The sequence below is a fragment of the Nicotiana tomentosiformis genome, chromosome 5 (genome assembly GCF_000390325.3).
Source record: "Nicotiana tomentosiformis chromosome 5, ASM39032v3, whole genome shotgun sequence".
Lineage (NCBI taxonomy): Eukaryota > Viridiplantae > Streptophyta > Magnoliopsida > Solanales > Solanaceae > Nicotiana > Nicotiana tomentosiformis.
The window spans coordinates 137,961,111-138,105,289 of NC_090816.1; the positions used below are offsets into that span (position 1 = coordinate 137,961,111).

Consider the following 144,179-nt stretch of genomic DNA (forward strand, 5'->3'; position numbering starts at 1 on the left):
AGGATGATAAGGCGTGGCCACCTTGTTCTTTACACCATACTGTTCGAGCAGCCCGGTGAAAGCCTTGTTGTAGAAATGAGAACCACCATCACTAAGGATGGCCCGGGGACTACCAAACAACGTGAATATGTTCTTCCTTAAGAATGCGGTCACACTCCTTGCCTCATTGTTGGGAAAGGTGATTGCCTCAACCCACTTGGAGACACAGTTCACGCCCACTAAGATATATTTCATGCCATAAGAACTCACAAAGGGACCCATGAAATCAATCCCCCACATATCAAAGATCTCGACCTCCATTACAAAATTTATAGGCATCTTATGCCTTTTAGAGATTGATCCTTGCCTTTGACATTGATCACAAGCCTTGACCATTTGATTCGCGTCATGGTAGATCGATGGCCAATAGTAGACACATTAAAGCACTTTTGTGGCCGTCCGATTTCCTCCATGATGATTCCAAACCGGGGAGTCATGGCATGCCTTGAGAATTGGCATTACCTCATCTTCCATAACACATTGCCGAATGATGTTGTCGGTACAAATACAAAACAATAAGGGCTCATCCCAATAGTATTGCCTACACTCCCGCAAGAACTTTTTCTTTTGATATGTTTCCAATCCATCGGGGACAAGGTTGCTAACCAAATAGTTAGCAATATCAGCATACCAAGGAGCAAATGTGTCAGACAATGCCAATATGTGCTCATCTGGAAAAGCATCATTGATGTCAAAGTTCTCCTTTGGCCTCCCTGCTTCTTCAAGCCTAGATAAGTGATCCGCAACTTGGTTTTCTGTCCCTTTTTGATCCTTGACTTCAAATTCAAACTCTTGCAACAAAAGGACCCATCGAATCAATCTTGGCTTGGCATCCTTCTTCACGATAAGATAGCAAAGAGCAGCATGATCAGTGTAGACTATCACCTTGGATCCTAACAAATAGGCCCGAAATTTTTCAAAAGCATAGACAATGGCAAGAAGTTCTTGCTCGGTCACAGTATAATTCATTTGATCACTATTGAGTGTCTTGCTTGCATAGCAGATAGGATGAAGGACTTTGTTATGCTGTTGACCAAGCACCGCCCCAATAGCTACACCACTAGCGTCACACATGAGTTCAAATGGAAGAGACCAATCCAGTATGACAATAATAGGTGTCGTGGTGAGCTTTTATTTCAATTCCTTAAATGCTTTGAGACACTTTTCATCAAATATGAACGTAGCATCTTTTTCAAGGAGCTTGCACACGGGGTTTGCAATTTTTGAGAAGTCCTTGATAAAATGCCTAGAGAAGCCGGAGTGCCCCAAAAAACTTCGGACACCCTTTACTGAAGTGGGTGGAGAAAGCTTAGAAATGATTTCAATCTTTGCTCGGTCAGCCTCTATGCCTTGTTTGGAAATTTTGTGGCCCAAAATAATGCCCTCATCCACCACGAAGTGGCACTTTTCCCAGTTTAGTACAAGGTTTGTTTCTTCACATCTTTTGATCACTTGTCTAAGGTTGTCAAGACAATGCCCAAAGGAATCACCCACTACATAGAAGTCATCCATAAACACCTCTAGGAAATCTTCCACAATGTCCGAGAAAATTGACATCATGCACCGTTGGAAGTAGCCGGAGCGTTGCATAGCCCAAATGGCATCCGGCTAAAAGCAAAAGTCCTATATGGGCATGTGAATGTTGTCTTCTCCTGATCTTCTAATGCAATGTTGATTTGGTTATAGCCGGAATATCCATCCAAGAAGCAATAAAATGACCTTCCCGCTAGCCGATCAAGCATTTGATCAATAAAAGGCATAGGGAAATGGTCTTTGCAAGTGGCACTATTGAGCTTCCGGTAGTCCATGCAAACTCTCCATCCGGTCACAGTCCTTGTTGGGATGAGCTCATTTTTTCTCATTTTGGATCACGGTCATGCCTCCTTTCTTTGGCACACATTGCACCGGGCTCACCCCGACGTCTAGCCACTTGATGATTTCCTTCTTCACCACCTCCTGCATGGACGAGTTTAATCTTCTTTGGTGCTCCACACTAGGTTTGCTTCCTTGCTCTAATTGTATTTTGTGCTCACAAGTTCTGGCAGGAATCCCTCGGATGTCCGTTATTATCCACCCAATGGCTTGTCGATGTTCCCTCGGGACATTCAATAAATGATCTACCTGCACATCATTCAATAAAGAAGAAACGATTACCGGTAAAGTATCATTAGAGCCAAGAAATTTATACCTTAAGTGTGGTGGAAGTGGCTTGAGTTCAAGTTATGGCGGCTCAATAATTGAAGGCTTTGCGGAGGGAGTGGCTCTATTCTCTAAGTCAAGAGAAAGCTTCTTTGGAGCGTAAGTGTAGGACCCACGTCCTTCTAATGCATTCATCGATTCCATGTACCCCTCCATGTTTTCACCATCAAAATTTACCAATATCGCCGCCAAAGCCTCACCTAGGCATTCTTCTTCCATCTTTATTTTACTTGCGTCCTCTACCTCATCAACAACATGAATGACTGAGATGCCTTCATATGCATGTGGAAACTTCCTACCCTTACTTACTTGGAAGGTGACCTCTTCATCATTAACTCAGAACTTGATTTCATTTTGTTCCGAATCCATAAGTGCTCTTCCAGTAGCAAGGAATGGCCTCCCAAGATGATAGGGATTTCTTTGTCAACGACACAGTCAAGGATCACAAAATTGGCCGAAAGGAGGAACTTTCCCACTTTCACTAGGACATCATCAATAATTCCCACTGGTCTTTTGATTGAACGATCGGCCATTTGCAACCTCATGCTTGTAAGTCTCGGCATGCTTAACCCTGCTTGCTTGTAAATAGCAAGAGGCATCAAGTTAATGCTAGCCTTATTGTCACAAAGAGCTCTTGCAAAATCTCGCAAGCCAATAGTGCATGGAATGGTGAATACTCCCGGGTCTTCTTTATTTTTAATGGTGGTTGTTGCAATAATGGAGCTAACCCGGTGAGTCACATTCACCACTTCATTCTTGGTGGTTCTTTTCTTGGTTATCAAGTCCTTTAAGTATTTAGAAAAACACGGCATCTCTTGAAAGGCTTCCACAAATGGTATGTTCACCGACAATTGCTTGAGAATGTCATAAAATTTCTCGAATTTGCTATCATCAACCCTCCTAGTAAGTCTTTGAGGAAACGGAGGGGAAGGTCTAGGAATTGGTGCTAGATCTTTTGGTGCCTCTTTCACCTTTTCCTTTATCTTTTCATGATTTGCTTCTTGGACTTTCACTTTTTTTGGGAGCTTTTCAACTTCAACAACAATCGGCACTTCAACTTGTGCCTCAAACTCTTGCTCAAGATCATCTACTCCAACAATTTGTTCATTTTCTCCTTGAAGTACCTTCCCGCTTCGTGTGGTAATTGCCATGTAATGAGAAGTTGGACCACTCCCATTACCTTTATGGTTTGCAATTGTGTCACTTGGGAGTGTGCCCTTTAGCTTTGGATTTTGCTCTCTTGACAAATCTCTCATTTGCATTTCTAGCTTTTGTATGGATGCGGTGTGTGACCCCACAAGTTCGGCCATATTTTTCATTGTATTGTCGCCTCTTTCTTGATTTTGCAATATTCTTTCAAGCATGCCCTCCAACTTGGACTCACTTGAAGAACCTTCCTTATAATGAGAGGAGTTAGAGTATTGCCCCTTTGGTGGAACATTGGGGTTTGAACTCTGGTTTGCATAGTTGTTGTTGTTGTTGCTCCAATTACCTTGACTTGATCCACCTTGATCATTGCGCCACTGTTGATGGCCTTGCCTTTTCGGGTTAGGCCTCCATTGATTTTGTTGGCGATAACCACCTTGAGAATTATGGACAAAGTTTGCTTCCTCGCACTCTTGATTCACCATGGGTTGCATATCTTCCACAACATTTACTTTCTTAGTCTGACTTTCCGTGAACATCTTGGTCAACACATTAATGTTGGTGGCAAGCCCAGTAATCACTTGGTCTCTCTCTTGGTTCTCCTTAATCATGTTGGTCATTGAGGGAGTACCGTATGCAATTCCACCCGTGGTATCTTCCAAGTGCCAAGCTTGGTTGTGCTCGGCCATCTTGTCTAGAATCTTTGTAATCCTTGGGAATGTTTTGTCCATGAAAGACCCATCCGCCGTATTTTTGGCTATCGATTGGTTCAATGGATCCAAACCCATGTAAAATTTCCCTAACAAGATTGCATCCGAAAAAGCATGATTCAGTGACCTCACTAGGTATAACTTAAAACGGTTCCATGCCTCATGTAAGTGTTCTCCTGGTAGTTATTTGAAGAAGAAGATTTTATCTCTGAGCTCGGACTTCTTGCTTTGTGGGAACCATTTGGCTAAGAAAGCACGGACGAGTTTAGGCCAAAAGTGTATGGAGTGAGGTGGTAGATTTTGGATCCATTTCCTTGCCTCTCCTGCTAGTGAGTACTTGAATACCCTCAGTCTTAGGGTATCATCTGACACGTTGTTCTCTTTGTGCATCATACACACACCCAAGAAGTTTCTAAGATGTTGTGTCGGATCATCATCGGTAGAATTCCTGAAAACCCCTCTGCTTTAAGCATTAGGATCAAACCATGTTCCACCTTGAAGGTAGTAGCATCAACTCGCGGAGGGACAATGACATTTGTGTCCTCGATGTACCCATCTATATTCGCAAAAGGATTCTCTTCTTCGTCATACTCTGCCATATTTATCTAGCATACCAAACAAAGCAAGCAAAGTGTGATGGAATAAAAAAATACGTGAAGTAAAGCATACACTAAATAGTAATTTCAAAATTATTTTCTCCGGCAACGGCGCCAAAATTTGATACGCTCAAATTACACCTAAATAAATGGTGTAAGGCGGTCGATGTCAAATATAATAACCCAACTAGGTTGGGGTCGAATCCCACAGGGAATAGGTGTAAAACAATTACTTGAATAGTATGAGACTTGACTTATGTCTTAATTCTATAAATGTTAGCTTGAAAATGGTGTAGTAATTATGTGAAGTAAAGAAGACGATTGTATTGTAAGAATGTATTTAATTTGATTAAGAAAACCAAGGTTGTGTCCCCATTGATGGAATGTAATGCTATCGGTGTTAATATGATATATTTCTAATGGAAGATCCTTTGATATGCAAATGGTTTCTAAGTGACTACCCAATATTTCCCAATAGTTGGGTAATATCTTCTCTTTAAGATTTTCCCAAATGTAAAAGAGTTGCGATTGAAAATAACCACTTAATGCCAAATTGAACCCACTTATTCCTAGGCGATTCCATTAAACAAGGGTTAAAGCCTTGAGTTTTTGATATTCAATTCTACCAAACCCTAGCCCACTTTTCCAAGTAAAGATAGAGTGAAATGCAATTAGTTAATGTTTGCAACCACTAACAATACATGAAGCATAAGAACTGAATAAATATCAACCAACTATTATATATATATTCAATGGTAAACACTCATTAACATTACACTCATCTAGGGTCCACAACCTGAGTAATTAAAACTAGCTACTCATACTGAAATCTAAGAACAAAGAGATAAATAAAGTCATAAAGCTTACAAAGATACAAGATTCTTTCTTCAAAAGTCTCCAAAGCAATGGTGCATTCAATGCTCTAAAAGTAGTCTCTTTTTCTGACTCCCCATGACCCACAAAACCCTAATAAATCTATTTATAGTGAGCTAAATGTCGGAGCCAAAATTGGACAAAAGTAACACTGCAGAGCATTTATGCGACTGCATACTGGTCGCAGATCACGTATGCGGTCCGCATATTCTTCGAAATCATCGCATAATCTCATGTCTCCAAACCTATCTCTTGACAGCATTTCAATTATACGGTCCGCATATCCATTATGCGACCGCATATTCCTCCGTAGAAGTGCTTCTCAGCTTTCTTGATTTCAGTTATGCGATCACTATGCGATCCGCATAATCGTTATGCGACCGTATAATGGATCGTATTTTCTCCTCTTCAGTTAACCAAAAATCTGCTTCAGTCTGCGATGGTTATGCGGTTCGCATATACTTTATGCGACCGCATACTTGCATCATTTCTGCCCTTTTGTGGCTTTTTGACTTTTTTTCCATGTTTTTGGGTCCTCAAGCCTCATGCACTGCAAAACACCAAAACTTCATAAGCATTAACTAAAAGTGCATTGAAAGATGAGCTAAAGTCTTATGTAATTGGTATCAAATATGCCGAAATTCTACGGCACATCAATTGTTATACCAAGATGGTGACGTTAACTATGCCAGGTCTATCGCGGCTAGAGTGGAGAGGTACCTTGGATCATGTTCCTAGCAGAGTTGTTTCATTTCTTAAAGCTCAACGAATGGTTGAGAAGGGGTGTGATGCGTATCTGGATTATGTGAGGGATGTTAGTATTGATACTCCTACCGTGGAGTCAGTTCCTGTAGTAAGGGATTTTCCTGATGTATTTCCAGCGGATCTTCCGGGTATGCCACCCGACATGGATATTGACTTTGGCATTGATTTATTACCGGGCACTCAGCCCATTTCTATTCCACCATATCGTATGGACCTAGTAGAGTTGAAAGAATTAAAAGAACATTTACAGGAGTTGCTTGATAAGGGCTTCATTCGGCCCAGTGTATCGCCTTCGGGTGCTCCTGTCTTATTTTTGAAGAAGAAGGATGGTTCTATGCGAATTTATATTGATTACCGCCAGTTGAACAAGGTTACAGTGAAGAACAAGTATCCATTGCCATGTATTGATGACCTATTTGATCAGCTTCAGGGTGCTAGGGTATTCTCTAAAATTGACTTGCGTTCAGGCTATCATCAGTTGAAGATTCGTGAACCCGATATTCCGAAAACTGCTTTTAGGACGCGGTATGGTCATTATGAGTTCCTTGTAATGTCATTTGGGCTAACCAACGCCCCAGTAACATTTATGCACTTAATGAATAGTGTATTTCAGCCCTATCTTGATTCTTTCATCATTGTATTTATTGACGACATTCTGGTGTATTCCCAGAGTCGGGAAGATTATGAGAAGCACCTGAGGACTGTTCTTCAGACTTTGAGAGAAAAGAAGTTATATGCAAAATTTTCATAGTGTGAATTTTGGCTTGATTCAGTGGGATTTTTGGGTCATATAGTTTCGTGCGAAGGGATCAAGGTAGATCCAAAGAAGATTGAGGCAGTGCAAAGTTAGTCCAGACCGTCCTCAGCTACGAAGATCCAGAGTTTTCTTGGTTTGGTAGGTTATTATCGCCGATTTCTAGAGGGTTTCTCTTCTATTGTTGCACCTATGACCAAACTTACCCAGAAGGGTGCTCCGTTCAGGTGGACCGCGGAATGTGAGGAGAGCTTCCAAAAGCTCAAGGCAGCTTGGACTACAACCCTAGTATTGGAATTACTTACAGGTTCAGGGTCGTATACTGTGTATTGTGATGCGTCGCGTATTGGTCTCGGCGCATCGTTGATTCAAGATGGTAGGGTGATTGCCTACGCATCCAGACAGTTAAAGGTACATGAGAAGAATTATCCGGTCCACGACCTTGAGTTAGCAGTTATTGTTCATGCCTTGAAGATTTGTCGGCATTATTTGTACGGTGTCCATTGTGAGATCTACACCGATCACCGGAGTCTACATCAGCTGTTTAAACAGAAGGATCTTAATTTACGACAGCGGAGATGGTTGGAGTTGCTTAAGGATTATTATATCACCATTCTCTATCATCCCGGGAAGGCCAATGTAGTGGTCGATGCCTTGAGTCATAAGGCGGAGAGTTTGGGCAGCTTAGCATATTTACCGGTAGTAGAGAGGCCTTTAGCCTTGGATGTTCAGGCCTTGGCCAACCAGTTTGTTAGATTGGATGTTTCCGAGCCGAGCCGAGTTTTAGCTTGTGTGGTTTCTCAGTCTTATCTTTATGATTTTATCAGGGAGTGTCAGTATGATGAACCCCATCTGCTTGTCCTTAAGGACAAAGTTCTGTACAGTGATGCCAAGGAAGTCACTATTGGAGATGATAATGTATTACGAATGCAGGGCAAGCTATGTGTGCCTAATGTAGATGGTTTGCGTTAGTTGATTTTCAAGGAGGCTCATAGTTCGCGGTAGTCCATTCATCCGGGTGCTGCAAAGATGTATCAGGACTTGAAACAACACTATTGGTGGAGGCGGATGAAGAAAGACATAGTAGAATATATAGCTCGGTGCCTAAATTGCTAGCAGGTGAAGTATGAGCATCAACGACCGGGTGGATTTCTTCAGAAGTTAGAGATTCCAGAATGAAAATGGGAGCGGATCACTATGGATTTCGTTGTTGGACTCCCATGGACTCAGAGGAAGTTTGATGCAGTTTGGGTGATTGTGGATAGGTTGACCAAGTCAGCTCATTCCATTCCTATAGTTACTACTTACTCTTCGGAACATCTGGCTCAGGTCTATATTCGCAAGATTGTCAGACTTCATGTCGTACCGGTATCTATCATCTCTGACCGGGGTACACAGTTTACATCACGGTTCTAGAGGGCTGTACAGCGAGAATTGGATACTCGTGTGGAGTTGAGTACAACATTTCACCCTCAGATGGACAGACAGTTCGAGCACACTATCCAGATACCGGAGGATATGCTTCGTGCGTGTGTGATAGATTTTGGGGGTGCTTGGGATCAGTTCTTGCCACTTGTGGAGTTTGCTTACAAGAACAGCTGCTAGTCAAGCATTCAGATGGCTCCGTATGAGGCCTTGTATGGTAGGCGGTGCCGGTCTCTAGTGGGTTGGTTCGAACCGGGCGAGGCTAGGCTATTGGGTACAGACTTGGTTCAGGATGCCTTTGAAAAGGTTAAATTGATTCAGGATCGAATTCATACAGCCCAATCTAGACAGAAGAGTTATGAGGATCGGAAGGTTCGTGATGTTGCATTCATGGTTGATGAGCGGTTCTTGCTCCGGGTTTCGCCTATGAAGGGTGGTATGAGGTTTGAGAAGAAGGGCAAGTTGAGCCCTAGGTATATTGAGCCTTTTGAGATTCTTGAGAGAGTTAGAGAGGTGGCTTACAGACTTGTACTACCACCTATCCTCTCTGTAGTTCATCTGGTATTCCATGTTTCTATGCTCCGGAAGTATCACGGCAATCTGTCTCATGTGTTAGACTTCAGTTCAGTTCAGTTGGACAAGGATCTATCTTATGTTGAGGAACCAATGGCTATTTTGGACATGCAGGTTTGAAGGCTGAGGCCAAAGAACATTGCTTCCGTGAAGGTTCAGTGGAGGGGTCATCCGGTCGAGGAGGCGACTTGGGAGACCGAGCAGGATATGTGCAGCCATTATCCTCATCATTTCACCACTTCAGGTATGTCTCTATGCTCGTTCGAGGACGAACGATTGTTTTAAGAGGGGGAGGATGTAACGACCCGACCTGTCATTTTAAAAGTTGTAGCCTTATTCCCCTATTTACTGCTTATTCTATACTTTATAACTGTTATGTGACTTTCCAGGTAGTCGGTTCAGGTCCGATGAGGTTTTGGAATGAATTGGAACACTTAGTTCCAAGGTTTAAAGCTTAAGTTCAAATAGTGACCGGATGTCGACTATGTGTAAATGACCTCGGAATAGAATTTTGATGATTCCAACAGCTCTGTATGGTAATTTTGGATTTAGGAGTGTGTCCAAAATTTTATTTGGAAGTCCGTAGTTAAATTAGGCTTGAAATGACTAAAATAGGAATTTAAGTTTGAAAGTTTGGTCGGGGAGTTGACTTTTTGATATCGGGGTCGGAATCCAGTTCCTAAATTTTTCATAGCTCTGTTATGTCATTTATGACTTGTGTGCAAAATTTGAGATCAATCAGACTTGATTTGATAGGTTCCGGCATCAAATGTAGAAGTTGGAAATTTTTAAAATTCATTAAGCTTGAATTGGGCTATGATTCATGGTTTTAGCGTTGTTTTATGTGATTTGAGGTTTCAAATAAGTTGGTATGATATTTTAGGACTTGTTGGTGTATTTGGTTGAGGTCCCAAGGGCATCAGGTGAGTTTCGGATGGTTAACGGATCAAAAGTTGGACTTAAACAGCTGCTGCAATTTTTATTTTGCTGGAAATTTAGGGCCAGGGTCGAAGGCCGAGGACCAAGGCCCAGGATTGAGACCGAGGATGGAAGGCCGAGGACCGAGGCCCAGGATCGAGGCCCAGGATCGAGGGCCATGGTCAAAGGCCGAGGATCGAGGCCGATGATCGAGGGCCAGGGTTGAAGGCCGAGGACTAGGGGTGTTCATAAAAACCCGAAAAACCGAACCAAACCGAAAACCAAACCAAACCGACCAAAAAGCCGATATTTTTAGGTTTGGTTTGGTTTTGGTTTTAAATTTTAAAAATCGATCAAATTTGGTTTGGTTTTGATTTTAATAAAAAAAAATCCGAACCAAACCGACTATAAAAGTAGCTATTTAAATTTATTATTACACCTATATATATGTATATTTTTATATAAAGTTTCTAAAATTTTATGATACATATTAGTCATTTGTATTTTTAGTCTAATTTTTTGCTATTATAATAATCTAATTCTTTGCCTTCTAGTTTGATTGGTAGTTTTCTTTTATTAAGTACAAGAATTTATTTCATGTTAAAAATAATCGATTTTTAATAGAGTACTTAAGTTATTCATCACTATTTGAGTTAATTATCATTAATATATTTTGGTAAATGATAGATTTCTCAAAGAGCAATTGGTTTGATAGCGTTACATTGAAAATGTACTCGCCGGAATATGCGTTTGGTAGTGTATGTCTCATATTTAATAAAAAACCGACAAATAACGAAAAAATCGAAAAACCGAATCGATAAAAAACCGACTTAATTGGTTTGGTTTGGTTCCATTATTTGAAAAATCGACTTACTTGGTTTGGTTTCTTTTTCGAAAAAAATCGACCCAAACCGAACCATGAACACCCCTACCGAGGACCGAGGACAGTCTAACAGAACTGTGAGTTATAAGTAGGGGATTTCATCTCATTTTCTATTTTTGACAAATTGGAGCTTGGGAAGAGGCGATTTTTGGGAGATTTTCAGAGAAAATACTAGGGTAAGTATTTTTAACTCAATTATGGTTAGATTACCCGAATTCATCATTTATTTTCACCATATAATTAGTGTTTTGAGATTGAAATTTGAATTTTTTTTAGAAATCTCATAGAAACGATTTTTTGTGATTTCGGTGTCGATTCAGAGTTGGATTTGATTGAAACTAGTATGGTTGGACTCGTAATTGAATGGGTTGTCATATTTCGTAACTTTCACCAGATTCGGAGACGTGGATCCCGCGGGCAATTTTTGAGTTAATTTCGGATTTTTATTGAAAAATATAATATTTTCTTATGAAATTGATTCATATAATTTTTGTTGACTGTATCGAATTATTTTGGCTAGATTCGAGCCATTCAGAGTTGGATAATCGAGGAAAAGGCCTACTAGTGGATTAAATTGGAGCAAGTCGAGATAAGTGACTTGTCTAACTTTGTGTGGGGCAAATTTTCCCTAGGATTGATATTGATGTGATAATTATAATGTATTGAAAGTCGTGTACACGAGGTGAAGAGTGTGTACACGGGCTAAATATGGAAAACTCTGGTTTTTAAATTGTGTATATTTCTGTCACACATTAATTAAATTATTTTATCCGATTATATTCATCATCATTGATCTATATTATATTCCTAAATTTGCCTGATATTTTTCCTACTAATTATTTTTACCTGTTTAGTCGAAACTTTACTTTCTTTTATTCTGTGCATTATTTGAATGTTGAATTTCCTTAAATTAAATACTATTAAAAATGAAGTATTTTACATTTAATAATTAGATGTTAAGTCAAGATGTTAAATTTGTGAAAATATTATTTTTGCGGAATATTTTGTGAAGATTTTTGTATTCATTGTGATTGAGCCGTGAGCTCCTTATTGAGAAAATAATGGATATTATTTTGCTGAATATTTGGTAAAGACTTTTTTATTTACTGTGATTGAGCCGTAAGCTCCTTATTGTGGAAAATATTCTGGTTGTTAATTTATTTTTGCAAGTTGAAATATTTGGGCACTTGAGGTGCAAATTGTGATATATTATGATATTGATATGCATGCGGTGGTATAAGGTTTGGGTGTTGAAACGCATGCGGTGAGATAAGGGTGACTTGATACGCGTGGCTAGTAGGGGAACTACTAGAAGTCATGCGGTATGATAAGGGTGGCTAAAACGCGGGATGCTATTTCGGAAAACATGTTTTCTTAAAAATTAAATGTGAAGGCTCCCGCGATGATATAAGGAAATGAGATATTGTGAATTTATTTATGATTTGGGACTACGAGGCGGTACCTCGGGAGTGCCCTTGTTGATATTTATTTATGGTCACAGTTGCCTTTGATTATTGTTGTGATTTTCTTAAAGTTAAAAATTTCTGTTTTGTTTCCGCGAGGTATTATTTACCCTTATTTTTGTGTAATTAAATGATGACATACTACTTGATTCATTTTCATTATCATTTATTGTTATTATATTATTAAATATATCACCATGTCTTTTATTATTCCAGTAGGGCCTGACCTGACCTCGTCACTACTCTACCGAGGTTAGACTTGGCACTTACTAGGTACCGCTGTGGTGTACTCATACTACGCTTTTGCACATCTTTTTGTGCAGATCTAGGTACCTCTTGCCAGCCTAGATATCAGTGAGCCGCCGGTGTATGGAGACTTCGAGGTATATCTGCCAGCGTCCGCAGACTCCGGAGTCCCCTTCTATCTTATTATATTGTATTCTTTATTTGCTTTAGACTCTGATGTATAAAGACATAGAGAATAAATTCTTAGAAGCTTGTGACTTATTTCTACCGGATTTTGGGAGTTGGAATTGTTAAATTACAGTTTTTATTTATTCCACAGTTAAGGATTAAATTTTAATTTTGTATTTAGTTATATTCTGCATTTATAAGCTTACCTAGTCTTAGAGACTATGTGCCATCACAACATCCTACAAAGGGAATTTGGGGTCGTGACATCCATGCCATGGGAAGTCCATCATGAATATAAATCATCTACGCTCACTGTGGGGGTGCAGACTCCAGAGGGGCTCCTTCAGTCCAAGCATGATATAAAGCCGATATGGCCTACTGCAGGCGGGTAACCCCGATACATATAATGATAAAGCCGATATGGCCTGCTGCAGGCGGGCAGCCCCGATCGATATAATAATAAATATATAAAGCCAATATGGCATGCTACGGTGCACAGCTCGATCCCATAAATATCCTCACAATGGATGAATATGACTAAGTATGAAATGTACATTTTAAAATAATTAAATTTAACATCAACACGACCCTATGGGTCCCTAAGTATCGGCTCGTAGCCTAAATATGATCTTTAATATGAGTTTCAGCTCAATTTCTCTAACACATGGAGAATATGCGGATAATAACATAATTCCTTAACGTTACAACTCCACGAAATTTATTTAAGTCACAATTTCTATGGTGCACGCCCACACGCCCGTCACCTAGCACGTGCGTCACCTCTATACAATTCACATAACGCGTAATTCAGGGATTTATACCCTCAGAATCAAGTGTAGAAGTGTTACTTGCCTCAAACCGTATAATTCATTACCCCGCTATGCCTTTGCCTCGCAAATTGGCCTCTCAAAGCCTCGTAACTAGTCATAATTAATTTGATTCAGTCAATATAAATTATTGGAATTAATTCCATATGAAAGTACTAATTTTCCAACAAAATTTGAAATTACACTCAAAATTTACCAGTGGGCCCATGTCTCGGAATCCGACAAAATTTATAAAATATGAACCCCCATTCAACGACGAGTCTAACCATAGATAAATTACTCAAATTCGACCACAACTCGGCCTTCAAATCATTAATTAAAATTTATGAATTTTTTTAATATTTCCAACCCAAAACACTAATTTGTTGATAACAACAACAACAACAACAATATATTCATGTAATATAACCAAAACTGAGTTAGAATCACTTACCCCAATCCATATGGTGAAAATCACCTAAATATTCGCTTCAATCCGAGCTCCATAGCTCCAAATGTGTTAAAATGGCCGAAATCTCGAAATATATCTTATGTCCAGGCATTTACTCTTCTATGCGATCACGAAGCATAAAAATTTTCCAGCAAAATTTTACTCTATGCGATCACGGCCATTCCCCCGCGATCGCGATGAATAAATTTTCCAATAGCCTTTTCCAACGTTTCCAGACAGCCTCTAGTATAATGGTTATAATTTTTTTTTTACAAAACTCCAAATAACAAATGGTTTATCTTTCTTAAAACTAGACAAGACACCAAGCACTACACCTTTCATTTTTGGATCATCTCCAAATTCCTTATAGATTGCGAGATATAAGCTTCCAAAGTCGGGTTAGTGCAGCAGAGATATTCTACTCAATCGCGAAAGAGCTTCCACGTTCGTGATTCATAAGGCTCTAAACTGTTGTTTGCTCTTTGCGAACGCGATGCACACCTCTGTAGACAAAAACTAGCAATTAAAAATGGCCTAGAAATGATCTGAACCCACCCCGAAACTCACCCGAACCCCTCGGGACCTCAACCAAATATACCAACAAGTCCTAAAATATCATACGAACTTAGTCGAAACCTCAAATCACATCAAACAATCCTAAAATCACGAATCATCCCCAATTCAAGCTTAATAAAACTAAAAAATTTTAACTTCTACATTTGATGCCGAAACCTATCGAATCAAGTCCGATTGACCTCAAATTTTGCACACAAGTCATAAATGACATAAGGGACCTATTGTCACGACCCCAAATTTCCTCCGTAGGATGTCGTGATGGCACCTAGTCTCTAAAACTAGGTAAGCCTAATAATGCGCAATAATAATAAATATCTAAAATAAATAAACTACAATTCAAACAATTTTAACTCCCAAAACCCGGTAGAAATAAATCACAAGCTTCTAAGAATTTATTCTCAATGTCTCTATATATCAAGGTCTAAATAAAATATAAGGAAGCAATTTAAAATGATAGAAGGGGACTCCAGAGTCTGCGGACGCTGCCAGATATACTTCGAAATCTCCGTGCGCAGGTAACTCACTGACGTCTAGGCTGGTAAGTTGTACCTGGATCTGCACAAAAAGATGTGCAGAAATGTAATATGAGTACACCACAGCGGTACCCAGTAAGTGCCAAGCCTAACCTCGGTAGAGTAGTGTCGAGGTCAGGTGAGGCCCTACTGGAATATAATAGTGGCATGGTAAAATGTTTAACAATATAGTAAAATAAAATGACATTGAAAATGAATCAAATAGTATGTCACATTTAATGGCACCAAATAATTACAAATAATATCTCGTGGAATCAAAACAGAATTTCCTTCAACTTTATGAAAATCACAATAATTAATCGAAGGCAACTATGGCCATAAATCAATATCAACAAGGGCACTACTGAGGTACCGCCTCGTAGTCTCAAATTATAAATAATTTCACAATATCTCATTTCCTTATGCCACCGCGGGAGCCTTCACGATTAATTTAAAGAAAATATTTTTTCCGAAATAGCATCCCGCGTTTTAGCCACCCTTATCACATCACATAACTTCTAGTAGTCACCCCTACTAGCCACGCGTATCAAGCCACCCTTATCTCACTGCATGCGTTTTAATACCCAGACTTTATACCACCGCATGCGTATTAATATCACAATATATCACAATTTACACCTCAAGTGCTAAATATTTCAATTTTTCACAATAAATCAACAATAATATTTTCCAATAATAAAGAGCTCACAGCTCATGCCAGAATAATCCAACAATAATAATTTTTTCCACAATAAAGAGCTCACGGCTCCATCACAATGAGTACCAAAATAAATCTTACGAAAATATTCAAGAATAAATAATTCAGGAAAATAATATTTCAAATTTTTTTAATATGTTGCTTCAATATCAAATTTAAAAATATAAAATACTTCATATTAATAATATTTAATTTAAAAAAAAATCAACCTTCAAATAATGCACAGTATAAAAGAAACCAAGTTTCAATTAAACAGGTAAAACAATTAGTAGGAAAAGGTCAAACAAATTTAAAATATATATCTCAGATCAATGATGAAGAATATAACAAGATAAAATAATTTAATAAATGCGCAACAATGATCTACACAATTTAAAAATATAATCTTTCACATTTAGCCCGTGTAAACACTCGTCACATCGTGTATTCGACTTTCAACACATTTCAATAATCACATTAATATCAATTCTAGGGAAAATTTTCCCCACACAAGGTTAGACAAGTCACTTACCTCGACTTGTTCTAATTTAATCAAGTATTATGCTTTTTTCTCGATTTTTCGACTCCGATCGACTCGTATCTAATCATAATTAATTCGATACAGTCAACAAAAATTATAGAAATCAATTTCATAAGAAAATATTATATTTTTCAATGAAATCCGAAATTAGCTAAAACATTGCACATCTCGGAATCCGGCGAAACTTATAAAATCCGACAACTCATTCAATTACGAGTCCAACCATACCAATTTCACTCAAATCCGACTTCGGATCGATACCGAAATCTCAAAAATTCGTTTCTATGAGTTTTCTAAAATTTTCCAAATTTCAATCTCAAAACACTAATTAAATGGTGAAAACAATGATATATTCGTGTATATTGACCAAATCCAAGTTAGAATCACTTACCCAAATATTTTTCCTTGAAAATATATCAAAATCGCCTCTCCTCAAGCTCCAATTCGTCAAAAAGAAAAATGGGACGAAGTCTCCTGTTTTTATAACTTACAGATTTGTCAGGGAGCTCGATTTTGTCAGGCAGCCCGATTTTGGCAGCATTTCCAGCAGAAAACTTGCAGCAGCTAAGTCCCACTTTTGATCCGTTAACCATCCGAAACTCACCCGAGGCCCTCGGGACCTTAACCCAATACACCAACAAGTCCTAAAATATCATACGAACTTATTTGAAACCTCAAATCACATCAAACAATGCTAAAATCACGAATCACACATAGATTCAAGCCTAATGAACTTTGAAACTTTCAATTTCTACAAACAATATCGGAACCTATCAAATCAAGTCCGATTGACCTCAAGTTTTGTACCCAAGTCATAAATGACATAACAGAGCTATAAAAATTTTCAGAATCGGATTTCGACCCCGATATCAAAAAGTCAACCCCTCGGTCAAACTTCCCAAAAATTCAACTTTCGGCATTTCAAGCCTAATTCCACTACGAACTTCCAAATAAAATTTCGATCACGCTCCTAAGTCCAAAATCACCATACGGAGCTGTTGGAATCATCAAAATTCTATTCCGGGGTCATTTGCACATAATTCGACATCCGATAACTATTTGAACTTAAACTTTAAAATTTTTATCAAAATTCCATATCTCGGGCTAGGGACCTCGGAATTTGATTCCGGGCATACGCCCAAGTCTCAAATCACGATACGGACCTACCGGAACTGTTAAAACACTGATCCGAGTTCGTTTGCTCAAAATGTTGACCAAAGTCAACTCAATTGAGTTTTAAAGCTCTAATTCACATTTTAATCTATTTTTCACCTGAAAACTTTTCGAAAATTTTTACAGATTACGCACGCAAGTCGAGGAATAATAAATAGTGCTTTTTGAGGTCTTAGAACACAGAATTAATTATTAAATTTAAAGATGACATCTTGGGTTATCACACCTATGGAAATTTTCAGAACTGAATTCTGACCCCGATATCAAAAAATCAACTCCCTGGTCAAACTTTCAAACTTAAATTTTCTATTTTTGCCATTTCAAGCCAAATTCAACTACGGACTTCAAAATAAATATCCAGACACACTCCTAAGTCCAAAACTACCATACAGAGCTATTGGAATCGTCAAAACTCTATTCCGGGGTCGTTTACACATAAGTTAACATCTGGTCAACCTTTTCAGCTTAACCTTTAAATATGAGTTTCATTTTTTCCGAATTAATCCCGAAACACCTGAAATTCAAAACCGACGATTCACACACGTCATAATATATCATATGAAACTATTCAAGATTTCAAATAGTTGAAAGGAGTGTAAATGCCCAAAACGACCGATCGGATCGTTACAAAAAGTACATACTTTGTCAACTAATGTTTTGTTTCCCTATGAGAAAATATAAATGGCTATGAAAAAAATAAGTGCAAAAGATATTGAAAACCATATTTATGCATTCATTGTAAATAAAGTAACTGGAAACTATGTAATAGTAGATAGTAGATCCATTAGACCACTAGTAATGTTGTAAAATGGCATTTATTAATCAAAGCTTTACCGGCAATTTGCTTAACAACTTTTATTCTATTTTACAACAGAAAAAGAAAAGGAAAAAAGAACCTATATATATTGTTTTTCACCTATCACAATCTGTAAAGAAAATGACATCCACATTAAGAGGAGCCCAATGAAAAGGTAGATAACGAATAATGACCCGTAACGATGAAGCAGCCATTGGACCACACTTACATAATTGAGCATCCTGTGGCATTTTCTTCACTTAAGTATTGGTCACATCTGCTCACATAAAAGCCCCTTCCATAGACATACGGCCCAGGCCCATAGTTATCGTAACATGGGACCGGTCTTCCGTACCATTCATAACATGGGCCCCCGATATGACCCTCGGAGCATTGTCCACAACAATATCCCGGTGGTGCCGGAGGGACCGGTCTCCCGTACCATTGATAACATGGGCCCCCGATATGACCCTCGTAGCATTGTCCACAACAATATCCTCGTGGTGGCGGTGGTGGTTGTGATGGTGGAGCCACTGGATTAGGTTTAGGACATTCTTTGGTCTTTTCGGGCTCTTTGGGCTTGGGCTTTTCCGGTACTTTCGGTTTTTCGGGCTCCTTGGGCTTTTCAATGATAACAACAGTAGGCTTCTCAGGTTGTTTAGGCTTCTCGGGTTCCTTGGGCTTTTCAATGATGACAACCGTAGGCTTCTCAGGTTGTTTAGGCTTTTCGGGCTCTGGCTGTTTGGGCTTTTCAGGAGCTTTGGGCTTTGGAGGGTCTTTGATTTCAATGCTCTTAATTACTCCACATCCTTTACTACACAATTTGTCACGAAATCTCTCAGGATCGCAGCATACCACAGTGATTGTCACTGTATTAGCCTTCTCATCATATACCTGGTCTCTAATTTCTCTTGCCCGAAAATTTTAACATCACAAAAAAAAATTCAAATTAATTTTTATCCATATATGATCATATATATATATATATATATTCCCCATCATAGTATTCCATGATTGATTTTGTCCATCTACTTTGAAATAGAATTTCAAGAAAACATAAAGAAAAATAGCGGATAACTATAGTTTACTTAGAGAATTCAAGTAAAAGAGACATACGAGGGAATTTACAGAGAACTTTTTTGACCTTCTTATAGCAGCAGGAGCACTGAAGATCAACCTTGAGCACCATTATAGTGGTCTGTTAAACGATTAGTTAGTATGATGGGGTTATTTGTCAAGTAATTAATTAAGCACAATATCACAGCTCTTACAGTTATAAAAAAGATTAATTCACTGAACGATATTATGCAATAATAATGCAATAATAAGCTAGTTTATTGTTGTTCAGAAATCGTGATAGAAGAAGTATAGATCACTTTAGACGGAAATATAGATAGAAGGAAAAAGAGTTGTGGAAGATCATACCTTTTCAGTTTTGTCACCACCCATGATTGATCTGAACTTACAGAAAATGGAATTCTTTGTGCTGAGGAGGAAAACAGTATATTTTTCTCGTATGAAAGGAAGATGAGGAGAAATGTCTTATGAAGAAGAAATGTAGTACTAGGAAGTAATAAAATAGTTGAAGGAATAGAGTAGGAACACGTCATGGAAGTTGAAAGAAATGATATCATCAAAATTGGCAGCCACTAGAATTTGGTGGGGGGACCTAAGATTACTGACTATATACTCTCCATTTGCATATGCTGGCTTTGATAGTCACATCTCACCTTCCCTTAGTTACCAAGCAAATACTTATTTAACAGGGAATACAGAGTTAACTCATACCACATGGTAACTAGTGCATGTTACTAACACCACAAACTGTTTTCAGCTGATTGAGCCTTTTTAACTAGCTATATATATAGTTTGTCAACAAAAAAGTGGATCAGAAAATTTCTCCTCCAGATTATAGTCTATAGATGGAAAGAAGAAAAGATAATAATAAGACTGAGTAATCAAATAAATTTAGATGGGAAAGAAGAAACTACAAATAAAAAGTGTAAATTAATAATCATGGCGGCTGAACAAGGCAACTAAATGGCTTGGCCCCAACTTTTTGGGGTCCCCCTTTTATTTTAAAAGTTGTATGTTATATATTATTAAAAAAAAAATCATGCATATAGTGTTGGAAGGGAGAAATTAAATTTTATTTTTATTTTATGCAGGGACAGTTGGTGTCTAATTTCTTGACTAATTATATCCATGAAAGTCGATGGAAATAATTAGGCAACCTTCGAGGGAGAGACAAGGAAACAAAAACAAAAGAGGAGAGGGACGAGCAAGGTGGGCAACCTTCAAGGGAGAGACAAGGAAACAAAAACAAAAGAGGAGATGGACGAGCAAGGTGCGAGATCCCGCCATAGCCGTAACAAGTGAGGGACTCACTTACGAGCCACCCCCACAACAGGTTGGCCATGGCGAAGATTGTGAGGGTGCCATGTAACATTGGTTCACATTACTATTCTTATATTTTTGTCTTTTTTATTGTCTCTTTCATTTATTCTTACTCTCTCCTTATTAACTATTCCTATATTCCATTCCAAAAAATTTATCGTTGTGTGCTCACAAAAGATCAAAGTTTGCTTTTGGGTGTCCTCTTCAAAATTTCAAGCATTGCAACAAGACAAAAACAATCATTATTTTGAAGAAATACAATACTATTTCGATACCGTGATATCAACCTATCAAATTTTTTAACCAAATTTTATTATTCTAACTTTATATTATATTTTTTCATTGAAAATCTGTCATTATTGATATTCTTACTTCCTAAGTATATATTCTTGTTTTAGTTATTATTAGATTATATTCAATTTAAAATTTTTAACTAGAAAATATGAATCCGGTTATGCAAAAAGGGAAAAAAATGTGAAGAATTAATTAAATCCCAAAAGGGAGCCCTGGATAGATTTTTAACAAATAATAAATATCTTGAATGAGAAAATATGGAAGGATGTTCTTCAAATGAACAAGTCACTCATAGAGTTGAGTTAGATGATAATAACATCCAAGAAGAAAATCTAGAAGAAGTTACTACGAAATTTGACATAGTTCCAGAAAATCAAGAATTCTTAAATGATTTGAATAACTGTATCTCTAAAAATATATACGATCCAAGTCAACGGAATATGGTAGATACAAAGTTGAGAGATCTATTAGCTATATTATCAATTGAAATTGAATTATGAGAACAAATCGATTATAAGATAATAATTAATGATTTTGTATCTAAACGCTGGAAAAATAATTTTAAATTAAATATATATGACGTTTTTAAAAAAAAAAAAATTAAGGCAATAAAGTTTGGTTTTATGCTCCAATCTTGTTGAGCGGTCATGTTAATGATAGGACATTTCTTCATATCTTTTAAAAGTGCTAGTGGTCGCAAAATAAATACTTTACCCCCTTCAACTTGTACAAGAATCTCTTTTACACCAACAATGTAGCAAAGTTTTGTTTCACTTTTTGTGCTTTAATTTCTAATCTGTATTTCTCTGTCTTATCTCTAATACATTTGAAATTAAGTCACAGAACCAACGAGAACGAGGGAGAATAAAAATAGCCAAATTGATATTGATGATGTAGAAAGTCAAAGGTATAACATCACAATTCACAAGTTTTAACTAAATAATGTGCAAATCCTTTTAGGTGAAAGTTTAGTGCCGACGGTGGGTATGGAAGGCTGGCAGTGATGGGCCTAACTTAGTCAATTATAACCCTTTAATTACTTGGAATTTTGGAAACTGAGGAAAAGGAAGTTCTCAGCCGGTCGGTGCCGGGTCGGCCCCTAAATCAAAGAGAAAAAGTAGAAGGGGAAAATGAATGAGAAATGATTAATCTGCATTTGGTAATTTTCCATTCCTTCTTTTCCTCTAGCAGCATAAACTCTACCAATCAGACAGGGAAACGTTGAAAAGCAATAACTATGTGCGAAGTAGAGGGGTCATTTTTTAAATACCGTCAATATTTGGGACATTCGACTAAGGCTAGCCCCTTACGGGGCTATTTTTTTCAATCTCCACACTTTTGCAGGGGATCTTTACACAAAGGGTGAATTTAAAAAAATAGTCATATTTACAAGTGATAATTGAAAAAAAGCTATAGTTTCAAAAGTAATCGAATTTTAGCCAATTTTCAAGTAAAGATAAATCTGAATGAAAACACTGTTCAGAATCCGAAAAATATTTCAGCATAATATGCTGGAAGTTCATACACAGGTGCTCCAAACTCCAGTATATTATGCTGGAACTTTCCGTGTGTTGGGAGTTCCAGCATAATATGCTGGAAGTTCATACACAGGTGCACCAAATCTCAAATATATTATGCTGGAATTTTCCGTGTTGCAGCAAAATAGTGACTAGTTTTTCAATTACTTTACAAACATTGGCTATTTTTTAATTACCAGTCCGAAAACTGGCTAGGTCGTGCTACTTTTACTTACACAAATAGTCGTCCATATTTAATGTTTACTTTTTTTGTCATATACATAGTTTATACATTGATTATATATTATTATACACATATAATACATAAATTATGCATATATTATACCTCTCTCGACTATTTTTAGTTTAAGTGGTTGGGTTTAATTATTCCTTTCGCAGCAGCCATGTGACTTGTGAGTAAAGCCCATGACATCCAGATACGGTACCGCATTGCCCATAATAGTGGAGAGACCCAATACAGAGAAAGATCATCTGGTTTCTTGTATTAGGAGAAATCTTTTTGAACTATATTTGAAATTACATTCTCCTTTAGTTATTAAAGTGCTGTGTTTAGTTTTGGTTTTTTTCTTTTCTGTAGAAATAATACTGATATGAGTTATATCACAAACATCCCGTTACGTCTTCTTTTATCAACTCTCAGTTTGTTCTTAATGATGCTTACAATATTGATTTTGAAATTATAAGTATCATTTCAATTCACTATGTTTATTTATTACTATTAAATTTCTCTCTGCCTCTCTCTATATATACACATATAATGGCAATAACTTTTATCCAATTTTAAGCAAAACACGTATTTTTGTATTGTATATCTATTTTTATTATTATTAATGTATAAACCAATTATAATATAACATTTACATATCTCAAGTATGATACAATAACCTACAAAGTAGATTATATTAATGGCATATTATAGCCGGTTAAATTACATTCTTCAATAGTATGTATAATTTAAACCTATCGCTATATGGTATTATATGGATTTTCAGTTCATGGTATGACTTACCTAAACTAAACTAAACCCGCAAAAGAAGCGAGAGCCAACAAGAAGCACTACTAAAAAAATAGTTGTTTACCGACGCAGCAGTATCGATAGACTTTTTTCCGACGTTATTCCGAAGGATTTTCCGACGGAGTCCCTCGGTACTTTTGAACTTTTTAATTTCTATTTTTTTAAAAATATAACCGACGGACAACTTTCGGTGTCTGTCGGTGCTTTTAAAAAAAAATAAAAAAGAAAATAAAGTTATCGACGTACTCAATCCTACTGCATTTACATAATATTTTGAATTTTGTTCTTACAGTACCGATGAACTTCCGTCGGTAACTTAAATATATAATCTTATAGATAATTATTTTGTATTTTTTATTACACAATACCAAGGGAGGCCGTCGGTAAGTCCCTCAGTAAGTATTTACTTAATTATCTTAGTGGTTGATTAGCCTATTTATTAAAATTTACACTAAGTGAAGGTAATACACTACTTAAAATATATTGGTGGTAATTAGCTTAGTAATTTATAATTACACAAAGTAAAAGTGATTTTGTAGTATCCTTAACTACATTGATTAACCTATACATTAATAATTAAACACTAAGAAGAAGTGTATTAGTCATTTTCGTAAGAAATATTAGTGATAGTTTATCTTATAAATTGATAATTACTGTAAGTAGAAGTGTATTAATGATGTCCTTAAGTAACGTTAACAATTGATTATCATACACATTGATAATATACTATGCAAAAGTGTATTAATTGTATTTAGCTTGTATATTGATAATTACACGAAGTATAAGTGTATTAATAATATATATGTAAGTAATGTTGCTGATTGATTAGCCTATATACATTGATAATAACACTAAGTATTCGTGAACTAGTGGTATCCTTATATAAGTAACGCTAGTGATTGATTAGCCGATACATCAATAATTATATTGTCATGATCTAAAATTTAACTAGTCGTGATGACACCTAACCCAACCCGTTAGGTAAGCCAACTAATCACTATCCAATTCCAACATAATTTAACAAGACAATTATTAAAGAAAATATATGAAACTATTACATTTTCCCAAGAATGGGTAGTACAAATCATGAGCTTCTAATAATAGAGTATACAAAGCTGGTATGAAATAATACATCATCTATTTGAAAAGTACATAAACAGAGTTTGCATGAATCAGGCTACCATGAACAAGAGGCAGCAACAACCGGAACGCAGGTACAACTTCAAATCCGGTAACCATCGAACACAACAACAACGACAACCAATATCTGCACGCAATGTGCAGAAGTGTAGTATCAGTACAACCGACCCCATGTACTGAATAAGTAACAAACGTAGCCTTAGGTTGAAAGTAGTGACGAGCTTGTACCAAGGTCAGAGTCCAACTTCCATAACCAACAATAGATCATAACAATATAAAATAAGTAATACCAGAAGTAACTCAAAGAATAAATGCTCAACTAAATCGTGACTTCTGAAAATAGTTCTGCCTTTCAAGTACATCAGTGAAAACCCAAATCGTTTACCGAAATTATCAAAAATATGAATAAGTTTGAATCGTTTACCGAAATTATCAAAAATATAAATAAGTTTGAAAATAGTAATTTTTCCAAAATCCTTTCAATAATAAATAAAATGTCTCATTTTCTTTCGAGATAACCAATGTAAAACAAATGTATCACTATGCCTATCTGTCAATATTTATGAGAAATCATGAATAATGTTATATCGTAGCATGAGGAAAACACATCTCTATGCATGTATGTCATGTGTGCACGTCAATGCAATGTATCTCAGAGATTGTACTCATGTATTCACACTCTTAGAGTACTCAATCTCACTGTCTTACATTCTCTCTCACTATGTTTAGTACACTCAATCACTCAGCGCTATATAATACATGTTGTTGCGTATAACCTGATCCCTGTTTATAGTCGACTGTGCTCACTGGGGGTGTGTACATACTCATGAGGGGCTCCTACAACCCAAGCGCTATAAGCACGACCAACTTACGTGCTGCACGACCAACTCACGTGATGCACGACCAACTCATGTGTTGCACGACCAACACACGTGCAATAGTATAATATATGGATCCGCACAGCCAACTCACGTGCAATAATATAATATATATAAAGCCAATATGATGTGTTGTGGCGTGCAAGCCGATCCCAGAAAAAAATATCTTCACAATCAGGCCCCCGGCCTCCCTCAGTCATCAATCTCTCCGGTCTCTCTGTCATAGGCACACAATGTCATGAGAATAGCCCAAAATGATGATATGATATATCAATAAATAACAATAGAGACTGGGATATGATATGTAATGAAATGAATATGACTGAGTATGAATTTTCAATTTAAAATAAATAATTCATAATAATATGACCTATGTGGTCCCAATAATACTGGCACATAGCCTCAACATGATTTTCAATATGCTTTTCAGCTCAATTTCTTTAACTCATAAAACCGGATGGAAAATGCCAAGATCATTTAACTACAAAATTTTACTGAAATAATTATGTCATAATTTCTATAGTGCACGCTCACACACATGTCACCTAGCATGTGCGTCACCTCCCAGCAATTTACGAAATACATATATTCAAGGTTCATACCCTCAACTCCAAAATTAGAAGAGTTACTTACCTCGAACAAGCCAAATCCAATGTCGAGCAAGCTAAGCAATGCTCCAACAATTCCACACTGCGCGTATCAACTTTCAAACGGTTCGAATCTAGTCACAATTAATTTGATTCAGCCCACAAAATTTATAGGATTAATTCCATATCAAAATACTAATATTTTTACAAAATTCAAAATTATTCGCCAAAAATTACTCGTGGGTCCCACGTCTCGAAATCCGACAAAACTCACAAAATCCGACAACCCATCCAATTATGAGTTCAACCATACTAATTTCACTCAAATCCGACTCTGAATCGGTGTTCAAATCTCGAAAATTCATTTTATAAAGTTTCTACAATTTTTCTCAAATTTTCACCTCAAAGTACTAATCAGATGATGAAATCATTGATATATTCATGTATATTAACCAAATTCGAGTTAGAATCACTTACTACGATGAATTTCTTGACAAAACGAACGAAAAAATATCACAAACCGAGCTCCCTAGATCCAAAGTGTGAAATAATACCCTAAACCTTAGATATATAGTACATACTCTGAACTCCAAATTCGCGGTCAGCGAAATTCTAAGTGCGGCCGAGCCCCATGTCCCGCGGTCGCGAAAATAATGGTGCGGCAGCGAAATTCCTGGGGTTGCACTGCCAGGCTTTAGTATTTTGGACATAACGTTCTCTATAAATGTACAAATTATGACTTATTTATCTTTTTTGGAAACTAGACACGAAGGGCTACATCTTTCGTTTTTGCATCATCTCAAAATTCCTTATAAATCACAAGATATAGGCTTCTGAAGTCGTACCAACGAATCTGCAGAACTTCCTGGAGCGCGGCCTCAGACAGAATTACGCGGTCCGCGAATATTTGAGCGCGGCCGCGAAATTCTGCTGCTATCCGCGTCCCTCCTTCGCCTCAGCGCCCAAAAATATGCGGTTCGCGTCCCCAAAAGTGCCAAAACAATATTAGAGTGCCGAAATGTCCGGACTCGCTCAAAACTTATCCCGAAACTCATCCGGAACCTCCATATACAAACCATATATGAATTTCAATCATAAAACATGCTACGGACCTGCTTGCGCACTCAAAATACTGAAAAGAGGTCGCCTTGACCCGATATTGACCATGACCAAACTCACTAATTTCTTAACTTTATTAATCTCTCAACCAATGATCCAAAAATACACTCAAGTCCCTCGGGAGCTCAACCAAATATACCAATACATTCCATAACATAACACGGAATTACTCGAGGCCTCAAACCATATCAAATAACATCAAAACGACGAATCGCACCTCAAATCAAAATCTATGGACTTTGAACTTTCAAATTCTATATCATGTGCCGAAATATATCAAATCAATCCGGAATGACTTCAAATTTTGCACACAAGTCATAAATGACATAATGAAGCTATTCAATTTTCCAGAATCATATTTCGACCTCGATATCAAAAAGTCAACCCCCGGTCAAACTTCCCAAAATTTAACTTTCGGCATTTCAAGCTTAATTCCACTACGGACTTCTAAATAATTTTTCTTACACGCTCCTAAGTTCAAATCACCATACGGAGCTATTGCAACCATTAGAATTAAATTTTGAGGTCTTTAACACATAAGTCAATATCCGGTAAACTATTTCAACTTAAACTTTCAACCTAAAAATTTATTTTTCCAAGTTAACTCTGAAATACCTTTAAACCAAAACCAACAATTCACACAAGTCATAATACCTCGTAGGAAATTATTCAAGACTTCAAATAGTTGAAAGGAGCGTAAATGTTCAAAACGACCGGTCGGGTCGTTACATATACACTAAATGGAAGTGTATTAATGCTATTTGTGAGAAATGTTTGTGATTATTTAAGTAATATTAGTGGTATCCTGAAGTAACGCTAGTGATTCATTAGCCTATACATTGATAATTATACTAATTAAGTAGAAGTGTATTAGTATTGTCTTAAAAACTATTACTGATTGATTAGCTTATGCATTAAGAATTACACTAAGTATAAGTGTATTAGTAATATCAGTAAGAAATATTAGCGATTGATTAGCTTATAAATTAATAATTACATAAAGTAGATGCATATTAGTGGTATGCTTAAGTAATATTAATAATTGATTAGCCTATCTATTAGTAATTATACTGATTAAGTAAAAGTTTATCACTAATAGTCTTAAGAACTATTACTAATTGATTAGTTTATACACTGAGAATTACATTAAGCAGAAGTGTATTTGCAATATCAGTAAGAAATATTAGCGATTAATTAGCTTATAAATTGATAATTATAAAAAGTAGATATGTATTAGTGATATCCTTAAGTAATATTAGTGATTGATTAGCCCATATATTAATAATTATACTAATTAAGTAGAAGTGTATTAATAATATTCTTAAGAATTATTATTGATTGATTAGCTTATACATTGAGAATTACTCTAAGTAGGAATGTATTAGTAATACAGGTAAGAAAAATTAGTGATAGATTAGCCTATACATTGAAAATTCTACTAAGTAGACGTGTATTAGCAGTATTCTTAAGAAATATTACCCATTGATTAGTTTATAAAATGATAACTACACTAAGTAGAAGTGCATTAGTGATATTCTTAAGTAATATTAGTGATTGATTAGACAATTACTTGATACTTAACTACGTAAAAGTGGTTTAGTAGAAATTAGCTTGTAAATTAATAATTACATTAGCTTATGATTTATTTTAAATTATTAATAGTAATTTCATTGTTAATTAATGCTAAAAGATGAATTACACTTTATCAGGATTATTTATATTTCATGGTCAATTTCGTTGTTAATTAATGCTAAAAGATGAATTTCTTAATATATGTTAAAACATCTAAAAACTCAATTAAAGTGGACGGGAAGGAATAATAAAATAATTGATCACATCTTGCTAATTACTACATTTGCTTGAAAATATTACAACTATGGGCATAATATTTTCAGAAACTTTAATATTACACATAAATTCCACTACACAGAATTAAAGTATTTGATAATTAAGATAATTGGGTGGTTTACCTCTTTCCTAACTGCGCCGTTTCAGCCTCTAACCTCACCTTCATTACACTCTTTCTTGCCCCTAAATTTCACAACACGTTTTCCTCTTTTTGCCGTTCTTCTTCTTTTACTGGGAGCTTGTCTTTGTTTATAGTCTTTGTTCTTCTACTGGGAGCTTGTCGGAGTCAGAACCTCCGTTCAAGTCGGTGGTTTGGGATATATTGAGGTGGTTATCAGTTGTAGACGAAGGAGACTCACGGCTGCGAAAGCGGTGGTTGGTGTTAGTGTGACTTTTTTGTCCCCATTTCAATTGGGTAAAGAGAAATAATGCAGTGGACGTGACTTGACCGATGCCGTTGCCATTATAAGAATTGGGCAAAGAGCAAAACCCTACTAAGACCTTCATGCAACTTTATCTCGGTGAGTTTTTTTCTCTCCCATTGTGGTTGAACGTGGTTGGAGGCGTGTACAAGGGTAGAGCATACGGCCTTTCCTTCGAGCACAATTTTTATCGCCTCGCGTGCGGACTACAACGTATATACTTTCGCTTAGTGCGGAGATTTGTCAGATGTGGTTCTTGTATGTTTGAAAATTTTGATTATTCTTACTTAGTGATAATAAAAGGCAATTTTTTAGTACTAGAATCTTGACTGCAATAATAATTTGTGTATAACTAGCTTGAGTTTTTTAGAGTTTCTGCTTCTATGTATTATCATACACTAGGCTCTTGCAAAATGTGGATACTTGACCTTTCAATATTGATAATGTTTGCTGATTTTCTTTCTGAAATAGTAATGGTTATTTTTATTTATTATGTAGATATCGCAGCAAAGGTACTTTCTTTAGTTCAGCATAGTACAAAATTTTGTGATTTGTGGCAAAAACTGACTTGTAAGTAAAAACAATGGGGACCTTTAGCTCTCAGATTGAAGCTGAAGATTATCTTTGGTTTGCCATTTGGTAAATCCATGCTAATCTCATCTCACGATGAGAAATAACTTTACGACTTCATTAATAGGAGGCAAATGTGTCATAAATCACTTGTAGCATCTAGGTAGACATGTTGCAGGATTATCAGATACAATCATTCAACTCTACTATGTCAAATTGTAACAGGTTGAAGAAATTATCATGCACTTTTAAAATTGTTCCTGATGCATATGCATCTTCTAAAGATAGATAATTGATTTCATTATTGTTTCCCCCAACAGAAAGCAATTTTTTGAATTGTCTCCTATTTATGATGGTAATGCCAGCTGTTTCTAATTGAGATACTTATTTAATCATCTGCTATTCGAAGACTCTGTTTGATAGTGCATTCTATTAATTTCAATTATCAGAATGTTTATAAGGATGAAAGAAGTTAACTTTTTTCAAGTATGGGAGGTGTAAGACAAGTGAGTCTGTTAGCTTAGATATCTTTATGGTGAGTGAGGGTGATTCAGGTGTTTATAACTAGAGGTATTTATAGAGAATGGCAGGTGGATAGTGAATTGTGGTGGGACTGGTTAACTGTCCTTGTTGTATTTTACATAAATTCAATTTCTGTATTTGGCTTTGTTGTAGCTTATATTGATTTAAAACATTTATCCAAAGAAAAAGAATTGTTTATTATGACTCATAGAGGGAAGAGACAAAAGGAGTAGGCTTTTTTCTGAAAAGGGAGTAGAGCTCTAACAAAATGAGTTTGTTAGTACTATTTCTGAGCCTTTTTAGAAGATTGAATTCTAAGGACCCGTTTGGACATAGATTTTGCCAAAATAAACTTGAGTTTTATTTGGCAAACACATATTTGGCCATAGCTTTTGCCTATATTTTGGCAAAATTTCATATCCCAAAACTTGCTCAATAGCTGGTTTTGGGCCAAATCCCTAATAATACACATATTTTTTCAAAATAAATTTGGGAAATATGTTTTAAAAACGTATGTCCAAACACATTTTCATCTTCAAGCCAAACTTCACCCAAAATAATTTTTTCAAAACAAATTTAAGAATCTATGACCAAACGCTAGCTAACACTTTATTTTGATGGTAGTTGATAGGACAAAAATATTTTGCCCCATACTTTCTTGATTCCTATCTACCATAGTCGACTTAAAAAACCAAACCCCTAATCATTTCCTTTTTCTGTTCATGTTTGTTTTGTCTTTAGCTCCAATTCACTATCCATTTTGAAATAACCCTAATGAACATTTAGTGGTGAAATCAAACATTGATCTTGTCTATGCCAAACAATAGTGATATCATCAATGATTCAATGGGTGCAGAATTATTCTATTCTAACTCTTCGTGTATTTTTTTCACTTTTCTTTTGTGAATTACAAGGTATTGGGACATCCGCCACCGTACAAAATGAGGACCTTAAGGAGATGCGGCGAATGATTCAACAACTTTCTAGGAACTATGCAGGTGAACGAGAAAAAAAAAAGCATGAAGAGAAGATTAGAGACGCACTTAGGAATGACATCGACTCCCTCAAGGCTCAAGTGAACCACTTAATCGGCCTGCTCCGTTCTCCGCCAAAAAAGTCACATTTATGAAGAGGATGAAAGTGATGAAAATAATATAAATGATGAAGAAGATGAGAGGGAATCCGAAGAATGAATGATTTTATGTTTGGTTGGATTGTTGTTTAGTTGGATGTTAATTTTGAATGTTACATTTTGAAGTTTGGTCGGATAGTTTTGATGTTTGAGGGGATAATTTGGATGTTTGGATAATTTATAAAGTTTTGTTGTTGTTAAGTTGAGTTTCATTGTGGTTGCATTTCTGTTTCTATTGTAAAATTCTGGCTGGCAGGTGGTGCGACAAAAAATAGGCACTCCCTGCCAAAAATATACCAGATTTACCGAGGGACTTACCGACCGAGTTCGATGGAACACTTATTCATTTTCAATCCATAATTCTTAATTAGCGAGGGAGTCCGTCAGTAGACGTGAACCAAATTTTCAAATTTTGTTGAACATACCGACGGATATCCATCGGAATATGAATTTATTCATATTTTTAATTTTTGAATTACTAAATTAAAATTCTAAATTTACCGATGGTATCCGTCGGTAATATTAAATTATTATTTTTAATTTACCGACAGATATCCGTCGGTATTGATATTATTAATATTATATTATTTTATAATATATCGCCGGATATCCATCGGTAAGTAAAATTATTTGACCAACTACTGTCAGAAATGTACCGATGACTTACCGATGGGATCCATTGGTATTTATCGACAGATTCTGTCGGTTTATTTGACCGAGGAAGGTTTTACCTACCTACCACTTACCGACGGACTTCCTTCGATACAACCTTGTTATCGAGAGACGTCCGTCGGTGATTTGCGTCGGTAAACAAGTGATTTTTAGTAGTGAAGTAAAAGGATAATAAAAGGAGTCTCATGTACGTACAACCGAACCTAATGAGATTTATATGCTGAAATCTCTTAAGCATAGAAGTGTATAATATATAGTAGAGAGTTTTTTCCTATACAAATGCTTTCCCTGCTATTTATAGAGAGGAGTATATATAATTGACTTCTAACTTGAATTTTGTATCATTTAACATGTTTAAATATTTAGGTATATACGTAGTACACCCATCGTTCTGTCTCAATTAAATTATGTTATGAAATTTGATGTGACATATGTTTAAATGATCATTCCAACTCTATTGAGATGAGGCAATTCATCTCTTTACTGTCGATTCTCTCATTTTGTAGCAAAAGAAAAACCAAAAGGAATAAGAGGAACACTATAGTCCATAAGTGTGAGTAATGTAATGATAGTGGAGGCGTCAACTTGTAAACAAGAAGACAGATTCATAAATCAATCATCTTCAAAAACTCTTTTCATTATAACAAAGACCAGTTATGACGAGGAGATAACATTTTATCACCACACATGTCACTTCATAAATGGCCATTAGGCTGACTCAAATTGAACCTTTTGACTACTAAGATATATTTTTGGGCTTATGTCAAATGGATTCAAAACATAATATATAAAAGTAAAAATATATTTTGCCTTATATATGCATTGTAATTTTTTGGCGAAAGAGGTTTAAAATAAATAAAAAATTTTATATTATACAAATAGCGTAAAAATAATTTTTTTGATTTTTCATAAGAAAAAGTCTAGTAAAATGACAACGAATCCAAAAATAACCGTCATAGGATCAAATCTTATACATGTGATCTTTATTATTTTTTAAAAATCGTTTGTATAAAGTTCTAACTTCGCCATTATTAGACTTATAGTGGATCATTGCGAATGAAACACAAGAAATGTTTATAGGATTAATATTCATTTCCTCATGTTTCCATGTCCATTCACCCTTCTCTAGCTTTGAAGATCCTCCTCTAATTAATTGATATGTACAACCCAATATTGTGCTAGGATTTTCAGTTTCCCCGTTTTCAACTTTCTTTTTCTTTTTCTCTTCTTTTCTTTTCAGTTATTAATTCTCATATATAGGGAATTGGAAGAGGGGACCTTTGGAAAATGCATTGGCTACATTCACCTAATAATTCAGAGATTTTATATATCTTTCTATACATACAAAAAGTAATCTTCCTTTTGTCATATCTGAAGTGTACGAATTTTCTTGGCCGTTTTGGGTTCTCTCAATATTCTTTTGCAATTATTATGGTATAACCTGCACTTTGGAATTGGCTGTTTGGATATTATAGGAATTGAAGAACAAAATATCAAAGACAAATATTTCAAGACTTTAAATTATTGAAGACAAATTGTTAATGCATCCACTATTTGTTTTGACAATTGTTGTAAGTTAATTAATATATGTATTCTTAAAAAGAATTTAGCCACCAAACAATACCTTTAATTTAGGAGACATGTAAAAATTCTAAAGTTCATTAACAATTTCTTATCAGCTCGCTCTATCAGAAAATTGCTTATTTTTTATTTTACAATTATTAGTTTTCCTAAAACAAAAAGACTCTACACATTCTCCCAACGGCCTTTTGTATTATATAACTCTCCAAATCCACAAATATGGTTTTGCTTATTTAAAATCTTTAGTTCTTCAATTTAAATGGTCATATATGTCAAATAAATTACAACTTTAATTTTTAGATGGAGTCATGGAGAGAGTTCAATAATTAAAATTTTCCTTTTTATATCAATAATTAAAATTTTCCTTTTTATATCAATAATTAAAATTTTCCTTTTAAATTACAACTTTAATTTTTAGATGGAGTCATGGAGAGAGTTCAATAATTAAAATTTTCCTTTTTATATCCATTCAAAACAAAGATCAGATAGGGGAAAAAACAAGTAAATTAAAACAGTGACTATAATAAAATGGGAGATAAAAGGAAGAGGTTTTAGCCAAAATTGTCCCTTATGTTTGGGGTAAGTTTAACTTTGTCTTTTATCTATTGTCCTGAGCACTTATTGTCTTTAAAGTTTGCTAAACTTGAGCAGTTTTAGTCCACTTAAGAGTTTTTAGACAAAATTGTCCCTTACATTTGGAGGTAAGTCTAATTTTGTCCTTTATCTATTACCCTGAGCACTTATTGTCCTTCAAGTTTGCTAAACTTGAGCAGGTTTAGTCCACTTAATAAAAGATCCAAACTGGTGGGTAAAAAAACTTTCAGTACTCAAGTTTTGCAGAACCGATGTAGTGAACCTAAACCTGTTTAACGGGTCAGGTTGACCCGGTTCCTGACCGGTCTAGACCGGTAGTAAATCAGACCGGCCTGGACTGGTGAAGGGGGCCGGGTAGGGCTGGGTTTGGGGTTTAGTCCGTATATTTTTTTTACTGGTTAACCGGACCGGTCAATAAAAATTATTGTTGAACCGGTTAACCGCCCCGACCCGGTTGAGAAAAATAGTGACCGATCGTCACTAATCCTGGTCGGTTGCCAAGTTTTTAAAATCGAGCTTAACTAGTCTGGGCTCATCCGATGAAAAATTGAACCGGAACGGTTCCGAGCCTAAGGGCCCCGACCCGACCCACCCCTTTATCACCTTTAAGATTGTAGAAACAAGTGTGATAATTTTTTTAAAAATAATTAAGAAAATAGTCGTTGAACCGGGTCGGTCCGGTCTAGTTAACCGGTTCAAAAGTAACTTTCATTGACCAGGTTTGACCGATCCGGTTAACCGGTAAAACAGTATATACGGACCAATCCCCTAATCCCCCAAACCCAACCCTACCCGGCTCCCTTTCATCGGGCCGGTCCGAAACCGGGTCAACCCGACCCGTTAAATAGGTTTAGGTTCACTATATCGGTTCTGCAAAATTTGAGCATCAAAAGTTTCTTTACCTAGTTGACTCAGTGAAATCACTGTTAGTTTTTTGATCTCCCTTTGGGTCTTTTGTTAGTGGACTAAACCTGCTCAAGTTTAACAAACTTAAAGGACAATAAGTGCTCAGGGTAATAGATAAAGGATAAAGTTAGATTTACCCCAAAAATAAGGGACAATTTTGACTAAAAACTAATAAAAATAAACAGTAACGTAAATGACCGATAGTAGACAACTAGGACAAATAATAGATGCTGACTCAGCAAATGGACCACTAATGCAATTTCAAAAATTCCAGGTCAGATTTGCAATGTCACCATTCATTGGGCCTCTGTCCACCTCCACTTAAATGTGCTTTCTTCTCATTTTGCCCAACCAAAAGCAGTAAAACAACAATAGAGACTAAAATAGAGAGGTTTTTCATTTGCAGAGTTTCAAATTCATTGAAAATCAGCATTGTTTAAAGAGCTGCATTAACATGGGTGAGGTAATTAAGTTTAACCTCTTTATATTAACACTATTTATATTTATAACATTATATATCAATGTAGGTACTCTAGCTATGTGTTTGTTTTTGTTTTTGTTTCTTATTTTCTTTGAACATATAGGAGAAGAAAGTGGAAGAAAACAAGGAGAAAGAGAAGAAGGAAGAAGAGATAGTGCTAAAGGTTGATATGCATTGTGAAGCTTGTGCTAGAAAAGTTGCTAGATCCTTGAAAAGATTCCAAGGTCTCTTTATCCTCTAATTCCATTGCATTCTTTTGGTTTTCAATTTTTTGGCTATTTGCTTAAATGCAATGCAAAATCTTTCAAATCCCATTTGTTCTTTTTATTGGTTCTAGGAGATTTTTTTCTTTCTAAAACAAGTCATTAATTTAATAATCTTCATTTAATTATTCTATCTCCCATTATCCTTTGCACGTTTTTAAATTCAAGAATTCATTAACTCCCAAGCTTAACATTTAATACCATGAATGAAGAGTATACTCCAACAAAGACATTAACTTTATTTTATATATGAATTTTGATATAAAATGGTCATTTATTGTGGATCGGACTGAGTAATATATATACAAGTATGGTTTAGGACTTGATATGATTTTATGAGTTTATATACGAAACTTAAACTCGATTTTTGATGGTGAAATTGGAACTATAGGAGTAGAGGAAGTAATGGCGGATTACAAGGCCAGTAAGGTGGTGGTAAAAGGCAAAAATGCAGACCCTCTTAAAGTGTGTGAAAGGGTCCAAAACAAAAGTGGCCGAAAAGTTGAACTCATTTCACCTTTACCTAAGCCACCCGAAGAAGAAATTAAGGAGGAAATTATAAAGAAAGAAGAGAAAAAAGATGAGGTAATTTACTTGCTACTAATTCATTATTATTTCTATATATACTTGTGGATAATCATCTCTGTCTCATTATTTGTTACTTGAACAGTGCTTTCGTTCTATTTCTAAGTTTTGAACTCATAAACTTTAAATTATACTTTTAAGTCTTGTTTGGAAATTCAATATTCTGGACTACGTAGCCACTGGGCACATTTAATTATATGAAGCTTAGATGGGACCCGGGGAGAAGTTTGACCCACAGTTGGGTTTGCAATATATAGCCAGAGGTCAAGGGTCAGTCAAGGTTTTGCTGCTGCATGACCTCTTAATTAGGCTAAAGGAACTGAAACTGGCCAGCTCTGCCAGCCAGCAAACAATACCCGCATCGGAGCCCAACCAAATCTGTATTCGCGTCGAAAAATTCCGCCTTGAGATAAATCGCTCTTTAACAACAGTGGTTCCCCACTAAGGACTCGAACTCAAGACATCTGATAAAGGGTGAAGGAGTACTACTTACCACTTAACCGCAACCTTAATTTGTTGGTGATATGAGCACATCTTATAATGAGATGGGACCTAGGAGAATTCACGGGATTAACATTCAATATTTGAAATGTTTAGGGTGTTGGCTATATATATACAGAGTTTAGGAATAGTAACAATCACAAGACAAATTAAAGCTTGGCTTTATCTTGAAAATATTAATGTGAAGAAAGAAAGCCTGGTTGGCGAATGACTTAAATTAATATCATATGAGCAACCACTTATAATTAGCAGGACCAATTACCCCTGTAATTATTTGCGACATGCAAATTATAGTTGGCTTTCCTTACCATGATTTGGGACATGAAATTAGTATTGGAAATGCTTTTTTGGTTGTTGAGTTACTGATTTGGACCTAAATCTTTACACAAAAGGATGCCATCAGTGTATTAATGAATATTATATAATTAATCATTTAGTTTGTATGTACATTCTCTTGAATATACTCAGAGCTAGTTAAACGGCTGTAGTGTTACAAAAATGAATTAGGATTGTCCAAAACTATTTAAGGAGACCAAGTTACCATATACAATCCGATGTAGGACAATTCAATAACTATATACCAAACTGAGAAACTTAAGCCGTGAATTTATTTTGTGTCTTGTTTCACTTGACACAAAATAAATTCACGGCTTAAGTTTCTTGTTTCACTTTGCCAATCGAAGGGAACCTTGGAGTAACGGTAAATTTGTCTCTTTGTGACCTATAAATCTTAGGTTCAAGCCATGGAATCAGTCGCTGATGCTTGCATCTAGGCTACCTACATCACATCCACTTTGGGTGCGGTCCATCCCCGGACCCTTCGTGATCACATAATATTTTGTGCACCGAGGTGCCTTTTTTTTCACTTTGCCAATCATTTTTTTTAAAAAAATTCCTTGATTAATTAAATTAATATGGAAGTGTGAAAAATGTTTTTTTTTTCCTGGCAGCCTCCTCCGGTAATAACGGTTGTCTTGAACGTTCAAATGCATTGTGATGCTTGTGCTCAAGCTTTGCAGAAACGGATCCGCAAAATTAAAGGTATATATATATCTTACTGTTTTCACATGTTACCTTAGTAATCCAAAATGGTTCAGGAGTTGGTTTTATAACCTAGGCTACAGTATCAAGTTAATTGCTATTTTGAAAATGCAATGCAGGAGTAGAATCTGTTACGACAGACCTTGTAAAAAATCAAGTAGTAGTAAAAGGTGTCATCGACTCAGAGAAGATAGCTAATGATGTTTATAAGAGAACTGGAAAACAAGTTTCAGTTATAAAGAATGAAGAGAAAAAGGAAGAAACTGAGAAGAAAGAAGAAGAGAAAAAAGATAAAGAAGAAAAGAAACAAGGTGAAGCTGAGGAAAGCAAAGGAGAAGATGATAACAAGACAGACATTAAGAAAAATGAATATTTGCCTGCAAAATACTACTACAATTATAATATGGAGTATGCTAATTATTCCCCTCAGATTTTCAGTGATGAAAATCCTCATGCTTGCTCTCTCATGTAACTTTTTCAGCTATATATATGCTTTAGTTATTGTTTATAAACATGATCGATTGACAATTGAGTTGTTTATTACTATTATTACATCATTTTTTGCCTTCTCACCGTGTTTTAAATTTCAGTTTCTTGTTTGATGAGTGTGAAGAAAAAGTGTAAATGAAGTCTCTAAATTTGATAAGCGAAGAAATCGAAAGTGATTTGAGGCAGAACTGAAAATACAAATCCCTAATTTCAGAGAAGAGAGAGAGCTTCTGTATTATTATCGAAATGATGCCTAAAAAGTGTCGTGTACATGTGTGGCCCTTTGTATCTTCTTAACACAATGAAATGAAATATACAGAAAAAGAATAACTTGAGCTTTTGACCCGATTGGGCCTAGTTATGAAGTTTGGTCCTGGACTATGAAAATAGAGATCCAACACCCCAAAAACACGAACATGACATTTTTCCAGAATCCAGACGTCATTTAATTGGCTGGCTTGACGAAGGCAAGATGACATTTAACTTGGAGGGATATTACACAGAAGGCAAGATGACATCTGTGTTACTTGACTTGGCTCATTTGGCTAACAATTCACTAAAAGATGGGGATTTGCTGTCGTTGAATATTCACAGATGAGCTTTTGAACGCACTAACTTGTAACTGAGCAAGTTCCATTCAGCTCTCGAACTATAATAATCATGGGATTATTATAATCACAGGATTAGCAGAAGTTGCATAGTAGATCAGATGAAAAACGACTTGCTATTTTATTAGCAGAGAAAATTAGGCTAGTCAAATTATATTAGATTATTAGTCAGATCACTAATGTCTATATTGAAAAGATGTACGTACGCAAGTGGAAAAAAGCTGGACCAGGTTCATGAGCTCAAGCCTAAGTTAACTTCCCGACGAGGAAGAAGTCTAAGATGAAGAGGAGGAAACTTAAAGAATGATGAACTTAGCTATAATCTCTGTTTACCAAACTTCAGTTTCTCTGACTAAAAAAGATTTATATCGAGGAGAGAAACTGCACAAGGAAAACCCCCAACAAGCTCTTTTCCAACTCAGAGTCAGAAAGTTTTTAGGTGATTAAAACTGAAAAGCAAAAGAAAATACAAAAACAAAATCTTCAATAATCGACTAATCATGTGTGATCTCAACAGTGCCAAAATCGTCATAGTTGTTTCACTACATTTCGACAACATATATATGGAGACGTCTCCCGAACATCATAGCTAAATAGCCAGTGAGACGGAAAACGAAATACCATTACCAAATGAAGTTGAACATCCAGATACACATAGTGACCTTCAAATATTTCCACAAAGTGCACATTTGGTGAGGATAACTAGCTCTGACTTTCTTGACCCAGTGCTTGTCGTCTTGGGTAGCTGATAGGAGCATATCGAACCATTCCTCAACAATGTTGAAGACATGAAAATGATCTTCTCAAGATGAGACAAAGTGAGGTCAATTGAGCCATGGTTTATCCGAATCTGAGAATTGGTTAACCAACAATGAGAAGGATTTGAGAAAATTTAAAAAATGGAGGCATGAACAACAAATGTAACGGAAATGGAAGATCATGCCGTGGAGAAATATTAGGTGATAGGCTCAGAAAGTGGAAGACAAGGATGAGGATAGATTGGATAACAATACAGGGGTGGCAGGATGAAGATGGGATAGAGGTGGAAATAGGATACACGGATATTCTCATATTCACCAGGAGATCTGGTGCTGCCTCAAACCATGGATGGATCAAATGCAGGTCACACTTTCTTTCCCCGCAAAAAAACAAAGATATCAGCAAAACTGAACAGCTTGATGCTAATCTCAAACTTAGTCACTTGGGTAAATGCCAATTTTTGTTTGCAAGTATTTAATCAGCAATGCCCTCCGTTGTACAATGTACAGCGAGTATGCTCATTTTTATCTCTGATACTAAATTTTCTTGTGTAATTGAACTATTGATATTAACTTCAAGAAATATGTGCATGGGTAAAAACAATGCATATTATAGGAAACCAGGATTGCAAAATAGGATTCTACTTTTAAAGGCTCTTCTCAGTTGACCGAAATGCAAGAAAGGTTCCTTTGGGAAAGCAAAGAAAAATGTTAGTCATCACAACTCATGGATGGATATCTGTGTATTAGACAATGGACATCCTTGTCAACAAATTTACCTCAGTCATATTAAGAAAAGATATCTGCCGCTCCGGTTTTTTATACAAAAAGCTAGTTATGTTTGCTCCAGTAAAATGAAAACAGTAGATTGGTACCAAATACTTCTGTATGAATAAAACAGTAACTTATGCCACAGAAAACATCTTCCAAGTTTTCCATCAGTTTACTTTAGTGTTGTCCTATGCAAGATATGATTAGATGTTATGGTAGAAGCCAAAATATTAATATGATTTCATTTTTCCTCAATTCTTTTTCTATTGCTGATGGCAAGAGATACACTAGAATCCTTATAGGAAAGCTAACGGACTCAAAATTCAAAACTCCCCATCTAGAAACAAGAGCTATCCTAAACAATGAATAATCTACGGAATGTACCTTTTATTTTTGGATAGAAACAAGGGGAGATCTACGGAAGGTAGCTTTCAGATGTAAGAGTACAAAACCTCTGTAGCACAATAATCATCAAGGCCAGAGAACAAAGAACCTGCCCCGTTAAGATCCTTGATCAAAGTAAGAGCGACAAAATAATCGTGGACTCCACCCATTGCTAAGCAGCAACCACCTCTTGAGCACGTCTAGACTCCAACCATGATGTAGCTGCAACTTTTGTAGTCAAAAACCACCCGGCCTTATCTGGTGCCTCATGGAATGGAGCGTTCAACTCCTTAAGGTGTGACTCAAATACTCCTGCCAGACCTTTCTCAGAATATTTATGTTTTCCATGTCCTGTGTTGATTCCAAGCAGTGATGGGAACTCTTCCCCATTTTCAAGCGCTTTGTTCAAGTCATTCATCCAGATGTGTAATGCTGTTAAAGCTGCCCCAAGAGAGAGGCTCTTCAACTGTAAAGACCATTGAGTTGCAGTTCGAGATTGAATATCAGCTTAGATGTTGAGAGTTAGCCCAATATCTAACAACTCACAAGCTCTCTCCAGCTGATTAAGGTTGACGCAGATGTCAATCAAACAGTTGCAGTAAGCTTTCTGGACATCAGTAGTTACACAATCCAAAAGTTCAGCAGCATGTTTCTTAAAAAACCCTTCTTCAACAAACTCTTCATCCACCAGGAGTTTCACCACATAACCAAGCTTCGGATTTGCCTTCTTAAGGCAGATAGTCAGCTTATGAAGATCTTCCTTTGGTGTTTGCGTCAACACATTAAGAAGACAACCAGTAAACCGCTCATCTGGAGATAATCCCAAATCTGACAGTCTATCAAACGTTCTTACAACATCATCTGTCCGGCCTGCTTTTCCATAACACTGGATGAGTGAGGTCAGGACAAAGATATTTGGATCAAACCCTGCTTCCATCATCTCGTTCAATGTGGCCTCCGCCTCCGAGACCTTCCCACTACAGGAGTTTATGGTGATTAGAGAAGAGTACGTCCAACTGTCAGGTTGGCAAGTCCCTGAGGCTTTCATCTCCTAAAAAATGTTAACAATCTCATCCGTAAGTCCCACATCAGCACACATTGCCAGAAGAGTATTATATAGCACCACACTCAGCTCCAATCCCTTCTCCTTCATTTCTCTATAGATCTTAAGAGCATCTTCACTATAACGAGCCCTACCATATGCCCGAATGAGGGAAGCATAGGTACCCCAACTTGGTTGGAGCCCATTGCTTATCATGTCCGCATAGATGTTCTTCGCCTGCCATGGCCTCTTAGCTCTTCCCATAGCATCCAACAAACTGTTATACGCAGCCATATTAGGCCTCACACCAAGCGCTTTCATTTCCTCGTACACATTCAAGCACCCATCAAAATTCCCAGCCGCCCCGTAAATCATCCTAATCAGCGTAGCAAACGTCACAGCATCGATACGCCACTTCTCAGTTCTCGCACGATCATACAAATTCAACGCCATATCTATATTACCAGACTTACTATACGAATCAATCATCACAGAGTAAGTAACATCATCGGGTTCACACCCAAAAGAAGGCAACTTTTCGAACCATTCAATAGCTTTTTCAGGCAAATTGCACTGCCTAGCACAACTAATGATGGTAGAGAAGTTACATTATCAGGCTTCACCTCTCTTTGAAGCATTTCATCAAACAACTTCTCTGCTCTGTGGTTCTGAGTTCGAGTCGCCCAAAGAAAAAGGTGGTAAGGTCTGCGTACACACTAACCTACTCAGACCCCACTAATGTGATTATACTGGGTTGTTGTTATTGTTGTTGTTTGTTGTTAACTTCTCTGTTTTGTCCAAATCCTTACTTTTCCTCAAAACTTTCAACGTCACGTTATAAATAATCACCTCTTTGCTCAATTTCAACCTTTGTTGAAAGTATTTCAAAACTAAAAATGCAGTTTCAGCATTAGACATGTTATTCAAAATCACCACAGCATCTTGTTCTACTACTTTATCACCCAAAGCAGCTAAAACGTTAAAAATATCTTCCTCTACAGGATTACAAGAATCCAAAGACTCAAGCCATTTTCACTAAGGAAGCATACCTGGAATCGTAAGATTTTTGCCTCAACTGAGAAGCTTTGGGGCTTTGGGGATTGACCCAGATGTAGCTACTTTTTGAGGAAGATGCGGTTTTTCGGGAATTAGTGGGATTTAAGATGTCGGATTGTTCTTGTAATGAGACATGGGTTGTTGTTAAGGTAACAGATTTCGAGTGAAGAAGCTTATTGTTGAGGGGGAAGTTGAGGTTTTGGAGAGAAGTGAAGTTGGTGTTGGATTCGTAGAGACGAGACAATAGTGTAGAGCATGGAGTAGACGCCATTTTCACTTGGGAAAAGGTAAAATATACTCTATGCTTTCGAAATTTGTTTAAATATAATATTCTTGAGTCCAAATATATTTGTGTCGCTATATATTTGGTTCAAATATATCACCGTTTAAACAAAATAACACATGTAATTATTCTATTGGCCAATTTTAAATATTTTTTAATTAATTAAAAAGACTCATACCCATTAACCATACCGAAAAGGCAATGTTTTTGTAAAACTTTTAAATAAACTTAATTTTTTTACTAAAAAATAAAAAAACGAAAATATTTTTTTTCCAGATCTTACAAAAATATTTTTTTTAAAAAACTGAAAAAGAATTTTCTAAACAAAAAAAGGTCCAAAAATACCCTTGAACTATCGAAAATAGCTCAATTATACCCCTATTTGCTTTTGGTACCAAAAATACCCTCGCTCGTCACTCTTTGGGACCATAAGTGCCTCACACCTAATAGATGGCCACACGAGCCTTTTGGACTTGTTTAATAATATAAATAAGTTGATATGGCAGTCAAACATGGCAAAACACCTTCTTTAGTTGCATTTATAATTGTAGTCCTAAGATTCCAACTCACTTTTGCAAGAACTATTTTCAACTATTCCGTAGTTGTATGTTGTATTATTATGACAAGTTGAAAGCGGTGTAATTCCAATAATTTATTGTTATTGCAAGTTGTCCATTTGTAGATATAATAATTATATGGTTCTCTATTAGTTGTTGTTATGGTTGGATAAAAATGTAGCCGCAAAAATAGTCTAAAGAACAATAGTAATAATGGAGAAAAAAATGGACGAAACTAGCAATAAAACCATATCAAAATAATATAGCAAAACTTGTCAAGAAATGACCAAAATAGCAGCAAAATTAGCCCAAAATCTACAGGAAAACCGGACTAATAAAGAGGCAAGACAACAACAAAATTGAACCAAAAAATACAACAAAACTACATAAAGAGTAGACTAATTTCAATAGCAACAGTGGACCAAAACTGCACACATTAAATATGTCTTAAATTTGAGAGTTTTTATTGGCTTTCTTAGACTTCAACTTCCCAACCTTCTTCTCCCTTGCCACTTCCAACTGATTGCCAATGATCGCTCCTTTACCTTTCCAATTGAGCCTAAGGGGTGAGTATGGAAGATTTGTGGGTTCACAAACACTATTGTTGTCTCTTCTAAACAGATCACCCTTGTCCCAGATGGATTTTGTGGAGATTGCCTTATGTGCAGTTTTTTTTAGCTTTAGAAATAATTTTAGGCATCAAACATAGGTCACTTTCAGGCCCTCTAAGAGGTCCAAAGGGTTCTGATTGTTGTCTCTGAACTCTAGGCATGGGAATGAACACAAATTCACCATCTTGTGTTGGTTGAGGTGTTGAACAACCAACATCTTCAACTACTTCAGGTTCTTCAACTTCAGATTCAATGACTTCTTCAATATTGGCCTTTTTTCTCTTAGTTTGTTTCTTGCCTTTTCCACTATCATCAACCTATAATTAACATGCAAAATTATTAGTTATACAGTTAAAATCTTATAAGTGAATCTATATGATATAGTAGTTACCTTGCATGTCCTTGAATTATGGTCCAATGATCCACAATTATTGCATGTCATTCTAGTTCCCTTCCTTGATTGAGCCTACTCTCCTTGACTCTTACACGCTTCATCTTTCTCTCTATTTCTTTTAACCTTTGGCCTTCCAACTGTTTTCACAAGTGCATGTGGTTCCAGAGCATGTTCTGCTAACACTTTCCAAAACTTTTCACCTCTAACAGGCATGAGCTTGACCTTATATGTCATAAGGTAAGCCTCTTTGCTCTAACGTGATCACGCCCAATTATGCCTTATAAAAAGGACTAAGCGGTCACTGCAAATATAATCTGGTTCAAGTCCGGAGTCGAATCCCACAGGGAACTAACCTATATACTACAACTTTTAATAATGCTAATGATAAGCTCAGACAATTTTCGGATGCAAAATTTTTAATAGAGCATAAGTGAAATTTATTTATCTAATGAAAAATGACAACAAAATTAGCAATAATCAAGAATAAGGTTGAATTCAAAGGTTAAAAGGATCTAGGGCTATTGATTTCCCCAATTGTCAGAATAATTCCTGACACGTTAGCTATAATCTCACGCGCTACCGTAATTATCTCTTGATCAATTACGATAATTTACTAGAAGCATTCTCTCGAACTACTCTAGTTAACAATTTATGCAACTCAGAATTATCCAACCAAAGCTTCGTTATCTCTAACCCTGCTTTTAAATTCAAGTAATTAATCTCTTAACTTACCCGAAAGTGGTGTTGTTCAACAACAATCTAACCAAGTATTCTTTCTCAAGCAACACATGGTAACTAGATACGATTAATCAAGGGCCCTTTCAATTAATCACAACACAACACATAGTTGAACAATCACAGAATAAGAACGGCTCAATTATATCTAAACATAGTCAAAACTTTATCCAACAATTGGTTCCATCAATCCTAGATGATGGGTTTAGCTACTCATACTAATGGATAAAAATTTACTATAACAATTCATAATCAATAATGGAAGTAAGAAGAAGAAGATAAAAACTCTTAGGAACTTCTCTGTCTTCTCTCTTTTGTTCTTGCCTCCAAAACCTCCTAAAAATAGCTCTCCCTCTCTTCTGGGCGAATTAGGCTTCATATAGGTTTAGGTTAGTCGCCTTAGAAATTGCATAATTGCCCCTGAGTTGTTGGCTTCCGTCCGTGGCTGCGGATTCGATCGCGGATCCGGCCGCGGATTTTAGCCAGTGTTCTACCTCCAATTCGCGGTCAACTCCGTGGCCGCGCACCTGGAGGGTACCTCCCCATTTGCTTTTCTCGCTCCTTTTCGACTGGGCTAACCTTCGATTGGCCTTCCACACTCCATATTGTCTCCAAAATACTCATTAGCTTCCTCCTAACTCGGAGTGGCTCCTGCAAAGCATAAAATTCCTAATTAAAGTATTTTATTATCTTTTAGCATTCAAATATCAATAAAGTGTGGCTAAATTAGAGTATAAATAGTGTCTAAATTGCATAAATATAGCCTACTATCAACACCCCACACTTAAACCATTGCTCGTCCCCGAGCAATCAAACCACACTCTACAAAGGCCTAATTTCATAAGCGACTTCCATAACTCGTCACACCAAGAATATATCACATAGTTTGAGTATACATTAGTGTAACATCTATACCTCAAGAGTAGACTCTCGCGAGCCACGGAATATTCCTAACCGGCTTACTTACTCTATTCCGAGGTCCAGACTTGCCTCTCCTTCGTGAATCAAGTGCCTGCTTACTACAAAAGAGACTCATTCCACAATCAATAAAATTCACGCACACTGAGGAACTTCAAAATAAACAGAATTCACTCACCCTCAGAAATGATATTCTTGTGCCACAAAAATGCTCCATAGGCTTGCCCGTAGCGTACTACTCTACTAATTGAGCTTGTTCAATCTAGGATCAAGTAGGACTTTATTTTGTTGTAATGTAGGCTGCAGGTCGGGTAGGATATATTTGGATGTAATAGTGACTATACCTCCCCAAGCACTTTAATACATATATTTTATAATCAAACCCACACTTAAGTTAAACAAATATTTCCACCTTCAACACCACGTAAATTACCCCACACTTCTTTGAGCACAATCACCTTAAAAGCTACCACATAATATTATTAATCATCATGATACACTATTAACACACGATATATTTTTTTTCAACACGGTGCACCTTTCTCCTGATTTCCCTAGTTCCATTAAAAAGGCCCATCAACTACCCCACACTTTATCCTTCATAGATTCATAGTAATTCAAGTGCTTACGAGAGGTAAATAGTTCAAAAAGATGGTCAATTCAAACAAGGGATAAGACTTGTAATGTGGTTGCCAAGGAAACATGATTACATGCTCAACAGGGTTAACTACGATACATAACAAATAGGTGGGTGGAATATGTATATATATAGTTCAACAAAGAAATACCTAGATCACTTTTCAGACTAAACAAGACTACTATTTTGCTTTGCAGACACACAGGGCAAGTTTTAGGCATCAAATATCGTGCCCAAAATACAACAAGCCTCACACACACATGGCACATGACTCACTCCGTATCGGATCATCAAACACTTAGATCATAGTACTTAAGCCAAATTAAGAACATACAGTTTAAGGCATTCTTACAAGAGTCAACAAATGAGCCTAAGCGTCACACTAAGTACCCGTTATATTCAAGGCATTACGAAGTTAAGAGATACTATTCTAATCATGCCCATAGCCCATAAGTTCCTAACTAAAAAATAAAAATTAACTACACCAGGTTCAAATGCAACCCTTAGAAAAGAACCGTGGTTTAAAAAAAATCAAGGGGGAATTGATACACTACTACAAAAGAAAATCCACGCTCACCGCACCATTTTTTTTTTCTCTTTCGACTTTAGTCCCTCAAGAAACCCGTCGAATGATATCCATCATCGGGACAAGTCAAAAATAATTTATGTAAATAAACTACGAAACTATTCTACATACAACATATACCAAAGCATCCCCCACCCCACACTTAAAAAGATGGCATGTCCCCATGTCATATAAAATAAAGTAATGCGAGGTAAAGGAACTTCCCTGGTGGATCAGTCTTGATCGGAGATAGTGCCAGGGTTGAGATGACATGCCCTCCCCAGCGCACGCAGACATCCCATGATTTTCTTCTCTGACTTTGCATTTTGGGTGGCCAAGGCATCAACTCTTGTGATGACCCAAAATGTCATCTTTAAATTTAATAAGTAATTCTATGTTTCAAGACCTCGAAAAGTACCATTTATCATTCCTCGACTTGCGTGCATAGTCCGTAAAATTTTTTGAAAAGTTTTCATGTGAAAAATAATTAAAATGTGAAATAGAGCTTTAAAACTCAACTAAGTTGACTTTGGTCAACATTTTGAGCAAACGAATCTGGATCAGTGTTTTGAAAATTCCGGTAGGTCCGTATCATGATTTGGAACTTGGACGTATGCCCAGAATCGAATTCCGAGGTCCCTAGCCCGAGATATGGAATTTTGATAAAAAATTAAAAGCTTGAAAGCTTAATGATTTCTAAGAACTTACTAATGTTGGATTTATTGACCTCGAATCCGTATTTTGGTTCCGCAGCCCAGTATAGGTCCACTATAATATTTATGATGTGTCTGCCGAATTTGGTGCGAATCGGAGTTAATTTGACGTGATTCGGACGTCCGGTTGTAAAAATATAAGTTTTAAAGTTTTCTTGAAAACTTCCTTTGATTTGGTGTCCGATTCGTAGTTCTAGGTGTTATTTTTGGTGATTTGATCATGCGAGCAAGTTTGTATGATGTCTTAGTACTTGTGTGCATATTTGGTTTGGAGCCCCGAGGGCTCGGGTGAGTTTCGGATAGGCTACGAGATGTTTTGGACTTTGAAAATATGATATTTTGCTGCATCACGTGTTCTGGCATGTCCTTCTTCGCGTTCGCGAAGGTACTCTCACGAACGCGAAGAGTAAATTGGGCAGCTGGATTTTTCTTCTTTGAGAATGCGAAGGCTTGATCGCGAACGTGAAGCGATAGGGGCACTACCCTTCGCGAACGTGACCAGCTCCTCGCGAACGCGTAGTGTTAGGCACACCTGGGGGAGGGTCGATCATTCCTTTAGCGCGAACGCGAGCTATGCCTCGCGAACGCGAAGGCCAGGGGGGAAACCTTCGCGAACGCGAAGGAGGACTCGCGAACGCGAAAGCAACGGGATGCTACTCATCGCGAATGTGACAGGCCCTTCGCGAACGCAAAAAAGGCCTGACCCCTGTGACTTAAAATAGAACCAAAAACGAGATTTTTCCCATTTTTCACAAACTCTCAATTATAATTCGGCTTAGGGGCGATTTCAAAGGTGTTTTTCATGATTTCGAACTGGGTAAGTGTTCTTTATCATATAGTGATTGTATTTCATAAATCTAAGCCTATATTCATCATTTATTTTGGATTTAGATGGAAGAAATTGGAATTTTTGTAAAACTTTCCAAAAATAAAAAATTAAGATTTGAAGGTCCATTTGATATCGGAATTTGACAAATTTGGTATGGTTGAACTCGTATCGGAACGGGTGTTCGGATTTTGTGAGTATTTCTGGGATTTAAGACGTCGGTCCCACCGCCGAATATTTAAAAGAATTTCGGATTTTTATCCGAAAAATTTATAAATTCATATGAAATTAATTCCTATGATTCATATTGAATATATCGAATTGTTTGTGAATAGATTTGAAACTTTCAGAGGAAAATTTAAAAGGAAAAGTTGTGGTTGAATAATTGATTGGAATTTGCAAAGCGAGGTAAGTGTCGTGGTTAACCTTGACTTAAGGGAATACAACTCTTAAATTATTTGTTATGTGAATTGCATGTGAACGACGTATAGGCGAGGTGACGAGTGTTTATACGTCGTCAAATTAATTGTTTTCCTTCTTACTTGAAAAATCATAAATTATTTTTAATCATAAATTAATTATTATAATAATTATTTCTCTCTTATTCTTTGTCAAATATTAATTCCTGAATTCCTGCATTAGTTGTTACATGCTATTTGAATTATGCGCCTTAATTGTTATTTGACATTTAGCAAATTAAATATTAAATTGCCTATTTGCTCCTTGATTTCCATAATAATTTCCTATTTATCATTGTTTGCTTCATAATTAAATCATAATTATTGTATGCTTGTTGTCTTATAATTTTATATTAATTGTTACATTTATTGAGAAAATTTCTTTTATAAGAATTGGTAAATGAATATGCTGGAGGAGCAGGTTGCATGCCGCAACAATATTGATTATAATGAATATATTGGAGGATTGGGTTGCACACCGCAACAGACTTATTAAAAGTCAATATTGTGGATCGGGTTGCGTGCCGCAACAGACTTATTAAAAAGTCAATATTGTGGATCGGGTTGCACGCCGCAACCGACTTATTAAAAAGTCAATATTGGAGGATCGGGTTGCACACCGTAACAGACTTATTAAAAAGTCCATATTGGAAGATCGGGTTGCACGCCACAACAGACTTGATTAAAATGAATATATTGGAGGAGCGGGTTACACGCCGCAACAGAACCGAATGTGAATATATTGTGAGAGCGAGTTGCACGCTGCAACATAACTAAATGTGAATATATTGTGAGAGCGGGTTGCACGCTGCAACAGAATTGATGGATATGATAATTGATTTTGACTGCTGCGTTAGTTTCAATTATAATAAATGAGTTACCTGATTTATTTCTATTATTTGTGGTTGTTATTAATATTGCGTACAGGTAATGTAAGTGACCCGCATTAGCCTCGTCACTACTTCGTTGAGGTTAGGCTCAGCACTTACCAGTACATGGGGTCGGTTGTACTGATACTACACTCTGCACTTCTTGTACAGATTTTGGAGTTGGTCCCAACGGCATACCGTAGACTTGCTCGGATATCAGCTATTCAGAGGAGACTTGAGGTGTAACTGCACGGCGTTCGCAGTTCTGAAGTCCCCGTCTACTTTACTTTAGCTATGTGTTTGTTTCCAGACAACTTTATTTTATTCAGACCTTTATTTGTATTTATTCTAGAAGCTCGTGTACTTGTGACACCAATTCTGGGATGGTATTTAGACACCGTTATTTTTATGGATTATTCACTATATTTTAAACTTGCTTCCGTATTTGTTCTTGGATTATTAATAATTTAAAAATTATTTAAAATTAGTTAATAATATTCTATCATTGGCTTGCCTAGCAAGTGAAATGTTAGGCGCCATCACGGTCCGAAGGTGAGAATTTCGGGTCGTGACAACTCTACTCCCCAATTCCGTGACGGAAGTGCGCAGCCATGCCATATCCTTATCTAAGGTTGTCATACGTGTACTCCGTCTGACCTGGGATGGTCCTGCAGCCGCTGCAGCTTGTTCCTGTGGGGGTGAGGCAGGTTCAACCTCCTCCTGCCCTTCATCGCCCTCCTCCGGTGCATCAAAATCGTCACTATAAGTTGCCCTAGGTGTCACCGGGTCTTTCCCGATGGTCACTTTGTCTGCCTAGAACTTTGCTTCTTTCTTCACCATGCCATCCGCATTTGGGTTTTCAGGCACCCTTGTTGCCCGGCACAATCTAGTGACCAGAGAGGGGAAAAAGTACCCATACCCCTTCTGTGGTGAATGGACGAACATCTCAGACTGAATAACCTTGGCTATATCAAAATCGTTGCTATTGATGAAGCACTAGATCAAGGTAGCTCTCGGACCATTTACCTCCGTGGTGTTGTGGGACGACAGCAAGCGACTGTTGATGATGTACAACCAGCACTTTCCTTCAAAAGTGAGCGAGGCAGAGTGTAGCTTTGATCCCGGCACAACCCACACTACCTCTTTGTCTGGTGCACAGATAGTTCTGAAAAACATGTTCCATGTGATAGGTTCTCTCTTGTAAGTATCATAGAAATCCTCCTCCCCATTGAATACAGGCAATCGATACACTCTCCTTATGGCTTCTATCGAGGCATCCACCCTCGTGTGCCGCACAGTGCATATTCTATCCTCATATTCGGGGTAGTTGGCATAGAACTCCCGGACAAACATCAAGTTACCCTCCTTAGGCTCCTCGAAAAAGCTGTCCAACCTGCGCCTGATCAACTCCCGATACATATTAGGGCACTCATCCTGGAGGGACGCCCTGCCAATACCCCTTTTCGGTACAGGTTTTTTAGTGGCCTTCAAACTGAAACGGTCTTGGGCAGCTCTGGAGACAAACCTGGTATGGTCAAATTGAGATGCACTGGCCGGTGCCCGTGCCCGGGATGAACCTCCATGACCACTTGACGAGGCTCCAGTGGTGCGTCTCTTCTTTGAAGGTGTCATGGTACCTACACAACAAACACTACTATCAATAATCGGCAAAATATGGGAACCAATAGCGGTTACTTAGACTTCACTCGCATAATTGGTCACAATTTACATTCAAACTCATTATGGCAATTCAACAAATACATAAGGTGCATATACACCCCAAGTTACCCAAAGCCCCAATTAAATTTCCATTCCTCACAAACTCAACAATGTCTTCCCCCAATTCAACCAAATCTATTAGCCTCACATGCCACATATATACTACAATCCTAAACCAAAACAAGAGTACCCATGATTCTACTATCCTACACATACAATAGCAAAGGAAAAGAATGGGAAAAATAAAAATTAAAATCAAAACAAAAATACTAAGAAAGAGGGATAGAATCATGTTACTTACTTGGAGATCTTGGGAGGAATGGAGATTGGGGATTGGTTGAGTAGAGAAGAGGAGGAAGGAGAAGAATCTTTGTTGATGAGAGAAATTTTTAGGGAGAGGGAGAGAAGAAGTGTGTTTTGTTTTAGGGGAAGGGGGAAGGGTTTTAGATTTTTTTAAGGGGGAGGGAAAGAAGAAGTAGGTGAGTGGGAGGTTGGGGGGGGGGGGGAGGGGTAAGTAAAACAAAAACTAATTAATAACAAATTTTGAACCTGGTACCACCTCATCCGCTGTCGATCGCGTCCAATCCGCGGCCGCAGATGAGGAACAGTTTGGGGGGGGGAAATCTGCTGTCACGACCCAAACTGATGGGCCGTGACCGGCACCCGGTATCTTACTCAACCGAGTATCAACGTAATGCATCTTTCTTATTACATCATCATATACACATGACATACGGGCCTAATAGGCCAACATGATCATTTATAAACTCAAAACATAGGCCGGCAAGGCCATACAAGCATTCGTATACATGACATCTGTCTACAAGCCTCTAAGAGTACATACTTATCACAAAGGTCGGGTCAGGGCCCCGCCATACCAAACAATATACGTCTAAATCATACTGACCAAATAAGTAACTCCGGAGCAAATGGAGTGCACCAACATCTTCCGTTGATCTGATAGCCTACTTGGAGGGCTCTCGACCTGTCTATCGGAACCTGCGGGCATGAAACACAGCGTCCCCAGGCAAAAGGGACGTTAGTATGAATAATGTACCGAGTATGTAAGGCACATAAATAAGTACATAACATACATGGAAGAAATATAGAGTAAATGACTCAACCTGTAAGTCTGGATAACTCTGTAAATCATGAAATAATTATAGTGTCATGCATATGCATATGAATGCCATGTCTTACATAGGTACATGTTTCATAACATCATCAGGCCTCTGAGGGCATCCCATCATATCATCTCGGCCACTGTGGGAAAAATCATCAACGTATACCAGATGATCAGGTGGTGGTGCGTATATAACGCCGTAACCTTTTTCCCATATATATATATATATATATATATATATATATATATATATAACACCATCTGGTCATGGGTCAATGTAAATGAATGCAATGCATGAGAAGTACATCAATAAAATCTTCTGGAGCGTCATAAGACCATTATGCCTTTGATTAATATCATGAAATAAACTTTACCAACTTACGTATTTTTTTGATACCCATGAACATATGATAAAATAATATAACACGTGGGGAATCAAGAACATAAGCATCTCTAATATTTCTATGAATAGAGTCATGTATGGAAATTGTGCATTTTCTCGTTTCGTTTGTGTCGTATGGATCATGCCAAAAGAAATAAGGGATAGTCTTAACATACCTGGAGTAGGAAAAAATCCGTATGATATTCTTGAAAAAGGTTGCACCGTACTCCTTTAGAACCGCAAAATTTTACGTTTCTACCGTTCTAACAATTCTCGTTGGAATTGTTTGGTTGCAAGAAGTTTGGTTGAAATCTTGTAAGAATTGCTTGAAGATGCTATGAAATCTCCCGTTTTGAATGGAATATTGAAGCATTTACGTTGCTAAGATGATAAGCAACTTTGGTTGAATTCTTATTAAAGATTCGCTGCCTACCAAACATATGCACTTCCCGTTTCCATTTAATGATTGAATGGAGGTTATTTCTTTGTCAAATTGAGTGGGCCCCACTTTTAGGTATGACTTAGCCTAACTTAGTCTTCTAAATTCCACCTTATCAACTATTAAGAGTCATCAATTGAAGAAAGGGTGGCTGCCACATTAATCATCCTTATACTTATCCAAATTATGCATAATTAGTTAGTTAATCTTTCACTAAAAATTAATAATTACCCAATTACCCACATAATTAAGAATCATCTCAAATTACTTTAAAATACTGCTCACTTTTTAACATACTTTATACACCTTACTATCGTGTCCATATGGTACCTTGTATGGTACTAGTCCATAAATACTGGGTATTATACCTCAGGCCGTATTTTATTCCAAAATGTCAAACTTTGACGAAATTCTTTTTCTTATTTTTGCTAACCCTTTCTCCTTCACGAATTTACTCATCACGTGTTTGAAAGAGCATAATGCTTATAATTTCAAAATAACCTCATTCCCGAGTTCACGTCGATTAACTTACGACGAAATTTTTAACGTACAAAAATGTGGGATGTAACATCTCATTTCTGAGCTTTCATCAATTTATTTATGGCGTACTTTCACGTACGAAAATATAGGGTGTAACATTCGCGTCCCAATCCGCGGTCAAGCCCGTGACCGCTGACGGGGGGTAGTGGTCTGTGCAAAATCTGTGGCCTACTCCGCGGTCCAATCCACGGCCGCGGATATCGATCTCTAGCAAAATTTTATCTTTTTCGCACTTTTACCTATCTCCGAGTTAATTCCGTCCCCTGAATCCTTCCGATGCGCATAATTTTATCCCTGCACATTAGTAGATCGGTCAATGCCGTTCAAAATCAATTACAAAACAAGAGTAAAGAAAAATAATGGGTTGCCTCCCAAAAAGCGCCTGAGTTAACGTCGCGATACGATAATTTACAACAAACCATGGGTTGCCTCCCAGGAAGCGCCTGATTTAACGTCGCGGGACGACGCAAGCTTTCATTATTACTCTTCGCTCACGTATTAGGGCTCTTCCAAAGATATCACCACTCTATCCCCCTTTTCTTTGACCATTCCAAGGTAATCTTTCAACCTTTGCCCATTTACCGTGAACTTATTTGTCCCATCTTCAGGTTTAATTTCTACAGCTCCACTTGAGAATACTTGCACCACTCTGAAGGGTCCTGACCATCGGGACTTCAACTTACCCGGAAACAATCTCAATCTCGAGTTGTATAACAATACTAGATCTCTGGGTTTTAAGTTCCGATCTAGAATGTGCTTATCATGCATCGTTTTTATCCTTTCTTTGTACAATCTTGCATTCTCAAATGCATGGAACTTGAATTCCTCGAGTTCATGTAACTCAGTGACTCTACTGGTGCATGCGGTCTCCATATCCAAATTCAACTGCCGCAGTGCCCAAAGGGCTTTATGTCTGAGCTCTACCGGAAGATAGCATGCTTTTCCAAACACCAACTTGTATGGTGACATACCAATTGGAGTTTTAAATGATGTGCGGTACACCCATAATGCATCATCTAGCTTCTTTGCCCAATCAGTCCTTGTCGCATTCACTGTCTTGGTCAGGACACTTTTTATTTCCCTGTTGGACACTTCAACTTGCCCGCTCATCTGTGAGTGGTATGGTGTGGCTACCTTATGGCGAACTCCATACTTTTCCATCAGTCGTGCGAACCCTCTATTGCAAAAATGGATTCCACCATCAGTGATTATAGCTCTCGGGGTGCCAAGACGTGTGAAGATGTTTTTCTTTAGGAAACCTGTCACCACTTTTGCATCATTGGTTGGGAGAGCTACCGCTTCGACCCATTTGGAGACATAGTCAACTGCTACCAATATGTATTTGTTACCATACGAGCTGACGAAAGGCCCCATAAATTCAATCCCCCATATGTCTAAAACCTCTACCTCTTGAATTGTGGTCATCAGCAACTTGTGATGTCGAGATATGTTGCATGTCCTTTGGCACTCATCACATTTTTTTACCCAAGCATGGGCATCCTTGAACAGAGTTGGACAATACAACCCCTATTCCAACACTTTTGCTACTGTCCGGATTCCTCCAAAGTGTCCACCATATGGTGAAGCATGTCAAGCCTACAAAATAGAAGGTTGATCTTTCTCGGGAATAGCCTCCGGATCATGTTATCTACACATATTATAAAAAGTAGAGGTCCATCCCAATAATAAGATCGACAATCATGAAAGAACTTTTTCTTTTGAATCGAAGAGAGTTCATAAGGTACAATACCACTTGCTAAATAGTTAGTAATATCAGCATACCATGGCGACTCCTTCATTGTCACAACGAGTAACTGTTCATCCGGGAATGTCTCTGTTATATCTTCAACCTCCATCTTCTTTTCAGCTCCTTCCAACCTTGAGAGATGGTCTGTCACTTGATTGTCCGTCCCTTTTCTGTCACGGATTTCCAGATCGAATTCTTGTAGCAAAAGAACCCAGCGGATTAAGCGTGGCGTTGACTCCTTCTTTGCTATCAAGTACCTAATTGCTGCATGGTCAGTATAAACAATAACTTTTAAACCAATTAAGTATGACCTGAATCTGTCGAAGGCAAACACTATAGCCAATATTTCCTTTTCTGTTACGGTGTAATTGAGTTGTGCACCACTCAGCGTCCTACTTGCATAGTAAATTGGGTGCATCATCTTGTCTTTTGACTGCCCAAGACTGCTCCTATAGTATAATCACGGGTGTCACACATGAGCTCGAACGATTGCTCCTAGTTGGGTGCAACAATGATGGGTGCAATTACTAGTCTCTTCTTCAGCTCCCCAAATGCCAACCTGCAATCTTTAGAAAACACAAAGGGATGACCCTTTTCAAAAAGTTTACATAAAGGGTTAGCAATATTGGAAAAATCTTTTATGAATTGCCTGTAGAACCCGATGTGCCCAAGGAAACTTCTCACCGCCTTGACCGAAGTGGGCGGTGGAAATTTCTCAATCACATCAACCTTAGCATGGTCGACCTCAATTCCCTTACTGGACACTTGATGCCCTAAAACTATTCCTTCTTGTACCATAACATAGCACTTTTCCCAATTCAACACCAAATTTATCTCCACACATCTTTTGAGCACTCTTCTTAAATTGTGAAGACAACCTTCGAATGAATCCCCCACCACGGAGAAATCATCCATAAACACCTCCATAATATCTTCAACCATATCAGTGAAAATGACTAACATGTACCGCTGGAATGTAGCCGGCGCATTGCAAAGTTCAAAAGGCAATCTCCGAAAGGCAAAGATGCCATACGGACAAGTGAACGATGTTTTCTCTCTGCCTTCAGGGGCTATTGAGATCTAGTTGTACCCCTAATATCCATCCAAGAAACAGAAGTGAGACCGCCCAGCTAACCTGTCCAATATTTGGTCAATTAAAGGCAAGGGGAAATGGTCCTTCCGGGTGGCTGAGTTCAATTTTCGATAGTTCATGCAAATCCACCACCCCGTGACTGTACGAGTCGAGATCAACTCGTTATTCTCATTTTGTACGACCGTCATTCCTCCTTTTTTCGGCACACACTGAACAGGGCTGACCCAGTTGCTGTCAGAGATGGGGAAGATGATACCCGCATTCAGCCACTTGATCACTTCCTTATTCACCACCTCTTTCATATTCGGGTTCAACCGTCATTGATGCTCTCTGGAAGGTTTGTGCCCCTCTTCCAAGAGAATCTTGTGCATACAAAAGGCTGGGCTGATACCCTTTATGTCTGCCATGGTCCAACCAATGGCAGTCTTACAATCTTGTAACACCTGTAAGAGTTGCTCTACCTATACAACTAGCAAACCAGATGATATAATAATAGGAAAAGTAGAATTAGGCCCTAAGAAAGCGTACCTGAGGTGAGCTAGAAGCGATTTCAGGTACAACTATGGTGGCTTCTCTATTGATGGTTTTGCAGGTGGTGTTGCTCTTTCTTCTAAGCGTAGGGGCTCGAACTGAGGTTCCCTTTTCCAGAACCCTTGACCCTCGAGAGCCATGACCCACTCTGCCAGCCCTTCACCATCCATCTCTTCCAAATTCATCAAACATGCTTCTAGCGGATCCCTGACATTAAATGTCTCATCCTCCTCTTGCAATATCACATCCACGGCCTCCACTAGCGAGAAATTTGCAAATTCGCCGGGTCTCCTCATGGATTGTTGAACGTTGAATATTATTTCTTCATTGTTCAACCTCATTTTCAACTCTCTAGTCTCGCAATCAATCAATCCTCTCCCCGAAAATGATGCCAAAATTTTATCACGCCCAACTATGCCTTGTAAAAAGGACCAAGCGGTCGCTGCAAATATAATCCGGGTCAAGTCCGGAGTCGAATCCCACATGGAACTAACCTATTTACTATAACTTTTAACAATGCTAATGATAAGCTCAGACAATTTTCGGATGCAAGATTTTTAATAGAGCATAAGTGGAATTTAATTATCAAATGAAAAATGACAACAAAATTAGCAATCAAGAATAAGGTTGAATGCAAAGGTTAAAAGGATCTAGGGCTATTGATTTCCCCAATTGTCGGACTAATTCCTGACACGTTAGCTATAATCTCGCCGTAATACTCTATGAGGATTATGAGTTCCGCGCTACCGTAATTATCTCTCGATCAATTACGATAATTTACTAGAAGCATTCTCTTGAACTACTCCAGTTAACAATTTATGCAACTCAGAATTATCCTACCAAAGCTTCGTTATCTCTAACCATACTTTTAAATTCAAGTAATTAATCTCTTAACTTACCCGAAAGTGGTGTTATTCAACAACAATCTAACCAAGTGTTCTTTCTCAAGCAACACACGGTAACCAGACACGATTAATCAAGGGCCCTTTCAATTAATCACAACAGAATACATAGTTGAACAATCATAGAATAAGAACGACTCAATTTTATCTAAACATAGTCAAAACTTCATCTAACAATTGGTTCCATCAACCCTAGATGACGGGTTTAGCTACTCATACTAATGGATAAAATTCACTATAACAATTCATAATCAACAATGGAAGTAAGAAGAAGAAGATGAAAACTCTTATGAACTTCTCTGTCTTCTCTCTCTTGTTCTTGCCTCCAAAATCTTCTAAAAACAGCTCTGCCTCTCTTCTGAGAACGACCTTCCCAGAATGATGGGTATCTCTTCATCCATTTGACAGTCAAGAATAACGAAGTCTGCAGGGAATACAAACTTCCTCACTTGAACAAGCATATCATCAAGAACTCTTGTCGGTTTTTTGACTATGCGATCATCCAGTTGCAACAACATTGAGGTTGGTCTAGCTCTGCCAATGCCCAATTTTGTATAGATTGCCAAGGGCATCAAGTTTATACAGGCCCCTAAGTCACACAATGCTTTAGCAAAAGCATAACTCCCAATGATGCATGAGATAGGGAAACTATTTGGATCATACACAACTTTTGAGCCATAGGTCTTGTCACTACCGTGCTGTAGGTCTGCGTCAGAGTTATAGTGGACAGGTCGTGGAAATCAAATTTTCGCGACATTAGGTCCTTCATCATTTTTTCATACCTTGGCATTTCCCTCAAAGCATCCATCAATAGAATATTCAATTGAATTTTTTTGAAGCATTTCCATAATTTTCCTATATTGATCATCTATATTTTGCTTTGCCAATATCTGAGGGAATGGTGCAGGAGTCAACCTCTGCCCACTGCTTGGTGTATTTTCTTTGTTGAAAGATTTTTCTACCACCTGTTCTGAGAGTTGTTCACCTTCCCTCTCATTACCCTTGTCAACCTGTCCTTGTTCAATTACAACCTCGGTAAGCTCTGCTAACTCATCTGCCTCTAATGTAATTGGAGTAGTTGGCGTAGTCTCTCTCCTAGATTTAGCAACTTCTTGTTCTCTGTCTAAGTCTCTTTCATTCCTGAGACTCACTGCCATTAGCTGATTTGGGTTATGTTCCTTTAGGTTAATATTTGTATCTGCAGGCAATGTTCCTTATGGGTGATTGTTCAAGGCCATAGATAGTTGTCCCAATTGAGTTTCAATGCCTTTTATTGTCAAATCATGTGCTGCTAATTTTTCTTGCATCTTACCATTTGTCCCAATGAGTTGTTGCAGCTTGCCCCTGATTTCTGTCATGTTGTTGTCCTGCTGTTGATGAGGTGCTTGGTAGGCCAACTGTTGCTGGTGCTGCTGATTATAGCTATGTTGCCTTTGATAAGGAGCGACATGGCCTTGTGGTCTTGCGCTTCCTGGATTGGGGTTGTGTTATGGCTGGTTTGGTCTGTACTGCTAGTTTGGTACTGGTCCCCATTGCTGCCCACCTTGCCTCTGACCTCCGAAATTGTTGACATAATTCATGTCCTCTCTAAAGCACTTGTTGTCATTATCTCCACTCCACGAGCACACATATGACTGGTTTATGCAAGGAGTGCACAAGCCTCCATTTGTTGTATCAATAATGTGCACTTGATTTGTACCCATATCATCAATTTTCTTTGTCAGTAAGCTCATTTGGGTCATGAGAGTGGCTATGTTCTCTACAGTGGAATTATTTGGGTCAAGAGCAACATAATGCACTACTGGTGTAGATGTCGTACCTCTAGTCATCCAGCCTGAATTTTGAGCCATCTTGTCGAGATGAATCTTGCACTCTGTGAACGTTTTGCTCAAACATGCACCCCCAGCTGAAGCATCTACATTGGCCTTCAAACTGTTTGCCAAACCCATGTAGAATCTTTGTCCCAGCATCTGATCTGGAATGTCATGGTGTAGACACTTCACTAGTATACCCTTAAACCTCTCCCAGGTTTCTTGCAAGGTCTCAGTCGGTTTCTGCTTGAACTGCAATGTCTCATCAATTTGCCTTGCAGTCTTGTTGGTAGGATAAAACTTGTTTAAGAACTACTTGACTAATTCTTCCCAAGTAGCAATGGAGTTTATTGGGAGCGAATTCAGCCAAGTTTGAGCCTCTCCAGTCACCGAGAATGGGAACAGTAATAGCTTAATTGCATCAGGAGTCACATTCGGCTGTCTTTGAGTCACACAAATTGATAGAAAGATCTTCAGATGTTGTTATGGGTCTTCGATGTATGACCCGAAGAACAGTGCCTTATTTTGCAATAGGTGCAGCATGTTGTTGGTAATCTAGAATGTTTCCGCTTGTATCTGAGGAACAGCAATGGCGGTGGCCAAGTTATCAGCAGTTGGTTGTGCCCAATCATAAAGAGCAGCTTCCGGCACAAGTGGTGCCACCACTCCATTGTTCGGGTCAACACGATCATTCCGATTGCTTACATTGACGTCGTTCACGTTGTCCATTTCACTTTCGAGTTGGTCTTTTTGGTTTAACTATTTGTTCTTCTTGTTTTCCCGATTCAATGCCTTGAATGCTTTCTTGAGGTCTGAGAGTCCTTCAAAAAGTTCACCAATCCTCAAAGAGCTTCTAGGCATACACTTGAGTCATAGAAGAGTTCAAACGTTAGAATTTCAATGGAGAAATTTTAACACCGTAGGATATTGATCTAAACTAAGAATCCTAGCAATTCTTCTAAGTTGTAATAAATAACACCGTTAGATTCCCCGGCAACGATTCTAAAATTTTATCACGCCCAACTATGCCTTGTAAAAAGGACCAAACGGTCGCTGCAAATATAATCTAGTTCAAGTCCGGAGTCGAATCCCACATGGAACTAACCTATTTACTATAATTTTTAACAATGCTAATGATAAGCTCAGACAATTTCCGGATGCAAGATTTTTAATAGAGCATAAGTGAAATTTATTTATCTAATGAAAAATGACAACAAAATTAACAATCACGAATAAGGTTGAATTCAAAGGTTAAAAGGATCTAGGGCTATTGATTTCCCCAATTGTCTAACTAATTCCTGACACGTTAGCTATAATCTCACCGTAATACTCTATGAGGATTATGAGTTCCGCGCTACCGTAATTATCTCTCGATCAATTACGATAATTTACTAGAAGCATTCTCTCGAACTACTCTAGTTAACAATTTGTGCAACTCAGAATTATCCCACCAAAGCTTCGTTATCTCTAACCATACTTTTAAATTCAAGTAATTAATCTTTAACTTACCCTAAAGTGGTGTTGTTCAATAATAATCTAACCAAGTGTTCTTTCTCAAGCAACACACGGTAACTAGACACGATTAATCAAGGGCCTTTTCAATTAATCACAACACAATACATATTTGAACAATCATAGAATAAGAACAACTCAATTATATCTAAACATAGTCAAAACTTCATCCAACAATTGGTTCCATAAACCCTAGATGATGGGTTTATCTACTCATACAAATGGATAAAAATTCACTATAACAATTCATAATCAACAATGGAAGTAAGAAGAAGAAGATGCAAACTCTTAGGAACTTTTCCGTCTTCTCTCTCTTGTTCTTTCCTCCAAAATCTCCTAAAAATAGCTTTCCCTCTCTTCTGGACGAATTAGGCTTTATATAGGCTTAGGTTCGTCTCCTTAGAAATTACATAATTGCCCCTCAGCTGTTGGCTTCCGTCCGCCTATCCGCGACCGCAAATTTTAGCCAGTGTTCTGCCTCCAATTCGCGGTCAACTCCGCTGTCGCGCACCTAGAGGGGACCTCCTCGCTTGTTCTTCTCGCTCCTTTTCGACCGGGCTAACCTTCGATTGGCCTTCCACACGCCATATTGACTCCAAAACACTCTTTAGATTCCTCTTAGTTCGGAGTGGCTCCTGCAAAGCATAAAATTCTTAATTAGAGCATTTTGTTATCTTTTAGCATTCAAATATCAATTAAGTACGGCTAAACTAGAGTATAAATATTGTCTAAATTACATAAATATAGCCTACTATCATACCGCCAATTAATTTCAGTGATCAGATCCAATTTCTTGTATTACATTGCCTTGATAGCACGGGGACATGGGATGCCAGTTAACTGGCAAGTTTTACATGTGCATTTCTTCATTACCAGGTTCACTGAATGTTTATCATCACCCTCGGAAACTCCATACCCAATGTCACCATTGAAATTCACAGTGCATGAATTATTAGCTATGTTTAGATAAGTGGTAAACAACTTCATGCAATAAGGACTAAACTCAATAGTCCATGTTCTAACCTCTCCTTTCTCTCTCAACATGTTCATGATCTTGATTCTAATATTCTCAAGCATCTTCAAGATAGGCTTGCCTCTTGCTTCTAAGATCCAAGATTTGAAGGATTCGGTAAAATTATTGTCCACCATCTTATTTTTGCATACTGTATCAAAATATGCTCTACACTAGTTTTGTGGTGGATACCTAAGCAAATCCTTAGCAGCATCAGCACACAAAGAGCCAAGTTGTTTTAACTAGTCCTTAAACTCTTCCTCATAACTGCACTATCTTACTCATGTTGGATTCAATATGCCTAACAAAAAATCTGTAAAAGTTTGAAGGGTTAGTTACTAGTCAAATAAAAGTCCCCGAATATATAAATAAAATAACACATGTGGTTTGTTAAATGGAGGACATTTCTCAGAGCATTTAAAAGTCCCTGCATATGTACATTTAGTAAGGATCAACTATATAATAATTATAAATTTAACTATAAAGATTCAAACAAACACTAAGATAACTTTTACCTTTTGCATGTCAGACATAAAAGTAATACTTTCACCATTCTTCAGATTCAATAGATGTTGCAGCAGCTCCAGAAACCATGTCCATGTCCTACTAGTTTCCCTATCAACTATAGCCCAAGCCAATGGATAAAAATGATTCATACAATCTTGTGCCATAGCCACCAATAGTTGTCCTTTGCATTGACCCTTCAAGAAAGTCTCATTCAGTCCAATGAAGGGTCTCAACCCTCCTTTACACCTCAACTTTAATACATTAAAATAAATATACATTCTCAGAAACCTTCTTTTACCTTCGGTCATCCCATCATTTGATAAATTGATAACTGCATCACTACCAGGATTGCTCTCCCTGATCTCATTTGCATATGCTTATAGTCTATTATAGTCATCTAAAAAGCTACCTTGCATTGTTTGAAGGGCCATCCTCTTGGCCCTTTTTAGCTTTGACATATTAGCATTCAACAAAAATTGATCTTTTAAATCTTGTCTCATATCCTTTATCTTGTACTTGGGGTTATTCTGCACCTTACTCTTGAAATAATGAGTTAGAGTTTTTGTGGTAGCTCTAGGGTTATCAAATGTTTCACCACATGTATGCTTTAACTTTAATGTTTTTATCTTAAATCCTGGACCTCCCCTATCTTCTGATATGAGACACACAAATGGACAGCCTAATATACATCTATAAATAAATCTTGTTTTATTACTTTTTTCACCTTCAGAGATTTTTGATTGGCAATAGCATACAAGTTTATGACTTTCTTAGCTTCTTCCAAGTTCTTAAATGTCATAGAGTTATCAAGCTCCTTGTAGTGAGTAAGCTTATCATTGACTTCTTTTTCCTTTTGTATCCTAATTAACTCTAATTCCTCAAAGTCATATTCACTAGAATCTGATTGATAACCTGAACTTTCATTACTTTCTGATTCACAATCAGTACCTACTTCAACAACCAAATCGTTCATATTGAATCTCTGGGAAAAAATAGAAATAGACAAAGAGGGTTCATATCAATAAATTATCTATAGTTGAAACTTAAATATTCAGGAGATCTACTCTAAAGGGAAATAAAAAGATAAAAGGACCACAAAATAAATTACTGCATAAACTATAGAAGAAAGAGACACATGTAGTCTTGAAAATAAGAAATTGTTGTCACTTTCAACGACTAAAGTTGTTGTCACTTAAGAAATTTCACAAAATCATAACTTATCACTATGCTCGAAAATGACACATTAAACAAAAAACAGTAGTGTTTTTATCCAAATAACAGTACATCAAATAAAAATTTGAGATTACCCCAAAATCGTAAATCTTAGTCACAAATAATCCATGACCTAAACCAACTAATAATCATTGAAAAGCTTAACTAAGATGAATCCTTACCTAAATAGCTTCAGATAATGGTAAATAATCTTCAATTTGTCTTGTTATTCCTCTGAAACCCTCATCTGAAATCGCCTCTCTAAGATACCTTTAGAAGGGTAAGTGAGAAATGAGGCGTAAAATCGTTTTGCCCCTTTAATTAGACAATCGGGTCGCGGGTTACCATCTAGGTTAATGGGTAAATTATATGTTAGTGAGTTGTCACGTATTTTATTACACGTAGGATATACATGTGGCCATCTGTTAGTTGTGAGGCATTTATGGTCCCAAAGAGTGAGGGGGAGTATAGGTTTGGTACCAAAAGCAAACAAAGGGTATAATTGAGCTATTTTCGATAGTTCGAGGGCATTTTTGGACCTTTCCATTTTCTAAATCATTTTTTTTGCTAAGCAATTTTCTAAAGCATTTTTTTTTTTGTAAAAACTGAAAAAACAAATTCAACAAAATATTTTTTAATTTTTACAAAAAAAATATTTTTCTATCTTTTTTAAAAGCAATATTTTTGTAATAACTAGAAAAAAAATATTTTTGTTTTTTTCAGTTTTTAGTAAAAATAATTTCAGTTTTTTCTAATTTTTACAAAAATATTATTTTAGAAAATTATTTTTCAGGTATGGGTAACTGATATGGTTATGGGTATGAGTCTTTTTAATTAATTAGGAGATATTTAGAATTGGCCAATAGGACGATGCCATGTATCACTCCGTTTAAATGAGGGGTATATTTGAACCCAAAGTATAACGACATGAGTATATTTGTCTCACAGTATAATGAATGGTATATTTAAATAATTTTTGAAAGTATAGGGTAGGGGCGGATTTAGGGGGGCGAAAGGGTGTTCATCCGAACACTCTTCGTCGAAAAATTACACTATTCATATAGGGGTAATTTTGTGTTTTACGTATAGATATAATATGTTGAACCCCTTAACACAAGCCAAAAGATTGGCTTAGTGGTGAAGGGTATTCAGATTTTGTAGAAGGTCGCAGGTTCAATTCATGTAAGTTGAAATCTAATTCTTTTTACCTGAGACGTTTGTTTTTAAATTTTAAATGAAACGAAACGACGTCGTTTCGTTTCGTCTCTTTTAATATGTTTTTCCCCCAAAAACGTGACTGACCCAAAAAAAACGTGTCTGACTTTGGGTTAAAATTCCTAAATCTCTCTCTCTCTTCGTTGCCTCACTGGCTCACTCCACTCCCTCTCTCTCTCTCTCTCTAGTCTCTCTACCATGCTGTTGCTACTTGCTATTCTTTTGTCATGGCATTCCCATTCCAGGTAAATTCCTTGTTCTTTCTAACCTTTTTCGGAATTTTATTAGTATTTTATTGATTATTTTTAATTTAGGTTAATAACTCTTATTTGTTTTTTTTGATTCTTGAATCTGTAGACTTTAATAATATAAATGATTAAGTTTTCTACTGCATTTGCTTTGATAAACTTATGAAAAATAATTCCTGATTTTTTTTAGAATTGAGATACTTTTGACTTCATCTTTGGTGATAATTGCTGATATTTTATTCCCTTCTGTTGCATATGTTACAATGATTAATATTGTATTGGAAGAAAAAAATCCCAATCTCTTACTATCCAACTAAAATAAAATAAAATATAAATCATTAGTACGTGTGTGTTTTCAACATATCGTTAGCATGAGTTACGATGATAGTTTAGTTCCTATTTAGATTTAATTTTTTTAATGCACCCATTTGATATTACATTTGGATTAAACAAATTTCGATGAACCCCTTTGATGAAATTTTTACTGTTAACTTTTTTATAATATTGAACACCCTTGTTTGGAATTCTGGATCCGCCACTAGTATAGGGTATAGAGGAGGAGGAAGCATGGCTTTGTCGTCTTATCAACTCCTAGTTAGATCAATTTGATAAAAATGATGAATTACTTATTGGTCCCTTAAGGTTTAGGTTTGTAGAAATTTTACCCCTCAATCTTTTAAAGTATGTATTATTCACCTAAGGTTAGAGCGAATGAGCTCAAACAAGTATTATAGTTAGAATTTAAATTTAGTGATATTCAAATTGTCACTTCCAAATGTTTTAAGTTTAATAAAATGTCATTTTCATGCTTCAAGGAAGACTTGCACTAATTCTAGAACAAGTGGGCTTAATTAGTTACAATACCCTCTCCGTTTCAATTCAGATGATATAGTTTGATTTGAAACAAAATTTAAGAGAGATTGTTTTTTTGAAACATCTGGTCCTAAAATCTTAAAGGGTAAAAGTTTCGTGGGACCATGATATTTGTGTGGATATAAAGCTTTTAAAGGTAAAGTGGGTAAAATAAAAAATTTTAAGTTAAAGATGTTTTCAAATATAAAAATATGTCATTATTTTTAGAATTGACTAGTAAGAAAAGTGTGTCAATTTAATTAAATCGAAGGGACTATATGTTTTGCTCCAAAAACATGACACATATTACCTCGACACTTTAGTATTTTAATAGAGCAATTCATGTCCCTATTGAGCGGAGTTCAGTGTTATTATACATTGTTAGAAGGATTACAATTGAACTTAAAGAAAATATTTAGAAATTATTCGTATGACATGTGGCCCCATTAATGTAATCTTGTTTATTATCTTATTTTTTATCTACCTAATGGAAAAATAGTCAATAAATAAGTTTTGCTAGCGTTTGGACATATACATTGTTTTCCACCTATCACAATCCGTAAACAAAATGACATCCACATTAAGAGGAGAGCCCAATGAAAAGGTAGATAACAATGACCCGTAACTAGGAGGAGTGGCAAACGGGCGGAACGATTATGAGCGAGTAAAAACGAGTAATTTAAAAAATGGATAAATTATTCGACCCAATATGTATTTGAAATGGATAAAAACGGATTTTCCGACGGATAACATGCCTTATTGAATATGATCACTTTTGAAGAATTCTTAGTCTCCCAAACATGAAAAATCCCCAATTTGAATCTTTACAAATATAAAAGTTAAACACATTATTTATTCATTGATTATCTATTTTCTAAATGAATAATATAATTTTTATTTATATTCAACTTAATTTTAAATTTTCTATTATTCAACTCATTTTTTAATGGTCACATCTTCCATAGACATACGGCCCAGGCCCATAGTTATCGTAACATGGGACCGGTCTTCCGTACCATTCATAACATGGGCCCCCGATATGACCCTCGGAGCATTGTCCACAACAATATCCTCGTGGAGGGTATTGTTGAACCATTGTTGGCTCTGTTTTTACCTCTGTTTTTATAATGATGACAACCGTAGGCTTTTCAGGATCTTTGGGCTTTGGAGGGTCTTTGATTTCAATGCTCTTAATTACTCCACATCCTTTACTACACAATTTGTCACGAAATCTCTCAGGATCGCAGCATACCACAGTGATTGTCACTGTATTAGCCTTCTCATCATATACCTCGTCTCTAATTTCTCTTGCCCGAAAATTTGTACATCACAAAAAAAAAAATCAAATTATTTTTTATCCATATATATATATTCCCCATCATAGTATTCCATGATTGATTTTGTCCATCTATTTTGAAATAGAATATCAAGAAAACATAAAGAAAAATAGTGGATAAAAGAGACTTACGAGGGAATTTACAGAGAACTTTTTCGACCTTCTTATAGTAGCAGGAGCACTGAAAATCAATCTTGAGTACCATTATCACCTGTTAAACGATTAGTTAGTATGATGTGGTTGTTTGTCAAGTAATTAATTAAGCACAATATCACAGCTCTTACAGTTATAAAAAAGATTAATTCACTGAACGATATTATACAATAATAAACTAGTTTATTGTTGTTAAGAAATCGTGATGAAGAAGTATAGAGCACTTTAGACGAAAATATAGAAGGAAAAAGAGAGTTGTGGAAGATCATACCTTTTCAGTTTTGTCACCACCCATGATTGATCTGAACTTACAGAAAATGGAATTCTTTGTGCTGAGGAGGAAAACAGTATATTTTTCTCGTATGAAAGGAAGATGAGGAGAAATGTCTTATGAAGAAGAAATGTAGTACTAGGAAGTAATAAAATAGAAGGAATATAATAGAGTAGGAACACGTCATGGAGGTTGAAAGACATGATATCATCAAAATTGGCAGCCACTAGAATTTGGTGGTGGGGGGCTATGATTAATTGATTATTCACTAGTCACTATATACTCTCCATTTGCATGTGCTGGCTTTAAATTTTGATAGTCACATCTCACCTTCCCTTAGTTACCATGCAAATACTTATTTAACAAGGAATATTATAGGCGTGTTCAAAATCGAAAACCGAATCATAAAAGTGATAATGACTTATTGGTATCGGGTTATCAATTTAACGGACGAGGAACACATTAAAATTTTATTATTAAATACTTATCGATTTGGGAGCGGATTATTTAATTTTCTTATCAGATAAATCGTTAACTCGTTAAAATTATATATATATATATATATATATATCCCTTCCACGGTTGAAGAATTTTGTTGTTGCTCAAACCTATAACATGCTAACAATCTCCTTCTTTGCATGTTATAAATATATAAGTAAATGGGATCCTAATGCCACCATATTAGGGTTGTGCATGGATCGGATCGGATCGAATTTAGCACATTTCAGATCGGATTTTTGGATTTCGGATTCTAGTAAATGCAATCCGAATCCGATCCGAATTCATATTTATACAATTATGAGAGTACTATGGTGCCAATAGAGCTAAATCCATCAATTGTAAAGGTAATAACTTGGAGAAAAATATAAAGGACGTACTAATTATCCGAATTAAAGTTTAGAATTTATACATGCCCTAATAATTTCGGATTTCGGATCGTATTAAAATTATTTCGATCCGAAATTGAACGGATCGGTTCGGATTTCGGATATCCGATCCAAATGAACAGCCCTACACCATATGGACCAAATTATTGGCCAAAAGAAGATAGTAACAAGCAATAGTTGTGTGTTTTACGACCATTGTAGGTAACTGTAAAAAATGGTGGGAATACATGCAAAGTAAACTTACTTTTTGCTCATATTTACTAGTAACAGTGTAACACGAAGGACCAAAATAGGCATATGTAATATAGATTCATCTAGGCCGATAACCCGCCCGATAAACGCCCAGTAATAGCTTAATCAATACCAATATTGTAACGACCCGGCCGGTCGTTTCGAGAGTTATAGCCTCGTTTTTCCCATTTCTACTTCTTGGTATGTTATTCAACTATATTATATTGTATTGGGTTAGTTGGCTCAGGGCTGGAGTGGTTTCAAAGTGAATTGAGACACTTAGTCTCTTAAGTAGAAACTTAAGTTGGAAAAGTCAACCAGATATTGACCTATGTGTAAATGATCTCGGATTTGAAATCTGATGGTTCCATTAGCTCCGTTATGTAATTGTGGACTTAAGAGTGCGTCCAGAATGTGATTTGGAGGTCCGTGGTAGAATTAGGCTTGAATTGGCGAAATTGAAAATTTGGCGATTTCGGTCGGCAGTGAAAATTTTGATATTGGGGGTCGAAATGGAATTTCGGAAGTTGGAGTAGGTTCGTAGTGTCATTTGTGACATGTGTGTAAAATTTGAGGTCATTCGGACGTGGTTTGGTTGGTTTCGGTATCGGTTGCCGAATTTAAAAATTTAGAAGTTCGTAGGCTTGAATCTAAGGGTAATTTGGTGTTTGGATGTTGTTTTGAGTGATTCTAAGGTTCGACTAAGTTTGTAGGTTGATATATGACTTGTTGGTATTTTTTGTTGAGGTCCCGAGAGCCTCGGGGTGATTCCGGGTGGTTAACGGATTTGTTGAAGTTGGAAATTGTAGTTGGAGCTGTTGCTTCTGCTATTTTCGCACCTGCGGAAGAAAGGGTCACAGGTGCTGGCGACGCTGGGCCAAGGATGGGAATGCAAGTGCGAAGAATTGGCCGTATCTGCAAGCCCGCAGGTGCGAGGCCTTGAGCGCAGATGCGGAGATGAGGAGTTTGGACTAGTTTCGCAGATGCGCACCTGGGACCGCAGATGCAAGTCCGCAGGTGCGAGGAAGGAGTCCGCAGGTGCGGAAGATGGGTGATTAAGTGAGTTGCGCTGGTGCGTCTTCTTGGACCGCAGGTGCGAGAAAATGGCCGCAGGTGCGAAAAAACCTGGGCAGAAATCATAAATAGAACCCTTTACGAATTTTGGTCATTCTTCACAATTTCAACTCGATGTTTGGAGCTTTTGAAGGAGATTGAAGAGGGAATCAAGGGGGTTTTGTTGAGGTAAGTTACTTGAGCCTTAATACTTGTATATATGGTGATTTTCTGTTGTTTTAATCATGGTAATTAGTGAAAATGAGGGGTTAGGGCTTGGAATATTTGGAGAGTAATTTAAGGATTTGAAGGACCAAACAATGTCAGATTTTGATGAATTTGGTATGGTTAGAATCGTGAGTGAATGATCTTTCTAGTTTTGTAAATTTTGTCGGATTTCGAGATGTGGGCCCGGGGGCCGGGTTTGAGCCAATTTCGGGTTTTGGTCTAATTTTTATAGTTTTTCTTGTGGAATTCATTCCATTAGCGCGTATTGATGGTATTTTAGTGATTGTGAATAGATTCGGAGCATTTGGAGGCCGAGTACAGAGGCAAGAGCATTGCGGGTTAGAGATTTGACCGGTTTGAGGTAAGTAACGATTGTAAATCTAGTCATGAGGGTATGAAACCCCGAATTTTGTATCATTCTACTATTGTTAGTGACGTACATGCTAGGTGACGGGTGTGTGGGCGTGCACTATTGGGGATTTGTGACTTGGCCCATCCCGTAGCAACTGTAAAGTTGCATACTTTGTTGAAACCATATGATACTGATATGTTTTAGAAAGAATTTCTGTAAATTGGGCTGAATGTTATGTTTGGGCCTTGCGCCAATGCTGTTTGGACCCTTAGGGGTTGTTTCTTACCATCCTCTCATTGTTTTCGATTGAAAATCTATACTCAGTCATGTTTATGCTTGTTTACCGCATAACTCAGTTTTATGACTCTATTTTGATGCATATAAATATTTTGGGTCGAATGCCCTGTTTTATTGAGATGCCCGAGTGGCTTGAGAGGTTTATGACTGAGTGAGGCCGAGGGTCTGATTTATGTGAATGAGTGTGGATCAAGGATGCCCTCCTGCAACATACTTTATTATTATAGCACATGAGTTGTCCGTGCAAATTATAGCACATGGGCTGAAGGAGCCCCTCTGAAGTCTATACACCCCCTAGTGAGCGCAGGTACCTACTGAGTACGAGTACTGAGTGCCGAGTGAAGAGTGACTGGGAGGCATGAGTGATTATGAGGTATGCCCGAGTGGCAAGAGTGATTGTGATGTATGCCCGAGTGGCACGAGTGACTGTGAGGTTTCCCCGAGGGGATGTATACGAGTGATGTTTTGCCCGAGGGGCTACTTATGATTTCATCATTTTGCTCACCTTTGCATTGAGCCTTTGTTTGAAAAACTATTGAAAAAATATCTTTAAATGATTTTTACTGAACCCAGGTTTAAACGAGATGATTTGATTCAAACACTGATTTTTAAAGCATGTTGTACTTTACTGAGATTTCATGATATGAATGTTACATGTTTTGTTGCTCATCACTACTACTCAGTCTTTATTTATTGTTGTTACTTACTGAGTTGGCGTACTCACGTTACTCCCTGCACCTTGTGTGCAGATTTAGGTATAGCTGGACACAGTAGCGGTTATTGAGTGTTCTGGTTACAGATTTTCTTGGAGATAGCAAGGTAGCTGTTTGGCGATCGCAGCCATTGCTCTTCTCCCTCTTATCTTCCTCTAGTTGTATTTAGCCATTTTTTCGGGCTGAGTTAGCCTTGATATTGTTAGACAGATTGTAGTAGATGCTCATGACTAGTGACACCCCGATGTCGGGCTTTTCTTTTTTGCACTTCTGTTTTCTTTGATTTGAACTCCTTAAATGAATGTTTTATGTTAACTAGTATTAAAATTATCTTTGAAATGAAAAATATCGGTTTGTTTGGAAATGAGTCGGCTTGCCTAGTTCCACGATAGGCGCCATCATGACAGATTAGGTTTTTGGGTCGTGATAGATTGGCATCAAATCCTAAGTTATATAGGTCTCACAAGTCATGAGCGGGTTTAGTAGAGTGTTGCGGATCGGTACGGAGACATGTGTACTTATCTTGTCATGTGAATCTGTTGATTCTAGTAACTAAACATCTGTTGTTTCATTCTCTTACAGACGGTGAGGACTCGTGCTACCGGTCAGGAGGGCCAGCCACTAGTACCACCATCCAGGGCCGCGAGAGGCCGATGCCGCGGTAGAGGTTGTGGTAGGGGAAGAGGTGCAGCCCATACAACAGTTAGGGAAGTACGTGCAGATCCATCGGTTGTCCCAGATCAGGACCAGGTTCCAGTTGTTGATGCACCAGCTCAGGCACCACCTGTGCCTATTGTGATTCCAGGCCTTCAGGAGGTCCTAACTCAGATTCTGACAGCGTGTACTAGCCTTACTCAGGCGGTCTCTATTTCGACGGCCGCAACCACTTCTCAGGCCAGGGGAGGCACTCAAACTCCCTTCGGTCACACACTCGAGCAGGTTATTCAGGGACTTTAGACACCAGAGGCACCACCAGCCCAGCCAGTTGTTGTTGCTCAGGATTATGTGGTTCCTGCTATGCCTGAGGATGATCAGCGTAGGTTGAAGAGGTTTGGGAGACTTCAGCCACCACCTATCAGTGGCATAGAGAGAGAGAGGATGCTCAGGATGTTTTGGATAGGTGTCAGAGGATACTCCGTACTGCTGGTATTTTGGAGACTTGTGGGGTCTCATTCACTACCTTTCAGGTTTCTAGGGTTGCACTCAGATGGTGGGAGACTTACGAGAGGTGTAGGCCTATTGGCGCAACACCCCTTACTTGGCAGCAGTTCTCCGTGGTCTTTTTGGAGAAGTTCGTGCCTCGATCCCGCAGAGAGGAGTTACGCAGACAGTTTGAGCGGCTTCGCCAGGGTGATATGTCTATGACACAGTATGAGATGCGATTCTCTGAGTTGGCACGTCATGTTATCTGGTTGGTTCCCACGGACAGAGAGAGGATCATGAGGTTTATTGATGGTATCACTTATCAGCTACAGTTGCTCATGACCAGAGAGAGGGTTTAGGGTGCTACCTTTGATGAGGTTGTCGACATTGCTCGACAAATTGAGATGGTTTGCGGTCAAGAGAGGGTTAAGAGGGAGGCCAAGAGGCCTCGTGGTCAGGGTGGATTCAGTGGTGCTCCTTTTGGGGGGTCAGTTCCAGCACAATAGAGGTAGTCATTTCAGGCAGGCTCAGTCAGCTCGGCCATTTCATCGGGGTGAATCATCTCGCCATGGTTCTCACAGTTCTCATCAGGGCCACTCATCACTTAGTGCCCTTCCAGTTCAGAGTTCGCCCCGTGCTCCACCTGTTCAGGGCTCTTCCAAGCCAGGTTCTTCTACCAGTCATCCCGGTGCTAGGGGTTCCCTTCAGGTTTCGCCGCCAGCACCATGGAGTTATTTTGAGTGTGGGGATCTTGGGTATATGTAGAGGCAGTGTCCACGGCGTCATGGAGGTCTATCTCAGTAGAGGAGTCACCCCCCGACTACAACACCGGTTACCTCACCACCCGCCCAGTCAGCTCGGGGTGGAGGCCAATCAGCTAGGGGTTGCCCTAGAGGGGGAGGCAGATCAAGGGGTGGTCAGGCCCGTTTCTATGCTCTCCTTGCCAGACAAGATGCTATTTCTTCAGATACTGTGATTACATGTATTGTCTCAGTTTGCCACAGAGATACCTCAGTATTATTTGACCCTGGTTTCACGTATTCATATGTTTCCTCGTATTTCGCCCATTTTATGGATATACCCCATGAGTCCTTAGTTTTATCTGTACATGTATCTACTCCTGTGGGCGATACTATTATTGTGGACCACGTATATCAGTCATGTATGGTGACTATTAGGGGTCTGGAGACCCGAGTGGATCTATTGTTGCTTAGTATGGTTGACTTTGATGTGATATTGGGTATGGTTTGGTTATCTCCATGTCATGCTATTCTAGATTGCCATGCTAAGACGATGACGTTGGCTATGCCAGGAATTCTGAGGGTTGAGTGGAGCGGTTCTATAGATTATGTACCAAGTAGGGTGATTTCATATTTGAAGGCTCAACGCATGGTTGAGAAGGGCTGACTATCTTATTTGGCTTTTGTGAGGGATGTTAGTGCAGATACTCCTGTCATTGATTCTGTTCCGGTGGTATGTGATTTTTCAGATTTCCTGCAGACCTACCGGACATGCCGCCTGACAGGGATATTGACTTTGGTATTGATTTGGTGCCGAACACTCAACCCATTTCTATTCCACCGTATTGTATGGCATCGACGGAGTTGAAGGAATTGAAAGAACATCTTTAGAAACTCCTCGATAAGGGGTTTATTTGGCCTAGTGTTTCACCTTAGGGTGCACCGGTTTGATTTGTGAAGAAGAAGGATGGTTCCATGAGAATGTGTATTGATTACAGGCAGTTGAACAAGGTCACAGTCAAGAACAAGTATCCTTTGCCTTGTATTGATGTTTTATTCGACCAGCTTCAGGGAGCGAGGATGTTCTCCAAGATCGACTTGAGGTCCGGTTATTACTAGCTAAAGATTTGGGATTCAGATATTCATAAGACAGCTTTCAGGACCCGATATAGCCATTATGAGTTCTTAGTGATGTCTTTTGGGCTGACCAATGCCCTAGCAATGTTCATGCATTTGATGAACAGTGTATTCCAGCCCTATTTGGACTCATTCGTTGTTGTATTCATTGATGACATCCTGGTGTACTCTCGTATCCAGGAGGATCACGCTCAACATTTGAGGATTGTATTATAGAGATTGAGGGAGGAGAAACTTTATGCAAAGTTCTCCAAATGTGAGTTTTGGCTCAGTTCAGTAGCATTCTTGGGGCATGTGGTGTCCAGTGAGGGTATTCAGGTGGATCCAAAGAAGATAGAGGCAGTGCAGAGTTGGCCCAGACCGTCCTCAGCCACAGATATTAGGAGTTTTCTTGGTTTGGCGGGTTACTACCGTCGCTTTGTAGAGGGATTTGCATCTATTGCATCGCCCTTGACCAAATTGACCCAAAAGGGTGCTCCATTCAGGTGGTCGGATGAATGTGAGGAGAGCTTCCAGAAGCTCAAAACTGCTTTGACCACAGCTTCAGTGTTAGTTCTGCCATCAGCTACAAGTTCTTACACCGTGTATTGTGATGCCTCGAGGATAGACATTAGTTGTGTTTTGATGCAGGAGGGTAGGGTGATTGTCTATGCCTCAAGCTAGTTGAAGACCCATGAGAAGAACTACCATGTCCATGATCTTGAGTTAGCAGCCATTGTTCACGCCTTGAAGATTTGGCGTCATTATTTGTATGAGGTTCATTGTGAGATCTATACAGATCACCGGAGTTCGCAGTATCTGTTATAGTAGAAGGATCTTAATTTGCATCAGCGGAGATGGTTGGAGCTTCTTAAGGACTATAATATCACTATTTTGTACCATCCAGGCAAGGCCAATGTGCTGGTCGATGCTTTGAGTCGCCAGGCAGAGAGTTTGGGGATTTTAGCATATCTTCCAACAACAGAGAGACCTTTGGCATTGGATGTTCAGGCCTTAGCAGGCCAGCTTGTCAGATTGGATATTTCGGAGCCTAGTCGGGTATTGGCTTGTGTGGTCTCCAGGTCTTCTCTTTATGACCGTACCAGGGAGCGTCAGTATGATGATCCCCACTTGCGCGTTCTTCAGGACATGGTTCAGAGAGGTAACACTAGGGATGTGACTATTGGTGATGACGGCGTGCTGAGAATGCAGGGCCGGATATGTGTGCCTAATGTAGATGAGCTTCGAGCGTTGATTCTTGAGGAAGCACACAACTCGTGGTATTCCATCCATCCGGGTGCCGCGAAGATGTACCAGGATTTGAGGTAGCATTATTGGTGGAGGAAGATAAAGAAAGATATAGTTGGGTTTGTGGATCGGTGTCTAAACTGTCAGCAGATTAAGTATGAGCATCCGAGACCGGGTCGCTTTCTTCAGAGATTAGAGATCCCAGAGTGGAAGTGGGAGCAGATCACTATGTACTTTGTAATTGGGCTCCCACCGACTTCGAGGAAGTTCGACGCTATTTGGGTTATTGTGGATCGGCTGACTAAGTCCGCGCACTTCATTTCAGTTGGTACTACTTACTCTTCAGAGTGGTTGGATGAGATTTACATCCGAGAGATAGTTCTCCTGCATGGTGTCCTAATTTCCATCATTTCAGATAGGGGTACTCAATTCACATCGCAGTTTTGGAGGGCCGTGCAGCGAGAGTTGGGTACTCAAGTTGAGTTGAGCACATCTTTTCACCCTCAGACAGATGGGCAGTCCGAGCGCACTATTCAGATATTGGAGGACATGTTGCGTGCTTATGTCATTGACTTTGGGGGTTCATGGGACCAGTTTCTGCCACTCGCGGAGTTTGCATATAACAACAGTTATCAGTCAAGTATTCAGATGGCTCCGTACGAGGCTTTATATGGGAGGAGGTGTAGATCTCCGGTTGGATGGTTTGAGCCGGGTGAGGCTAGGCTCTTAGGTACAGACTTGGTCCAGGACGCATTAGATAAGGTGAAATTGATTCAGGAGTGGCTTCGCATGGCGCAGTCTAGGCAGAAGTGCTACGCGGATAGGAAGGTCTGTGATGTGTCTTTTATGGTTGGGGAGAAGGTTTTGCTGAAGGTATCACCCATGAAGGGTGTTATGAGGTTTGGGAAGAGGGGCAAGTTGAGCCCCGGGTTCATTGGGCCTTTTGAGGTGCTTTAGAGGATAGGAGAGGTGGCTTATAAGCTTGCCTTGCCACCTAGCTTGTCGATTGTGCATCCAGTGTTTCATGTTTCCATGCTCCAGAAGTATATTGGAGATCCGTCCCATATTTTGGATTTCAGCACGGTTCAGTTGGAGGGTGATATGACTTATGATGTGGAGCCGGTGGCTATTTTGGATCGGCAGGTTCGAAGGTTGAGGTCAAAGGATATAGCTTCAGTGAAGGTGCAATAGAGAGGTCAGCCTGTGGAGGAGGCCACCTGGGAGACCGAGCAGGAGATGCGGATCAGATATCCACGCCTATTCGAGACTCAAGGTATATTTCTAGACCGTTCAAGGACGAACAGATGTTTAAGAGGGGAAGGATGTAACGACCCAGCCGGTCGTTTCAAGAGTTATAACCTCATTTTCCCTATTTCTACTTCTTGGTGTGTTATTCAGCTATATTATGTTGTATCGGGTTAGTTGGTTCGGGACTGGAGTGGTTTCAGAGTGAATTGAGACACTTAGTCTCTTAAGTAGAAATTTAAGTTGGAAAAGTCAACTGGATGTTGATTTATATGCAAATGATCTTGGATTTGAATGATGATGGTTCCGTTAGCACCGTTATGTGATTTTGAACTTAGGAGTGCATCCGGAATATGATTTGGAGGTCCGTGGTAGAATTAGGCTTGAATTGGCGAAATTAGAAATTTGGCGATTTCGGTCGGCAGTGGAAAATTTGATATCGGTGTCGGAATGGAATTACGGAAGTTGGAGTAGGTTCGTAGTGTCATTTGTGACGTGTGTACAAAATTTGAGGTCATTCGGACATGGTTTGGTTGGTTTCGGCATCGGTTGCCGAATTTAGAAATTTAAAAGTTCTTAGGCTTGAATCCGAGGGTAATTTGGTGTTTGGATGTTATTTTGAGTGATTCGAATGTTCGACTAAGTTTGTAGGTTGATATATGACTTGTTGGTATTTTTGGTTTAGGTCCCGAGGGCCTCGGGGTGATTCCGGGTGGTTAACGGATTTGTTGAAGTTGGAAACTGCAGCTGAAGCTACTGCTTCTGCTATTTCCGCACCTGCGGAAGAAAGGGTCGCAGGTGCGAGGCCGCTGGTGCGCGTGGGGAGTGCACAGGTGCGGGCGACGCTGGGCCAAGGCTAGGAACGCAGGTGCGATGCCTTGAGCGCAGCTACAGAGATGAGGAGTTTGGACTGGTTTCGCAGATGCGCACCTGGGACCGCAAATACGAGTCCACAGGGGCGAGGAAGGAGTCCGCAGGTGCGGAAGATAGGTGATTAAGTGAGTTGCGCAGGTGAGGCTTCTTGGACCGCAGGTGCGGTCGCACGGGTGCGAGAAAATGGCCGTAGGTGCGAAAAAACCTAGGTAAAAACCATAAATAGAACCCTTCGCGAATTTTGGTCATTCTTCACAATTTCAACTCGGGTTTTGTAGCTTTTGGAGGGGTTTGAAGAGGGAATCAAGGGGGTTTTGTTGAGGTAAGTTACTTGAGCCCTAATACTTGTATATATGGTGATTTTCCGTTATTTTAATCAGGGTAATTAGTGAAAATGAGGGGTTAGGGCTTGAAAATTTTGGAGAGTAATTTTAGGATTTGAAGGACCAAACGATGTCGGATTTTGATGAATTTGGTATGGTTAGACTCGTGAGTGAATGAGCTTTATAGTTTTGTAAATTTTGTCGGATTTTGAGACATGGGCCCGGGGGCCGGGTTTGAGCTAATTTTTGGTTTTGGTCTAATTTTTGTAGTTTTTCTTGTGAAATTCATTCCATTAGCGCGTATTGATGGTATTGTACTGATTGTGAATAGATTCGGAGTATTTGGAGGCCGAGTCCAGAGGCAAGAGCATTGCGGGTAGAGATTTGACCGGTTTGAAATAAGTAACGATTGTAAATCTAGTCCTCAGGGTATGAAACCCCGGATTTTGTATTATTCTACTATTTTTAGTAACGCACATGCTAGGTGGTGGGCGTGTGGGCATGCACTATTGGGGATTTGTGACTTGGTTCGTCCCGTAGCAACTGTAAATTTGCATACTTTGTTGAAACCATATGATACTTATATGTTTTAGAAAGAATTTCTATAAATTGGGCTGAATGCCATATTTGGGCCTTGCGCCAATGCTGTTTGGACCCTTAGGGGCTGTTTCTTACCATCCTCTCATTATTTTTGATTAAAAATCTATACTCAGTCATGTTTATGCTTGTTTACCGCATAACTCAGATTTATGACTCTATTTTGATGCCTATAAATATTTTGGGCCGAATACCCTATTTTACTGAGATGCCCGAGTGGCTTGAGTGGTTTATGACTGATTGAGGCCGAGGGCATGATTTGTGAGGATGGGTGTGGATCCGGGCTGCCCTCCTGCAACATACTTTATTATTAAAGCACGTGAGTTGTCCGTGCAAATTATAGCGCTTGGGCTGAAGGATCCCCTTTGGAATCTGTACACACCCTCAGTGAGCGCAGGTACCTACTGAGTGCGAGTGTTGAGTGCTGAGTGACTGGGAGGCATGATTGATTGTGAGGTATGCCCGAGTGGCAAGAGTGATTATGAGGTATGCCCGAGTAGCAAGAGTGATTGTGAGGTATGCGTGAGTGGCACGAGTGAATGTGAGGTTTGCCTGAGGGGCTATATACGAGTGATGTTTTGCCCGAGGGGCTGTTTATGATTTCATCATTTTGCTTACCTTTGCATTGAGCCTTTGTTTGAAAAATTGTTGGAAAAATATCTTTAAATTATTTTTACTAAAACCGGGGTTAAACGAGATGATTTGATTCAAACACTGATTTTTAAAGCATGTTGTACTTTACTGAGATTTTATGATATGAACGTTATATGTTTTATTGCTCGTCACTACTGCTCAATCTTTATTTATTGTTGTTACTTACTGAGTTGGCGTACTCACGTTACTCCCTGCACCTTGTGTGCAAATTCAGGTGTAACTGGACACGGTAGCGGTTATTGAGTGTTCTGGTTGCAGATTTTCTTGGAGATAGCAAGGTAGCTGTTCGGCCATCGTAGCCTCTGCTCCTCTCCCTCTTATCTTCCTCTAGTTGTATTTAGCTATTTTCCAGGCTGAGTTAGCCTTGATATTGTTAGACAGATTGTAGTAGATGCTCATGACTAGTGACCCCCCATGTCGGGCTTTTCTTTTCCGCACTTCTATTTTCTTTGATTTGAACTCCTCAAATAAAGGTTTTATGTTAACTAGTATTGAAATTATCTTTGAAATGAAAAATATCGGTTTGTTTAAAAATGAGTCGGCTTGCCTAGTTCCACGATAGGCGCCATCACAACAGATTAGGTTTTTGGGTTGTGACAAATATGTCCGATATCTTATCGAGTGGCTAGTGGATTAATACATTTAAAAGTCGATAACCGATAAGTCGAATCGTTAAGAGTAAATAATCGCCCGATCCACCCGATAACCATCCCTAGAATACTAGTAGTTTGTTTATGTACTAAATATTATCGAGAGTAAGGATGGGAGAGCTTTAATTTAGTTAGGCTACTGCATTAATGAAAGATGCAAACATTAATATTTAATCCCTCGTCATCATGTTCACTTTAAGTGATTTTTTGGTTGTTTATACACATATTAATGAATTCACCTTTTAGCATTAATTAACAATATAATTGACCATATTAACCTTAATTTATTCATTCAAAATACAACAAATACTTCTAACCTCTTTACTCCAAGGGTAACTTTGAAAAAAATAAGTTAATTCTTTCTTAATATTTGAAAAAAATTAAATATTGTGGACCACAATTATTTTTTTTAAAATCAATTAAAGTGGACCGGAGGGAATACAAAGTTAACTCATACCACATGGTAAGGGTGCCAAATGGGCCCGGATCGAGCCCTAAATGGGCCAAACGGGCCGGTCTCGTGGGTCGCGGTCCCGAGCCTTAAATAAACGGGTTAAACGGTCCCGGATTATATGTGCTTTTTGTAGGAACCGGCACGGGACCGGGCCCACAAACTCATGGTCACGGGCTAAATAGGTTGGGCCCGCGGTCCCAATTGGCTAAATGGGCTCAACGGCTAAGCAGAATTATTTTTGTTTATTAATTAAATAGAAATTAGAGACAAAAATATGTTAAAAAAACTTCTAAGGCAATGCCTTGTAATTTTATTATAGAATTGTGACCTAATTTTTTAATTTAAATTTAAAGACAAAAATATTGTAAAAAGATATTCAAAGTAATGCCTTGTAATTTTATTATAGCAATAAAAAAATATGACAATATCTTTCTTAGTCTTCCTCCCTCTTATGGAATGAGCACAACAAGGTGCTAATACCACCATTGAGAAGAAAAATAAAATAATCAAGAAGTGCCAAAATACAAGTTACATAATACATACTAATTTTTATTAATACAAGTTACATGCTATCTCTTACAAACTTCATAAATCCTTCAAGGTTCAGAGGAAGTTTTGTTGGTGGTGGCGGGGGCAGGGGAGGAGAAACATCAGTACCACTAGATTCGCCAGTCTTGAATTTTTCCTTATTCTAATTTTTACCAAAAATATTTCTTAAGTAAGACATCTTAATTAATCAAGTAATAGCAAATAAATAAAACAAACAAAACTATAATATTAAAACTTACGAGTTGGAACAAGTTTACCGAATTGACAAAGAACTTATTGAAAATTGATTATCGTTGAAGACTTGAATACTCCAATTCATTAACTTCACAATTGTTTCACAAATTGTACCAACATTAATATTTTTTGACTATTTTTTGGAATAAAGTAAGCAATATTAGCAACCCCATAATTTTTTCACTATTATTTTTTGATAAAGTAAACATTGGTAGCAAGTATAGAAGAAAATTAGAGAGATTTTGATAGATTGATATTGATTGTAAGAAAATGAAGGGGGGGGGGGGGGGAGGGGGATAATTTATAGTAGAAAATAAGGAAAAAATGTAATAATAAAAAGTTTGGGGTTAAAACTAAGTTTGGGGGGAAGGGAGAAAACTATTTTTTAACTACCTAACGGCTCTTTTTTTTTTTTAAAAAAAAAAATATCCGTTGGGCCTGCCAAGGGACCGGTCCGATCCCGTTTTTTGGCGGGCCAAACGGACCTGGTCCTAACGATTCCTAGCTAAGAACTGCCCACGAGACCGGCACGAGCTCACCTCCAACGGGCCAAACGGTCCCAGCCCACTTAGTCTGCGGTATCGGGGTCTGGCCCGGCCCCGCCTGCTTGCTACCCTTACCACATGGTAACTAGTGCATGTTACTAATACCACAAACTGTTTTCAGCTGATTGAGCCTTTCTAACTAGCTATATAGTGTGCCAATAAAAAAGTGGATCAGAAAATTTCTCCGCCAGATTATAGATGGAAAGAAAAAAAAGATAATAAGACTGCATAATCAATTAAATTGAGATGGGAAAGAAGAAACTACAAATAAAATGTGTAAATTAATGATCGGACAATTCTTCATATCTTATAAAAGTACAGTTTGGGTTCAATATAAATACTTTACCCCCTTCATCTTGTACGCGAATCTCTTTTACACCAACAATGTAGCAAAGTTTTGTTTCATTTTTTGTGCTTTAATTTCTAATCTGTATTTCTCTATCTTATCTCTAATACATTTGAAATTATGTCACTGAACCAACGAGAACGAGGGAGAATAAATATAAGCCAAATTGATATTGATGATGTAGAAAGTCAAAGGTATAACATCACTAGTTTTAACTAAATAATGTGCAAATCCTTTTAGGTGGAAGTTTAGTGCCGATGGTGGGTAAGGAAGTGCTGGTAGTGATGTGCCTAACTTATGTTTGTCAATTGTAACTCTTTAATTACTTCGGAATTTTGGAAACTGAGGAAAAGGAAGAAAATCAAAGAGAAGAAATAGAAGGGGTCGAATAATTAATCTGCAATTGGTAATTATCCGTTCCTTATTTTCCTCTGGAAGCATAAACTCTACCGATCCGATATAGAAATGTTGAAGAAGAATAACTATATGCGAAGATGAGGGGTCATTTATTAAATACCGTCAATTTTTGGAAAATTCGGCTAAAGATTAGTCCCTCACGGGGCTATTCTTATCAATCTCCCGCACTTTCGCAGCAGCCTGCCCTTGACATCCAGATACGGTGCCGGTGCCACATTCGTACTCAAAAGCCCATAATAGTAGAGAGGCCCAATACATTCTCATTGGAAATTATATGGGATTTTTTCATTCCTATACACTATTTGAAACCTTATTACGAAAAATGTCCATATTTTGGTATTACCTGACCTAAACACATTTTAGTTACAAAATATATACAATCCAACTTAAAAGGCCCCCAATTCATTATTTGTGTCTTCAATCAAGAGATTTAGTTATACCATTTTTCCTTTTTCTCTCCCCTCTTCTCTCAAGATTGAACTTATATTTAGGGATTTAGGTATAGGAAAACCGAAAAATTAAAGCTGCAAAAGTTCCACTTAGTAAAACTGTACCTTGATACAAGGAAGTAGGCAATACAGAAGCCATTGCCGATGACCTCCGCACACCGCACTATACAGAAGTGAACTAGTCCAATATTAGTCATATACCCCTACACTCAATTATGGACTTTATAATAAATATAGAACCCAAATTACCATAACAATATGCTCATCAAAACTGGAAGCAAGAAAATCATAAACGAGAGATATGGATGGAGGGAAAGGGGTTACATCAAGATATTCTTTAGCATCGAGAGGAGGCGCAAGCTCGCAATAGGAGACGAGCCCAGATATAATCTCAGCATTTCAATCAAGACACGTCTCTATCTTCCTGCCTCACTACCGCATTATATATTATACAACTTATCTACAACTTATCTACACTTTCATACTTTATTTTTACCCAGTTATATATAACTACAATATCATACCACATAAATATAATTTTTATACAATATATTTTTGTATATTTTGTATCTGATTTATACATAGTAAAAATAAATTTCATACAACTAATTATATATTATACAACTTATCTACAACATTCATACATTATTTCTACCATGTTATATACAACTACAATATCATACCACATAAATATAATTTTTATACAATATATTTTTCTATATTTTGTATCTGATTTATACATAGTAAAAATAAATTTCATACAACTAATTATATATTATACAACTTATCTACAACTTATTTACAATTTTCATATATTATTTTTACCCAGTTATATACAACTACAATATCATATAATTTAAATATAATTTTTATACAATATTGTTCAACTTTCATATAATATATATATATACATATATATAAACAACATAATATAATTTTTCTATAATTTTTCTACAATTTTACTACAACTTTACTACAATTTCGTAAGTATAATGTATGTCATGTCTTTTTCTTCTTCAAGTTTCAATCTAAAATTCAGCCAAAATCAAGTCTAATGTTCACCAAAACACCCTCAAAATTGAGATATAAATTCTAAACAATATTCTCAATTGTTTGTAACAACACCCAATCCAAACAAATAATGGTTTTTGAAAACCCAAATGCGAATTCAAAGCTTCAAAGCTTTTTAATGGTTGTCAATGGTGGAATTGCTGCTCTCTTATTGGAATTAGGGTTGGTCTTCGAAAGTGTTTTCTTCTTCAATGAAAGTTAAGCAAGCAACAAATGTTAATGGAGGTGCATGATAGAGTATTTAGAGTTTGAATCTATAAAAATGGAAAGGGATTTTTGAAGAAGAGTGAAAAAATGTAGAGGGATTTTTGAAGAAGAGTGAAAACATGCGTTAATGGAGGAAGATACCGAATATACGTGGGGGATAGGTGGGGGGAGGGTGTGTGTGGAGAGAGAAACGTGGGGGGAGTGGGATATAGACGTTAGAGTAATTTTAGGATTTAATTATTATCATTAAATGCCTAAATATGTACATAATTGGTAATTCTGTATATATATTATGTAATTAGATAAAAACTTGAGTAGGGAGGGTAATAAAATTTGAAATAGTATATAGGAATGTAAAAATTCCAAATTATATTCTCATTTACTCCCTCTGTTCACTTTTAATTATCCAGAATTCTAAAAATAGATTTTCACATTTACTTGTCACTTCTAGCATATCAAGAGAAAATAATTTCTTTTTCATGTTATGCCCACAATATTACTTACTCATTTCAAATTATTTTCTCAAATCCATTAAAAATATGCATCCATTAATATGGGTAGCATGATAATTTATGCATTTCATTTATTATTTCTTAAGGGGTGTGCAAAGTCCATAGAGGACAAGTAAAAGTGAACAGAGGTATTGGATATATCCTATCGTATAAAAGATCATCATCAACCTTCAGTAGTTAGGACTCCTTTGTAGCTATCATGCAGCAGTTGGTTCCATCTAGAATACTACTACTGTTTTGTATTATAAATATTGTTATATCATTGTATTTGTAAGTGAATGAAGAGCTCCAGTTATTAACCTCTCTAACATTAGTCTAATATGACCTTACCGTGACACAATTTCTCCAAAAAGTAAAACTTCTATCTGATGAGTTAGCAGCCGCAGGAAGACCATTAAATGCATCAGATTTCAATATTTACATGTTCAAAGGGTTGGGATCCAATTTCAAGGACATTATTACCACGTTATCTGCACGGCCTGAACCCGTTTCATACTCTAAGCTCCATAGCTTGTTGCCGAATCATGAGTTTATTCATGGATTATCCATGTCTACCCTCTCCCTCGTTTTAGGTGATATATCCCATACCCTAACAACTAATATTGTTCAACGTTCATTTAATGGTGAAAGAAAACATCTTGGCAACAACAATAACACTTCTAACAGAGGACGCGGAAGATCCTATAGGCGCCGATGGGGACGAGGTGGCCGAAATCAGTATCAACGTAACAACTATGGAAATAACTTTTCTACTATGGCTCAACCTTGGAATTCAAATAATGATGGACTCACAAGATGTCAGATTTGCAATGGGACAAATCATTAAGCCACGACTTATTTTCAACGATACAATAATATTATAAATCCTACTGCTTATCTCACCCATCAGGCACCGATCCCGTTGACTCAAAACTGGTTTTCCGATACGGGCGCTACTCATCATGTTGCACCTTACCTATCAAGCTTTGCTCATGTTGAAGAATACAAAGGCCCAAATAAACTACATATTGGAAACATGCAAGGTTTGCCAATCCAAAATACTAGTAGTGCCTCTTTCTATAATCTCTCTAATCGTAATTGTTTCTTAAATCAAATTCTTCATGTTCCCTCTATAACTAAGCCTCTCCGCTCTGTTCAAAAGTTTACTCGTGATAGTAATGTTTGTTTTGAATTTTATCCTGCTCATTTTATTGTCAAGGATCTAGCCTCCAGGATTTTGCTTCTTTCCGGTTAGAGTAATGATGATCTATACACCTTGTCTATCAAGACACAATCATCAAAAGCTTCCTCTTCATGTTGGCATCTTCGGTTGGGTCATCCGCATCAGAAAATCCTAAGTCAATTTCTATCCAAACATAATCTTTCTAGTTCTAGGTTTAGAAAAAATAATTTATGTACTGCTTGCCAACTTGGCAAGTCTCATAAAATGTCTCTTCCTCTTCGAATCAATAAAAGTACTTCCTTTTTGCAATTAATTTTTGTAGATGTTTTGGGACCTTCCCCTTTTCTATCATCTCAAGGTCATCATTTTCTTCCCATATTTGTTGATGATTTCTCTAATTATACATGGTGTTATCCTCTTTTTCAAAAGTCTGAGATTTTATCTATTTTCAATCAATTTTATGTTCTTGTTGAAAGGCATTTTACCACGATAATTATGCCGATTCAAACTGATTGGGGTGGTGACTTTCGCCCTTTGTCGACTCTTTGTGCAATGTTAGGCATAGTCCATCGTCTTTCATGCCCTCACACTCATGAACAACAAGGAAAGGTTGAGCGCAAATATAGACACATCGTTGAAACTGGATTAAGTCTCATGGCACATAACTCCACTCCTTCAAAGTATTGAAACTTTGCTTTTGATACTGCTGTTTATTTGATTAATCGACTTCCTACGTCTACTAATAATGGGAAATCACCCTTTGAAGTCGTATTTCACTCTTTACCAGATTATCATTTCCTCAAAGTGTTTGGGTGCCTCTGTTTTCCATACCTACGGCCCTATAATCGACATAAAAAGAATTTTAGGAGTCAACCTTGTGTGTTTTTAGGGTACAGACCATCACATCATGGTTATTGATGTCTTGATACATGCTCTGGCAGATTATATATTGCACGACATGTTCGTTTTGATGAAACTCAATTTTCCTTTTCTAACAAGTCTATTCTTGGGCCACCACCTTCTACAAATGCGCAACCATGGGTTTCGGCTCCTATCACCTTACCAGTTTCTCCACCTTTCCAGTTTAGGATTGCTTCACCCTATAATGTCGTCCGTCAACTTCCTAGCAGTTACAAGCAAACCTTCTTCTCATCCAGCTTCTCCGGTATTGAGCTCATCATCGCCTCTATCTTCTGTCTTACCAAGTTCAAATTTACCGGCTAACAATGTTAACCCAACTCATGGTGATAATCCTAATTCACGTGCTCCCACACCATGCAATTTGGTCTAGTGTCCAAACGCAAGCCCACGACTCATCTTGCTTGCACATCTCTTACTATTGCTTCTTCCTCTCCTTCCACAGAGCCTATCAACTTCATAGAGGCCTCAAAGTTTAAATAATGACGTGATTCTATGTCTTCTGAGATGGCAGCCTTGTTCAAAAACCAAACATGGTCGTTGGTTCCCTTTAACTCCTCTATGAACATTCTAGGGTGCAAATGAGTCTTTCGCATTAAGAGGAACTCAGTTGGAGCTATTGAACGATATAAAGCTTGCTTAGTTGCAAAAAGATTTCATCAGGTTGAGGGCCAAGATTATCATAAAACATTCAGTCCCGTTGTTAAACCCACCACCATCCGCATTATCCTATCGTTGACAGCTACTTATGGATGTTCGAAATGCATTTCTATATGGTGAGCTTTAAGAGGATGTCTACATGGCTCAACCCCCAGGTTTTGCTCATCCCCAATTCCCTACTCACGTTTGCAAGCTTCACATATCTCTTTATGATTTTAAGCAAGACCCAAGGGCTTGGTACAACAAGCTTCTTCAGTAACTGATGTTTCTTTATTCATCTACTCTCATGGAGATGTGGTTGCTCACCTCTTGGTTTATGTAGATGACATTTTACTCACATGAAACTACATCTCCTTCATTGATTCATTTGTTCGAGCCCTTGGCAGTGCCTTCTCCATAAGAGACCTCGACCCACTTTACTATTTTCTTGGTGTTCTAGTGCATCGCGACAACACTGGCATTTGGCTCTCCCAATCCCAGTTTATTCATGGCATCCTCACCAGGGTTGGTATGCTTCATTGCAAACCTCTCAATACTCTTATGGCAACCAATGTGAAGCTGTAAAAAGGTGACAACTCCGCCTTCGACGACCCGAGTCTTTACAGATAGATTGTTGGTGCTCTTCAATATCTCACCCTTACAAGACCCGACATATCTTTTGTGGTAAATAAAGTGTGCCAGTACATACATCATCCATCGATAAATCAATGGGCTGCTGTAAAGCGCATTCTTCGTTATCTTCAGCACACTAAATTGATGGCAATTTGTTATTTCAAAAGCCTCTAATCTTCAGTTGCAGGCATTCACCGACTCTGACTGGGCTGGCAGATTTATTGATGATCGCAAGTCTACAAGTGGTTATGCTATATACCTAGGTCCAAACAATCTCCTGGTCCTCAATGAAACAACGGACAATGGCTAGATCATCTATGAAGTCTGAGTACAAAGCATTGGCAAATGTTGCTGCTGAACTGACATGGACTCAATCACTGATGTTTGAGCTAGGTATTCAGCTCTCTCGTGCTCCTATTCTCTGGTGTGACAATATAGGTGCTGCGTACCTGTCCCTTAATCCCATTTTTCACTCTCGTACCAAGCATGTAGAGATCGACTTTCATTTTGTAAGAGACAAAGTTGCTAGACTTGATTTACTAATTCAGTTTCTCTCTTCGAAAGATCAAGTAGCAGATGTACTCACGAAGCCATTGTCTACTGCCAGATTCCAATTTCCGAGGGACAAACTCAAGGTGAAAGAGCCACCTTCGGTTTGCCAGGGGGTATTGGACATATCCGATCGTATAAAGGATCACCAGCAACCTCTAGTAGTTAGGACTCCTTTGTTACTTTGTAGCTATCATGCAGCACAATTTGTTCCATCTAGAATACTACTACTGTTATTCCCGCCAATGTTGCTGTATTTGTAAATAATAATTCTGCAAAATATAAGTTAACGTAATGAAACAATAATAAATTCGAGCCCACTGAATTCACAGTGTTTTCTTAAGAAATTTAATCCCCTCCTAGTACCCAAGGTAATGGATTATTTCCTCCCAGGATAAAACGAATAACACACTGGTGTAGCGGTACTTCAAACCCCAGTGTTTCAGCGAACACAAAGTTCGGTAGCAAATCACACTTACAGTTGCTTTGTTTGAAGATAAAACAATGCAGAACGAAGGAGTATAAACTCAGAAAATCATATGGAAATGCTGAGAGGAAGGAGTGCACTGTATAGCAAATTTGTTGAGCGAATTGTGTGTTGTGTGTTGAGTGTCTTTCTTCAACATCTGCTGCACATATATATAGCAGCAAAATATTAAAGAAGACCAAACTTCCACCCTCCATGGTGGAGCAAGCATTACATGTTTGTGGAGCAAGCACTTCATGGTGGGAAGAACATTAGGCGGCTGCCAAATGGTCAATACATGGATTGGAAAATATCCGTTACAAATGCGGATAATCTTATGTTAATATTTACTATTAACAAATAAATTTGGTCCAAAAAATTAATCAATCAATCGATCATTTGACCAAATCCAAATCCAAATCCAAATCCGAATCCGAATCCGAAGCCGAAGCCGAAGCCGAAGCCGAAGCCGAAGCCGAAGCGGTAGCCGAAGCCGAGCCGAGCGAGCGACGACGACGACGGCGCGAGGCTTGCTTTCTTCTTAACTCTTTAAGAGCTACAAGAAGAGCAATTATATATATACCCACCAAAAATATCTTCCTCTTCCAATATGGGATAATGTCTCATTGTCAAGAGGGAAAAACTTAAAATTTTACTCAAATTTTCATTTTCCCTCCATTTCCCATTCACTCTCATTTTAAGAATATTTCATCTTAAAAACAAAAACCTCAACAATCCCCCACATGAATGGGGAATGGCTATATCACGGAAGTATGCATAGAAAAACTGTGTGATTTACAAGTAAGGATTAATCGCATCTGGATAAGTAGGTTTCCCTTTGAACTTTCTGTAGTAAACTTATGTCGGATATACTCGGTCAATCGGTAGATTTGATATCTTTGAACCGTCGATCTTTGGTGTATACCTAGACAACCATAAGTCACACAATCAACCCTTAACCGTCTTTGGTTCTCATTGTTGTGTTCGTTTCAGCCATGAACATCGCCTGGTTTCATAAGTGCGTAGAGAACTGGCCTTACAAAGTTCTCCTTGAAGTGGCTAACACTTCACACTTACATAGGTGATTCCTAAACGTGTCATCCTGTAGATACACTATTTGATATACCCCGTATCAAATTTAGAAATCATTAAAAAGCCTTAATGCTTTATCCTTGGTACTGAACATTGTCTCATCATGAGAACGGACTAAAATTTTATTTGACAATGTTGAACCGTCATTAATGACTTTGTTTGATCTCCTTGAACCTAGATCTTGGGATCTCCAGTCTTCTAGGTAGAGTTACCGCCACAATGACTTGTTCTCGGCCATAGCCCCATTCCCCTTGATGATTTCTCAACTACCTCTCTAGTTAGGCCTTTTGTAAGTGGATCCGACACATTATCACTTGACTTTACATAGTCAATCGTGATAATTCCTCTAGAGAGTAATTGCCTAACGGTTTTATGTCTTCGTCGTATATGACGAGATTTACCGTTATACATAACGCTCCCAGCCCTTCCAATTGCCGCTTGACTATCACAATGTATGCATATTGGTGCCAACGGTTTGGGCCAAAATGGAATGTCTTCCAAGAAATTTCGGAGCCATTCAGCTTCTTCACCGGCTTTATCTAAGGCTATGAATTCAGCCTCCATTGTAGAGCGGGCAATACATGTTTGTTTGGACGACTTCCAAGATACCGCTCCTCCACCAATAGTGAATACATATCCACTCGTGGACTTAGAATCAGTTGAACCGGTGATCCAATTTGCATCACAGTATCCCTCAATCACCGCAGGGAAATTACTGTAGTGCAATTCAAAGTTCTGGGTATGTTCTAAATATCCCAAAACTCGTTTCATTGCCATCCAATGAGATTGGCCTGGATTGCTCGTATATCGACTCAGTTTACTTATAGCACAAGCTATATCTGGTCATGTACAATTCATGATATACATTAAGCATCCCAACACACGAGCATGATTCAATTGTGATATGCTTTGGCCTTTATTCTTTGCTAATGCAAGATTCACGTCAATTGGAGTCTTTGCAACTTTAAAGCCTAAGTGCTTGAATTTTTCAAGTACTGTCTTAATATAATGAGATTGTGACAATGCCAGACCTTGAGGAGTCTTATGGATCTTAATTCCCAGAATTAAATCAGCAACTCCCAAGTCTTTCATATCAAACTTGCTATTGAGCATACACTTAGTAGCATTTATGTTGGCAATGTCATTACTCATCATCAGCATATCATCCATATATAGGCAAACAATGACTATTTGATTTGGAACATTTTTAATGTACACACATTTATCACATTCATTTATCTTAAAACCATTTGACAACATTGTTTGGTCAAATTTCGCATGCCATTGTTTGGGTGCTTGCTTTAGTCCGTAAAGAGACTTAACAAGTCTACATACCTTTTTTTCTTTATCTGGAACCACAAACCCTTCAGGTTGTTCCATGTAAATTTCTTCCTCCAACTCTCCATTTAAGAATGCCGTCTTAACATCCATTTGATGAATTTCAAGACCATACACTGCGGCTAATGCTACCAACATTCGTATGGACGTAATTCTTGTAACTGGAGAGTATGTATCAAAGTAGTCTAGACCTTCTCGTTGTCTATACCCTTTGACTACGAGCCTTGCCTTGAATTTATCAATAGTGCCATCATCTTTGATTTTTCTCTTAAAAATCCATTTAGAACCCAAAGGTTTATTTCCAGGAGGAAGATCAACCAATTCCCATGTATGGTTGTTCAATATGGATTCTATTTCACTATTGACTGCCTCTTTCCAAAACAATGATTCCGAAGAAGTCATAGCTTCTTTAAATGTTTGAGGCTCATTCTCCAATAAGAAAGTCACAAAATCTGGTCCAAATGAAGTAGACGTTCTTTGACGTTTACTGCGTCTTGGATTCTCCTGATTACATGTACTTTATTTTGTTTCTTCCCTAGGTCGTTTAGATCCTTCACCAAACGACTCACATTCCTTTTTATACGGATATATATTTTCAAAGAACTCAGCATTATCTGATTCTATAACCGTATTATTATGAATGTCGGGATTTTTTGATTTATGAACCAGAAATCGATATGCTTTACTATTTGTCGCATATCCTATGAAAACACAATCAACGGTTTTCGGTCCTATCTTTACCCTTTTGGGTTTAGGAACTTGCACTTTTGCCAAATACCCCCACACTTTAAAATAATTCAAGTTGGGCTTCCTTCCTTTCCATTTTTCATATAGAATGGATTGTGTTTTGCTATGGGGCACTCGATTTAATATTCGATTAGCCGTAAGAATGGCTTCCCCCCACAAGTTCTGTGGCAAACCAGAACTTATCAACAACGCATTCATCATCTCCTTTAATGTGCGATTCTTTCTTTCCGCAATCCCATTAGATTGGGGCGTGTAAGGGGCTGTTGTTTGATGAATAATTCCATATTCTAAACATATTTCTTCAAAAGGAGATTCATATTCACCACCCCTATCACTTCTTATCATTTTTACTTTCTTGTTAAGTTGCGTTTCAACTTCATTTTTGTATTGCCTGAATGCGTCTATTGCTTCATCTTTACTATTCAGTAAGTAAACATAGCAATATCGAGTACCATCATCAATAAAAGTTATGAAATACTTCTTTCCACCGCGAGATGGTATTGACTTCATGTCACAAATATCTGTGTGAATTAAGTCTAAAGGATTTGAATTCCTTTCAAGTGACTTATAAGGATGTTTAACATACTTAGATTCCACACATGTTTGACATTTTGATTTTTCACATTCAAACTTGGGTAGTACTTTCAAGTTAATCATTTTCCGCAAGGTTTTATAATTGACATGTCCCAAACGTACATGCCATAAATCATTTGACTCAAGTAAGTAAGAAGAAGCTGAAATATTATTATTATTTTCCACAACCATTACATTTAGGTTGAAAAGGCCCTCGGTGAGGTAACCTTTTCCTACAAATATTTCATTCTTACTAATTACAACCTTGTTTGACACAAAAACGCACTTAAAACCGTGCTTAACAAGAAGTCCAGTAGAGACTAAATTCTTTCTCATTTCGGGAACATGAAGGACATTGTTCAAAGTCATGACCTTGCCAGAAGTCATTTTCAGAAATATCTTTCCATATCCTTCAACTTTTGCTGTTGAAGCATTTCCCATATAAACTGTCTCTCCGGGTTCAGCAAGAGCATAATTAGCAAAAGCCTCTCTAACTGCACAAACATGGCGAGTGGCTCCTGAATCAAACCACCACAGTTTAGGATTTCCCACCAAGTTACATTCAGAAAGCATGGCACACAAGTTATCAACATCATCATGGTTTACTACCATGTTTGCTTGACCTCTTTTCTTGTCTTTCTTCGGAGCACGACACTCCGTAGACTTGTGTCCAGTTTTCCCACAGTTGTAGCAGTTTTCACTGAACCTCTTCTTGCTTGGGTTGTATTTCGGACCAGAAGCCTTCTTCCTCTTTTTGTTAGCTTCAACAATATTTGCTCCCATTATTGTTGAATTTCCACGGCCTCTCCTTTCAGCAGCTTTATTGTCCTCTTTGATTCTCAACCGAACAATGAGATCTTCAAGGGACATTTCCTTTCGTTTGTGTTTCAAATAATTTTTGAAGTCCTTCCACAACGGAGGCAACTTCTCAATCATTGCTGCTACTTGAAATGCTTCGTTGATGACAAGACCTTCAGCAAGTAGATCATGAATAATCACTTGCAATTCCTGGACTTGGGTAATAACAGATTTGCTATCTACCATTTTGTAGTCCAAAAATTTTGCGGCAACGAATTTCTTCATCCCGGCATCTTCAGTTTTATATTTCTTTTCAAGCACATTCCACAATTCTTTTGAGGTCTCCACGCTACTGTATACATTATACAGATTATTATCCAGTCCGCTAAGAATATAATTCTTGCATAAAAAATTAGAATGCTTCCACGCTTCAATCACGAGAAAGCGTTCATTCTCTGGAGTTTTATCTGGTAGATCAGGAACATCTTCCTTGATGAACTTCTGTAGACATAACGTAGTTAGATAGAAGAACATCTTCTGCTGCCAGCGCTTGAAATCAATCCCGGAAAATTTTCCGGGTTTTTCTGCCGGTGCCAATGCCGGTGTTCGGCTTGTCGATGCGTTGGCAGTTACCATCGGCACAGCTTGGTTTTCGCTTTCAGTCATCATTTTTTACTGTAAAAGAATGACACAAACAAATGTTTAATACACGTTTTCAAACTGGAGTAAAAATCACGTAAATTTTAATATCCAACAAAACGCCACGAAGGCTTAACTCTCCAAAACGGGAGTACACATCCACAAAGGTTTTAGTTTGCAGAATAATAAGAATAACATAAATACAGAAATTAATATTAAATTCCTTAAGATTGTTATTCCCGCCAATATTGCTGTATTTGTAAATAATAATTCTGCAAAATATAAGTTAACGTAATGAAACAATAATAAATTCGAGCCCACTGAATTCACAGTGTTTCCTTAAGGAATTTAATCCCCTCCTAGTACCCAAGGTAATGGATTATTTCCTCCCAGGATAGAACGAATAACACACTAGTGTAGCGGTACTTCAAACCCCAGTGTTTCAGCGAACACAAAGTTCGGTAGCAAATCACACTTACAGTTGCTTTGTTTGAAGTTAAAAACAATGCAGAACGAAGGAGTATAAACTCAGAAAATCGTATGGAAATGCTGAGAGGAAGGAGTGCAATGTATAGCAAATTTGTTGAGCGAATTGTGTGTTGTGTGTTGAGTGTCTTTCTTCAACATCTGCTGCACATATATATAGCAGCAAAATGTTGAAGAAGACCAAACGTCCACCCTCCATGGTGGAGCAAGCATTACATGTTTGTGGAGCAAGCACTTCATGTTTGTGGAGCAAGCACTTCATGGTGGGAAGAGCATTAGGCGGCTGCCAAATGGTCAATACACGGATTGGAAAATATCCGTTACAAATACGGATAATATTACGTTAATGCCGTAGCCGTAGCCGTAGCCGAGCCGAGCGACGACGACGACGGCGCGAGGCTTGCTTTCTTCTTAACTCTTTAAGAGCTACAAGAAGAGCAATTATATATATACCCACCAAAAATGTCTTCCTCTTCCAATATGGGACAATGTCTCATTGTCAAGAGGGAAACTTAAAATTTTACTCAAAATTTTATTTTCCCTCCATTTCCCATTCACTCTCATTTTAAGAATATTTCATCTTAAAAACAAAAATCTCAATAACTACTGTGTTGTATTATAAATATTGTTGTATCATTGTATTTGGAAGTGAATGAAGAACCCAACTAACATTAGTCTAATAGGAGGGAGTAGTTATTAAAGTACTTTGGGTGCCTCTTGAAGTCGTATTTCACTCTTTACCAGATTATCATTTCCTGAAAGTGTTTGGGTGCCTCTGTTTTCCATACCTGCGCCCCTATAATCGACATAAAATGAATTTTAGGAGTCAACCTTGTGTGTTCTTAGGGTACAGTCCATCACATCATGGTTATCAATGTCTTGATACATGCTCTAGCAGATTATATATTGCACGATATGTTCGTTTTGATGAAACTCAATTTTCCTTTTCTAACAAGTCTATTCTTGGGCCACCACCTTCTACAAATGCGCAACCATGGGTTTCAGCTCCTATCACCGTACCCATTTCTCCACCTTTCCGGTCTAGGATTGCTTCACCCCATATGTCGTAAGAGGCGAATTCAAGATTTAAATTCTATGTGTTCAATTTTTAAGATTTTTAATATTTAACCCATTAAATATTTAAAGTTATGGGTTCAAATCTATTTATTTGTAATTTTAATAAATTTTTACACATAAATTTCAACTCCGCGTTGAAAATTATGGGTTCAATTGAACCCGCAACTCTCACTGGATCCGCCTCTGCCATGTCGTCCATCAACTTCCCAGCAGTTACAAGCAAACCTTCTTCTCATCCAGCTTCTCCGGTATTGAGCTCATCATCGCCTCAATTTTTTGTCTCACCAAGTTCAAATTTACCGGCTAACAATGTTAACCCAACTCATGGTGATAATCCTAATTCTCGTGCTCCCACACCATGCAATTACGTCTAGTGTCCAAACGCAAGCCCACGACTCATCTTTCTTGCACATCTCTTACTATTGCTTCTTCCCCTTCTTCCACAGAGCCTATCAACTTCACAGAGGCCTCAAAGTTTAAAGAATGACGTGATGCTATGTCTTCTGAGATGACAACCTTGTTCAAAAACCAAACATGGTCGTTGGTTCCCTTTAATTCCTCTATGAACATTCTAGGGTGCAAATGAGTCTTTCGCATTATAAGGAACTCAGTTGGAGCTATTGAACGATATAAAGCTCGCTTAGTTGCAAAAGGATTTCATTAGGTTTAGGGCCAAGATTATCATGAAACATTCAGTCCCGTTGTTAAACCCACCACCATCCGCATTATCATATCGCTGGCAGCTACTTATAGATGTTCAATTGGATTTTCAAAATGCATTTCTATATATTGAGCTTCAAGAGGATGTCTACATGGCTCAACCCCCAGGTTTTGTTCATCCCCAATTCCCTACTCACGTTTGCAAGCTTCACATATCTCTTTATGATTTTAAGCAAGACCCAAGGGCTTGGTACAACAAGCTTCTTCAGTAACTGATGTTTCTTTATTCATCTACTCTCATGGAGATGTGGTTGCTCACCAATTGGTTTATGTAGATGACATTGTACTCACATGAAACTACATCTCCTTCATTGATTCATTTGTTCGAGCCCTTGGCAGTGCCTTCTCCATAAGAGACCTCGGCCCACTTCACTATTTTCTTGGTGTTCAAGTGCATCGCGACAATACTGGCATTTGGCTCTCCCAATCCCAGTTTATTCATGGCATCCTCACCAGGGTTGGTATGCTTCATTGCAAACCTCTCAATACTCTTATGGCAACCAATGTGAAGCTGTAAAAAGGTGACAACTCCGCCTTCGACGACCCGAGTCTTTACAGATAGATTGTTGGTGCTCTTCAATATCTCACCCTTACAAGACCCGACATATCTTTTGTGGTGAATAAAGTGTGCCAGTACATGCATCATCCATCGATAAATCAATGGGCTGCTGTAAAGCGCATTCTTCGTTATCTTCAGCACACTAAATTGATGGCAATTTGTTATTTCAAAAGCCTCTAATCTTCAGTTGCAGGCATTCACCGACTCTGACTGGGCTGGCAGATTTATTGATGATCGCAAGTCTACAAGTGGTTATGCTATATACCTAGGTCCAAACAATCTCCTGGTCCTCAATGAAACAACGGACAATGGCTAGATCATCTATGAAGTCTGAGTACAAAGCATTGGCAAATGTTGCTGCTGAACTGACATGGACTCAATCACTGATGTTTGAGCTAGGTATTCAGCTCTCTCGTGCTCCTATTCTCTGGTGTGACAATATAGGTGCTGCGTACCTGTCCCTTAATCCCATTTTTCACTCTCGTACCAAGCATGTAGAGATCGACTTTCATTTTGTAAGAGACAAAGTTGCTAGACTTGATTTACTAATTCAGTTTCTCTCTTCGAAAGATCAAGTAGCAGATGTACTCACGAAGCCATTGTCTACTGCCAGATTCCAATTTCCGAGGGACAAACTCAAGGTGAAAGAGCCACCTTCGGTTTGCCAGGGGGTATTGGACATATCCGATCGTATAAAGGATCACCAGCAACCTCTAGTAGTTAGGACTCCTTTGTTACTTTGTAGCTATCATGCAGCACAATTTGTTCCATCTAGAATACTACTACTGTGTTGTATTATAAATATTGTTGTATCATTGTATTTGAAAGTGAATGAAGAGCTCCAGTTATTAACCCCACTAACATTAGTCTAATAGGAGGGAGTAGTTATTAAAGTACTTTAGTTAGTTTTCGTTTTTCTTTTTCTGTAAAAATAATACTGATATTGGATATATACCGAATAGAATGGGAGAATGATATATAGATGGATTAGAAATACAAGAATAAGGGCATGCCAAAACACAAATATCCCTTTACGTCTTCTTTTATTAACTCTCAGGTCGTTCTCAGGCAATTTATATTTTTACTGTCGATTCTCTCATTTCGTAGCAAAAGAAAAACCAAAAGGAATAAGAGGGACACTATAGTCCATAAGTGTGAGTAATGTAATGATAGTGGAGGCGTCAACTTGTTAACAACAAGACAGATTCATAAATCAATCATCTTCAAAAACTCTTCTCATTATTATAACAAAGACCAGATATGACAAGGAGATAACATTTTATCACTACACATGTCACTTCATAAATGGCCATTACGGGATCGAACTAATGACCTTTTATAGTTTTTGAATCATTGAATACTAAGTTATGTTTTTGAGTTAGGTGAGAATTCAAAACATAATATATAGAGGTAAAAAAAATAAATTTTGTCTTATATATGAAATATAATTTTTTGACGATGGAGTTTGAAATACAAAAAATATTATATTATACAAATAGCGTAAAAATAATTTGATTTTTCATATTGTTGAATTCTCTTTGATACAAGAAAAAGTCTAGTAAAATGACAAAGGAATCCAAAAATTAAGTCATAGGTTCAAATCTCATGCATGTGGTCTTTGTTTTTTTTAAAAATCTTTTATACAAAGTTCTCACTTGGCCACGAGACTTATATGGATCATTGCGGATGAAACACAAGAAATGTTTATAGGATTAATATTCATTTCCTCATGTTTCCATGTCCATCCACCCTTCTCTAGCTTTGAAGATCCTCCTCTAATTAATTGATATGTACAACCCAATATTGTGCTAGGATTTTCAGTTTCCCCGATTTCAACTTTTTTTTTTCCTTTTTCTTTTTCTTTTCCTCTCAGTTATTAATTCTCATATAGGGAATTGGAAGAGGGACCTTTGGAAAATGCATTGGCTCCATCTATCTATATATTAATATATCTATATATAAATATAAAGTTGGTGATGGAGAAGGTGATGTGATATGCTTCTCTAATCAGTATGACAATTTATCCTTTTTTTTCCTCAGAATTTTGAACTTTTTCCTTATTTTCTGACATAAAAATTGCAAAAAGAAATCTTTATACTAATTATTATTCCATTTATTTCTTTTCATCAAAGACCATTTCATCTTTCTTACTTCCGTTTTCCTTATCCTCATTATTACTCCATTTATTCTTTTTCGTCAAATCCCTCTTTCTTCCTTTCTTTTCTTCCATCAGGATTTGTATTTATCTTTCACCTCAACTTCCTTCTCCTTTTGCTCTTTTCCTTCCGATAAAATTTATCCGCTCTTCCCATTCTTCAAAATCAGTTAATACATCATAATAATTTAATTAATGTGATATTTCCGTTACATCATAATGATTCAATAACGTAGTTTTTCTGTTACTAAAACTCTTTGGAAAAATAAATTTTACTATGAGATCTCTCACATCTATATAAAGGTTTTCACCTAACAGGAGATGTAGTTGTAAACTAGAAGGAAATTTTTTTCCAGAGTTTTCAAGAGATTGAAAATGAAGAGTCGAAGTCAGATCTGGCGAAGAACGAAGAGTAATATGTGTTGAGGGTCAACAAAGTTTGTTTTTTCTTTGCAAAGAAGTATTCACTTTTTATAATTTAATTTATTACTTCTAAATAATTTTTAAATTATAAGTGCACTGAAATTTCATGTTGAGCAAGTTTTTTCTACTATTTGTGCTTAAACTGCTCACACAAATATTATATGAACAGAAAAGAATCATTTGATACCACAATAGGAATGAGTGTACCACTACTAAAAAAACAGTTGTTTTCTGACGCAACAGTACCGACGGACTTTTTTTGTCGCTATTCCGAGGGACTTTTTGATGGAATCCCTCAGTACTTTTGAACTTTTTAATTTCATATAAAAAAAAAATAATCGACGGACAATTCTCGGTAAATAATGATACTTTGACAGGTCAAAATTTAATTGGTTGTACCGATGCACTCCGTCGGTAATTTACCGATGAACTCCCTCGGATCATTTTGTATTTATATTTTTGAATTTTTTTTTAGATACCGACGGTGTCTCTCGGTGCTTTTAAACATAATAAATGAAAAAGGAAATATAGTTATAGACGTCCTCAATCGCTATTGCATTTACATAATATTTTGAATTTTGTTCTTACAGTACCGATGGACTTCCGTTGGTAATTTAAATATATAATCTTATACATAATTATTTTATATTTTTTATTACACCATACCGAGGGAGGCCATCGACAAGTCCCTCGGTAAGTATTTACTTAATTATCTTAATGGTTGATTAGCCTATTTATTGAAATTTACACTAAATGGAGGTAACTACACTATTTAAAAATATATTAGTAGCAATTAGCTTTGTAATTTATAATTACACAAAGTAAAAGTGAATTTGTAGTATCCTTAACTACATTGATTAACCTATACACAGGGGTGGCCCAACCAATTTTGTGACCTAAAGCCAAGCTTTATGAGGGGCCTTAACTTTATTTTTAAAAATATTTTTTATTTGATGTCTATTTTTCTAGCTTCTTTTTAGATGCAAAGTTATTAATAATATTTTTATAATCAATTTCTCTTAATAAGTCTTTCTCAATTAACAATATAGCTAATCTATTTAACCTCTCTTGAGATAATGTTGATCTTAAGGTAAGATTTTATCAATTTTAATTTTGAAAAATTTCTTTTCGCCGAAGCAACGATAACATGAGTTATTAAGATTATTCTATAAGCAATATAGGCATTTGGAAAAGAATTATTTTTTTATTTGATTGAGTATATCAATTAAATTATTATCTTCTAATTGTACTATTTTTCTTAACATTTTTAATTCAGAAAATAAATCTAAACCATCAATATCAGATTGAGTATTATGCTTCAAGGAACATTCAAGATTAAGGCAATATTTTTTCGAATTTTCATCATCTAGTGATCTCAGTATTTTACGTTAAGAGAAAACCAAAATTATTTGCATATGCTTCAAATTGTTCAGATCTATTTTGAAGTGAAAAATAACTTTGTCTGCTATGTATAAAAGTAATCAACTCTAAAGGACACTTCGAGAGATTTTGAGATTTCATTATCAACATTCTCATCTAAGTGTTTCTTCCTATTTATCATATGTTTCTTACGAAATTCGAATTCGATATTCATTTTAAATTCAATTTTCTTGACAGAAATCATAGCTGTTGCAAATATTTCTTCTCTATATTTGTTAAAGAAAGAAATCAATCTTTTTCATACACATTTTTTTTTAAAACTTATATTTAGCATATTAGGTGTAACAAAAAACGGCCCCCCTACAAATATGGGGCCTAAAGCAGTTGCTTTACTAGCTTTAGGGAAGGGCCACCCCTGCTTATACATTAATAATTACACACTAAGAATAGGTGTATTAGTCATTTTCGTAAGAAATATTAGTGATGATTTTTCTTATAAATTGATAATTACTTTAAGTAAAAGTGTATTAATGGTGTCCTTAAGTAACACTAATAATTGATTATCATACACATTGATAATATACTAAGCAAAAGTGTATTAGTTGTATTTAGCTTGTAGATTGATAATTACACGAAGTATAAGTATATTAATAATATATATGTAAGTAATATGTTGCTCAAAACTTAACCGAAGTTTATCCCGCTTGGTATGTACGGTAGTCGATATTCCCTAGTTGAAGTTTATGAAGTTAGGTGCTGAATTATTCAATTCTAACTCTTCGTGTATTATTTTCACTTCTCTTTTGTGGATTACAAGGTATTGGGACATCCGCCACCGTATAAAATGAGGACCTTGAGGAGATGCGGTGAACGATTCAACAACTTTTTAGGAATTATGTGGATGAACGAGAAAAAAGAAAGCATGAAGAGAAGATTAGAGACGCACTTAGGAATGACATCGGCTCCCTCAAGGCTTAAGTGAACTACTTAATTGGCCTGCCCCGCTCTTCGCCAAAAAGTCACATTTATGAAGATGATGAAGAAGATGAGGGGGAATCTGAAGACGAGGAGTGATTTTATGTTTGGTTGGATTTTTGTTTAGTTGGATGTTAACTTTGAATGTTACATTTTGAAGTTTGGTTGGATAGTTTTGATGTTTGATGAGATAATTTGGATGTTTGGATAGTTTATAAAGTTTTGTTGTTGTTAAGTTGAGTTTTATTATGGTTTCAATTTTGTTTCTATTGTAATATTCTGGCTGGCAGGTCTATTGTAATATTCTGGCTGGCAGGTGGTACAGCAAAAAATAGGCACACCGTGGCAAAAATATACTAGATTTACCGAGGGACTTACCGACAGAGTCCGTCGGAACAATTATTCATTTTCAATACAGAATTCTTAATTAGCGAGGGAGTCCGTCGATAGACTTGAACCAAATTTTCAAATTTTGTTGAAAATACCGACGGATATCCATCGGAATATGACTTTATTCATATTTTTAATTTTTAAATTACTAAATTAAAATTCTAAACTTACTGATGGTATCCGTCGGTATTATTAAATTATTATTTTAATTTACCGATGGATATCCATCGGAATTGATATTATTAATATTATATTATTTTATAATATACCGACGGATATCCGTCGGTAAGTAAAATTATTTGACCAACTACTGTCAGAAATGTACCGATGATTTTCCGATGGGGTCCATCGGTAATTACCTTCCTCAATGCCCTCCTTTATATTAAATGTTTGTGAATCTCATTTAATTTATATTAATATAAAGGAGGGCATTGGGGAATGCATATTAATGTTTGTGAATCTCAATTATGGTCAAATGCCCTCCTTTATATTACTAGTAAATACATTTTAATCTGTAATTTAAATAAATACATAAGAGTCAAAAAAGGCAAAAATATTGAGATTCACAAACATTTACACATCAAACAAATACTATCCTTTTTTGGCTTTGATATTGATTCATATTGTTCTCTTACCAATCACTCCCCATTCAAATTAGGGTTTGTATTCATTCCTTTTACAACTAATTTAAATATGCATTTGCTTATTTTTCCAATTTGTATCACGATATACCACGTATCCTTAGAACTACGTATAAATTCAACTATATACATTTTTCGGGTAAATACTTTGGCGTCCACCATGGGGCTAAGGATAATAATGGTTATTTGGTACGAATCTCTGTAAAATATACTATTTTACACTTGCTCTTGGAAGTATCTTTGATTTCAGGTTAAAAACGACTAACTCTCAATTAATGGCCCTACCTATCGACAACGAAGCTGGCCTTCAAGATGAGAATAACAACCTGACGCCCGTGGATGAAAGGCCACTCGTGGACCCCGTTAGAACTCGGGCCGTAGATCCAATTGACGTTAATTCACATGTGGCCAGTGAGGCAAACCAACGTTCTGACCCCGAAAATAGCATTCACAGTGGAACTCGATCTGCAGTTCGAAATACCCAAAATGTTGGAGAAGACGGGATCAGCCTGCGTATGATTTTTGAAATATTGCAAGCTCAATAGGTAGTGATAGATCAGTTGTTGTCACGACCCAAACCTAACCCGTCGTGATGGCGCCTATCGTGGTACTAGGCAAGCTGACCTTTCCAAAATACTTTCAAAATTTAACAGAAATGAATTAAGACATTTAAAATAACCAGAGTTTTTCATTAAACGGGGGTAAAACCCAATTAAAACATAAGTGCGAAAAAATAGCCCGACATCGGAGTGTCACTAAGTCACGAGCATCTAACAACCAATCTAGAAAATAGAGTCTACTACAGTCTGTGCTGTCGTGCCCCTTTCTTTCTCGTGAAATCGAATTTCGACACGTGACAACTTCTTTTAAAGGAAGGGGTGTTAAAAGAGAGAGTCGCCACCTAACGGATTTAAGGTGCGTTATGGCACTTATTTGTAGATAACTCTGGTTTAACCAGTTGCGTCACCAAAGATCGGGTAAGGGCTCAAATTACCTTGAGGAGAAGGTGTTAGGCACTCCTCGAGGTCCACAACGGTGGGTCCCGGCCGAACTCGAATTATATGATTTAGTCTAAGCAAGAAGAAGAGACAAAATTAGGCAAATAAAATAGAATGATTGACTTTAAAACAAAGGTGGGGGGTCCTAAGATTTTTTTAGCCTAAAGGATCACCCCGCGCAATATAAATAATACTTCGTAACTCCCTCAAGATGGAGTGTTACTCATATTATTCACCGGGCACAAACTATCATCTCTACCCGATTACTATCTTTAAGTTATTTACCTAAAGCGCACTAGTCAATTCTAGTCGTACTCTATGCGTGCACTACCCGTCCCATGCCTATGGTCCAGGAGGCATTTGGACCTCTATTTCAGGATGGTTCTAAACTTTAAATTAGGTTGTTCAAAAGAGAATATACTAGGCGACAAGCAAAATATTTAGGACTTTCATGTATAGGCAAACAAGGGCTCAAGTTGGCCTCCGCACTTAGGCAACAAATGCACGCGAATTAATTAACATTGACAGTTGCAGATTTTAATAAGTTAAGGTCGTAGAACCCTATACGAAGGATCTCTATGTGATTCTGGATTTTATAAGCGGGCAACTTCATGTGTAAACGCCTTTCTTTTAATACAATTTCTAAAGCCTATATAGTTGCCTACTGATTATAAGCATAAGAGATTAAACCTATAAGCATGATTTCTAGGTGATTCGCGCAGTAACTAACAATGGTAATCACAAGAATATGCCCAGAATTGCTTAATCGAGTCCTATAGGCATGATTTCTAATAATGGTTAAAAGAAACGAGCAGGACAATAATCAAGACTGATTCAGACCCTATAGGCATGATTTCTATAATTAAAACTAGTTTTTTAGATCCTATAGGTGTGAAATCTAATTTGTAGATTAAGCCGTATGTAAACAGAATCCTATGCGCACATTGAGATATTAATCATTCAATACCCTATAGGCATGGTTTCTAACAGGTAAAAGTAGAACACATTTGGACCAAATAGAGAACCTATATGCAAGATTTCTAACACACATTTGAGCAAGATAGGATACTTATAGGCAATATTTCTATAATAACTGTAAAGTAACACATTTTGAGAAAAATAGAATACCTATAGGCATGATCTCTAACACATGACAGCGGAACATGTTTGAACATAATAACACATTTGAGCTAAGTGATGAACCTATAGGCAAGATTTGAGCTAAGTGATTCTAAGGTGCGCACGTACTCACGGCTATTCCTTGTTCCTGTATCAAAAGGAAAATTGTGAGTTTTACGGGGAGGTCGGTTTGTGTCTCCTCCTTCTTGCTTTGCTTTGCTCTGCATTGAAATCCTACTCGAGTTACCATAGGTAGCATCTGGCTAAAAATAAAGCTTTGCAAAAAATATGTGTGAATAGTTATTTAAAACACAGTAATATTAAATAAATTAGATGAACCCGTAACCGTGACATTATCAGAGACATTGCGACCTTCTTGCCCCCCTCAAAATTCTACCCCAGTTATTCAGACGATTTTCTGGATATTCCGCACACGGTGCCGTTGGTTGAGCTTGCCCCGAAATTTTGAGGGTCCTCCTCAAAATTCTGCCCCAGTTTCTGATTGTGGGAAAAATGAGAATTTTATTGAATTGTAACCGAACCCACAGGGCTGCCTACGTATCCCCTCTTGAACGGGAATAAGGTCAAGCGTAGTTCAGTTACATCAAATGCAGAAATGTAAAAATCCTAAACATAGTATCTATTGACCGCGTCTGAGTTGATAGGTTTTGGCTAAATCTCTCCATCCATTTCTGCAAGTATAAGTGCTCCTCCTGTTAGTACTCGATGAGACCTTGACAATTGGGTGAAAATTTTCCTTTGGCTTCATCTTGATGCGGGAAGATCCGCTTCAGTACCAGCTGCCCCAGTGCAAACTGTCTAGGTTTGACCCTTTTGTTGAAAGCTCTGGACATCCTATTCCGATAGAGTTGACTATGACATACTGCATTCATTCTTTTCCTATCAATGAGAGCTAATTGTTCATAGCGGCTTATTATCCATTCTGCATCACTGAGTTCAGCTTCTTGTATAATTCTTAAAGAAGGAATTTCAACCTCAGCGGGAATGACAACTTCAGTACCGTAGACCAATAGGTAAGGAGTTGCCCCAGTTGATGTGCGAACCGTGGTACGATACTCGAGTAGAGAAAATGGTAGCTTCTCGTGCCATTGTTTGTAATTATCTACCATTTTCCTCAGTATCTTCTTGATGTTCTTGTTGGCGGCTTCTACAACTCCGTTCATTTGCAGTCTGTATGCCGTGGAGTTCCTATGCTTGATCTTGAACGTTTCACACATGGCTTTGATCAAATCACTGTTTAAATTGGCGGCGTTGTCAGTAATGATTGACTGAATCACTATCCTCATATTGCGTTGTCTCATTACATGTCACAGTCGTAGGTTCATCGGGATAGGTACTAATAATGCTGAAAACAAAAATGTAAAAATAATAATAAATACGAAAAGTAGTAATGCACTAAAAAAAATCTTAAAAACGTCAACAAGTGAGGCTTTATAGCTCGAGAAATTATTTCAAAATAGAATACTAAAAAATGTCTCAAATGCTCAAAACTATTTTTAAAAGTAATTCATGCTAATTTGCCAGGCTACCCAGGAACTCGACGGGCCCGGGATGGTGCAGCGGTCTAGTTCTTGAAAAGATGCCAGTATGCACGAACCAACCTTTGGGAATGGGAATAATCAAAAGAAAGAAAAAGCAAAAGGTTACAAAGTTAGTAAGGAATATTAAAAGAGTGTTTGCGATATTAAAACATGTTTCACAAAGTCATGCAATAATTCGCGTCCTAATTTGGGGACCTCATCGTGCATGAGGTAGGCCTAGCGACATATAGCTTTGAAGAAAACTCAATGCCAATAATTGAATCATTTCATTAATATGATAAATAAACCAAATCTCTACTAAAACGACAATAATTATAAAGAGTCACTAGTGGAATTTGCCTTACTACAATCAAATTCTAAAACGAATCTAGAAACATCACCCCTAATCTACTTGGTCCCAGAGGGACCTTCTCCAAGCTTGGCTTTCTTAGCCCCATCAATTAGATTCCCCAGGTTGTGCATGTCCAATAGCAGATACGCCCTTTCTGGATGTCCTCCTTCATTTCCCTCTACGTTCTGACAATCCGAGACCCTTTTCCTCATCTTTCCCTCAAGTTCCATCAAACCCTGCTCCAAATACTCCAACCTTTCTGTTGATTTAGTAGCGATTCCCCTCCATTCATTGATTGCTTCCATGTCCACTTTATGTTGTTCCAAATGCCTGGCCTCAGATTCAAAGACCCTTTTGCGCAACCTCCTGTATTTGACTTGCGCTTTAGCATCGTCGTCTATGACCCTATTCCTCAAATCAACCCTAGCTTGACCTCTCCTGCTATGTCATCGACCAACCATGATGTGTAGAAGTACACATGGCCGGCATGATACCTGTCTGGATCGATGGTATCTTTCTCCATAATAATCTTTTGATGCCACATGTGCTGTGCCTTGAACTTGAATGGAATGACATTCCCTTGGAAATCTGCTTTATAATGAACCATTTTGGAAACTCATGGTATAACCTGTTTTCTCCCAGCTTGCCTCATGACTCTGATACGAGCATAAGGATAAATACCTCTTAATCCGATTAGCAATAGATGAGGAACATCTCTTGACCTGATGATGAATTCGCTAGTAGGGAACCACTCGAACATCCAATGGACCTTGTCGTCAGTCAAATTGCTAAAGAAGTGTACCTAGCCTACAACGTTTCCTGGTTGTGCAAACCTATCCAGGATAAAAGTCATTCTTTTCGGATGGTGAAAAGCTATGTGGTCATTCTATGGCCGCCGCGGAAATTCTTGACTGTATTGTCCCCTTTGAAGATGTTCTAACAACCATATTTGCAGTAACAGATTGCAACCCTCAAAATACCTATATCCTTTCTTGCAATGGTCCAAGGCTCGGTATATCTCCGCTACGATCATTGGGACAATAGTGTAAGTCTATCCCTCAATTCCTTCCATTAGGGTCTTAGTAAACATAGCTAAGCGAGTGTGAATCCTTTCTCCTTATATTGGGAATACCACCATCCCCAGAAAACAGACAATGAACACAAAAACTTGGCGATGAGTCCAACCCAGAGAGGTGATAGAAAATTCATCATGATAAAGACGGTAGGACTTGCTGTGCCCATAACTCTTGTAAAGGAAGTCGAATGGTATGTAAGACTTCTTCAGGCAGACAAACTCATCATTCCTTCTAAAACCCATCATTTTCAGAAAACCTCGAGAAGTGCGATTTTTCGGTACCAACAGACCAGGGCTGTCCTAGGGAAGCCCAGCAAAGCCTCCTATTTCCTATAGAAGGGGAGTCATTTCTATGTCACCGAAATGGAAAACAGCCCTCTTCTCATCCCAGAACATAGCAACGGCCTCAATCAGTACATTGTTTGGCTGAATGTCTAGCAAAGAAGGTAAATTCCCGAGAACTCTTTTTACATGGTTTTTGTCGCTTGGCGAGAGATTTTCCCACCAATTTAGCAACAAAGGTGGGATACTTCGAACCATACCAAACCTGGGGACTTCGTGCCTCATTTCTACAAAATAGATAAAGTTAACCTTTTCCCCCTCCGGATCCGACTATTTACGCATTAATGATTAGCATATCAGCACGTTTTCTCCAAATAATGCACATATCATGATCGTGTCTGTTGGGATTATGGAAACCCCGATGGGCTTTGGACAAGGCTTGCCTTAGAGGGTTATTACGCGGATAGCGTTCTAACCCATACTAGGTTTAGACATGATGCATGCACAGTTAATATCAGAGTGGGGGTTTCTAGAAGAGTCTAGACCGGTACCCTCAAGTGGACAACTTGAGAGAGAAAGGCACGGAACCGTCGATTGCACCGCTGATCGACTAGTTTTACCGCAAATAAGCATTTCCAAATTTAAAAAGGGTAATATAGGAAGAGCACAGACACTCATAAAGCGCCGCTATGGTATTAATTGCGCACGAGTGGAATATGATGTAGAGCATGCTTTATGCAAAAATAAAACAACACGTTGTCAAGTATTTTGCATGATAAAAGCGATAAATGCAGTATTTAATAAATGTAAAGACAGAAAAGAAAGAAAAATAGGGAAGAAGTTAGTTCGTATAATATAAATTTTTTTATAATGAAGCAATAAAGGGGTAAGGATTGGGAAAGTCATGATATAACAAAATTTAAAAAGTTAGAGCCAGTGGAATGCATATTGTAACCAGATTAAGCGAAGGGTTGCATATGAGTTCACATAAAGGGGAAATAGGGAAGAGGGTGTGCATGTAGCAATAAAAGGGAGAATGGGAGCGGGATGTTCAAGTATTAGCAAAATAATAAAGACACGCTTATCGAGAGAGACTAATTCATATAGAGCAAGTTCGCAATGGTAAGAGCCTAAAATATATCCCCAGCAGAGTCGCCATGCTGTCGCGCCCCTTTCTTTCTTGCAAAATCGGGCTTCGACACGTGACAACTTCTTTTAAAGGAAGGGATGTTAAAAGAGAGAGTCACCACCTAACGGATTTAAGGTGCGTTAGGGCACCTATTTGCAGATAACTCTGGTTTAACCAGTTGCATCACCAAAGATTAGGTAATGGCTCAAATTACCATGAGGAGAAGGTGTTAGGCACTCCTTGAGGTCCACAACGGTGGGTCCCGGCCGAACTCGAATTATATGAATTAGTCTAAGCAAGGAGAAGAGATAAAATTGGGCAAATAAAATAGAATGATTGACTTTAAAACAAAGGTGGGGGGTCCTAAGATTTTTTCGCCTAAAGGATCACCCCGTGCAACATAAATAATACTTCGTAACTCCCTCAAGATGGAGTGTTACTGTTATTATTCAGCGGGCACGGACTATTATCTAATGCTACCCGATTACTATCTTTAAGTTGTTTACCTAAAGCACACTAGTCAATTCTAGTCGTACTCTATGCATGCACTACCCGTCCCATTCCTATGGTCCAGGAGGCATTTGGACCTCTATTTCAAGGTGGTTCTAAACTTTAAGTTAGGTTGCTCAAAAAAGAAAATACTAGGCGACAAGCAAACCATTTAGGACTTTCATGTATAGGCAAACAAGGGCTCAAGTTGGCCTCCGCTCTTAGGCAACAAATGCACGCGAACTAACTAACATTGACAGTTGCAGTTTTTAATAAGTTAAGGTCGCAGAACTCTATAGGCAGGATCTATATGTGATCCTAGATTTTATAAGCGGGAAGCTTCATGTGTAAAAGCCTTTCTTTTAATATAATTTCTAAAGCCTATATAGTTGCCTACTGATTATAAGCATAAGAGATTAAACCTATAAGCATGATTTCTAGGTGATTCGCGCAGTAACTAACAATGGTAATCACAAGAATATGCCCAGAATTGCTTAATCGAGTCCTATAAGCATGATTTCTAATAATGGTTAAAAGAAACAAGCAGGACAATAATCAAGACTGATTCAGACCCTATAGGCATGATTTCTATAATTAAAACTAGTTTTTTAGATCCTATAGGTGTGAAATCTAATTTGTAGATTAAGCCGTATGTAAACAGAATCCTATGCGCACATTGAGATATTAATCATTCAATACCCTATAGGCATGGTTTCTAACAGGTAAAGGTAGAACACATTTGGACCAAATAGAGAACCTATAGGCAAGATTTCTAACACACATTTGAGCAAGATAGGATACTTATAGGCAATATTTCTATAATAACTGTAAAGTAACACATTTTGAGAAAAATAGAATACCTATAGGCATGATCTCTAACACATGACAGCGGAACATATTTGAACATAATAACACATTTGAGCTAAGTGATGAACCTATAGGCAAGATTTGAGCTAAGCGATTCTAAGGTGCACACGTACTCACGGCTATTCCTTGTTCCTGTATCAAAAGGAAAATTGTGAGTTTTACGGGGAGGTCGGTTTGTGTCTCCTCCTTCTTGCTTTGCTTTGCTCTGCATTGAAATCCTGCTCGAGTTACCATAGGTAGCATCTGGCTAAAAATAAAGCTTTGCAAAAAATATGTGTGAATAGTTATTTAAAACACAGTAATATTAAATAAATTAGATGAACCCGTAACCGTGACATTATCAGAGACATTGCGACCTTCTTGCCATAGAATTTTGAGGGTCCTCCTCAAAATTCTGCCCCAGTTATTCAGACGATTTTCTGGATATTCCGCACACGGTGCCGTTGGTTGAGCTTGCCCCAAAATTTTGAGGGTCCTCCTCAAAATTCTGCCCCAGTTTCTGATTGTGGGAAAAATGAGAATTTTATTGAATTGTAACCGAACCCACAGGGCTGCCTACGTATCCCCTCTTGAACGGGAATAAGGTCAAGCGTAGTTCAGTTACATCAAATGCAGAAATGTAAAAATCCTAAACATAGTATCTATTGACCGCGTCTGAGTTGATAGGTTTTGGCTAAATCTCTCCATCCATTTCTGCAAGTATAAGTGCTCCTCCTGTTAGTACTCGATGAGACCTTGACAATTGGGCGAAATCTATAGGTGTGAAATCCACTTACTATATATATATATATATATGCGTGAAAACTAGTTTAGATCCTATAGGCGTGAAATCTAATTTGTAGATTAAGCCGTATGTAAACAGAATCCTATGCGCACATTGAGATATTAATCATTCAATACCCTATAGGCATGGTTTCTAACAGGTAAAAGTAGAACACATTTGGACCAAATAGAGAACCTATAGGCAAGATTTCTAACACACATTTGAGCAAGATAGGATACTTATAGGCAATATTTCTATAATAACTGTAAAGTAACACATTTTGAGAAAAATAGAATACCTATAGGCATGATCTCTAACACATGACAACGGAACATGTTTGAACATAATAACACATTTGAGCTAAGTGATGAACCTATAGGCAAGATTTCTACCCATCTCAATGCAAGTGTAAGATAAATCCCTTTTCCCAATTTTTACTAATACCCCAAAATATTATTACAATAATTATTACAAACCCAGAATGAATAGCATGAATTGCATAGGAGAATAGCTATAGGGAGCCTACAACAGCCCCAAAGATACACCTGGCCAGGCCAGGCCTTCATTCTCATAATTCATAACAACCCAAAATTATATCTTCATGGACATAAGGCAGCCATGAATTGAGTGATTCACCCAGTGGGCACAAAACAGAGTTGAGCATATAGAACCAAGGCCCTAGTGTGTCAGAGTTTCCAAGGGCTTCAAGGACCCAGGGCAGTGCTCACATTAGGGAGGTTAACAGAGACATTTCAGAGGAAAGATTATGGACCAAATCCTAGTGTGTCAGAGTTCACAAGGGTCTCAAATGAACCTTGAGTAGTGTTCACACAGGGAGGTTAGTGGCAAGAGCCTTGATAGCCTTGGCTTTCAGTCGACTAAGAATAAGGAGTTCAGAATAACATAAATGATAATGAGGGAGAGTGGATAATAGCTGAGGGACAGAACTGAAGGGTACAATAATAGTCAAGTTGGGCACATAAAGCAAATAATCAAACATGCTTTAGGTTTTAAGAACACCTTTAGCAAGATTTAGAAGAACAAGTTCAACACCTAGTGCATAAGTAGTTACACATTAACAAACAGGTTTGCAGGATTGGACTACAAAGACTCATAACCGGAAAAAAGGTCCAAATTATGTTAAGTACAGATGCTAGTGTCACAAGATAGCCATGTTAACTTCACATCAGGTAGTAGAACAACATTTAGACATAGTAGGAAAGCACAAATTATGACAACATACTGGTGGATCAAGTGAGCCAAAACATGCTAAGGGATATATTAACTGAGAACTAGTCATGATTGATAGAACAGGATCTTGACACAGAATTAAAACATACTACCTATGCAAGATTGCCATTATAGAGATTCAGAACAGAAAGGGAAGATAAACTCATGTCATACAGTAAGTGTAAGTATTCAAATCTGACCTAATAGACTAGTTAATCTAAAGGAGGTTCAAATTATTCATATGGAGCATATTCGAATAACAGAATGGACAATCTTAAGCAGGATTAAACACCAAAGAGATGTCAAGCAGTGACACATTGGCTAACCAAAATTAAAAGAATCTTGATTACTCGAATTAGGCTTAGGCATGTTTCAAATTACCAACATAATGAAGTGAAGATTAGAGAGACCAAAAATTAAAGTAAAGCAATCCGGATTACATACAAGAATAGCCCAGAAAATATATTAAACTACAATCTTCAGAAGCAAAAACATATGCAAATGATAGGTAAATAGGAATGAAGTGACAAAAGTTCAGCAACTCACGAGTTAAGCGAAAATCAAGAAAGAACAAAGTCCATAGTAGCAAGAACCCAGAATTTCTGGCCTTGGTTTTCAGCCGGCCAGGAATCAATATATAGAACAAGAGTATTTAGATAACAAAGAGCGATAAATTCAATTTTTTAGTAAACATTAACAATTCAAGTATCTCTCAAAGGGGAATGTGGAGAGGTTTATATAGTAGCAGAAATTAATATCCAAACAAGGAAAATCATCAATCAAACATGAGAAAGGAAAGAAATCGAAATCAATAAGGAAAAGAGAAAATTTCAAAACCCTAATTTTAGGTAAAGTACACAAATCGACAGAAATCTAAAATAAATAAAAGGTAAAAATCACATGCTGCATAGAATAAGATGAACATAGAAAGAAATACCTTTTAAAATCAAAGAATCGAACCAGACTTGGTTTGATTTAAAAGAATCTGAAACCCTAATTTTAGGGTGAGTAGGAATCACAGAAATACATAGAGATTCATATCATATAAGAACAAGAATGAACATGGACGGAAAAGGTCAAGGAACTGAACCAGCTTAGGTTCGAAGTTGATGATATCCGCTTGCCATGTTTAGGCAAGCGGAATATTGAAGGTTCCAGTACCAAGGGGAGGTAGAATATGGCAAGAAACAGCTATGTAATCCCATGTCCGGTGGGATTAGGAGAGAAAATTGGGGAAAAGACGGCTAGGGTTTGAGAGATGAGAGATGAGAGGATTCAAGGGCGGCAGGCGGTGAGGAATGATTTAGGGTTAGGGGGTTTGGGTATAATTAAAAAGGGAGGGTGTAATGTTGGCCGTTGATCTTAGAGATCAACATCCACGATTTGAAAGGGTTTTGGGTTGGGTGGTTAAACGGGTCGCGACCGGGTATAGGGTTGGGTTAATTGGTCTTGGGCCAGGGGTAATTGGGCTATGTTTGGGTAGTTAGGTCCGAAAATAGAAGGAATTTAGGGCTAGATTTTAAATACCCAATTTTAACAAATAAATAATTTATAAACACTTAATAAATAAATAACAAAAATATAATTTTTCATGAAAATGATTAAAAACAATTATTGAACATGATAAAAATATAAAAAGTTATTTTCTGCATAAATAATATAATTATACATGCATATGGGCTATTATTGCAAAATGTGCAATTTAGCCTTAAAGAATGCAAATGTAATTATAAGAAATGCCCTGAAAATATTTAAAACCTCATATTGGTATAAATGATAAGTTTAGATGATTAAATCATCATAAAAATAATTTGGAGGGTAATTATTAGATATTTTGTATAATAAAAAATACAGAAATAAATTGATTTAAAGCCTTTAAAAATTATGAAAGAAAAAGCAATTATGAAAAATGCTTGTATATGCTTATAAACTAAATGATGATGCATACGTACTATATATATATGAAAATATGAGGGAAATATTGGGTATCAATATGTTCCAAATGCCAAAATAAGAGAGAAACGATAATAAGAAAGGAGAAACAAGGATTGCGGATGCCGACAGCTACCTCGTAAGTCTCCGATAGTCAGCTCGCGCACGAACTTAGCGACCACCAGAACCGTACACACCTGGATCTGCACATAAAGTGCAGGGTGTAGCATGAGTACAACCAACTCAGCAAGTAACAGAATTAAATAAGGAACTGAGAAGCAGTGACAAGCTATAAAAAGAAACAGTTCATTTCAAAAGTTTTCAGTAAAGAGTGAGCATGCTTTCAATTCCAGTGGTGTAAGTCAAATCAGTTCGAGCTCAAGTAAAACAGATATGAACCTTCCAGAAATTTTACCAAAACAATATATAACAATTAAGTGCAACAATAAATAAAAGCAAGCACAGCCTCTCAAGGCAGCAGTCACTCAACTTATCTCAGCAACTCATACTCTCGGCTCTCAGCCTTCAATACACACTCTAAATAGGTACCTGCGCTCACTGAGTGTCTGTAGACTCCAGAGGGGATCCGTCCAGCCCAAGCGCTATATCTCTGCGGCGTGCACCCCGGCCCAATCATATAAGTAGCCATAAGGCTCGTTGCGGCGTGCAACCCGATCCATATACCCTCACATAGTTCACAGCTCGGCACTCAGGCCCTATCCCAGTCACTAACCTCTCCAGCCCCTCGGGCTCACAGAATATCATAATAATCAGCCCAAATAGAGAATACAACAAGTATCAACAAACAAATGATATGGAATAGAGATATAACACACAAGTAAAACTGTGACTGAGTACAAGACAACAATTAGCAGATAATTCAACAAGTATACGACCGCTGCGGGTCCCAACAATGATATCATATGGCCTAAGCATGAATTCTAACATGAAAGGCAGTCAATTGCTCCAAGTCAAGGAAAAACAAATAATAACAATGGCTATTCAACTTTACAGTCTCACGGGACAGACCAAGTCACAATCCCTCACGGTGCACGCTCACGCTCACGTCACCTCCAAACACTCGCATCATACCAATCCTCGGGGTTTCATACCCTCAAAACCAGATTTAAAACTGTTACTTACCTCAAACCGAGCAAATCTCTACTCCAAAATGCATTTGTCTCTCAAATAGGAATCCAAACATCCCGAATCTAGCCACAAGTAGAACAATACAATCAATATAGGCTAAAGGGATCAATTCCACAAGAAAAGTACTAAATTATAGCCCAAAAATCCGAAATTGGCCTAAACCCAGCCCCCGGGCCCACTTCTCGAAATCTGACAAAAGTCACAAAACCCGAAAGCCCATTCACTCATGAGTCTAACCATACTAAATTCATCAAATCTCACATCATTTGGTCTATCAAATCCCCAAAATTCACTCACCCAAATCCCAAGCCCTAACCCCCAATTTCACTCCAAAACCCCACTAGTTAGGTGAGAAATCAATGGAAAAACACCATAGCTAAGGATAATTAGGCTCAAGGAACTTACCTCAGTGAATAGCCTTGAATTTCCTTCAAATATCACCTCAAAAGCTCCAAAGTGCGAGTTCAAAATTGTGGAAATGAGGAAAAATCTCGAAGTCCTATATTTATACATTCTGCCCAGTAAAACCGCACCTGTGGTCCCTTTTGTCGCTTCTGCGATGCCGCATCTACGGACCAAGCTCCGCTTCTGCAGAAAGTCACTTAAAACCTCTGGACCGCTTCTGCGACTCGCGACCGCATCTGCGATCATCGCAGGTGCGGAAACTATCTCGCACCTGTGCATGCCTGCCCGCATCTGCGACTCTCGCTAGTGCGGGAATACCTTCGCACCTGCGGTTCTTGCCCAGGTCCTCCATGGCCGCATCTGCGGCTCCTCAGTCTCTCCTGCGGGCTCGCACCTATGGCTCCCACTCCGCAGGTGCGGAAGACACCAGAACTAGCAGCTTCAGCTGCATTTTCCAAGTTCCAAACCTTCCGTTAACCACCTAGAATCACCCCGAGGCCCTCAAGACCTCGACCAAATGTACCAACACGTCCCATAATATCATACGAACTTAGTCGAACCTTCGAATCACTCAAAACAACATCAAAACACCAAATCACCCTCGGATTCAAGCCTAAGAACTTCTAAACTTCCAAATTCCGCAAACGACGCCGAAACCTATCAAACCACATCCGAATGACCTCAAATTTTGCAAACACGTCACAAATGACACCACAAACCTACTCCAACTTCCGAAAATCCATTCCGGCCCCGATATCAAATTTTCCATTGCTGACCAAAATCGCCAAATTTTTAATTTTCGCCAATTCAAGCCTAATTCCACTACGGACCTCCAAATCACATTCCAGACGTGCTCCTAAGTCAAAAATTACCTAATGGAGCTAACGGAACCATCAAAATTCAAATACGAGATTGTTTACACATAAGTCAACATTAGGTTGACTTTTCCAACTTAAGCTTCTAATAAAGATACTAAGTGTCTCAATTTACTCCGAAACCACTCCGGACCCGAACCAACCCGACATATCATAATATAGGTGAAGAACACAAAAAGAAGCAGAAATAGGGGAAACGGGGCTATAAATCTCGAAACGACCGGCCGAGTCATTAGTTCTTCCCCCTCTTAAACAAACGTTCGTCTTCGAACGAGTCTAGAAACATACCTGGAGTCTCAAATAGGTATGGATATCTGCTCCGCATCTCCCGCTCGATTTCCCAGGTGGCCTCCACCACAGGATGACCTCTCCACTGCACTTTCACTGAAGCTATATCCTTTGACCTCAACTTCTGAACCTGCCGATCCAAAATGGCCACCGGCTCCACATCATAAGTCATATCACCATCCAATTGAACCGTGCTTAAGTCTAAAACATGGGACGAATCTTCAATATACTTCCGGAGCATAGAAACATGAAATACTGGATGCAAACTCGATAAGCTGGATGGCAAGGCAAGCTTGTAATCCACCTCCCATATCATCTGAAGCACCTCAAAAGGCCTAATGAACCGGGGGCTCAACTTGCCCCTCTTCCCAAACCTTATAAACCCTTCATGGGTGATACCTTCAGCAAAACCTTCTCCCCAACCATGAAAGACATATCACAGGCCTTCCTGTCCGCATAGCTCTTCTGCCTAGATTGTGCCGTGCGAAGCCGCTCCTGAATCAATTTCACCTTGTCTAATACATCGTGGACCAAGTCTGTACCCAAGAGCTTAGAATCACCCGGCTCAAACCATCCTACTGGAGATCTACATCTCCTTCCATATAAATCCTCGTACAAAGCCATCTGAATGCTCGACTGATAACTGTTGTTATATGCAAACTCCGCGAGCGGCAGAAATTGGTCCCATGAACCCTCAAAGTCAATGACACAAATGCGTAACATGTCCTCTAATATCTGGATAGTGCACTCGAACTGTCTGTATGTCTGAGGGTGAAAGGCTATGCTCAACTCAACCTGAGTACCAAACTCTTGCTGCATGGGCCTCCAAAACCGCGATTTAAACTGAGTGCCCCTATCTGAAATGATGGAAAGTGGGACACCATGCAGGAGAACAATCTCTCGGATGTAAATCTTAGCCAACCGCTCTGAAGAGTAAGTAGTACCAACTGGAATGAAGTGCGCAGACTTGGTCAGCCGATCCACAATAACCCAAATAGCATCGAACTTCCTCGAAGTCCATGAGAGCCCAACTACGAAGTTCATGGTGATCCGCTCCCACTTCCACTCTGGGATCTCTAGACTCTGAAGCAAGCCACCCGGTCTCTGATGTTCATACTTAACCTTCTGATAGTTGAGACACCGAGCCACAAACCCAACTATATCCTTCTTCATCCGCCTCCACCAATAGTGCTGTCTCAAATCCTAGTACATCTTCGTGGCACCCGGATGGATGGAATACCGCGAGCTATGAGCCTCCTCAAGAATCAATTCCCGAAGCCCATCTACATTAGGCACACATATCCGGCCCTGCATCCTCAACACGCCGTCATCACCAATAGTCACATCCCTGGCATCACCTTGACGAGGCTGCTCGAACTGCCTGCACAGCTCCTCTCTCTGGGACTGTGGCACGAACTTCTCCAGGAATAGACCGGAGAACTGCTGCCACGTAAGGGGTGCTGTGCCGACCGGCCTACACCTCTCGTAAGTCTCCCACCAACAGAAGGCAGCCCCAGAGAACTGAAAAGTAGTCAATGAGACCCCACTGGCCTCTAGAATACCTATTGTACTGAGTATCCTCTAACACATGTCCAAGAAGCCCTATGCATCCTCTCCCTTGGTACTAATGAAAGATGGAGGCTGGAGTCTCCCAAACCTCTCCAATCTACGCTGCTCATCCTCAGGCATGGCAGGAACCATATAGTCCTGAGCAACTACAACCGGCTGGACTGGTGGTGCCCCTGGTGTCTGGAATCCCTGTACCACCTGCTCTGGTGTACGGGCAGCGAGAGTTTGAGCACGTCCCCCGGCCTGAGAAGTGGCTGCTACGGCCAGAACAGAGACTGCCTAAGCAAGACTGGTACACGCGGTCAGAATCTGAGCTAAGGCCTCCGGAAGGCTTGGAATCACAATAGGCGCAGGTAGTGCATGAGCTGGTGCACCAACAACTGGAATCTGGTCCTAATCTGGGGCAACTGGTGGATCTACAGGTACAGCCCCAGCTGCTCCGTGGGCTGCACCTCTACCCCTACCGCGGCCTCTTCCGCGACCTCAGGCTCTCGCGGCCCTGGCTGGTGGCACTGGTGGTTGTCTATCCTGCCCGGTAGTACGAGTCCTCACCATCTATTAGAGAATGAAATAATAGATGTTTAGTTACTAGAACCAATAGATTCGCACGACAAGAATTCAAGAATATGAAATTTTCTAAGGGTTCGACAACCTCTCGAAGATAAGTACAGACGTCTCCGTACCGATCCACAAGACTCTACTAAACCTGCTCATGACTCGTGAGACATATGTAACCTAGGCTTTGATACTAACTTGTCACGACCCAAACCTAACCCGTCGTGATGGCGACTATTGTGGTACTAGGCAAGCCGACCTTTCCAAATACTTTCAAAATTTAACAGAAATGAATTAAGACATTTAAAATAACCAGAGTTTTTCATAAAATGGGGGTAAAACCCAATTAAAACATAAGTGCGGAAGAATAGCCCGACATCGGGGTGTCACTAAGTCACGAGTATCTAATAACCAATCTGGAAAATAGAGTCTACTACAGTCTATGCCAAATGACAAAATAAGAGAGAAAACATAATAAGAAAGGAGAAACAAGGACTACGGACGCCGGTAACTACCTCGTAAGTCTCCGATAGTCAGCTCGCGCACAAACTCAGCGACCGCCAGAACTGTACACACCTGGATCTGCACATGAAGTGCAGGGTGTAGCATGAGTACAACCAACTTAGCAAGTAACATAATTAAATAATGAACTGAGAAGTAGTGACGAGCTATAAAAAGATACAGTTCATTTCAAAAGTTTTCAGTAAAGAGTGAGCATGCTTTCAATTCCAGTGGTGTAAGTCCAATCAATTCGAGATCAAGTAAAACAGATATGAATCTTCCAGAAATTTCACGACAACAACAGATAACAACTAAGTGCAATAATAAATAAAAGCAAGCACAACCTCTCAAGGCAGCAGTCACTCAACTCATCTCAACAACTCATACTCTCGGCTCTCAGCCTTCAATACACACTCTCAATAGGTACCTGCGCTCACTGGGTGTGTGTTGACTCCGGAGGGGCTCCTTCCAGTCCAAGCACTATATCGCTGCGGTGTGCATCCTGACCCAATCATATAAGTATCCATAAGGCTCGTTGCGGCGTGTAACCCGATCCATATACCCACACATAGTTCACAGCTCGGCACTCAGGCCCTATCTCAGTCACTAACCTCTTCAGCCCCTCGGGCACACAGAATATCATAATGATCAGCCCAAACAGAGAATACAACAAGTATCAACAAACAAATAAGAGGGAACATAGATATAACATACAAGTAAAACTGTGACTAAGTACAAGACAACAATTAACAATCAATACAACAAGTATACGACCGATGCGGGTCCCAACAGTGATATCATATAGCCTAAGCATGATTTCTAACATGAAAGGCAGTCAGTTGCTCCAAGGCAAGGAAAAACAAATAATAACAATGGCTATTCGACTTTACAGTCTCACGGGATGGACCAAGTCACAATCCCTCACGGTGCGCACTCACATGCCCGTCACCTCCAAACACTCGCATCATATCAATCCTTGGGGTTTCATACCCTCAAAACCAGATTTAAAACTGTTACTTACCTCAAACCGAGCAAAATATCTACTCCGAAATGCCCTTACCTCTCAAATCGGTCTCCAAACATCCCGAATCTAGACACAAGTAGAACAATACAATCAATATAGGCTAAAGGGATCAATTCCACAAGAAAAGTACTAAAGTATAGCCCAAAAATCCGAAATTGGCCGGAACCCAGCCCCCGAGCCCACATCTCAAAATCTAACAAAAGTCACAAAACCCGAAAGCCCATTCACTCATGAGTCTAACCATACTAAATTCATCAAAATCCGACATCATTTGGTCTCTCAAATCCCCAAAATCCCAAGCCCTAACCCCCAATTTCACTCCAAAACCCCACTAATTAGGTGATAAATCAATGGAAAAACACCATAGCTAAGGATAATTATGCTCAAGGAACTTACCTCAGTGAATAGTCTTGAATTTCCTTCAAAAATCACCTCAAAAGCTCCAAAGTCCGAGTTCAAAATTGTGGAAATGAGGAAAAATCTCGAAATCCTATATTTATACATTCTGTCCAGTGTAACCGCACCTGCGGTCCCTTTTATTGCTTTTGTGATGCCGCATCTGCGGACCAAGCTCCGCTTCTGCGGAAAGTCACTTAAAACCTCTGGACCGCTTCTGCGACTCGCGATCGCATCTGCGATCATCGCAGGTGCGGAAACTACCTCACACCTGTGCATGCCTGCCCGCATCTGCGACTCTCGCTGGTGCGGGAATACCTTCGCACCTGCGGTTTCTGCCCAGGTCCTCCATGGCCGCATCTGCGGCTCCTCAGTCGCTCCTGCGGGCTCGCACCTGCGGCTCGCACTCCGCAAGTGCGGAAGACACCAGAACTAGCAGCTTCAGTTGCATTTTCCAAGTTCCAAACCGTCCGTTAACCACCTAGAATCACCCCAAGGCCCTCGGGACCTCGAACAAATATACCAACACGTCCCATAACATCATATGAACTTAATCGAACCTTCGAATCACTCAAAACAATACATAACACCAAATTACCCTCGGATTCAAGCCTAAGAACTTCTAAACTTCCAAATTCCGCAAACGACACCGAAACCTATCAAACCACATCCGAATGACCTCAAATTTTACACACACGTCACAAATGACACCACGAACCTACTCTAACTTCCAAAAATCCATTCCGACCCCGATATCAAATTTTCCACTGCCGACCAAAATGACCAAATTTTCAATTTTCGCCAATTCAAGCCTAATTCCACTACGGACCTCCAAATCATATTCCGGACGCGCTCTTAAGTTCAAAATCACCTAACGGAGCTAACAGAACCATCAAAATTCAAATCCAAGATCGTTTACACATAAGTCAATATCCAGTTGACTTTTCCAACTTAAGCTTCTAATAAAGAGACAAAGTGTCTCAATTTACTCCGAAACCACTCCGGACCCAAACCAACTAACCCGACATATCATAATATAGTTGAAGAACACAAAAAGAAGCAGAAATAGGGGAAACAAGGCTATAATTATTGAAACGACCGGCCGGGTCGTTACATCCTCCCCCTCTTAAACAAACGTTCGTCCTCGAATGGGTCTAGAAATATACCCGGAGTCTCAAATAGGTGTGAATATCTGCTTCGCATCTCCCGCTCGGTTTCCCAGGTGGACTCCTCCACAGGTTGACCTCTCCATTGCACTTTCTCTGAAGCTATTTCCTTTGACCTCAACTTCCGAACCTGCCGATCAAAAATGGCCATCGGCTCCACATCATAAGTCATATCACCATCCAACTGAACCGTGCTAAAGTCTAAAACATGGGACAAATCTCCAATATACTTCCGGAGCATAGAAACATGAAACACTGGATGCACACTCAATAAGCTGGATGGCAAGGCAAGCTTGTAAGCCACCTCCCCTATCCTCTGAAGCACCTCAAAAGGCCTAATGAACCGGCGGCTCAACTTGCCCCTCTTCCCAAACCTCATAACACCCTTCATGGGTGATACCTTCAGCAAAACCTTCTCCCCAACCATGAAAGACACATCACGGACCTTCCTGTCCGCATAACTCTTCTGCTTAGACTGCGTCGTGCGAAGCCGCTCCTTAATCAATTTTACCTTGTCTAATGAATCCTGGACCAAGTTTGTACCCAAGAGCCTAGCCTCACCCGGCTCAAACCATCCTACTGGAGATCTACATCTCCTCCCATATAAAGCCTCGTACAGAGCCATCTGAATGCTTGAATGATAACTGTTGTTATATGCAAACTCCGCGAGCGGTAGAAATTGGTACCATGAACCCCAAAAGTCAATGACACAAGCGCGTAACATGTCCTCCAATATCTGGATAGTGCGCTCGGACTATCCGTCCGTCTGAGGGTGAGAGGTTATGCTCAACTCAACCTGAGTACTCAACTCTCGTTGCACGGCCCTCCAAAACTGCGATGTAAACTGAGTGCCCCTATCTGAAATGATGAAAAGTGGGACACCATGCAGGAGAACAATCTCTCGAATGTAAATCTCAGCCAACCGCTCTGAAGAGTAAGTAGTACCAACCGGAATGAAGTGCGTGGACTTGGTGAGCCAATCCACAATAACCCAAATAGCATCGAACTTGCTCGAAGTCCGTAGGAGCCCAACTACGATATCCATGGTGATCCGCTCCCACTTTCACTCTGGGATCTCTAGCCTCTGAAGCAAGCCACCCAGTCTCTGATGTTCATACTTAACCTGCTAACAGTTGAGACACCGAGTCACAAACCCAACTATATCCTTCTTTATCTGCCTCCACCAATAGTGCTATCTCAAATCCTGGTTCGCAGCACCCGGATGGATGGAATACCGCGAGCTGTGGGCATTCTCAAGAATCAACTCCCGGAGCCCATCTACATTAGGCACACATATCCGGCCCTGCATCCTCAACACGCCGTCATCACCAATAGTCACATCCCTACCATCACCCTGACGAAGCTGCTCGAACTGCCTGCATAGCTCCTCTCTGCGGGACTGTGGCACGAACTTCTCCAGGAATAGACCAAAGAACTGCTGCCATGTAGGGGGTGCTGCGCCGATCGGCCTATGCTTCTCGTAAGCCTCCCACCAATAGAAGGCTTCCCCAGAGAACTGAAAAGTAGTAAACGAGACCCCACTGGCCTCTAGAATACCTGTTGTATGGAGTATCCTCTAACACATGTCCAAGAAGCCCTGTGCATCCTCTCCCTCGGTACTACTAAAAGATGGAGGCTGGAGTCTCCCAAACCTCTCCAATCTACGCTGCTCATCCTCAGGCATGGAAGGAACCATATAGTCCTGAGAAGCTGCAACCGGCTGGGCTGGTAGTGCCCCCGGTGTCTTGAATCCCTGTACCACCTGCTATAGTGTGCGGGCAGCAGGAGTTTGAGCACCTCCCCCGGCCTGAGAAGTGGCTGCTGCGGCCGGAACAGAGACCGCCTGAGCAAGAATGGTTCACGCGGTCAGAATCTGAGCTAAGGCCTCCTGAAGGCTTGGAATCACAATAGGCACATGTGGTGCCTGAGCTGGTGCACCAGCAACTGGAATTTGGTCATGATCTGGGGTAACTGATGGATTTGCAGGTACAGCCCCAGCTGCTCCGCGGGGTGCACCTCTGCCACTACCGCGACCTCTGCCTCTCGTGGCCCTGGCTGGTGGTACTAGTGGTTGTATATCCTGTCCGGTAGTATGAGTCCTCACCATCTGTGAGAGAATGAAACAATAAATGTTTAGTTACTAGAACCAACAAATTTGCACGTCAAGAATTCAAGTATGTGAAATTTCCTAAGTGTTCGGCAGCCTCTCGAAGATAAGTACAGACGTCTCCGTACCAATCCGCAAGACTCTACTAAACCTGCTCATGACTCGTGAGACCTATGTAACCTAGGCTTTGATACTAACTTGTCATGACCCAAACCTAACCCGTCGTGATGGTGCCTATCGTGGTATTAGGCAAGCCGACCTTTCCAAAACACTTTCAAAATTTAACAGAAATGAATTAAGACATTTAAAATAACCAGAGTTTTTTTAATAAAATGGGGGTAAAACCCAATTAAAACATAAGTGCGGAAAAATAGCCCGACATCGGGGTGTCACTAAGTCACAAGCATCTAATAACCAATCTAGAAAATAGAGTCTACTACAGTCTGTGCCAAATGCCAAAATAAGAGAGAAAAGATAATAAGAAAGGAGAAATAAGGACTGCGAACGCCGGTAACTACCTCGTAAGTCTCCGATAGTCAGCTCGCGCACGAACTCAGTGACCGCCAGAATCGTACACACCTGGATCTGCACATAAAGTGCAGGGTGTAGCATGAGTAAAACCAACTCAACAAGTAACAGAATTAAATAAGGAACTGAGAAGCAGTGACGAGCTATAAAAAGATACAGTTCATTTCAAAAGTTTTCAGTAAAGAGTGAGCATGCTTTCAATTCTGGTGGTGTAAGTTTAATCACTTCGAGCTCAAGTAAAACAGATATAAATCTTCCAGAAATTTCATCACAACAACAGACAACAACTAAGTGCAACAATAAATAAAAGCAAGCACAGCCTCTCAAGGCAGCAGTCACTCAACTCATCTCAACAACTCATACTCTCGGCTCTCAGCCTTAAATACACACTCTCAATAGGTACCTGTGCTTATTGGGTGTGTGTAGACTTTGGAGTGGCTCCTTCCAGCCCAAGCGCTATATCGTTACGGCGTGCAACCCGACCCAATCATATAAGTAGCCATAAGGCTCGTTGCAGCATGCAACCCGATCCATATACCCACACATAGTTCATAGCTCGGCACTTAGGCCCTATCTTAGTCACTAAGCTCTCCAGCCCCTCGGGCTCACAGAATATCATAATAATCAGCCCAAACAGAGAATAGTCACTAAAACTGTGAGTAAGTACAAAACAACAATTAGCAGTCAATTCAACATGTATACGACCGCTGCGGGTCCCAACAGTGATATCATATGGCCTAAGCATGATTTCTAACATGAAAGGCAGTCAATTGCTCCAAGGCAAGGAAAACAAATAATAACAATGACTATTCAACTTTACAGTCTCACGGGACATACCAAGTCACAATCCCTCACGGTGCACGCTCACACGCCCGTCACCTCCAAACACTCGCATCATACCAATCCTCGGGGTTTCATACCCTCAAAACCAGATTTAAAACTGTTACTTTCCTCAAACCGAGCAAATCTCTACTCTGAAATACCTTTGCCTCTCAAATCGATCTCCAAACATCCCGAATCTAGCCACAAGTAGAACAATATAATCAATATAGGCTAAAGGGATCAATTCCACAAGAAAAGTACTAAATTATAGCCCAAAATTTCGAAATTGGCCCGAACCTAGCCCCCCAGGCCCACATCTCGAAATCTATCAAACGTCACAAAACCCGAAAGCCCATTCACTCATGAGTCTAACCATACTAAATTCATCAAAATCCGATATCATTTGGTCTCTCAAATCCCCAAAATCCTCTCTCCAAAATTTCAAGTCCTAACCCCCAATTTCACTCCAAACTACACTAATTAGGTGAGAAATCAACGGAAAAACACCATAGCTAAGGATAATTAGGCTCAAGGAACTTACCTTAGTGAATAGCCTTGAATTTCCTTCACAAATCACCTCAAAAGCTCCAAAGTCCGAGTTCAAAATTGTGGAAATGAGCAAAAATCTCGAAGTCCTATATTTATACATTCTGCCCATTGAAACCGCACCTGCGGTCCCTTTTGTCGCTTCTACGATGCCGCATCTGCAGACCAAGCTCCTCTTCTGCGGAAAGTCACTTAAAACCTCTGGACCACTTCTGCGACTCGCGACCGCATCTACGATCATTGCACCTGCGGATTCCCTCTCGCACCTGCGCATGCCTGCCCGCATCTGCGACTCTCGCAGGTACGGGAATACCTTCGCACCTGCGGTTCCTGCCCAGGTCCTCCATGGCCGCATATGCGGCTACTCAGTCGCACCTGCAGGCTTGCACCTGCGACTCCCACTCCGCAGGTGCGGAAGACACCAGAACCAGCAACTTAAGCTGTATTTTCCAAGTTCCAAACCTTCCGTTAACCACCTGGAATTACCCCGAGGCCCTTGGGACCTCGACCAAACGTACCAACTCATCCCATAACATCATACGAACTTAGTCGAACCTTTGAACCACTCAAAAACAACATCAAAACACCAAATTACCCTCGCATTCAAGCCTAAGAACTTCTAAACTTCCAAATTCTGCAAACGATGCCAAAACCTATCAAACCACGTCCGAATGACCTCAAATTTTACAAACACATCACAAATGACACCACGAACCTATTCCAACTTCCGTAAATCCATTCCGACCCCGATATCAAATTTTTCAGTACCGACCAAAATTGCCAAATTTTCAATTTTCGCCAATTCAAACCTAATTCCACTACGGACCTCCAAATCATATTCTGGACGCGCTCCCAAGTCCAAAATCACCTAACGGAGTTAACGGAACCATCAAAATTAAAATTCGAGATCGTTTACACATAAGTCAACATCCGGTTGACGTTTCCAACTTAAGCTTCTAATAAAAAGACTAAGTGTCTCAGTTCACTCTGAAACCACTCCGGACCCGAACCAACTAACCCGACATATCATAATATAGCTGAAGAACACAAAAAAGCAGAAATGGGGGAAATAGGGCTATAACTCTCGAAATGACTAGCCAGGTCATTGTAGTTGCAGAACCAAACCCAGGCACTAAGCAGGCCCGAGCCCGGTCCAAAGTTACTAAATTTCTCGAGAATCACAAGATTAAATGGATCCTATCAACACTTATCATCTCAGCGGGAACGGACAAGCGAAATCGACCAACAAAACCATCATCCAAAATCTTAAGAAGAGATTGATCGATGCCAAAGAAAAATGGAGAGAAATACTACCCGGTCCTATGGGCATATTGAACAACATCAAAATCCAGTACTGGAGCAACACCATTCTCATTGGTTTATGGCGCTGAAGTTCTGATCCCGGTCGAAGTCGGAGAGCCTAGCATCAGGTTTCGATATGCAACAGAGGAGTCGAATAATGAGATCATGAGTACGAGCCTAGAATTGTTGGACGAAAGACGAGAAGCCGTTCTCGTCTGATTAGCCGCCCAAAAAGAACGAATCGAAAGGTACTACAATAGAAGAACCAGTCATCGATATTTTAACATCGGGGACTTGATGTTAAGAAAAGTCACCCTCAACACCCAAAATCCGAATGAAGGGAAACTGGGTCCGAACTGGGAAGGACCGTATCAGGTTCTCAAAATCATCGAAAAAGGATCCTACAAGCTCGACATAATAAATGGCAAACAACTACTGAACAATTGGAACGTATCACACCTAAAATGATACTATTGCTAAGGTACGACCCTCCCATTTCCATTTGTCTTTCAAAACTAACCATTTCAGGTGCTCAACCAGAAAACAATGAAAGATTCTTCAACACGAAGCCTTTAGATATGAAAGCATGCGTTGCACTCTTTTTCCCTAAGTCCGATTTTTGTCCCAAATGGGGTTTCCGACGAGGTTTTTAATGAGACAACCATTGATCATGATAACTTAGTACAATTCAACAGTATCTAGACCTCTTTATAATCAACCTCGAATACTGGGAGGCATTACCCTCGAATATCAAGTTCGATGCAAGGAAATTACTTCATGGCAACAAGGTTTCGATAGGAAAAATTTATAAGGACCAAATGGTCAAACGAACTATGCCCGCATAGTTTGTTCGAGCCCTGGCACAAAACATGTACGTATGTGTAATGACTTATGAAGAGAAATTTCTTCTTTACCAATATCTCATACCTTATAAAGGTTCTTCTACTTCATATTCTCGATCTATTATGCTAACAGGCTTAAGGGCTAACTATGATCGGAGTTCGAATGATTACCCCCACAAATCGGGGAATGCCGTCCGAAATATCAACAGGATCGAATTATATAAACTCCGAGATCATAAGACCTTTTAGGCAACCCTCGATTTTACAGGCCATGGCCACCCCACTCGGGGACTGACACTTCGGTCAAGCTCGAAGTAAAATGAAAAAATAAGCCCAAGAGGCAAATCCCGAACTAAAAGGTCTACGGCCGAACCAACACGGGTCGGAGACGTACGAATTCCGTAATAAAACAGGCCTTCAAATTCTTTCATAAACCGGTTAAAAAAGGCTACCCCCGGCAAAATCATAAAAGGCTTCGACAATATCAAGCCTCAAAAACTCTAAAGAGTACAAAATTGTTCGAACTCTCGAACAATTCCTTATTTCATGCCAAGGCATTACAAATACAAATGATAAACGTTTTATTTCAAGCCAAAAAGGGGACAAAGCCTTGAACAATCATTTTACAAAAGCCTAAGGGTTATTTTTTACCTTGAGTTCGAGAAGACCATCCTCGCTAAAAAACCTAAAGGTTACCCTACTTCGAATTTGAGCAAGAACTCACTCGATCATAAAGTCTAAGGGCTATACTAATTCAGTTCCAATCAAATTATTTAAACCTCAGACTCCTTTGTGAAATACAGAACAGCAAAGGAAAAACACAAGAACCAAAAGGGCAAGAAAAGCTTTATATTTATATTCGAAAGTTTTTACAAAAGGCCGAATCGGCCCCAGAAAAAAGAAAGAAACATAATGTCCTAAGTTGCCTAATCTATATCGGATGTTGCGCCCTCGGAATCTTCTCCGTCTTCAGATTCCCTAAGCTCTCGGAGTCTTCCTCAGGGAAGGCCAGCCTCCGGGCCTTGGTTTCCTCCACCTTGGCATTTTTAATTTCGGCCGCAACATCAAAACCTTGAGCACTGACCTCCTCGAGAGCTTTCCTCCGAGCCTGTCATTTAGCATGTTCGATCATGCTCCTGGCCTTGGCCTGATTGGCCTCAATGTTGATCCTGAACTAGGCCACTTTAGCATCTGCTTTTTTATTAACCTTGGCTACCTCAGATTTAGCCACTTCGAGTTCGTCGGCCAAGCTTGCCTTATCAGAAGTGGCCAAGTCCAACTAATGCTGAAGCTCTTTAATCTTTTCGATTTGCAAGGATGTCCATATTCTTTTTGAATTCTGATAAGCCGACTCAGTTGGACTTGGCCATTTCTAATAAGGCAAGCTTATCTCTCAGCCCAAGGCCATTTCTGATAAGGCAAGCTTATCAGGCGTTTTCTCTTGCAGCCCGAAGCTGGGTCTCAGCCGACTCCAATTTAGCTTGAACGGCCTCCTTTTTCGAGTCAAGGATGTCCATATTCTTTTTGAATTCTTCCACCTCGGCCAGTAGCCCATCTACCTGCGAATTGAGCTGTCGGATCTGCTCGAGCCTTTGCCGAACCTGTAGAATCAGATCGTTAGTGGTTATCTCCAGTTCGTCTTCGCTATCGTGAAGAATTCGGAATACTTGCTCAGACATCTCCTCATGCTCATCCCGAGCTGTTGCCAAATCAGCCCGAAGCTTGTCACTGAGAAGTTTGTAGGAGTCACTCTCCTCAATAAGGTTCTGAACTTCAGCTCGATGCTCCTCCCGGATTCGGAGAAAAGCCTCGTGATGCAACACCGAGGCCTACAAAAATGGGAAAATATGTTAGAATTACCTACAACTCTAAATATAAAAGAAACAACAGAGGTACCATTGAAATTACCCGATTCAGAGCATGTTGGGCCTCGTTGAAAAGGCAAGCGGGTCCTACCGCATTCATCACGGTTTGGTCATCTTCGGTCACTAAGGACCGAAGGTAACTAGCAATCCCCACAGGGGGAGAGAAAACTCTGATATCCTCCGGGACATAGAGCACTATCTTCCGCTTACGATCGGGATTGGTTCTCGGAGCCGGGAATCGATCCACCAAATTTGGGCTCGATGAAGACCCAATAGCACCCGACCATGGTGCTTTCTTCGGTATCGACAACCCACCGAACCCGATAATATCCTCCGAGGCGGCAGAATCGAGCCCTTTCAGAAAGTAGTGAATATCAGTCGACTCCTGAATACCCTCGTAAGCTCGACCCTCCAGCATGTTGGCCTCACGGATCATGGCATTTGAAATTTGAGGGGATATAATAATGTCGAATATCCCGAGCTCGTCCCTCGAGATATATTCTATTTCCCGAGAAGTCCTGCCATCTGTCTCTCTTTAGACCATCTCATTTCGGGACAGAACGAAATCAGCTTTTGCATGTTCGGGAATCACGGTCAGAACTCCTTTATTGACCTCTGCCGATTCGAAGGATTGTTGTGTCACAACATTAGCCCGCACACAGGCTAAATCCTCTTCTTCTTCTTCGGGCTCGTCCCTTAATCGGCGGATCGAATGCAAAGGCATGATATCGGAGCCCCCTTGGGCTTGCGAGATCTCTTCACCAGCTTTTTCTTCTCCTTGACTTGGGAACTCGGTGCATCTTTTCTATTCTTTTCTTTAACCTTCTTCGGAGCAGGGACCTTCTCATCACCAGATGGGGCCTCATGAAAACATCCTTTCCAAGTCCTACAAAGGAAAAAAGGGAGGGGGGGGGGGTAAGTAAGTAAAGAAAATCGAACAACAAACAAACTAAGAAAGAGACTTACTATGACTACGGGCCTCCCATCGACCCTTTGATAGTTCCACCCAAGTGCGCTCGGAGTACGGTCGCTGCAGCACAAGACCTTCAATCCATTGTTTAAGGCCCAGAATCAGTTTCGGCATTCGTACCACAACTAATGACATGTCATCAGCAGAGATGAGGTCCGAGGTCTTGACTCAAACAAATTGGCCCATCCAACCTCGATCACGAGTCTCGTCTATACTCGAGAATGACGCTTTGGTGGCTCGGCGAGCAAGCTTGATTAACCCTCCTCGATAGAGTCGGGAACTATAAAGGCGCATTAGGTGATCGAGGGTGAAAGAACACCCCTTGATTATGCTTGAGAAAAATCGGAGGAGAATCGCTATTCTGCAAAAAGAAGGAAGGATCTGGCCAAGTGTCATGTCATACCTTTTGTAAAAGGCGATGATGACAGGATCTAACGGGTCCAACGTGAAATGATAAGTATAAATACTTAAGAACCCTTCCATGTAGGTAGTAATTAATTCCTCAGACGATGGGACTACCACGCACTTGTCGCCCCAGTTGCATTCCTGTTTTACTTTATCGAGAATTTTCTCGGTGATTGAATACTGGTACCTCGAGATCGGCTTACATCGGCCCGGTACCGAAGAAGGGTTTTCAACCTTAAAATCGATGACAATTGAGCACCCCACCGGAACGAAATACTCAGGACGGGGTTCCGCCACATCGTCACCGCCGGTAGGTCATGATGAAGAAACGACCTCTTTTTGCGATACCGTTTTGGAGGTTTTCGCCATTGATGAATGAAGGAAAAGAGAATTGAGGTTGTATGCGATATAAAGTATATGAAGAAGAGGGATTTTCTGAAGAAGATACAAAAGTCGAGAAGAGGCTTTTGAGTAAAACGTTTGGATGAGGATGAGAGTTTGAATATTTATAGGCCTCGTGATGACGGTTCAGAACTGGTAGTGGCCGACCAACGACTGACAGACATTTAATGCCTTGGTAACTGGACCGACATGACGTTTGTAATGTACGTCATAATCTGGCTCGTTGCTGACATCATTATCCTCCAAGTCGAAATTTGAAAATTCATATCGTTTCTCATCATCTTCTTTCCGAGAAATGAGGGTACTATCTGTATACGGTCAAAACCGAGTCTGCCCTTCTTATGACTAATCGAGATTGGAACATGATGGTCCATGATTCATCATTGTAAATATCGAGCTATGATGTGAAGATAGGTTGTCAAGCTCGAGCCCCATAGACCAATCAAGATTAAGACAGGTCAAGATCGAGATCGAGCCAAAAGACCGATCAATATCGAGATCGGTCAAGATCGAGATCGAGCCAAGAGACCGATCAATATCAAGATCGATCAAGATCGAGCCAGGAGACCAGTAAATATTTAGATTGGTCAAGATCGAGATCGAGCCAAGAGATCGATCACTATCGAGATCGGTCAAGATTGAGATAGAGCCAGGAGACCGATCAATATCGAGATCGGCCAAGAACGAGTTCGAGACCCAGAGACCGATCAAGATTAAGACCGCTCAAGATCGAGATCGAGCCAAGAAACAAAAAAGCCGTTATAGCCGCATTTGGGGGGAGAATCTAGACGGAAATCACGGCTTGAATCAAGAAAAATTAATTAAATAATATATAATGGATTTTCACTATGTATTTTTAATTATATTCAAAGTAAGATTCCTCCACTATATTAAGAGTGATTATCATTTGTAAAAAGGGAGGATGATTGTGATTCACAAACATTTACATATCAAACAAATACTATCCTTTTTTTGATTTTGATATTGATTCATATTACTCTCTTATCAATCACTCCCCATTCAATTTAGGGTTTGTATTCATTTATTTTACAACTAATTTAAATATACATTTATTTATTTTTCCAATTTGTACCAAACTATACTACGTATCCTTAAAACTACGTATAAATTCAACTCTATCCGTTTTTCGGGTAAACATACATCTTATTTGAAAGTTATGTCGAAATGCATAGATGAAATATTATCGTTAGGATTTGCTTCTTTTATGAGATTTACAGGGCCCTTACATATTTTGTAGAAAGAAAGAAAACAAAATAGAAAACGAAAGAGAAAAGAAAGCAGAAGTTAGAGAAAAGGTAAGACATAAGATGGAAGATGCCAATTGATAACGTCATTAATGGGTTGCTGTCAACACTTTGTTTCCCTTTTTTCGTCTTCTTTCAATTTTATTTCTTTCTTCTCTTTCTAACAAGTACAAGAATACAGAGAATTTTCGCTTAATATTCGATTGCCATTCTCTTCTCACTGATTTAATATTTCTCTGTTCATCACTTGTAATTAGTACGGAGTATTACATTCTTGAAATTATGGCTGTCCAACGGGACGGGATGAGACGGGACGGGAAGAAACGTGATAGAATTAACGGGACGGGACGACATTTAGTCGGGACGGTGGCGGGACAGGACGGGACGAAACGGGACGGGACAAACGGGACGAAACGGTAGGCCCATTCCGTCCCGCTAACAAATGGGACGAGACGGGAGTGGACGAGACGGGACGGGTTCGCGGGCCTTAAGTGTTGTTTTAAAAAAAAAATTATTTAAGCATTGAGTTTGGAAACCGCTATTCTTTTGACAATGACTAAGTTTTTAAAGTTTGCAACAACTAGTTTATTTGACTTATTTAATAAACTTAAAAATTAAACGGAAATTAGGAAACTAAGTAAAGAATTATAAAATATTAAAACAAAAGACTTGTAATGAAATATTCTAGTAATTATAAATTTATAATAGAGTTATAATTTATTTAATATAATTTCAAGCCATTAAGTAACTAAGTAAGAGTGTAAGACAATTCATAAAAATAATTCAACGCTTAAAGCCTTTTATTTTATTAATAGAACTTTCAAATCTCACATACAAATATAATTCTTTTGAAGAGAACCTAATCTACGCAGCCACCTTCTAGGAAAGGTTCTGTTTAAACTAGGCTTCTTAGTAGCCAATTACAAATTATCATACTAATATTTGTAAGCGCCTATATAATTTCGTTGTAACTTATCTATAATTTCTCTCGGACATTGTTCTGGAATTGGCAATGTTGATTGATGTTCCATGAGTTCCATGCCGTCATAGCTCCCGGTGCTAAGTATCTCATTGTATTCTTCTTCTTCCCTAGTTTTACCACTTATTGTTTTCATAGATTTATATTTATTAAATATTGATCTAACATAAGAATATATGTTAGCTTGGCAGTCTTCGAGAGATGGTTGTTCATTTTCTTGAATTGCTAAATTCTCATAAATTCTACGAACAAGTTCATTTGCACCTCTTAATTTTAAAGATATGTTAAGTATAGTATAAATTAAATAAACTTGGGGAATGAGTCCATAAAAATCAATAATTTGTAGAACAATAGTTGTAATATATGCTCCACTGTATTTTGAATCAACAAATTTATAACCAATAATATGTTTTTGCATGTTCCAGTGATGATCAACCCAATGACATGTAATAGTTAAATAATCACAACCATTAGGACTACGACCTATATCAGATGTGATAGAAACTTTACAATCTAAGTGAAACAATACACAACGAATATACTGAAAAAATTCGGTTTGAAATTTAAAAACATCATTTCTAACCGTGGTCTTAGGAAAACCTTGAAAAGTAGGATTGCAAGTTTCTTGTATATAATACACAAAAAATAATAGGACGCGGGACAGGCAGGACGGGACGGGACGGGACAGGCAGGACGGGACGGGACGAAACGGGATGGGACAAACGGGACGAAATGGCCATCCCGTCCCATCCCGTGTCCCGTTTAACATGGGCCCATCCAGTTTAGAATTAAGTGGGACGGGACGAGACGGGACGTGACGGCCCATCCCGTTGGACAGCCTTACTTGAAATAATACTCGGGGAAAAAAATTATTTTATTACCTTTTTGATTTTACTCTATTATTAATGTTATTATAAGTAAGACATTAATTTATTTTGATTTATTATGCTTCTAAAAATATAGTACGTTTTACTGGACAATCACACCAAATAGCATAAAAATTTAACTAAAAAAATATGAATATGGGTTTTGGGTTGCTGGGATTGGAGATAAAGATAGAAAGGAATGAAATCGAGAAGAGGGGGATAAAAGCCTTAAAGAATAGGATACATTTTATTAATTGATTTTTTTCTTTTTCTCCACTTCTTTTTGTATTTATATTTTCGTTCTCTTTCCAAAACTTTTTTTTATTTAATATATGTGAGCACCTAAGTTTTGATTATATTTGAATTTATATCACCTTCTACTATATAAATATTTTTAGAAATTTAATATATATTGTTTTAGCTTTATTACACACACACACACACACACACACACACACACATATATATATATATATATATATATATATATATATATATATATATATGGGTAAAAATTAATAATAATTTAAAAAGTGAATTATTACTATTATTTTTATTTTTATTTTTATATTTATTTTTAAATAAAATGAATTAAAAAAACGAAAATAAATAAAAATTAATTAATTTTTTTTAAAACAAATTTCGGATGGAAATTAAAAAATAGGAAAAGTAGAAATATAAAATTAAAAATTAAAAGTAAAAGTAGGTAGAAATTGTTTAATTAAAAAAGTAAAAGAAAGTGGAAAATTAAAGAAAATAAAAGTAAAAGAATGTGAAAATTTAAAAAATCAAAAGTAAAAGAAAGTTGGAATTAAAAAATAAAAGTAAGAGTAGCTGAATTCTTTTTTAAAAAAAGTAAAATTAAGTGGAAATTAAAAAAAAGGAAAGTAAAATAAGTGGGAAATAAAAAAAGAAAAGTATAAAAGTGGAAATTTAAATATAATAAAAGTAAAAAAAGTAACAAATTAAAAAAGAGGGAGGAGGGAATTGAGAGAAATTTATTTTTCTTCTTCGAGGATAAGAGAATTTCTACTCGTGTCATTCTTTCTTCAGCTTTCTTTCGAAAAATCCAGCAATGCATCACCTAAACTCCAGCCCCGAACCAACTAGAAACCAAGCTAAAAAACACCACAAAAACGAGCCGAAAACCCAGTGAAACAGTCCCATTTTGTATTGAAAATAACAGCTCCAGAGTTGAGTCATCGAGTTCGAGCTCCATTTGTTGATTTTGGTCGAGGCTCCATTTACATCCTTGTCCATTGTCCGAGCTTCAAAACAACTGTAACAAACCGACTTGCCGTTTTAAGAATTGACGCCCCGTTTAGTGACTTAAGGTCTCGAGCAGCCTCGCAATATGTATTATGACCCGCGTGTGTGGTCGAGTTTGATTTACGGATGATTTGGGACACTTAGTCCCTAAGATGGAAGCTTAAGCCTTAGGATTTTTACCGTAGTCGGAACTGTATGAAGACGATTCCGGAATAGAGTTCAGTCGGTTCCGTTAGCTTCGTTGGGTGATTTTGGACTTAGGAGCGTGTCCAGACTGTGAATCTGAAGACTGTAGCCAATTTAGGCTTGAAATGACGAAAGTCGAATTTTTGGGAAGTTTGACCTGGGGGTTGACTTTTTGATATCGGGGTCGGAATGCGATTCCGAGAGTTGGAACAACTCCGTTATGTTATTTGGGACTTGCCTGCAAAATTTGAAGTCATTATGGATTGATTTGATGTGTTTCGGCACAAGTTATAGAATTTGAAAGTTCAAAGTTCATAGATTTTGATTTGGGGTGCGATTCCTCATTTTGATGTTGTTTGAGATGATTTGAGAATTCGACTAAGTTCGTATGATATTTTAGGACTTGTTGGTGTATTTGGTTGAGGTCCCGGGGGCCTCAGGAGTGTTTTGTGGTGGTTTCGGATCATTTCGGATTGTTTCGGAACTGCTGTATCTGGTATTTGACTTTCTTCTTCGCGAACGCGAAGAGAGTCATGCGAACGCGAAGAAGTGTTTTGAGGCTGCTGGGATTTAGCCTTCGCGAACGCGAAGGAGGTCTCGCGAATGCGAAGGTATGCCTGAAGAACCTACGCGAACGTGAGGGGCCAGTCGTGAATGCGTAGAAGGAAGGAGGGGACTGTGCCTGGAGTCATCAGCCTTCGCGAACGCGAAGCAGTAGGACCTGAGTGTATCGCGATTGCGAGAGCTTGAACGCGAACGTGATGATATGCATGGAAGGCCTTCGCGAACACGATGCTGGTAACGCGGCCGCGAAGAAGAAATTGAGGCAGCAAGTTTTTGGCCTCCGCGAACGCGAAGTAATGGTCACGAACGCGAAGAAGGCCTATCTGGGCAGAATTAAAAGTCCCTAAAACGGGGGTTTGAGTTCATAACTCAAAATCTAGTTTGGAGCTCGGTAGAAGGCGATTTTTGGAGAGATTCTTGCGTGGGTGTTTGGGGTAAGTGATTCTTATCCGATTTTGATTAATTTCCATGATTATGTCTTTGAATCCATCATTTAATTCGGATTTAATGGAGGAAAAATCAAGTTTTTTGTAAAATCTTCCAAAAACAAAAATTTAAGATTTGGAAGTCGAGTTGTTATTGGAATTCGATAAAATTGGTATGGTTGAACTCGTATCGGAATGGGTGTTCGGATTTCATAAATATTATGCCGGGTTCTGAGAGGCAAGTCCCACATTGACTTTTGCTGACTTTTTGGAATAAATTTTTAAGTCGACGTATTATTATCCAGAATTATTTTCGATGAATTTTAATGAAGTTATACAATTAATTTGGATTGATTTGAGCTGTCAGGAGGTCGATTCAAGCAGGAAGGCGATTTTGAAATTTGGTTGTGGCCATTGGAAAAATTATGATATGAATTGATTTTTGTTATGTTATTGTGATAATTTCCCATGTAAATTATTATGTTGTGTGAGTTGTTATTCTGGGAGATAAGGGTGGCATCTCACCGTTGATATTATACGGTTATAAGGGTGGCATTTCACTGTTGTGTTTGTTGGTTATTGATATTGTCTGGGCGGAGTGATAAGGGTGGCTATAGGAGCGATAAGGGTGGCAATAGGAGCGATAAAGGTGGCTATTGATATTGTCTGGGCAGAGCGATGAGGGTGGCTATAGGAGCGATAAGGGTGGCAATAAGAGCGATAAGGGTGGCTATTGTCCGGGACGATATGTGATGATGTAGGGTTGTGGGGTTGACAATTTTCATGTGATGTTGTAATTTTCTTGTGTTTATTTTTATACCTTGTACAACTTGTCTTGTTGTTAGTAAATTGATAATAATCTAATTTATATTAAAATTGGGAGCCTATGGCTATTGCCAGGCGGTTTATAAAATAAAATGTGGGCACAAGGTACCGTGAATTATGATATGAAATGGGGATATTTGCACGTGAATTGTCCGTGCAGTTGTGATATAAAATGTGGGCACGAGGTACTATGATGAAATGATAATGATATTTGGCACGTGAATTGTCCGTGCAGTTGTGATATGAAATGAGGGCACGAGGTACCGGGAAAATATGATGATTTAATTATGGGCACGAGGTACCGTGAACATATGAAATGGGCTGAGACCCGTATTTATAAAAAATATGAAAATGGGCTGAGACCCGTATTTTGATGATTATGAAATGAGGTGTCACATGATGACTTTTTAATTGAAAGAATTATATTCAAAATATTTATTTGGAAGGATTTTTACTTAAAAAGTATTATATAAAAGAATTGTATTTGAAAAATAATTATTTGAGAAAATTATATTTGAAAGAGAGTTATCTGGAAGAACTATGTGAAAGACATTTATTTGAAGGGCTTGATTTAATTGGGTTTAATTGTGTTTATTAATTGTTGAGTGATATTAATGGTATTCTTGTTGTCTGTTGTGCATATCATTGGTTGTTGTATCCTACCTTTATTATTATTATTATTATTATTATTATTATTATTATTATTATTATTATTATTATTATTATTATTATTATTATTATTATTATTATTATTATTATTATTATTATTATTATTATTATTATTTTGTTTCCTATTATTTTGTATATTATATTGCACAGGTTATTAGACTAGTGAGTCTCTTGACTGTACCTCGTCTCTACTCCATTAAGGTTAGTCTTGATACTTACTGGGCACCGCTGTGGTGTTCTTACTCTACACTTCTGCATATTTTTGTGCAGAGCCAGGTATTGAAGATAATGGACTTGAGTAGAGTTAAAGCGGGATTGTAAGGATTTAAGATAGAGTTGCATTGGTCATCGCAGTTCCTTGGAGTCTTTTCGTTTCATTGTACTGTTAACTTGTAATCAAATAGTATTGTATATTCGATCCTCGTGATCATTCTATGTATTCAGTTAGAGTTCGTGACTCAGTACTACTAGTCTTGGGAGGTTGTATATTCATATTTGTTCCGCTGTGAGTTTTGATTATTTATTTAATTCAAAAAATGGCTCCAAAAGGTAATTAAAATCGGCTTACCTAGTCTTAGAGACTAGGTGCCATCACGACGCCTGTGGTAGGATTTTGGGTCGTGACAAGTTGGTATCAGAGCTCTAGGTTTATAGGTTCTAAGAGTCACGAACGAGTCTAGTAGAGTCTTGCAGATCGGTACGGAGACGTCTGTACTTATCTTCGAGAGGCTACGGAACTGCTTGAAAATTTCCATTTCTTTCCTTCATGTCGTGCGGAATTTGTTGAATTTGAAATTTGAGCCTTTGTATCTCTATTCTCTCACAGATGGTGAGTACATGTGCTACCAGATTAGCTGAGCAGGCATCCGCTCATACTGCTAGGGCTGCAAGAGGCCGGGGCTGAGATAGAGGCCGAGGTATAGGTCGAGGAAGGGAACGTACTGCGACTAGAGCACCTGTCAGAACAACAGTTGAGGAGCCACTAGTAGCTCCAGTTGGGGGACAGGTACCAGAAACACCTGTTGTTACCCTCGGACGTCAAGGGACTTTGGCACAGTTCCTGAGTATGTTTGGTACATTAACTCAGGCGGGCTTGATCTCTGTTGCACCAAACATTCTGTAGATTGGGGGAGTAGCTCAGACTCCTATCATAACTTCAGAGCAGCAGGTTCACATTGGTCAAATTCCAGGTGTAGTACCAATACAACCTGTTATTCCGGTTTGGCCTGAGGTCAGGCCCGAGGCATCAGAAGAAGAACAAAAGAGACTTGTAAGGTTTAAGAAATATGATCCACCAACTTTCAGTGGCACAGCTACAGAGGATGCCCAAGAATTTCTAGAAAATTGTCACCGTATTCTCCGCACCAAGGGTATTTTAGGAGTGAGCGGAGTTGCCTTTACTACATTTCAACTATCAGGCGCAGCGTATCGGTGGTGGTAAATCTATGAAGAAGGTAGACCAGCCGATACCATACCACCAACTTGGGCTCAATTTTCGGAAATGTTCTTGAAAGAGTTTGTTCCCCAGACTCTCAGAGATGCGTGGTGCACAGAGTTTGAACGGTTGCGTCAGGGTACTATGACGGTGTTAGAATATGCTATCAGGTTCAATGAGTTAGCCCGTCATGTACCTATCTTAGTTCCGACAATCAGAGAACGGGTCTGCAGATTCATTGAGGGGCTCGATTATGATAGTAAAATATGTATGGATCGAGAGTTGCAAACTGATGCTCCATTTCAACAAGTAGTGGAAATTGCAAGGAAGATTGAGGGCGTTTTAGGCGAGGAAAGAGAGTCTAAGGAGGCCAAAAGGTCTCGAAGATCTGGAGGGTTCAGTGGATTTTACTCTTCAGCTAGAACCCATTATATAGGAGACTCGAGCAGTCGGCCAGCTCAGTCCGCACATCATATTACTCGGAGTGCTCTAATTTATAGTGCACCACCGACACGAGATTCTTACAGTGGTTATTCCAGTTATCCGGCATAGACTCATTACGAGCAGCCGCGACCTCAGAGGGGTTGTTATGAGTGTGATGATACTAGGCATATCATGAGAGATTGTCCTAGATTTGGGAGGGGTGGATTTCATCAGAACACTCAAGCTACAAGCTTTATTCTAGTTGATACTCCATGTGCACGGTTAACTAGAGGTGGAGGACAGGCGGGTAGTGGGAGCCTAAGAGGTGGAGGCCCGACCCGTTGATTTAATCACTATGATTTGGTTAAGGCCAATACACTAGATGGTATCGTTACAGGTACGATCCTGATTTTTATTATAAAAGGATATTTCCCTTAATTTGATTCGGTTCTGAATATTGAGATGAGTCCTCCTATTATGCTCCACTTATGGGTGAGCTTTGTAAATTTGTGACCCACTTATATGTTTATCCCTGTTGGGAGATTTAGGGGTGTGAGCCCATGTCTGTCATTTATTTTTATACACCATTGAGGGCTATAAGTCCAAAATT

At 38.4% G+C, this 144,179-nt stretch overlaps 4 protein-coding genes, 1 long non-coding RNA gene and 1 pseudogene across 6 annotated transcripts; 2 read left to right on the forward strand and 4 right to left on the reverse strand.

The window, feature by feature from the left end:
• Positions 1 to 2,543: 2,543 nt before the first annotated feature.
• On the reverse strand, positions 2,544 to 4,693 carry LOC104088759 (uncharacterized). The gene is made up of 2 exons (XM_009593496.1): positions 4,579 to 4,693; positions 2,544 to 4,183 (listed from the first exon to the last, which is right to left on the reverse strand). Exons 1-2 carry the CDS (start codon positions 4,691 to 4,693, stop codon positions 2,544 to 2,546), a joined length of 1,755 nt encoding a protein of 584 aa, XP_009591791.1.
• A 13,617-nt stretch (positions 4,694 to 18,310) lies between these two features.
• On the reverse strand, positions 18,311 to 19,949 carry LOC104088754 (protein PYRICULARIA ORYZAE RESISTANCE 21). Its single transcript, XM_009593491.4, has 3 exons — positions 19,736 to 19,949; positions 19,427 to 19,508; positions 18,311 to 19,218 (listed from the first exon to the last, which is right to left on the reverse strand). The coding sequence occupies exons 1-3, from the start codon at positions 19,757 to 19,759 to the stop codon at positions 18,536 to 18,538; spliced, it is 789 nt and encodes a 262-aa protein (XP_009591786.1). The 5' UTR covers positions 19,760 to 19,949; the 3' UTR covers positions 18,311 to 18,535.
• An 11,579-nt stretch (positions 19,950 to 31,528) lies between these two features.
• On the forward strand, positions 31,529 to 104,384 carry LOC117274776 (uncharacterized). Its single transcript, XR_011408062.1, has 2 exons — positions 31,529 to 31,957; positions 104,329 to 104,384. It is a non-coding gene; the product is annotated as an uncharacterized lncRNA (long non-coding RNA).
• LOC104088755 (heavy metal-associated isoprenylated plant protein 7-like) lies at positions 35,852 to 38,964 on the forward strand. Of its 2 annotated transcripts, none has more exons than XM_009593492.4 (5): positions 35,852 to 35,988; positions 36,110 to 36,230; positions 36,661 to 36,854; positions 38,306 to 38,396; positions 38,516 to 38,964. In XM_009593492.4, exons 1-5 carry the CDS (start codon positions 35,980 to 35,982, stop codon positions 38,866 to 38,868), a joined length of 768 nt encoding a protein of 255 aa, XP_009591787.1. In that variant the 5' UTR covers positions 35,852 to 35,979; the 3' UTR covers positions 38,869 to 38,964. The 2 variants fall into 2 exon arrangements, with proteins under 2 accessions (XP_009591787.1, XP_009591788.1); XM_009593493.4 differs by having other exon boundaries at positions 35,862 to 35,983.
• Positions 41,125 to 52,702, reverse strand: LOC104088760 (pentatricopeptide repeat-containing protein At4g16390, chloroplastic-like; annotated as a pseudogene).
• Positions 62,977 to 69,831, reverse strand: LOC104088757 (uncharacterized). The gene is made up of 6 exons (XM_070175439.1): positions 69,676 to 69,831; positions 69,384 to 69,462; positions 64,687 to 69,220; positions 64,397 to 64,582; positions 63,630 to 64,194; positions 62,977 to 63,504 (listed from the first exon to the last, which is right to left on the reverse strand). Exons 1-3 carry the CDS (start codon positions 69,697 to 69,699, stop codon positions 68,859 to 68,861), a joined length of 465 nt encoding a protein of 154 aa, XP_070031540.1. The 5' UTR covers positions 69,700 to 69,831; the 3' UTR covers positions 62,977 to 63,504; positions 63,630 to 64,194; positions 64,397 to 64,582; positions 64,687 to 68,858.
• Positions 104,385 to 144,179: the final 39,795 nt, after the last annotated feature.

What these genes read in the sequence shown, in the direction of transcription:
- LOC104088759 (XM_009593496.1), bottom strand. Translation starts at nt 4,693, where the DNA reads ATGGCAGAGTATGACGAAGAAGAGAATCCTTTTGCGAATATAGATGGG. An exon ending in TACCTTCAAGGTGGAACATG is followed by an intron (nt 4,184 to 4,578) that starts GTTTGATCCTAA and finishes CAATCTTGTTAG; the next exon opens with GGAAATTTTACATGGGTTTG.
- LOC104088754 (XM_009593491.4), bottom strand. Translation starts at nt 19,759, where the DNA reads ATGGGTGGTGACAAAACTGAAAAG. An exon ending in GTGGTGACAAAACTGAAAAG is followed by an intron (nt 19,509 to 19,735) that starts GTATGATCTTCC and finishes ATCGTTTAACAG; the next exon opens with ACCACTATAATGGTGCTCAA. An exon ending in AGTTCTCTGTAAATTCCCTC is followed by an intron (nt 19,219 to 19,426) that starts GTATGTCTCTTT and finishes TTCGGGCAAGAG; the next exon opens with AAATTAGAGACCAGGTATAT.
- LOC104088755 (XM_009593492.4), top strand. An exon ending in AAGAAGAGAAAAAAGATGAG is followed by an intron (nt 36,855 to 38,305) that starts GTAATTTACTTG and finishes TTTTCCTGGCAG; the next exon opens with CCTCCTCCGGTAATAACGGT. An exon ending in ACGGATCCGCAAAATTAAAG is followed by an intron (nt 38,397 to 38,515) that starts GTATATATATAT and finishes AATGCAATGCAG; the next exon opens with GAGTAGAATCTGTTACGACA.
- LOC104088757 (XM_070175439.1), bottom strand. Translation starts at nt 69,699, where the DNA reads ATGGGTGGTGACAAAACTGAAAAG. An exon ending in GTGGTGACAAAACTGAAAAG is followed by an intron (nt 69,463 to 69,675) that starts GTATGATCTTCC and finishes ATCGTTTAACAG; the next exon opens with GTGATAATGGTACTCAAGAT. An exon ending in AGTTCTCTGTAAATTCCCTC is followed by an intron (nt 69,221 to 69,383) that starts GTAAGTCTCTTT and finishes TTCGGGCAAGAG; the next exon opens with AAATTAGAGACGAGGTATAT.